General features: G+C 39.8%; 6 protein-coding genes across 6 annotated transcripts in view; 2 read left to right on the top strand and 4 right to left on the bottom strand.

The window, feature by feature from the left end:
• The window catches only part of pde4d (phosphodiesterase 4D, cAMP-specific), a 213,213-nt gene extending 191,153 nt beyond the window's left edge, over window positions 1–22,060 (bottom strand). Inside the window, exons 1-2 of the mRNA XM_030143585.1 lie at window positions 21,935–22,060; window positions 1,857–1,915 (exon numbers count right to left, since the gene is read on the bottom strand). Coding sequence (XP_029999445.1) covers window positions 1,857–1,901 — 45 coding nt within the window. The 5' untranslated portion in view covers window positions 1,902–1,915; window positions 21,935–22,060. The remainder of the gene's footprint in view (window positions 1–1,856; window positions 1,916–21,934) is intronic.
• An 18,167-nt stretch (window positions 22,061–40,227) lies between these two features.
• Window positions 40,228–45,453, bottom strand: elovl7a (ELOVL fatty acid elongase 7a). Its single transcript, XM_030144518.1, has 8 exons — window positions 45,326–45,453; window positions 43,368–43,457; window positions 43,050–43,240; window positions 42,306–42,386; window positions 42,160–42,216; window positions 41,964–42,069; window positions 41,737–41,873; window positions 40,228–41,646 (listed from the first exon to the last, which is right to left on the bottom strand). The coding sequence occupies exons 2-8, from the start codon at window positions 43,429–43,431 to the stop codon at window positions 41,398–41,400; spliced, it is 885 nt and encodes a 294-aa protein (XP_030000378.1). The 5' UTR covers window positions 43,432–43,457; window positions 45,326–45,453; the 3' UTR covers window positions 40,228–41,397.
• Window positions 45,454–46,327: 874 nt separating this feature from the next.
• Window positions 46,328–56,694, bottom strand: ercc8 (excision repair cross-complementation group 8). The gene is made up of 12 exons (XM_030144495.1): window positions 56,330–56,694; window positions 55,829–55,924; window positions 55,326–55,427; window positions 54,740–54,863; window positions 52,706–52,787; window positions 51,545–51,613; window positions 51,364–51,430; window positions 50,673–50,776; window positions 49,705–49,829; window positions 48,591–48,788; window positions 47,212–47,307; window positions 46,328–46,671 (listed from the first exon to the last, which is right to left on the bottom strand). Exons 1-12 carry the CDS (start codon window positions 56,404–56,406, stop codon window positions 46,606–46,608), a joined length of 1,206 nt encoding a protein of 401 aa, XP_030000355.1. The 5' UTR covers window positions 56,407–56,694; the 3' UTR covers window positions 46,328–46,605.
• A 62-nt stretch (window positions 56,695–56,756) lies between these two features.
• On the top strand, window positions 56,757–71,215 carry ndufaf2 (NADH:ubiquinone oxidoreductase complex assembly factor 2). Its single transcript, XM_030144496.1, has 4 exons — window positions 56,757–56,975; window positions 66,602–66,691; window positions 67,713–67,753; window positions 70,175–71,215. Exons 1-4 carry the CDS (start codon window positions 56,861–56,863, stop codon window positions 70,412–70,414), a joined length of 486 nt encoding a protein of 161 aa, XP_030000356.1. The 5' UTR covers window positions 56,757–56,860; the 3' UTR covers window positions 70,415–71,215.
• Window positions 71,216–71,670: 455 nt separating this feature from the next.
• On the bottom strand, window positions 71,671–73,599 carry smim15 (small integral membrane protein 15). Its single transcript, XM_030144497.1, has 2 exons — window positions 73,493–73,599; window positions 71,671–72,409 (listed from the first exon to the last, which is right to left on the bottom strand). Exon 2 carries the CDS (start codon window positions 72,377–72,379, stop codon window positions 72,155–72,157), a length of 225 nt encoding a protein of 74 aa, XP_030000357.1. The 5' UTR covers window positions 72,380–72,409; window positions 73,493–73,599; the 3' UTR covers window positions 71,671–72,154.
• A 2,222-nt stretch (window positions 73,600–75,821) lies between these two features.
• On the top strand, window positions 75,822–121,197 carry LOC115426392 (zinc finger SWIM domain-containing protein 6). The gene is made up of 14 exons (XM_030144494.1): window positions 75,822–76,462; window positions 99,905–100,261; window positions 101,540–101,688; window positions 104,184–104,334; window positions 105,910–106,089; window positions 106,915–107,085; window positions 107,199–107,345; window positions 107,530–107,676; window positions 108,470–108,730; window positions 110,427–110,562; window positions 116,089–116,246; window positions 116,460–116,623; window positions 118,291–118,372; window positions 118,477–121,197. The coding sequence occupies exons 1-14, from the start codon at window positions 76,030–76,032 to the stop codon at window positions 119,340–119,342; spliced, it is 3,402 nt and encodes a 1,133-aa protein (XP_030000354.1). The 5' UTR covers window positions 75,822–76,029; the 3' UTR covers window positions 119,343–121,197.
• The last annotated feature ends 22,982 nt before the right edge of the window (window positions 121,198–144,179 follow it).

Raw genomic sequence — 144,179 nt, 5'->3', positions numbered from 1 at the left:
GGATTTTCTGGTAGTTTCTTTCATTCTATACTATTTTATTTTAGCTGTTCTGGGTTTTTTTTCTTTATTATTTGAATTTTATATATGCTGCATACAATGAGACCTGGGAGACTGTGTTTCGTTCAATTCAATGTCACATGGTTTGTTTGTTTGTTTCAAATATAACATTAAAACCAAACCACAAAAAGATTTATATAAAAAGAAAGGAAAATATTCAATAAGGAGCGGGATGAAGTTTAACTTATAAACTCCCACCCTCTTACCTCATTCTTCTACCTATCCCAAATTCCTATGTCAGATCCCATAAGTAACCTCAAAATCCAACACATATCGGACTAAATTCTGACTAAACACAAAACACAAAAATGCCATACATATCAAGGATAGACTCTGTCCATTTTGCAACAGCATTTCACATCAAAGTATTGAATGACCATAAAGCTGAGTCTGAGTCTTTTGTACAAATATGGTCATTTCTGTCTCTAAAAGCCAATATGGCGATGGCCAAATCCCAAACTTATGGCTTAAGAACAGCACTTCACAACCCAGTGGGTTACTCCACCCATTAATGACTATCTACGTTGACATGAAGCTAAAGAATCACCTAATCAGAATAGTTTGGATTTTCTCATCCTTATGTGATTGGATGATTTTCACTGGGTTGCCATGTCATTGTCAGTGAGTTACAGATGCTTTTGGGTCTTCAGAGTGAACATAAAGCAGATGATTAACCTGCTCCTAGTGTCCTGGGTAAGGAAGTTTTTGTCATGTTCTGCCTATTGCACCTTTATTTTTCACAGGAAACACAGGTAGAATAAAGTATGAGGTCTAATATCACTGATCTATTTGAATAAATAGTAATGATCGGCCTTTCTCTAGCAGCTGCTCTGTGGTCAAATAAATAGCTTGTGGGTTTATCACCTGTAGACTTGGAAACTATCATCTGACTGAAACATTTAAAATTTGGCTCTGCACACATTCATAATTCATAACCACTGTGTTCATTTTCTTTTGTTTCCTCCTCAATTGTGATTTATATCTGTACGCGCTTCTATTTTGAGGAATTGTACTAAGGTTCTTTATTTACCACCAGTGTTGTCAAATAGATGTGCTTGTGTTGTGGTTTATTTCAAATTACAGCACATTCACATGAGCTCTCTGAGCCAGTATAAAGAAATTATTATATAGTAAATAATATAACATGTTATATTATAAAATCTTTTATCTCATATTTATCGCACAAAAGCAAACCTTTTCATCTTGAAGGAAACATAAAACGTGTCTGTTTCTATAACAAATATATCACCAGACTATCGTTCCATAAATACCATCATTGCTAAGAGGACCACCCACCACCCTTCCTGTATTTACCGCCAGTATTGTCAAATAGATTCGCTTGTGTTGTGTTTTATTTCAAATTACAGCGCATTCACTTAAGCTATCTGAGCCATTATAAAGAAATTATTTAGAAATTACACAACATGGAATACAATCTTTAATCTCACATTTATTACACAAAAAACACATCTTTTTACCTTGAAGGAAACATTAAATGTGTCTGTTTCTATAACAAATATATCACCAGACTATCTTTCCATAAATACAATCATTGCTAAGAGGACCACCCACCACCCTTCACAGAATAAATAACAGATGAATGATTCATACAATATAAATTCGCCTCACTTAATTTGCTTGCAGGCACCTTCTCAGGCATGCATCTAAAGGCCTATGGCTATGTAAATGCCACATGACCTCACATTGCACATGGTCTGGTATGTTTCGTGACTGACAGTGAAAGGATTTTTTTTTTCTATATGAAATGTCAAGATACAAAAGGGTATTTTTTTACTCACGCTGTCCAGCTGGCTGTCGTCCCGGGCCCGGTCATTCTTTTGCATGGTGTGTGCCACCCCTAACAAAAGACAGAGTTCATCAGAAAAACCATTATAAAGGATAAAAAAAAAAAATCAGCATACCATACATCAATGTCCATAACCGGTCTAAGATATTTTGCTTTATGTCTGATTCACTATTTAATAAGAAATGAAATAACACTTAATGGAAAAACACATTGAAATGTACTCATGAGGTTTACTTTTAACCCATAAAGACCCAAACAGCAACTTGTGACCAAAACCATCTACTGGTCTAAAACGTTTGATACCTGTTGAACCACTAATCTTATCTTATACATGTAAATAATTATTGTAACATGCAGTTTGTTGTCTTTTCATGGTCATCAGGTATGACCCATTTGCATGTTCAGAACCTCCATACTGAACATGGAAACCCTGTCATCTTCTACAACATTGATTCACCAGTAAAATCCATGGAGTTTGATAAATGACAGTGGATGGACACACTTGGGTTTACATTCAGTTATTGATATAATTGCTGAAAAAGTCACTTTCTCTTCAGTTTCCTCTGTTTTTGATACAGTAACCTTCAATTTTAACCCAAACTTTTATGAATATCTACAATGTAGATGTTCAGGGGTGTCAAACTCATTTTACTTCAGGGGCCACATTTTCCCAGTATGATCTGAAGTGGGCCAAACCAGTAAAATAACATAGTAATATATAAATAATGTTAACTCCAAACTTTTCTCTAAGTTTTACAGTGAAAAAAGTAACTAACATTATGAAAACGTTTACATCTACAAACTGTCCTTTAAAAAATATGAATAACATGAACAACCATGACAAAACTGAAATTTATTAAGAAAAATAAATGCAGTTTTTAACAATATTCTGCCTCAGTTTATAATTTTCCTATGTATATTATAACTTAGAGATCACAGTGGAGCTACAAATAAAAAAAAACATTAAGAAACAGTCAGAATATTGTTAAATTGCACTTGTATCTCTTAAAACATTGCAGGTTGTTCATATTTGTTTCAGGTTATTCACTGTTTTGTGAAAAGGATAGTTTATATTATTACTTTTTAACTATTTGATTTTGTGTTATTTAGAGCATTGCTGTAGTTGTACGTACTTACTTATTATTTTTAGTATTTCTTTTAATTGTTTTATTGTTTGTATGACGTGCAGCACTTTGGAAATGCTCTTATTGTATAAATGCACTATATAGATAAAGTGGATTGGATTGGATTCATTAATGCAAACATCGTCATAATGTAATTTTAGTATTTTACTGGTCTGGCCACATGAGATCAAATTGGACTGAATGTGGCCCTGAACTAAAATTATTGTATTTTTGTATTTCACGAATTCATTAGACCTTTATGGTGGGCTAGTTTTGACCCATGGGCCATATGTTTGACACCCATGTCTACATGAACAGTAAATTAAATACCAGAAAATACATGACTTTCACAGAAAAAACACCAAATACAAAAGATAATATAATAATAAAAACTGATAAATCATTTAATAAAGGTGAAATCTAGAGAAAAATTCATTTGGGAACTGATACAAAAGTAGTACCGGGTCTTTATGGGTTAAGTATGGCTGCACTATCCTAACAGACATTAAGTAGGGTAAGTTTACACCCCTTCCTGGGATTTTGAGAGTATGAGGGCTTAGATCTCCTTGACAACCAGGTACATGTGCCTACATCTGTGTGTGTGTGTGTGTGTGTGTGTGTGCGTGTGTGTGTGTGTGTGTGTGTGTGTGTGTGTGTGTGTGTGTGTGTGATGGTCAGAGAAGAGCCATGCTGAGATCCACTGGCCTATTAGAATGCATTAGAGTGGAGAAGGTAAAGGTCAGTGAATTATCAGGCACAGTTACACAACCCTGTTCTGTTTACCTGGCCTAATAACCCCCAGCATACACCTGCCTCTGTCTTCTATCTCTTTGTCTCACAGATGGACACACACCGGTCAGAAGTAGATGGCCTATACGACAGTCGCAGTGTGTGTGTGTAAAATCCTGCAGAACTTTATAGAGGAAAAATAATCACATTCTGGAGTGATTTGACTGGAGACGGGTTAAATATATATGCTGTCGAGTTCAGTGTTTTTGCAATGAGTTTGTGTTGTTGTTATTTGCCTGCAAAAAGCAACATGAAAGCTGCTTCTTGCTGTTTTCTTCTCCATATTTTTACATCAATTCTTGTTATTCTGCGTATATTTTCACACTGATTTCTTTTTCCTTTTTTTTTTTCCCCCAAAAACAGTACCTTCCTTCAAGTGTGTTCTTGCGTACTACTTCCCATTAGTACGTAATCTTTTCATGGTCCACAGGGATTGAAACAACACCAGCTCTGTTTTGTTCTGTTATACTTTGAATGAGTGATCCTTTAAACAGGTCACACATTATCATCCACTCTGGGTCTTTAGCTCAAGCTTATCTGCACTCAAGAGATCTGGAGTGACAGGATGGGGATGTAATTACCACAAAATGAAAAGGGAGCAAATAACAAAGAGCTGGCTAGAGGAGGAGAGGTCACTGCAATACATACATGCAACATATGACCTACGGACTTTGCATGATATTGCCTGCGGGATAAATTAATTGTCTTTCATCATGACAAACATTATTGTACTATATCTGTAGTAGAGGTCAACCAGTGGTGTTTTTTTTTTTTTCCAAGTCAACCAATAATGGGTAAATTGCTTGAAAAATGCTACTGAAATTTACTGTTTTTAGTGTTTCCATGAAGAACACATAAAACACAATACATGACAAGAGAAATTTTTACTGGTTTTGACTTTATTAAAAACTAGCTAGAACTGTTAAAGTGACCAAATGGCAAAATAATAAATATCTCAATCAATAAATAATTAAGGATCTAAAAATCAAACTCACTATCAAAAACTGAGGTGATTCTAGGTGTGATTTTTATTTTTTATTACTATTCTCTCACAAATTCAGCAATACCAGTCTAGCAGTCTGAGCTTAGATGAAAGTTTTGCTGATACTTGTTTGTAAAGTTTGCAAAATATCCTAAAGGTGCAGATTAATCTTCCTGCTCTGTACTGTTTGAAACCAACACGCACACGCACTAATCATTTCAGACATTAATGCAAAAAAAAACAAAAAAACACCTACATTCTTTATGAGTTTCTTTTACACCAGCTTTGCCAGCTTCTGTTTACCCCCTTACATTGAAAATCTGACTTTAAAATTATTATTACTATTTAGACAGAAGTAAGAGGTACTTTGATCCCTTTATTGGGCAAGTGACTATTTTTGGTCATTTCCGCATGCATTACAAGACAGTGACAGCAACAGTTAAAGTGAAAACAGTGAGTCAACAATCTCAGGTCCAATGTGGTCTACAAGGTCTACAAGGTCCACCTCTGCATGAACAGTGAGTGTACCTGCTTTGTTAGGTACCATGAAGTAATGGTACTAATGTAAGGAATGACGTTCAAAGGGATAATGTGGATGTGGACAGGTGTATGATCCGCACTTATGTTGTAATGTTATAAAAGTAATGTTCTAAAATACATGTTCCTTTCACCTTACATGTGTTTTTCTTGAATTTTTTTCTTGGATTTTTTTTTTTTGGTACTTATGGGTAAGGAACCAAATATGTTAACTTCATTTATCTCAATTTTCTACATAACAATGCTTTTTTTTTATTTTACAAAAGCAATTAAGTCTTCTTATGTTCTTTAAAGGGGTCATATTTTGCTAAACCCACTTTTATTAGTCTTTGGTGCATTTATTTGTGTATTTGGACCCTAATAGTTCAAAAAGTTTGAATTTGAACCCTCCAGATGCTGCAAAGCTATCTTTATATTCATTTTGGCAAAAATCAAGTGGATTTCTACAACCCGTTTTAATTCCTCTATAATTTATTACGTTTTATAACTAGTTACATAATGACATTTGCACATATAAGGTCAAGACTTCCGATGAACATTTCTCTGAGTACGACATAATTGTTTGTCAGCAGCAGCGGTTGTAGTCCATACTGAAAATATGTCCAAACTTCGAGCCGATTACCTAAAATGTTCTGTTGTTTGTTGTAGTAATGAACACAAGTGGCTGAACAGGACAGAGCACACAGTTAACAACCTGGAGGAGGCGGGGTGTGAAGTGGCTCATTTGGATTTAAAGGGCCAGCACTTAAAACGACCTTTCTGGTGTCATTAGTCAGAAAAAAGGTTGAAGATGGGCCTGTAGAGTTTAATTAATGAAGAATGCAGACCCAAGCATAGCATTTACAGTTTAACTAAAACCACGGGGAAATGTTTTAAAATGCATAATTCCATTTAAAAAAAGCAAAATATCATTCTTTTAATAAGACACTAAGGTGGAAATTTTGAATTTCAGAGTATTTCTATGAGTGTCCTATAAAGGATTAATACAGTGAGAAAAAAATGTGGTTCTTCTAAATGCGATAAACGTTATTTTTAGAAATCCTAAAAAGCTGGATATTTTACATTAGCACATTGCAACACGACCTCAGCCTTGGCCTATATGCTCAAATTCAGCTGTTATGTGTTAACTGCTATGAGCCGTGAGGTTTTATCGCAGTTGCATGATATGGAATCATAAACGGTTTTCCTCAGCAAGCCAGAAATATCTCTTAATGTAACCGCAGTGCAACCTGTAAAAAAAAGTTTCAGACTGGTAACTAAACATTTTTTGATTTGAAACTGTTGTGCTGTCAGCATCACCTGGTGTCTGTCAGAAAATCTCATTTAAAATACATCTAGACTACACTCCTGAAACAGTTCATATCTTCTAGTCTATTGTGAACCTCTCTATTTGTACGACGCTCAGCCTGACAATGCTTCAAAAGCTAATTAAGACACCTTCCTTCCTCAACATCGTGATACAGTTGACATTTTGCATTTGTCTGGAATTCAACATCTTAATGTGCACCGTGTTGTCATTATAGTCCACTTACAAAAACTGCCATGATCAATTTTGCAAATTATCCCTAAGGGCTGTAAGTCGGCTGAAGGTCTGTCACGACGCAAATTATTAATCAAAATGAGCTGTTTAAATAAAACCTCCCGGCTCTAGGTCTCCTATTGTTTCCTCGGGGTGGGGATAAAGCCCAAATATGATGATTTTAGCACTGTGAGAAAGGCTAATTATGTAAAAAATAAGGAAGTGCTGGACACAGCTCAAGAGGGAGAAGTGGAAGGATAAGCGACTTTTCAGACAGTCATTTTAATTCACCTTGTATTCGCTTGTGGGAGATGTACTAAGAGGATAAAACTACTTTGAGATGCAAATTCTCAATTAAAACAGCAGTGACTTCCAGTGTCTCTTAAGCTCATTATGTAGAGAAATAGAATATTCATCCTTGTATGTTTGCTGTCAGCCAGCAACACCAATGTTTGAGCACTAAAATAAACAGATTTCCTTTGTCTTGTTTTTCCCCCGACCAGAAGCTTTTACTCTGCATACATCTGAGCATGTGCAGTGGATCATTATGGGCTGGCCATGTGCATCCAGTGAAACTACAGGGGGTTGATTTCTCTGTCTGGGATCAAGCATTAGTTCTGTGAGGTGCAATTAGATCTACAGAGACTCCCCAGATATGAAACTGGCCTCTGCTGATGCTATTTATTCCTCTGTCCCTTTGATACATCCTCTGTTGGCTTTTTCAATTAACTTCCTGCCATCTTTAGGAGAGCGATGAGAGTTTATCCGGTGCGATCACATTAGACGAGTGAGCAAAAAGGAGCTGAGCTATGGCTTCTTCTCACCCAGCAGTGGAAGGTCAGGCCTGTCTAATGTGCTCTAAATTTCAGTAGCTGTGTGAAATGTCTCTTTTCTCTTGTCGAGCTCCCGCAGCTGCTTATTGAATAATCGCTCAAAAGTATCTCAGCCTTTTATGGTAGCCATTCAATCAGCTGAGATGAGCAAGCGCTGTGGTTTTCACTGAAGCTGCCAGTCACTTTTATTCTCTTTGTAGGCTGATCCAGAGACACCATATTAATCAAATGTGCTTTTTGTTCAGTTCGTCAAGCTAATATTTTGGAGAAAAGCCAATGGAAGATTACTGATATTACTGATATTAATAGGCAGGCTTGGATGGTAAACACTAAAACAAAGCAATCAGCACGCAAATCAGTCAAAGTTGTCCCAAAGCTCCATCCTGGATTCTTCAAATTAAAATAAATTATAATCCACTATCCAGAATATCACAGTGTTTGTTTTAAGACACTCACTAAAAGCTCCCCATGTACCATCCAATCAGTCTCATTTCTCAACTATCGACTGAAGTGGATCTTTCCACATCACGGAGTTCCTTCACTTGTCAGTGCAAATTATAACGCTATTGATTTAGTAATTGTATTTTGGACCTTTAAGAACTAATGAGGCTCTTTTGAAGGGAGATGGGCTCTTGTAGGGAGGAATAAACGAACAGAAAACAAAGCTTAGATCTCAGTGTCGAGGCTGCCTGCCCACTGAGGGAGGACATGAGCTGAAACATAGCAGTGGCTCCTCCAAGTGGCGCTGCATCTATCAGACATGATGGAAAACAGGAGGATGGGTTTCTACAGAAGCTGATAAGAAAAGCCTCATGTAAGAACAAGATCTGAAGTCGCCCCGCATTTGTTTGGCTGACCTCATCCCGTCCTTGAGGACAACCACAACAATCCTAAAATCCATACATCACATAAATCAGCACGGCTCAAGAGCCACCTACGACTTAATACAATCACACATACATGCAGCCTTGAAAGACAAATGACAGACATCTTTTATCACTTGGCGCAGGCTTACTATTTCAGGCGCAGTCATAGTCTATACACTTCATCACATGCAGCGTCTGTATAGGAGCTTGAATTCACTCGCACGTATGGACCAAATGGCCGTTATTAAGCCAGATCAGACAAAACAGCTCTATTTCATTTCTATTCATTCCCGTAGCACTTTGTTGACAGTGATGAGCCCTTTGTAGCAGCTCGAAACAATTTCACAGCAAGTGGACCAGGGATGGAAATACAATAACGTTTACTTGAAATGTAAATTAGCTCTCACACCTCAAGCTCCTCGAAAATAATTGTCTTATATTCCACCTATTGTCTGGCAGCCCCAAGTATGAGTCACGCATTTTATTGTTTGCTTTTTGTGCCATGAAATTAGGGGTCATCAGATGTGGGAGTATTTTGAAAACAGTTTGATATTCAAAAGCGACTGAAAATAAAGCTCGATCTGATGTGAATTACTTCCATTTCAGGTCCTTCAGTCGAGTTATGGGACCACTCCCCACTTTATAGTTATGGATTGCTTTTTTTTTTAAATGATTATCGCTATTTGCAGAAAAAAAACTCCGATAAAGAATGTCCTTTGTTGAGGAGGAATCAATCAACTCACAAAAGGCACCGCTGGGGGCTTCTGATCATTTCAGAGGTTTTCTATCATGAAGCAAAACTAAAGAGTCAACAAGAGGGAGGAAAAAAAGCAACTGACAAGATGTATGATTGTCATGTCTATTAGGAAACACATCGTTTTTTTGTGCATTCAGCTGAACTCCCATACTCTCTCCTGAGTACTGCATGAACTGGGATTAAAAAAGCACCTGGCAGAGTAATAAAAACTGTATAAATTTGCATCTGTGCGATGGGAGCCGCAACCGAGGAAAAAACATTTTAACTCTAACTGTGAAGCCATTTACCCTGATACGGGGTGTGAGCACTGAAGGGAAATGTTCCTCTTTCAGTTTTTTATTCCTCACTTGAATTTAATAAATAAAAGACCTTGAAAAAAATCACACCATCTGCTAAGAGGTCTATTGGGAGATACTAGGTATAGGCTTGTATCTGTACACGTGTAGGTTTTCAGTAGAATTAGCGGATGTGGGTTTTACATTCAAGGCTACGAAATATGAAATATCTGCATTATGTCCTCACCTCAAAGAAAAACAAAGATACAAGTTTAGGGTCTTTCCTTTGGTCTGTGTAAACAGTGTGAACATCTCGCATTATGTGAAGCAAATCTGTCCTAAGCCCAGACTTCTAACCTTCTACTGGAATGTTAATGCTTGTTTTTATCTTTACTATAGAAGTTTTATAATAGAGTTCATTCATTACGGTTTAATGAAAATGTCATAAAAAATGAATAATGGTCCTGGAAAACCTATTCAAATATTATTAAAGTAATTTAAAAATGACAGATAAGGCATATAAATGAAACGATTTTTAGAAGAAAAGAAAAAAAAAAGACCCTATTGGATTCTGCCATGATATATTTCTTGTTCAATATTTAATCATAGGTGGGTATGAGTTCAGTGTATCGTAAGGCTAATATTGGTGTTTTAACAATGCTGTGCTATCAGCCTGTACATTGAAAAAATACCAAATAAGTGGTACCACGCACAACAAACCCCGCCTCTTGCACTGTATTGTAGCTTATTTTGGCATCAATCCAGCTGATGTCATCATGTCTATGCATGTGCTGATGTCAGCATATCAATGGCCTATATATATGTGCCAAGTTTGAAGTAAATTGAAACAAAATTGATGTTTTTATAGACATTAGAAATTTCACCCATTCTAAGTAAATGGGAGAAGGAAAAAGATTTTAAAAATTCATGAAAAATTTTAACTTTGACCTACTTTTCCAACAATGTAACCACATCTATTCTGGGTCACTGGCAATCTATAAACCCAATTTAATATGAATTCAACCAATAGTCTTGCTGCAACAGACATTTGAAATTTCGCCCATTATAAGTAAATGGGGAAAAAAGAGATATTAAAAATTCATTACAAAATTTGAATTTTGACCTACTTTTCCCAAAATGTGATCAGATCTATTCTGGGTCACTGGAAATCTATAAACCCAATCTGGTATGAATTAAATCAATAGTTTTGCTGCTAGAGTGTTAACAAACAAACAAACCAAATCAAAAACAATACCCCTTGCCTCACCTTCGGGGGGGGGGGCTGACAATCCTTTTACGAAACTTTAATTGTAGTCTTCAGTCTATCAAGTTAGAATTAATAGCTTGTTCCCCTATAAAGAGTAGTGATGGCCACTTTAAAGACATACTAAAAGGTAGAGATTATTCTCTGTGGCGCCATAGTTTTCCCACTTGCCTTTTTACTGCTGACCAATAATTAAAGAAGCCTATAGTCTATGTCTCATCACTGCTTTATAGTTCACCATGTCCCACTTACTGCACATTATGACAGCAGCAGCTACAAACATATGTGACTCACAGCAGCAGATCAATCAACATTCAACAAAATGGCATTTCAGTTTTTTGTGAAGACCCCCGCAGTTACGTCAAACCCATAAATGCATTGAAACACTAGATTGCTCTGCTTTTTACAACCAGCAGAGGTCTCTAGAGAGCCACAGATGCCTCAGTGTGTTTTACAAGTTTCTGTCATGATGCCTGTGTTGTCCTATAAGAATAAAAAATGTTATTAAAAAAAAAAAGAAGAAGAAGAAGAGGAAGGCAGGTCTATTATCCAAAAGAAATAAAACAAAATCCTGTTATAAAATGCTGGCAAAGTATATGGTTTAGTCACCAATTAAGGCTCTGTTTGTATATAAATCAGTGTTAATATCTGGTATAATAATACTGGGTTTTTCTATGCAGCACAAACTGTCATAAGCCCCTCTTTTACTGTGTCTGCTGCACACACGAGGCTGTGTCTGCGATCAAATTTCTCTCATGCACATGGCCCACTGTAGCCTAATGACATCACTGACCTAAGGCATTAGTAGGCCCCGCTAAGCTGCAGATGACTCACTCCCATGCATGGAGCCCAGCAAAAACAGCGGCGTGCAGCGGTGTGCCCATTGCTTCATCTCTACCATCAAATCAGATTCAATAAGGACGTGATGACTGAATGAACACAGGCCCAGTGGTTCCTTCCCGTCTAATGAACGAGCCACAGAAAGACCAACAGCATAATTAACGCTAGGTGTGCTTCCAGTACGTTTCTATGCATTAACATTAGCTCTACTGAATATAGTTAAAAAAGGACTTTCTAAATAAAGCAAAATATGATATAACAATACTGTACATTTTTGATTGCTTATTGTGATGCCCATAAAAGGTAGCATGACTTGTAGAGGTTTTCTACTCACATACACATGCAAAATTAAAAAAAAAAAAGAGAGAGAGAAAAACTGATGCCGCATCCAAGCACATTAAAGCATTTAACCCAAAGCCTGACATGATTTTTCCTTTGGCACAATATCTTCAGCACTTATGAATGTGTCTATGTACAGTAGGCACACAGTAGCCAGATGAAAAGCAATATTATTCATTTTGAGTCTATTAATAAACCTATGTATCCTAGGTGTAGGCTGTTGTGCTGCTTCTCCATGCAGTCTAGCAAAAGAACTTACACTGACAAGAACTAAAAGCTAATATATTGCTCTATTGCAACAGAATATTTTCTGTCACTTTGAACTGAAAGCAGTTCTCAAAAAGCAACACAGTTTATTTTCCTCTAATGTCCTTGACTATACTCTGTACTACTGTAAAAAAAAGCCTATATTGATAAGATGTGAAAGCTAATTGTTTGTTGCATGGTAACATCAGTGAACAGCAGCAGAGCTATACATCTGAACTAAAAGCTGTTGTCAAAAAAGCACCAGAGTTGAGGTTGAGGTTTTTGTTCCAGCTCATAGATTGTCCAATATGTTTTATGTTGTTCATTTGTAACAAGCCGTTAGGCTAACCCATAAAGACCCAGTACTACTTTTGTGGCAGTTCCCAAATGAATTTTTCTCAAGATTTCACCTTTCTTAAGTGATTTATCACCAATTATTATAATATTATCTGCTGTATTTTTGCATTTTTTCTTCTAAAATCATGTGTTTTCCTACATTTAATTTACTGATCATGTAGATGTTCATAAAAGCTCAGATCAAAGTTGAGAGTTATTATATCAGAAACAGAGAAAACTGAAGAAAAAGTGACTTTTTCAGCAAAGATATCAATAGCTGAACATAAAACAAGTGTTTCCATCCACTGTCACTGATCAAACTCCATGGGTTTTACTTGTGAATCAATGTCGTAGAAGATGACAGTGTTTCAACATTCACTACAAGCCTCTGAACGTCCAAAAGGGTCATATCTGATGGCCATGAAAAGATGACAAACTGTATTTTACACCTATTACTTACATGTATTGATAGGATTTGTATGAAACATACATACATTTCAGATCAGTAGTAGTATCATTTTTGTCTCCAGTGGCTGTGGGGTGTTTATGGGTTGATGCAAGATTTAAGAAAAGAAAAGAAAAGAAAAGAAAAGAAAAGACTTTATTGATCCCACCTTGTGGAAATTACAGTGTTAACAGCAGCAAAAATACAAAAACACAAAGTGCACAAATATAGGCAGAACCATTCAAGAGTGAACAGGAAATAAAAAAGGCAATCTTCTGTTTATATTACTCGTTTTGTACGTATATAGGTATTATTAACGTATTTGCATATAGTCGTACATGATGTTGATACTGACATGATATAGGGGGATTACTGTGAACTGCTGTATAGTCTGACTGCTGTGGCATCTGATCTGATCTGATCTGATCTGCATTTTACTCTTAAATGATGTGTATGTTTATTAAATTAACCTTATATTTTGACCTTTTCCTGAGAATGCATTGTTACTGGAATGAGGCATAATGTATCTAATCAATTCGATAGCTTTTTTTTTTTTTCATTTATGTCCTCTTGTAATTTCAATTATTCTATTTTACAAGTAGAAGTGTGCTCTAACACTGCAAGGCTCCACAGTCCTGGAATTCAATCAAATTACCTATCTCACAGTGTTAGAAAAAGTAAAAGCGTATTGATCAGCTCCAAAATATAATAAGTTCAGCTGTGGCTCCTGCATAAAGCCTTTCGCCGAGTTTCATAAAAACTGGTGCAGCAGTTTTGCATAATCCTTACAGACAGATAGAAAATCCAAGTGATCACATAACATAAAATGTGAGGTGCTTGTACCTACTATCTCACCTATTTCTAATATGCACTGACTACGACCCAAATTTACTGTCTTGTGCTTTTATACTATTTGCTAATAGTGAATACATCAAATGTCCATTGCTTTCTCTAACCTTTTCTGTTTATCTTGTGGCACCTACAGTACCTTTTAAATTACTGATGGTGTTTTGTATATATGTTCTTAGTTTAGTGTTTTATGTATGGCTTTAGAACTGACTTTTATTGTGTATTATGTATATTTTTAGTGTGCATGTAGGGCTGTGATTTCTGTTTTGTGTAACATCTGATTAGATTAGATTAGATTAGATTAGATTAGATTAGATTAGATTAGATTAGATTAGATAGAACTTTATTGATCCTTTGGGCAGAGCCCTCTGGAAATTGAGGTTCTAAAAGCAGCAAAACACCGAGCATACACACAACAAACACCACAAGAAAAAAGCAATAAAAAGCAATACAAGAACATAAAAAACAGTACTGAAAACACACAGTTGCACATTGGACAGTACAAGCAGAAACAAGTGGCAAAGTAGTACAATAATATTGATATGTGTCTTATTATGTTATAATATTATAGTATGCACAATATGTACATGTATATATATATAGTTTAATAATCACAGAATAAAAGTACTATAGAGAAAAGTAGTAAATAATAATAGTAATACTAATAAGTGGCTTATTATGTTATAATATTATAATATACACAATATGTATAGTTTAATAATCACAGAAGTTATAACAAAGTAATGAAGTGATAATATTAATAGTAGTCACAACAACAATATACAAGCAATATAAGTATGTAAAGTAATAATAATAATAATAATAATAATAATAATAATAATAATCAGTGATAAGACAACTAAGTTACCAACAGCAAGAAAACAAACATCGCACACTGATATAGCCTAATAAAACCACATTGCAAAGGTTAAATAGAACATATTCAGCAAAATATGAAAATATTTACAGCAAAGATTACTTTATTGTCACTGGGGATTGTAAGGAAATCAAAATGCTGTTCAGTGTTCACCAAAACTACTACAGGAGTGAGCCAACCAGACGTCAGAAACTGCTCTCCAAAAACCTTGTCCAACAGACACTGAGAAAATTTTTATTCAAGCACGAATGCACAAGCCGTCAGTTAAAATGAGCTGAGTTGTCCTGAAATATACTGCTCGTAAAAATGACTGTGCGCGCAGTCGATGTGTTTTGCCAGTGATAGAGCTCCCTCCCCTGGGCAGGTTGTGTGAATGTTAACAGCACAGTGGAGTTGAGGTAAGCAAAACAGACAAACTAATCAGCCGTGGAAAAGAGTGCCAAAACTGTTACGCTCTGAGGTTATTTGTCGTTTCAGATTTATTGTAATGCTATGTAAATAAGGCCCGCCCTCTGAGGCTCTATTTGGCCTCGGATTATCTGTGGAGATCCAGAAAGCTGATTACATATCTATAATCTTATTTTTATAAAAACATTTTCAGTGGCGGAAATTCAAGAAGGAGAGGGTTGATTTTTCCAGTGAACCCTGGAGATGTCCACATCAGCCAATCTGAATACCAAACCACAGAGCAATGTTGGCATCTTGTCTATATAATAATAGACAACCATAAAACCAGATATTTTCCAGCAGATACGCTTACGCAACGTGTTCATCTAGAGAAAACGTTTCCTGCTAATTAGGGCTGAGCAACATAAAAATTGTCCTCAGAGTAAAAGATAAATAGCAGAACAGATTCGTCATCACCTCTTACAGAACTGTTACGTGTACTGTAACGCGAGCTAGGGGTCATTTCAGTTGAAACTTCACAAATGATCTCACGCTGGAGCGACTCAACAGACCATACGCATTCAGTAAAATAACACATCTAATGAATCAATTCAATTATCTTCGGTACAGTTTGTGGTTCAGTAGGACTTGAAAATTCATCTGATTCATGAGCGGGAGCAGAGTGTAAACCGCTACAGATCAACATGATATTGGATTAAAAATAATTTCCCTCTGCCTGAGGGTTGCAAGCCAAAATCCTTAGATGGTCACATGGAATTAGACCGTGAGATTTCACTGAATACCCTTCCACCCACTGTGGTGAGAGAAATAGACAGTAGGAGTGAGAAAGTAAAATACAAAGTGACGTTTTACTACAGAAAGCATTTATCTTCTTGTTTGTGAGAGCAGAAGAACAGGAAAAAAAAGGTTTGAAGCTGCAAAGTTATAGTACAAGTGAACGGAACATAGAGTATTGCTAGTTTGGAGGTGCATCTTGCTGTACGTCCTAAGGATACATAGCATTAATGGGATTATAAGAAAGAAAAAACATGATGCAATTACTGTGTAACAAGAAAGGAACACTCTGTGCAAAACATTTTGACAGAAACTGACAATTACGCTACTATTTCAGCCTGCGGATTACACGAAGCAGATTTATTTTTTAAATACAGAGCACGAATAAAGTAAATATTTTAGTAAAACCATTAGTACATACTTTAAACTAAATATTACAGTTGGATAAGAGTGTGAGTGACTGTGGCATCTGAGCAATTCAATGAAAATATTCACATAAACCAGCGTCTGCTTTAAATATTTCCCCAATGATTAGCTGAACAATGTAGAGAAAATGTGTGTGTGTGTGTGTGTGTGTGTGTGTGTGTGTGTGTGTGTGTGTGTGTGTGTGTGTGTGCGTGTGTGTGTGTGTGTGTACGTGTGTGTGTGTGTATGTGAGTAAAACCAGCAACTTTCCCAAACTCATAACAGAAAAATAATTATGTGAATCGGCCGGAGTCAATATGCAATATTATTTTCAGGTCGGCGTCTGTGGTACAACAGGAAACTCCCCAGAACAGACAACAGCCAAGGGAAGAATGCACCGCAAACCAAATTAAGACTTAATAATGTGCTGCTTTCTGCATTTTCCTTTTTCTCTTGTGAGGAATTGATGCAAAATCTGATTGCCTTATTTAGGACAATCAAGGTGTGAATGTAAATAGTTCAACAGAATATCACATACTGTAACTCCGAACAACAATAAGACAAGTTATGCAATTGGTACCATCCTCAATACTGGTATCTTCAAAGATTTGTTAACGTGTTCTTTTGTTGGAAGCTCCAGGGATGAGTCTGGGTTCAGACTGGTCTCCAAGTTGACAAAATGTATTCAGATCTCAAATAAGATGAATACTCAGCGCTGAGGACTCAAAGAACAATAAGTCCTTAACATTAGATGAATTGTGCATCTATGGGCGGGCTCACCTGTACAAATGGGTTGGTCTTTAACTTAGCATTATCTGACCGGATCAAGCAGAGGTGGGGCCTCAACTCTAAGTAAACTTATGCCAACAATAAGTTTACTTTTTATCACCTATGTCTGACAATACTATGTGTGTGAATGTGTGCATGTTTAGACGTGAATCTAAAGGAAGAACAGAAGATAATTAGCTCCTATGCATACAGACGTTTCCTATCTTAATAAGCTTAACATACTAACCAACTATTTAAACTAGAACAGGGTAAAACATAAATCTGGTCACAAAGAACTCATCATTAACATTATTGAAATTTAAAAAAAAAAAATTTAAACAAATGAATCTTATGTTAAAATATTAACTACTAACTCATAAAACAATTTATCCTAATACTTCAATGTCTGAATTAAAATAATATTTCAGATGTAATACTTATCAAAGCCAAGATGCTGACCTATAATATGTACATTTTGTGTTTTAACCCGTTCCCAGTTTGATCTGTGATGCCTGTTCTCATCTCTGTAGCTGCAAACCATGGCCAAACACATTCCTCCACCTCATCTATAGGTTTATGCGCAGTGCAAACACTGATCTTTAATCTAACATCCTGAAGCCATGTGTGCACTGCTTGCGCATGTTGCGGCATAAGCCAAATCTTCTTGACCTTATATTACCTGGCTTCACTCCATCCAGGGCGTGCTGAATCAAGCAGGGTTCTTATCAGGGCCATGACCTGATATAAGTTTGGACACCTGACCAAATGCCCTTGTTATAATTTACAAATCTGAGCCAACTGGCAAACAGTCACTACTGGCAAGAAAAGAAAAGACACGGATACAATTTAGATGAAGGTGGAGGTTCAGTGCAAATATCATGAGTAAGCGTGAGCAAGTCCTTTTTGGCCCTGATGCAGGAAAAAAGGCAAATAATCCATGTGCCACCCCTGATGTTTATTCATCCTTTCCTTGCACAAACACTAGCTGTCAAAGGCACTTAACTCCAATTACTCTGCGGTGGGTGCTCACTTGGAGCTATGTAGTCCGTGCTCAGTGAGTGGCAAGTTGATATGTTACAGTGCAACTCTACCCCATTGTTTGACTCTTTGAGAAGCTGTGGTTAGACTGGGACACTCATTAAAAGCTGAATCCACTTCTTAACTATGTTACTCAACCTTTCAAATGGTTTAATCTATTGTGTTGCACTTCTGTGTATTGTTATACCGCTATTTTCCACATTGCACCAAAGCGATGGTATGGAACTCTTTTTTTTTTTTCCCTTGTTTGTATATATGTTTCTAGGTGTGCCTGTGTGAGCATATGTGAAAAACAGAAAAGAGTTTGGTTTCGAGGAAATAATTGCATCAGTCTGCAGCTATATGTTTTTTCCCCCCATTCTTATGTTTGTAAAAGAAACATTACAGTGACCTAGTTTGCATAGAAAATGTCAACAGTTGTTTATGGAAAGTTTCTGTGCTGCTGGAAAACAAAGTTTTCTGTATTTGTTAAACAAAGCACCAGGATGTGCTTTGCAAGACATGACCAAAAGATGACCAGTACATACCATCAATCTCATGAGACATTACCCCCCAAACCCCACACCACCCACCCATCCCCTCCACAATCCAGGCCAGGGCTGATGCTGACTCCCCTGCTGTGCATCTGTAATAGTAATGAGAGCTGCTATAGTTCACTTAAAAAAAAAAAAAAAACCTCACAAACACAATGACAGGATGTCCACTTTAAAAGGGAAGGGTAATGTACAAATGACCTTAGGAGCCCCAGCTGTTTCTCTCTTCTGTTTCTTCTTCTTCTCTCATGTCCCTCTGAGGTCATTCTTCCTGACTAACGAAACAAGTCATCACACACAGATGCTTCTGCGAAGGCACAGATCCTCTCAAGTATCGTCATCAGCCCCGTCAGGCCCTGCTTATGTTGGTGTACATGACATCAATAAAGACTAAATCTGCCCCGGTGCTGGCCACAACACTGTTGCTTAATAGTACATAATGTTGCGTTATGGTTGCTCTGATATCGCCCAGCTGTTCTGAAAGCCATTACACAGAGAGGGAGAGAAACGAAAGGGAGAGATTTATTTTTGTTGTAGCTTTCCCTCTGTGCTATGTTAGATATGTCTGCGTATCCCATTATGTGTCATGAGATGATCTCAGGCATGCGTATGCCCCTACTATTTGAGGTCACACAAAGGGAAAATGTTCCATCAAGGGTTCAGAAGTCACACTTGTTGTTATATTTAATATTAAATGTCTCATTCGTCACTGGTCATGACAATATTGCCAAATATGTAGAGGTAGAAACAGGCGCTACCTAAGCAATTGTCCTGGGTGTACATTTCTTTTAAAGGTTAAGATGACAGAATAGCCCCAGCTTTGGTGCCGAGAGTCAACTAGGTAGCAAATGTTCCCAAACCTCAATAGACCAGTAAAGTCCTGGAATTACCTCTGTACTGAGACAGTCTTGTCCATTGTTATGGGAACAGTGTTTCCAATAAGAAGATGCTTAAATCCCTCTGGCAATGTTTCCTTATACATGTTTGTGTGTGTGTGTGTGTGTGTCTGTGTGTATGTATGCATATTGCGAAACCTCTGCATGAGAGCTTTAGTGGACTTTTGTGTAGTGTCCCTTGCCAGAAAAACAAAGGAAAACAAACACTTCCTTTATTACAGTAATGAATATGCTTTGGGAAGCAAATTATATAATTTTCCATTAACTCCCACTCATAAAATGCCAAGAATGGCTCAGGGAAACCTATGACATTTGACTTTGTTGGCACCAAACACAGCAGTCCTCCACTGCTCTTCGACATCTAACCTTTCACCTCTGCAAAACTCGATAGCTACATCACAAACCCACTCATCAAAAAGAAAATCTGATAAACGCTTGAGTTGACCTTGAGTGAGAGTAATGTGCACCCATGTATACAAAGGCACATAAAACTTGTTCCATCTGCAGAGAATCGCGCACAGAGGAGGCTGATACTAAGACATCAGCAGCAGTGCAGATGCTTTTTGTCCCTGCACAGTGCACACAGAGTACACCGAGCCAAGATCATTACTCTGCACTCTCATTCACTCACACCGGCAACTCTCATTCAGAAAACAAAAACAAAACAACACTATCTACACGGCTAGGAAAGGATAACAATGTTACATCAGCTCCACAGTATGTTTTCCTGCTACTGTGAGGCATTAAAGGTCTTACTGTTGAGTCAGCACAGCCATGCATTGTTTAACTTTATTTGACACCCTCTAATCTCTGCAAAAGCTTCAACACTGAACTTGAACCGAAGAACTGGAATCAATGTCATATGTGTCAGAGGCGTCTTCGCGACTGCATCCTTTACCTTAGCACACAGGTGAAACAATGACTTCAGTGTACCACTATAATCTCCTGGATCCATCCACGTGGAGGTGGAGTGCAGCACTGGTTGGCACTCTGACAGTATATATTTGCATAGTAGAGGTCAGGTAAAACAAGGCTGCCTGTGTTCTACACTGCAATAAAGGTGCTCTGACACAACCGCACACTGACAGACAGGTAGATATTAGAAATGACAGGCTGTTTCCACTGCTTTGATGCCAGAATGAAAGGGAGAAAGACGCTTGTTGGTGTCATACAGTAGGCAAAGGCTTTTTGTCTTTTGGCAGCTTAAAAAACGACAGAAAAAATTAAAGGGACTTTGGCTAAATCACAGCAAACTCTATGAAACAAACTCACAGCGTGGCCTTTTAGAACTTCCAAGTACTCAAAGGGCAGGGATATGAGACATAAACTGATCCATATGTTTGTTAGCTTGCCCAACGTTAAACTCTCCAGAGTCTGATTTGTGTGGAACGACATAGTACACCTCATAAAAGACAGCTCCTCCCCTTGTATGGACATTTACAATGTTTCCACCTCGCATTATAGCCATCTACTTTGCCTAGTAATACGATATGTGCGTCTGTAAAGGGAGTTGTTGTTTGACTGAGCGGCGGTGATGATAACCTAATGTCACTTTACCACATGTTGCCTCTCAACACAGGAAACAGAGCGCTTTTTCTCATCCAACATCCACATGTGCAGTACATCCTGACCAAAGAGCGTGCGCCTGTGTGAAACATCGTTTGCCCTTTACCTTATCCTCCTCCCCTTATTACAGCAGCTCATGTAAGAACGTGATAAACAAAAAATGAGCTTTAGGTTTAACCCTAATTTATCAGTGCTCACTCTGGGGTTAAAATACACATTTGAGCTGCAGCGATGACCAAAGTACTTGCTCTAATACAAACAATGACTGGGTGATTTCTTGTTTCCTTTGAATTTATGTGTGACTGCAGCACAATTTGGAGCAGGCCTATTTATAGAAAACTGCCACCACCGCCATCGCCACCCTACAGCTTGAAAGTCACACCGGGAGATTTTGTGAGGGGAGTCCTTGAGCTCCTCTGTCAATGCGAAGCAATGCAGTGACAAGTTTGCTGATAAGGTTGGTCACTGTGAAGTCGCACTGCACCGTTCACTCCCCTGAAGCAAAAAAAAAAAAAAAAGGTTGCTTTCTATGCATCAGTCATAGACCCACACATTCAGTACAGGGCATGTACGGACAATCATGCACACATACATCAACACATACACGTATATTCTCACATCTGCATATGCAAGTACACAACTTCTACTGTGAAAATCTCAGCTGGACTTGAGTTGGATTTGTTTTCACTCTATGTATTGTATGAAATGTTTCACTTTAACAGTAACTCCATAGCAAATATACTATTGTTACACTCATCAATTTAGTAGTGACAGGGAGGAAAACATGGCAGTACAATAACTTACTTTATGTCCTTTTGAGAAACTTCCAGAAACAGTTTATTTATCCACTCCTGGCTACTGTACAGTGTCGTCTCTCAGCTCTCTAAAAGTCCCAATCAGCAAAATGAAAACAAACAAAAGTATCTGGTGTACATCTCTAACACTGCAAGTCCCACTCCGCTGCCTACTGATGCTCTCTGGAATAAGGAGGGAACTCAGCGCTGAGCTCCCAGGCACACAGCCAATCATGTCAGAGTGCTTTCTGCCTCTCAGCCAATCATGTGGCTGTCATGGTTCTGCCTACCCCCCTCCTCCTCCTTTTCCTCCTGATGAAAGTTCCCATGAAGGAGAGGAGAGTTTTAAGGGTATGTATGTGACAGAGTGGGGAGAAGACATATTGTAGTATTTACAGTGTGAGGGAGTAAGAATAGAACACTAGAAAGAGTAATACACATAAAGGAAGAGGAGGAAAGTGGAAATTCTTGTGTAATCTTCACATCGGAGCCAAACATTCATTCTAGTGCTAAAACCGATTAAGTCATTGATCACCATAACATTATTATATTAAAAACAGATGATTTAGCAGCTTTTATCCATATATAGCATTGTTAAAAAAAAAAAAAAAAAAAACTGGGAAAATTCCATGCCACATAAGACAAGGCAAAACAGTTCAGTGAATCATGTAAATAGTTTGATGTATTTGACCAAGCTGAATACCCACAGATGAATTTGACTTCCAGAGATGATACCACTCTCTTGTTTCAGCAACTACACGGATTATGGTGAACCCTGAGAGAGATACGAACAGACAGACAAATGTTGTTTGTACATGTAAAAGCGCATTGACAAGAGAGATATGGCTTGTGTCGTGGAGCCTGCTGAATGTCTGCTACACTCACACAGCACTAAAGCAGCCTCTGTCATATTTATTTATCATCAGTGGCATACATTGACTCACACACATGCTCAGACACCTTTTTTTTTTTTTTTTTTGCCCTGGAGGGATGGGAGACATAGTGTTATGTCATAATGATTCTCACCTCAGTTAGCTGGTCATTTTAGTCAGGAAGGAATCATGAGCTGATGGTGTTAAACAATTGTGCATAATACGGGTGGAATAAAACACTAACATAAGAATATACAGAGCAGAGTCGCTACTTCTTAGTTTTGAGGAAACTTGTTGCAGTCAGCGTGTGTAAATAAACTTTATCTTATCTGTAGGAATGCACTGATATCACTTTTTTCCAGACCGAGAACAAGTAAAAGTACTTACATTTGATTACTTGCCAATACCAAGTACCGATATGAGTAGCCTAATTAATAATAGCATTACAGTTTTTAGTTATTTTTGAAAATGTGATTTATTGTCATTGTCATTAGTGTGACTGTAACAAAGTGCTTCTACGGACATTTAATGAGTTGGAATGAACGTTTCTCAATCAATCCACCAGAGGGCGCCGCTCTTCATTAATAATATTTGCCAAATACCATGAAGCTTTTTGAGAAGACGAAGAAGAAAGTCAGTAATAACAAACACGACAACAACAGAGGAGGTAATACTAATGTGGATACTAATGTTGATGTTGATGTTGATGGGGGTAGTTGTCATAAATATGTCAGTAGTTTTTCACTAACTCACAGTTGCTCTTTGAAAAGATCCTCTACCTCCACAGTTCCGGTGGTACTGTTTCTCCAACTGGGTACGCACAGAGCCTTATATGTAAGATAATATGAAGTCTTTATATAGCTCTGGGTATGCATCCACAGGCTCCCAGAAAACTGACAGAATTATGTACGGAATGTACACAGAGGACGGACAATATCTCCATCCGTATCCGTCTGTGTCTTTAACGTAACTCGCAGTGACTGTTATTTTTGTCACCATCGTTCATTTTGAAAAATCTCCACATTGCTGACATTATTCCTTTGCCGGGTGCCTGCTGCACTATGAGGTGAACATCACGCTGCCGTCAAGTGGTATCGGTGTGTTTGTATCGGAGCACTTTTACAAGTACCAGTAGTAGTACACACGCTCAGTATCGGACTGATACCTAATACTGGTATTGGTAACGGTGCATCCCTATGTATCTGTCAAATTCTATGAAGCAGAGACCACAATAAAGAGAATAAATAAACAGATCCTGATCTTTACCTATTTAAAGATGCTTTTTCTCATTCAGTTTCACAGATATAATAGGATGTATTGTAGGTGAGTGTGTTGCGACGTATTAGAACTAGTGTCAAAATCAGAAACTCAGTGATATTTCAACATTAGTTTTCATATTGAGTAGGACGGATTCTAATTAAAAGTATAAAAAAAAGTATTACTTGTGGTCACAGATAAAGAACTGCTCTTGGAAATGTATTTATAGTATTGAATATTGGATGAAAAAAAAAAACAGATAATGTAAAAATTATGGAAATTGTGACTCTGACTCTACTGTTGTGTGAAGTCTTTTCCATTACATCTCAAAGATTCTCAATGTAGTTCAATGTGGACTCTGCAATGGCCAATCCATGTGTGAAAATGATGTCTCATGCTCCCTTAACCACTGTTTCACAATGTGAGCCAGTTTAATCAGGGAAAAATAAAATCCACTGATGTTCAGACCTGGTCATTCAGTACATCCAGGTTCAGCTGACCTAAGTTTATGAACGTATAACACTGCTGAACCTAGACCTGACCACCTGAATCAACCCCAGATCATAACACTTCCCCTATAGGCTTGTACTGTAGGCACTAGGCATGATGGGTAATCACTTAAACACTCTGGAACAGGGTCAATCTGGACTCACCAGCCCACATGACCTTTTCCCATTGACCACATGAAATTCAGTTACACTGGGATGTATTGTAGGTGAGTGTGTCGTGATGCCTTAGATGTGGTGTTAAAAACAGAAGAAAAAAAAAACACTATTCAATGATGTTTCAACATTAGATTTCATATTTAGTAGAATGGATTATAAATCAAAGAAAAAGTACTACTTGTGATGTGTAAACAGAAAGACGTGTCTAGATCCCAGCTCTTTGAAATGTATAGTATTGAATAAAAGTTCGAAAAATCATGGGAAGGAATCCTACTTCTGAGTCTGAGTCTAAAGGCTCACCTGTTCACTGCTGCCTTTGACTAAAAGGCTTTTCACTTTTTCAATTTTATATTCTCCTTTGAAACTCTGCACTGCAAATCTTGCTTTAATATGTGTGTGTTTTTATATTTTGGGGTTTTATGCGTTGTTTTTTTACTTGCTGTTTTTAATCACCTTTTACATGTTTCTTTTATAATGTTTTAAATGTGTTTGTTTTTCCTTGTCATTGTATTTCAATGTCCTGTGTGAAGCACCTTGAATTGCCTTGTTGCTGAAATGTGCTATACAAATAAACTTGCCTTGCCTTACTTATCTGGGGCAGACAGTCTTTTTATTTACATAATGATTATGTTTCATTGTGTTTTGTATTAGTATTATATCTTTTTTATTATGTTTTATTGCATTTATTTTACTGTACAGCACTTTGGAAACCTTTGTGTTTGTTTCTCATTGGTTTTTAATCAATGAGTGACATGTCTGTTTTTTGTTTTTTTTTATGCTGTTTTTATCAGATTTTAATTTGTCTTTGTTTTTATGATAGTTGTATTTTGTTGTTCTTAGCCCGCTTTACACCCTGTGTTATCACTAGTTTTACTTACGTATTTACTTATTTAATCCCTTGTTTTATGTTTGGTGTACAGCACGTTGGCCAGCTGTAAAGTTCTTAAAAGTGCATTAAAAATAAAGTTGGTATGGTATGGTTTAAATTAGTGCTTTATAAATAAAAATGGATTGGATACTAGGACCCAAAAAAAGAGTTTGTTTGAGGTGCTCTTTGGAAAAAGGGATTCATAAAGTAGGATGACAAACAGGAGGAAAACTCCAAGGCACTCTCTTTAAGTATTAAAATGCCTTTATTCTCAGGGCACGGTCGTGTGTAGACCTTTAAAAAAACACTTCAACGTGTTTCAGCTTCAAGTCAAGCAAAAATCCACACATGACCATCCCGTAAGAATAAAGGCATTTGAATACTTAAAGGGGTAATATTTTGCTAAACCCACTTTTATTAGTCTTTGGTACATTTATTTGTGTATTTGGGGATCCTAATAGTTCATAAAGTTTGAATTTGTACCCTTCAGGTGCTGCAAAGCTATCTTTATATTTATTTTGGCAAAAATCGAGGGGATTTCTACAACCCGCTTAAATTCCTTTTTAATTTGTTACGCCTATCCTATAACTAGTTACATGTTCAGTTGGTTGAACGGGACAGAGGAGCACAGCCAACAACCTTAAGGGGGTGGGGTGTGAAGTGGCTCATGTGCATTTAAAGGGCCAGCGCTCAAAACAACCTTTCTTGTGTCATTACTCCGAAAAAAGGTTGAGGATGGACCTGTGGAGTTGAATTAATGAAGAATTCAGACCCAAGCATAGCATTTACAGTTTATGTAGACCACAGGGAAAGGTTTTAAAATGCATAATTCCATTTAAACAAACCAAAATATCACTCCTTTAAAAAGAGCGCCTTGGAGTTTTCTTCCTGTTTGTTGTATAGTATCGAATACTGAATGAAAAAAATACTGATAATCTAAAAAATGAAGGCTATTCTATCTTCTATGTGATTAAGGGTGAAATATGTGTCACGCCTTTTCCCCTCAGAATTGAGATCACAGATTTTTCTGTCTTTTTAATCTGGCAAACGCATGCCCCCCCTCCCCGACTCCAGGGAAATACAATGCTAAGTTGATACTAAATACTCTACAGTAGGTCAACACAAGTTCAGCTCAGTCCAGACACATGTGGATCTCTTCAGACAACAGTGACTCTAAGGACACCTCAGGATTTAGACATAAACATAGACATAGACAGACTTTATTTGTCATTAAGATTTGCACCAAAATGAGATTATGATGCAATACCTCAGTGCACAACAGGGACAATGTCCGTAAGGATAAATATACATATTAAAAACAGAAATATAAAAACTTTTGAATAAAAAGATAAATACGAATAAATATTTAAATGTACCGCACAGTCCAAAAACATGAGCCAAAGCCTCACAGCAATAAGGAACAGAGGTCGTAGTGCAGCAGTCCTGTGTAGGTGCGTGTAGTGACGAAATGGAAATGTTATAGCCACTGAGTTCAGCAGTCTTATGGCATAACTGTTTTTGAACCTGGCTGTTCTGCTCCGTAGGCTGCGAAACTTCTAGAATTTCCAGCAAGAATCCATTTTCTACTTTTGATTTCAGTCACCACACTATAGCCCACACACACAGTTCGATTCATGCACAGTATAGAGTAGCACCTATGTGTATGGTTAACATCAGTAGCAATTAGCTCAGAGTGTAAACTTTATGAGAGGCCCCTCTGGATTGATGTTACCAGTTTCGTCATTTGGCCTCCTGTCTAATTTTACATCTCTGGAACATGATCAGCTTTGGGCTCTAATCCAGACAAACAGCTGAAAGCGCCACATTGACCTCTCAGTATTTGCATTGTTTCCTCCTGTGGTTCCAACGCTCTGTCAATATCCAGGCTGAAACTGTTGAACTAAAAAATACAGCAAACATCAACTACAATAACAAGAAGGAGCAAAGAGCACTGAGTCAATACAGACACTCACAAAGACACAAATGACAGAAAATAACAGCTAATGTAACTCTGCTTTTATTACTTCTGAGAATCTGTGAGAACACATTTTGAGGAAATGTTTCCTCTGCCACATGAGTGAAAAGACTGACTCATAAACACACTAGAGGTAATATCTCTGACCTTATTCAGATATTTAGGAGCATGAGCAGCTGTTACAACAGTCGATTTTCACATACGGACTCACATGGACTCTGCTACATGACAGAAGCACATTTAAATAAAAATCTTGCAGCATTTTATTTGAATTATATTTAAAGTCTACTCAAACCAAATATTTATTCATGTTCCTCAGCTGTAATCATAGAGCTTCCCTGTGGACGATGACGTCTTTGTTGAAAATCCGCTTGGCTGCTTTTGCATTTATCTACTTGTCTTTGCTCACATAAAATCTGAGCTTCAGTCAGGAGATGTGGCAAATTTTTTGGGAAGCAAACATGATCTAGTGATCAGATTTTACAACCAAAATTTCGTTTACTCAAAGACTGAAAATAAACTCAGATTGGAATAATCACTGTTTGCATAGTAATAAATAATAATTTGTAGATTCAGATTTATTGTATTTTTCAATGACAGAGGTGTGTTGTGATTGAAAATAGTCCCTGTATCAGTATTCTGTATTATTGTTATTATTATTATTATTATTATTATTATTATTATTATTATTATTATTATTATTATTATTATTATTATTATTTCTAGTCATAGTAATATGAGTATCTTGATATTATTTAATGCTACTTTCTTTTCTCTCTCTTTTTTGCCATCTTCTCCACTCTTTGCTGAACCTGTTACCACTGTTCACACTGAAAGAAAATAAAGAAAATAAGAAATAAGAAAAATAGTCCCTGTGTCAGTCCTCTATTTATCATCATTTTCATCAGATTTAAGGCTATTTTCTTATTTTTCTCTTTTCTTTCATTCATTAATTTCTTTCTTCTTTGTTTGCTATTGTTTTGTTTTCTCCTTTTGTTTTCTTAACCTGTTACCACTGTTTGTTCACACTAATTAAAAAGTCAAAAACTTAAGAAAACAAGTGGTGCCAGGCACAACAAACTCCACCCCTCACACATCGTAGCTTATTTTGGCATCGATCCAGCAGATGTCATCATGTCTATGCATGTGCTGATGTCAGCATATCAACTGCCTCTGTATATGTGGCAAGTTTAAAGTAAATTGAAACAACATTTCTGTTTTCATAGACGTGAAATTTTGTCCATTATAAGTAAATGGGAGAAGAAAAAAGAATTTTGAAATTCATAAAAATGAGAACTTTGACTTAATTTTCCCAAAAAGTAACTACTTCTATTCTGGGTCACTGGCAATCTATAAACCCAATTTGGTATGAATTCAACCTATAGTTTTGCTGCTACAGATATGTGAAATTTCGCCCATTATAAGTATAAATTGGGAAGGAAAAAAAAAGATTTCAAAAATTGATTAAAAATGCAGACTTTTAACTACTTCTCCCAAAATGTAATGACATACATATTTTCTGGGTCACTGGCAATCTATAAACCCAATTTGGTATGAATTTAACCAACAGATTTGCTGCTAGAGTAGCCCTTGCCCCCCCTTCGGAGGGCGGGGTAATAAAGAAAAATAAGAAAATGATAATGGTCTCCGTAAAAAGTACAGTTTGATGAGAATAACACTAAACACAGTACTTCACTTATACCAAAAACATGCAAAAAAAAGAAGAAAAAAAAAAAACAGGTGAAATTCATATGCTGTTATTTTTCTTTAAGGGTAAAAATTACTGCTTACATGGGAATAAATGTGTTTGGGTTTTGAGAGCCCGGGGTAATCAGAAAGTGTTAAGTGGATTTATAGGATGTGTCGATCTTTGAATCACTTTCCTCGCCGTTTGGGGTGTAACGTAGTGGCGAATGTTTCAATGGTTCATTCGATTGTATGACAGAAAGACAAGCTAGCAAAGGAGTGAGACAGCAAAGCAGAGATACATGTAGAGCCTCGGGGAACAGCAAGGCAAACAGGCATACAGACAGGGATTCAGCAAAGCAAGCAAGCAGAATGGTACTGTACGTGGATGTCTGGCCCTAAGGCTTGTCAAACCCACAAGAGTGGAAGGGTTATGCTAATTCTATGCAAAGGGAGCACACTTTGTTCTTTGCACTGTCGCATCAGATCACAATTCACAAACAGAAGGAATTAGGAAGGAATATGAATTGAAATTTACATCTGCAATTTGTCACAGTTCAGCATTCATACATAAACCCTAAAGGATGTAATGCAGAAAATTCATAGAAAACATGGAAAATATGAAAGAAGGCTACATAAACAGCCATTTTCTTTAAGCAGATATGACAGCTTAAAGCCATGAAAACAGCAGCAGCAGCAACAGAGGCTGACAGATACTCTAAATTCACCGAGGCTTTGAAGCAAGACAGGATACTGATCAATAAGTCGGCTTTGAGACAAATGATATACTGCTGCCTGGTAGAGAAACACCTGGAAAAGATCCCTCAGTTAAAAAAAAAAAAAAAACAACACCATATTTGTTCCACTAGGGTGGACAGCGAGTATCTGCAAAAGCTGTTGACAGTGACTATCACAGTGAGGAAGAGAGGAGCTGTTCAGGGTGGTGAAGTGTGAGAACTCCATGCTCTGCAAAGTTTCACCCAAAGGGACGAACACCCAATTAAGATCATGCTTCAAGAACTCCATTAAAATGTGTAAGGTCTCTTGCAGGTGCATAGAACAAAACCCCACAATGCCTCTGGTAGTAGAGTCAGACGAAATTAAAGTGTTTACTACAGTGAGTAACTTAACTTGGATGATTTCATTGCATGGAGAAAAAAACAACATTAATGAGGTATTCCTACAAGTGGAGGTGAAAGGTTTATAAATGTCAGAGGATATGAGCTTTATGTTGACTTCAGGAATAGTCAGTTCACTCACTGAAATATTACATCTTTCCTGTCTTTTAGACATCAGCATTTTAAGTTTTAAAATGTAGTTACTGTCTCACTGCAAGGTTCCTCGGCTAAATTTCTAAATAAATGGTAATCTTTTTTGGATTACTTTCAATTAGGGATGCAATGATATAAACATTTTATATCATAGTTATTGTGACCAAAATTATCATGGTTATCATTATTATCGTGGTATTGTTGAAATTGTGCTGCAAATGTTCAAAAAGTACTTATATACACACAGTGAAATAATTTAACCAAGTTGTATTCTGAAAAAAAAAAAAAAAAGTAAAAAAAAAAAATTAAATAATTGGCGCAATGTACCTTCTGTTGGCAGAAATATTCAAATATTAACCCTTAGGGGTCTGAGCCTATTTTGTCCGTTTTTCAGTACTTTTGATTTTGCCTTTATATACTGTATAAACAAATGTTTACTACATCCATGTTTGGGATCTTTTTTTTCAGCACAACTTCATCAGTATCATCTGTCTATTATTTTTCTCACTTTAACCTACTATAAAAACATAAAAGGACAAAAAACACACAAAAAAAATATAATCTGATTCGAAAAATGTATATACTTTATTGCATAAATAACACAAAGTTGCTTAACGAACCTTTTCAAAGACTTTAAAAGTGAATATTGGTTCCAAATATTAGGTATAGAAAATTAAAATTGTAATCAATTAAAACTATACTCAAATATTTGACATAAAAGCAGATCTTTACATAGGGTTTTTTTCCCTTAAAGTGCGGTAATCAAACACGGTTATCATGATAATAAGAATTTAAATGGTAATGTTAACCATCCGCGGTTTATTGTTATACTGGTAATCGTTACATCCCTACTTTCAATGTTTACAAATACTGCCTTCAGATTGATATCTCACACTACCATCCTACTCTCTATTTTTTGTGTTGTTTTTGGTCTTAATTCATTCTGTCGACCAATTATTTTCGCATTTGATACATTTATGTAATGCCTAATATTTTAACCTCCTAAGACCCACTGTCCATAAGTGGTATTTTAAATAGGATAACAGTTCTATAAAATAGAGATCTTTAGCTAAAAAATGAGTCCATTTGGTAAATGATGTGTGCAAATTTACTTTTTCATGTTGATGTTCACTTTAGCTTGATCAGACCCTGTTGAGTAAGATCTTATCCAGGATGTCCCAAAGATTCTCAATGGGGTTCAGGTCTGCGGAGGCCTATCCAAGTGTAAAATGATGTCTCATGCTCCTGAATCACTCTTTAACAATCTGACCCTGATGGTATTATCATCTTGAACTATGAATAAAAATCCACTCATGTTCAGACCTGGTCATTCAGTACATTCAGGTTCAGCTGACCTCATTTTATAGACATATAACATTGCTGAACTTAGACCTGACCTACTGAAACAACCCCAGATAATAACATTGCCCCCATAGGCTTCTTTAGCACAAAGCATACAGACAGATGCATCTCTATCTGTAACAGTTAGCTCTCCTGCCATCTATGCTATCCCCGTCACAAATAAGAGATGTAACAACAGTTTTATCAGAAACCTGCTCAATCCTGTCACTACTCCTATATGTAAACACCGATGGACAATTTTGGACAAAAAACTCTGAAATTCGATCGTTCTGCTTCCTGCAGTATGTAATTGTAATCAAAATCAAAGATGTACAACTCAAAATGGTGCTTCAAAACCAAATACCTGTGCTTTTTTTCCCCCAATATGAGTAACATTTGTACATTCTGTGGCTGTGAGGGTGAAACTATTGAACATGTGTTTGTTGATTGCTTTCATGTTACTTCCTTTTGGTTCCACTTACAAAAATATATTTTCCAAAAGATAAAAAAAAAAAAATCTTACTGAGCAAATTTGAAATTCTTCTTATAGTCACCAATCCAAATTTATCAGTTAATGAAAAATATTTAATTAATCTAATCATTATTTAGCAAAATATTAGGCTTCTTACACAAAATGATTTGGCAAACAAATATACCCTCCTACAAATTCAGAATAACAGATCTCAAAACCTATTGGAACAACATTGAAAATTTGAAAAAGAAAAACAAAATATTAATCAAAACAATTAAATGATATCTTGAGTTTAAATTTAATGTGTAGCAGACCCCTGAATGTTGTTATTTTATTATTTCCTTTTTGTTTGTCTTTTGTCCTTGTCTCTTCTGTCATAGATCTGATCTATAAATGTGTCAAGTGAATGTATCTTTTTATTGTGTTTAGATTGTATGTTTAACAATTGTTAATAACACTTTCTAATAATTAATTAAATAATTAAATAATTAAATAATTAATTAATTAATTAATTAATTAATTAATTAATTAATTAAAAAAAAAAAAACATTGCCCCCATAGGATTGTCCCCTTGGCATTAGGCATGATGGGTAATCACATCCTCTTTTCTCACCAAGATGCGTCCATCACTCCGAAATAGGGTCAATCTGGACTCATCAGACCACGTGACTTTTTCCCACTAAAACACAGTCTATCAAACTAATGGCTGTACCTCTTCATTCCATTTGCCCCTGGTACTGCAGCAACAGTTCTGTGTTGCCATGGTAATGCTAGGCGACACTCCTAGCAACATACATATGCTGTAGCTAGAAGAACATCAGCTAAAAAAAAAAAAAAACAATTGTCGGACAACATAACACAATCCAAACAACAACCACTTTAATGGGAAAATATGTAAAACAAGCTAAAAGTGCACCGCTAAGCTAACACTAAGCACGTCCAACAGTACAAGTATAATTTTTCCACCACTAAAACTCACTGAATGAAACAAAGAAGAGCAAAAATAAAGGTGGCATTATGTGATGAGTGATGATTATGAATTTTGTCTTACCTTTGCTATTTTCTGACCATAACTTGGTTTTTATATGAAAGAAACTCCTGCTACGAGCTAATCCATTGTTTTGTGTTACATTAAAATGATTCCGACTAGAAACAAATGTCCCATAGCATTAACCTTAATTAACGAGTTAAATTGTCAGTTCAGTCATTTTAATTACTGCAAGTATCCACTTTTTTTCCCCCATTTCATTATAAGGAATCACTCTGACCAAAAAAACAAAAAAAAAAAAAAAAAAAAACAGGTCGTTCTTGATCCTCTTCAGCATATCTGCCTGGAATGGAGACCTGGATTTCTCTTACCTTATACACTCATGATCAAAATTTTTTGATTGAGGTTGAAAAATTGCAACAATTTACATTTTGTGCCGTTGGATCTGAAGAAGGTTCTAAGAAGAGTTTCAAAATCCAAAAGGAAGAAATGGGAGTGAGACAAAAAAAATTGGAGTAAGCAACTTATTAAAAACAACAATTAAACTGAAATAGGCTGTTCATCAAAAGTTTAGGACTGAGGGGAAGTTAACAAAATGGACATCAGTTCCAGACATTGGATTCAAAAGGAGTGTCTTACTGTGTCCACCCTCAGCAGCGATGACGCATTGCGAGAGGCCTTGCTTATGCAGCTCAACAATCTGACCATGTTCAAAGAGAGAATGCTTTTTTGCCTTTGCCATCAGGAGGTCATGACAGTGTGAAAACCTGACAGAAAATGACACTGAATCCACATTTTTGCACAGGTTTTGGCTTTTAAAAGCTCTGATCTTAAACTTTTGATCAGCTGATGAACAGCCTGTTCAGTTTAATTGTTGTTTTCAATAAATTGCTTCCTTTTTTTTTTTTTTTTTTTTGGTCTCACTCCCAATGTTTCTTTTTGCATTTTGAAACTCTACTTAGAACCTTCTTAAGATCCAACAGTGCAAAATGGAAATTCATGCAATTTTTCAACTGGTCTTAAAATTTTGATGAGGAGTGTATTGTTAATAAGCTCAGTATTATTAATGAAGATTATTGTAAGTTAAAGAAATATGTACACACATGAAATTAATTATTAATTCTTTACTGTTTTACAAATATTTCTGAGCATTCTTGAATGGTGCTAGAATTTTTTTTTTATTATAAATGCCATTTCTCTTGTGCAGCTTCATCAAAAGTGTATCTTTAGATGATCAGTTAGCTTGAACAACATTAACTTCTTCTCGGTCACTTTCTCAGCAGGATAAAGAGGCAAAAGACTGAAACTTGCGCAATATGCTCCTGAAGAGCTCTCAGAGCAAACCATGCAGGGAATAGTGGTGACAGGATCCATGCTGATTTGCTTACATGAAACCTTTGTGATTCCGAGTTATTTATTTGATTTTATGTGTGTGTTTTATGTGTTTGTTTGTGGCTTCACATGATTTCATGCCCTCTAAGATAGGCTACCACAGCCCTGTGACTTGGATAGAGAATAAAAAGCTGCTTGGTTGCTCTCAGTGTGTTGAAAATTAAAGTCTTTAAAAAACACCACCATGTTCTTCTATTCCCTCATTTTTCCATTTAATCAGTGTTATCCAGCATTAAGTATTACCATCAGAGAGTGGACCAAGGTTACTATTATCTTTATCAAAAAGAAAAACATGACACTAGCTCCAAAAATGACCTTATCCTTTTGTGTTGCCAGTTTAGAGGAGGGTGTAGTAATAGTCCTCACCACTAGATGTTACCACATTTCACACTGATCTGCTGAAACATTTATAACAATACTATGGTACCAAAAAAAACAGTTTTTTTCAAGTAATGTTGCTGCAAAAACATAACATGATCAGTGAGTCCATTGTTCTGACTTTTGAATCTAATCTTTTCTTCCCTGAGACCAGTCTGACATAAAAAACTACCACATTTAACCAATTTATAAACAAACAAGCCTCCAGTTTCTAGAGTAACAGCCTGACGTAAATTCAGAGCTATCTCCCTCTGCAAGGGCAACTAATCATAGCAGATTATCAGTGTGTGGTGACTGACATTAAACACAGAGCCAGGATGACACAGCACAGACTGAAAGAAATCTGCTGTTATGCAGACACTCAGCTCTGGAAACTCTGCAAGAAAGAAAAACAGACACCATGCTCCACTTATATCAAACTAAAGATAAACCCAATCTATACTATGAGAATGCACAGATATACAACTGTTATCGGCTCAGTTACACAAAGACACACCTTCAGTTTGATGACACTGAGAATAAGAGTACCGTAGATATTTGAGAGCAGAGTCTGTAATGAAACACAGAAAGCAGCCCACAGACAGGATGTCACTTTTCTGCCAGTGGTTAAGCTTATTTAAATTTTAATGAGTCAAATCATACTTTGTCTTTTTTTTTTTTTTTTTACACCAAAACACATCTCAAAAATAGATGAAGAATAGACAGTGTAAAGGAAGGAAAAAGATTATGCTATTATTAGGGCATCACTACCCACAATTATCTAAAATATCAGTGATTATTGTCAAAAAAAAATCTATCTTCCTCCTGCTGACAGGCTCATTACACACACAGTATGAGTCCTCTTTCTTTGTATTAATATCAAAGACTTAACAGACCACCTGGGTAACACTTTGCAGAGTAAATCTCTGGTTAAATTTTCTCTGAATAATCAACACTTTGCAGTTTCAAGAGGTGTAACCAAGCAAAATGTGTCTGTCTTTTACAAAGAAAACCAGAGGCTGTCACACTTTAGATTTAACAGAAATAAAAAGAAATCACAGGCCTTTCTTGTCCACTGCCCTCGGGCCTCTCACATACATCAGTTAAACTAGTAACAAAAGGAATGCTCAAACCATACCACGTATGATGATGTGTCTGCCTCAAAGCATCAAGATCTGGCTCTGCTGACCTACGGTGTCCTCAAAGAAACCATTTACAATCAGTTTTTATTTTTTAAAAATGTGCAGTAGCTTCATTCTTTGTCATTTATTGTAAAAGTCTTGCGAGTACTCTTGAGGGTCCCCATGTTTTTTGGTGCAGTGTCATAGCTTGTCCTCTTCCATTGTAGCCAAATGTGACTGTTTTACACTCCAAAACACAGACAGAATTAACATTAAAGTTTCTCACTGCTCGGAAATGTAAAACTGAAGTTTATATTTATAAGGTGGCCAGAAATTTTCAAATGACTGAAGGTTTTGCTTGTAACAGGCAGTGCAGATAAGACCCTTTTTCATGACACTTTCACAAAAAACCTAAGGGTCAATATATAATTGAGGGACTTTTGAGGTCCATGGGATATATTTTGCATACATCTTTATTAAAAGTAAAAAAATAAATAAATAAATAATGTTTTTTCTGTTCATTATGATAATGTCTTTCAAAATTCAAAAATTATTTAATTACGGATACAATTACTTATTAATAAATGACTAGATACTGTATACATGGTGGGGAAGCAAAATTTACAATGAACATTCAGTGTTTTTTTCTCAGCAGGCACTACGTCAATTGTTTTGAAACCAAACATATATTGATGTCATAATCCTACCTAACACTATTATCCATACCTTTTCAGAAACTTTTGCCCATATGAGTAATCAGGAAAGCAAATGTCAAAGAGTGTGTGATTTGCTGAATGCGATCGTCACACCAAAGGAGATTTCAAAAATAGTTGGAGTGTCCATAAAGACTGTTTATAATGTAAAGAAGAGAATGACTATGAGCAAAACTATTCCAAGAAAGTCTGGAAGATACTATTAAAGAAGAATGGGAGAAGTTGTCACCCGAATATTTGAGGAACACTTGCGCAAGTTTCAGGAAGCGTGTGAAGGCAGTTATTGAGAAAGGAGGACACATAGAATAAAAACATTTTCTATTATGTCAATTTTCTTGTGGCAAATAAATTCTCATGACTTTCAATAAACTAACTGGTTATACACTGTCTTTCAATCCCTGCCTCAAAATATTGTAAATTTTGCTTCCCCACCCTGTACTAAAACATCAACTAAATAAACTTTCCGGATTTCATAACAACCACCTTCTAATTAGCTAAACAATAATAAAATGAGTTTATTCAAAAACTGTTTTGACTGTGTTCTTTTAATTAAGTTGAGATAATCATGACAGGTATTTCTTTTTTGGCAATATATCAAATTTGATATGGAAAATAACAAATTGTATCTGTGTTCAAGAAATCACGTTCAACCAAACCATTACTAAAACATCTCTCAAGGAAGTGTATTAATTCAAATCACATGACCTGCTTCACATGATGTCATTTCCTCCTGAAGAAAACGCTGGCAAGATTCCAAGGTATGTTCTTTCTCCTCTTACTTAGTTATTTAATATAACTGGTGTGTGAGTCAAGTGTGTATTTATCACCCTCTTATGTCAACAGTGTTACTACAATATCTTTATAAATAACTTTCATTTTCAATGTTACTCAGTTGTATGTATGATATTTAGAAGAATCTTTCTGTAAAAATGTCATGTGGTGTTATTATTATAGTTATGCTGATTTTAGGCCTGAAAACAGAAAAAATATCAACTATACCTTTCACCTATGTGACCCTGTAAAGGTAACTCAAAAAGTCCCTCAATTATATATTGACCCCTAAATAGCGTCCCATTAATGTCAAAACATAAATGTATCAACGGCAATAAAAATCTAAATATCACTCTTTATTTATTTATTATTAGGATCCCCATTAGCTGATGCAGGACATCAACTACTCTTCCTAGGGTCCTCCCATTCCAAACAGACATACAGTATCCATTTCCAAGCATAAAAATAATGTGATTCACCCTTATAGAACACTCAACAGTCAAACAAAACAACATTAACAATAATAACAATACTACAAGATCAAATTAAAAACAAAACAAACAAAAAACTAAGTAATAATACTAAATACTTCTGAAAGAAAATGTGTATGGTGTACGCTTATGGTAAAGTACTAAAAAATGTTCAAAAATCTATATTTATCTAATTGACTTCAGTTTTGCCTGTTGTGATACTTTTAAAAGTGTTTTCTTGTGTGACTAATTTGGATAAAACGCTTTAAATCATATTACACTGCACTTTAACACCACATCCCTCGGTCCATTTAAAATGTAAATAGATTAGAGTGCAGACAAATGTCAGTGCACAAATACAATTGGAGCTTGTTGAACTTATTTGTGGACTCGCTTTGACAGACACAGCAAATACTGTCAGGGTGAAGCATATTGCCACTAGACAGAAGTGAGTGTAATGGAAGCGATAGGTTAACATGGGATTGATAAGGATGGGATGATTGTCACAGATAAGAGCGAAAACATAACAATCCAGATGTTGTCTGACGTTTGACAGGCTTTCACTGAATAAAACTCATAAGCAGCAGATGCCAGCAGTTATTGTGATTATCATTCCACTCTTTAATCATTTCCTCATGAAGAAAATGTTTTTAAAATGATTAGTGCACAGTATTTATTAACAGTGTTACATAACGCAAAAGCTACAAAGATCAGAAAAGTTCTAAAATGGTGAGAAGCAGGAACACAACCTTGGTAAATGACTCTACTTATTTGTCTTACACATATTTGCAATGTTGAGCCATCTCACACTTTCAGCCTGATAATGACCTAGTTATCTCACAGGAAAAAACCAGGGACAGGCCTGCGAGGGTGGCTCGGAGACAGACAGGGGTTGTTGGAACTCATCATGGTGAAGAGCGATCATCCATGCCCTCCAAGGTTTGGGCTGTCCTGCTGCCTGCTCTCATCTCTCCATTCACCCAGGCAGTTTCAGCACTAATATACCACAGTGTGATTATTCAGAGAACAAAAACAGACTTTTGATTATTTCTATTATTTGTGCTAGTATTTTGCAAAGATGTCAGCTTCCTATTAAGTGTGAAAAGCTCTCATATTTGCCATCACACAGTTGAGTGTAATTCAATAAATAGCTCCGAGGCTGTTGGCTGGTGGCTGTATCATTATGTACCACTTAAGTGCAGAAGGACCTGCTGATGTGTACGAGACAGGTCGGTCTGCTCTCCTGTTTCCCGGGTGTCGTGTGTTCATGACTGCGGGGATGTGGGTGGAGGTAGGAATGACAGAGTGCACTGAAACAGATTTTCCCAGATATGTAGACACAATGTCACATTATAAGGATATACTCTGTGTATATGGGATAAAATATGCAGCTGGTTTTGGTAGAAAAATGTATTTAATATTTACCTTTGGAAAAAATAAAGGTTATTCAAGCATCCACTTTGCCATAATTCTTCACAATAAATAAGGCAAACATTAATATAAAAATCTGAAAACATTTGAGATACAAGCTTTTGTTGTATCAAAATACTATAATATTGACAGTATTTTTCTTCCTATACTGTAAAGTGAATTAGTACTCAATATAGCCAGTGGTGTCAAGCGCTCTCAGGTTAATTGTATTTCTTGATAAGTTTTGTGGTTCATCTGAGAGCATATCCCGTCTATCCTCAGTGAACCAACACCACCTACTGGTAGAAAACACCCATTGCAATTGGCTTTCAGGAACAAAATGCACAAAGCAGCAGTTATTCTGGATGAGGATATTGTATTACTTTTTTGTTTTTAAGCGGTTTAGTTTTCTGGAACAAAATAATTCCAGACCTTTATTCTAAATATCATTTATGCCCGTTATTGCCTTAAGCTCATTTAGGAATTTAGTTTTCAATTTCATTCATTATCACGAGGCATTTAATTTCCATTATTACCCATCTTATTAGAGTATTCCAAATTCAATAAAGAAAATAAACTGTTACAACAAACAAGGCCAAATTTAAGAGTACAATCATTTATTTTTATATAAATACATATAAAATACAATGTAAACATTTCATGGAACATTTTTTACAATATTAACTGTTGGTAAGCAGAACTGACAAAGAAAAAAAAAAAAAAAAAAAAAAAAGTATGCAATTTACATGTCAATCTTCCAGTGAAAATCTTAGCCTGAATTAAAGAGAGCGAAACATTTCTTCACTCTCAAAGGGTCCTCGGTCACCACAGGAGCAGTGTTACATTCACTTTGATTTAAGATCATCATAACCAAGCATAAATTACTCCCAGACCTCAGTCCAAAGGCACTGCTTGTTAACCAGAGCTTCAACACATGAAGCAAAAAATACTCAAAGCAGGCAAGCAAGGCTGCTCACGTTTTCTAACCAGTTTGGTTTATAGTAAACCATGTATTTGCAAGTATTGATCTCCTGTAATACATGTTATATGCCTCTGTGAGGAACTAAAACTGTAGTTAAAGCTCTGCTCTGAATCCTACAAGAACCACAGTAATGTGTCAGCCCCCCTACCCCTTGCATTTGTCACAGTGTGCTTCATAGGAAAACCCAAATCAGAAATAAGTTGATGCTAAAGTATAAAAGAGCTCTACTGAATATCGTACCATCAGCAGCTGTGACTCAAGCCATAGAGAACTCAGCATGCAGCTGAGCTCAAAACGCACCGTTGTGCATGCACGCAACCATTTAACAATGATGTAAACAAGAGGACATGAGTAGCCTAAATACTATGCAAAAATGTTGAATGCTCAACAATAGTTTAGGCTTTGTGAAATTAACAACCCTCAACTCTTTAGTGCAGTTTAAAAAAAACAGCTGGATTCACTAAAATTCTTCTGAGAGGTTAAGATCCGATTACAAAAAGGTCAAAAATTATCTTTTTGAGGAAGCCCAGCATGAATGAACAGCTGAGGGTCCACCACTTTACTGTAATTTAAGACTTATAATGGAGTGTGTGAACAATAGTAGACGTGATTTTTACAAACATACAGAAAAACAAAGGATATTTGGAATTTTCATTGCAAAACTTGGCTTTGTTGTAAACAAAAATAATGATAATAATAAAACCCTTAGCATGGGGTCAATAAACTTTAAATATAAGTTGGTCATAATTTAAAGATTGTCTTTAGCAGTCCAACCAGTTGATCTCGACTCTCAGACTCCCACAGTGGTTTGCTTATGTACATGAGGTCAGCCCTGAAATCCCCTGATGAGCCGAGCCCTGCATCACTCATCTTTGTCATGATTGACGTTTCCATTCATAACTCCGTTGGTGTGGTGTGCCCATGTCTGAGCCTGCAGTACTTTAGGCAGCCTCTTGCCTTTGGTGTAGGCGTGGTACCAGAAGTTGAGGAAGAGGAACAGGAATATCAGGCCGTACAGACCGATGATGTAAATAAAGATGGGGAACTGGTAGGGGCAGTCCTTCATGAAGAAATACTGGGAGATGTGGGTGGTCACTGTAACAAACTGGATCTGAGCACAAACAGAGGAACTGGTTACTTCAACAGCAATGATCCATCAATGTCAGATTTTGAAGCAACAATGAGAAACTACTTTACATACCAACTGAATGGTAGTGAGGTATTTCTTCCACCACAGGTACTTCTGGTAGCTGGGGCCAAGAGCAGTCAGGCCGTAGTACGAGTACATGATAACGTGGACTACACAGTTCAGAAGGGCGTGGAATGTCCCCAGACCACCTGAAATATGAAGAAAAGCTTCAGGAAAACAAGCCAAACTGTACATGTAATGTCACAGAAAATTCATTTAGGTTTAAAAAGTCAACCTACCTGCAGCAAAGCGAACTCCAAACCACCATGTGAAGGGCATGATTGAGTGATGGTAGACATGAAGAAACGTCACCTGACTGTTCTTCTTCCTCAGCACAAAGAAGATCTGATGGGTACACAAGAGTTGACACAAAGTTATATTTGGTCAAAAATGTAAAAGCACTAAAGTCACCGGCCTGTCTGTTTAATGACTTACCGTATCTAACATTTCAATGAACTTCGAGAAGTAGTAGAGCCAGCACGTTGACGCCATCTAGAGGAAACCATACAGAATGTTTTAATTCTGCTACATAATGTTTTAGTCAGTTAATTCACTGGGAGCCATAGAGCCCAATAGCTTACCCTCAAAGCCTGTGGTGAATCCGAGTAGTCGACCAGGTCACAGTGAAACGAGTATCCCGTTCCCCATCCAGACATCACAAACTAAGAAGAAAAAAAGTCATACTCAAGTTACAAACAATTACGTGAACTTAACTTTTGTATTTTGAATATGCAAAGCCTGGCACATGTTTAACCCTTGTAGACACAAAGTAATAAGTAGGGTCATATATTTACTTAATCATGGTGTTAAGTTACCTCTTAATATTTATTAAATTACAGCATGTAACCCTGTCCAATCCGCAAAGTGCTTTGGTCTTTATGATGGTAATTATTTTAAGGTGCCGTTACTCCGATCACAGTGCAAGTAGGAAAAATCTACCGCTACAACTCATTATAGCAATGACAAGAAGTTTGCAACAAGGCCGATGCTGAAATAAGTAAAGCAAGTGCTAAGGAAACATTTCCCAAAAATAGCACATGCGGGAAAAAAAAAAAAAAAAGTTAATTATACCAGACAGTCTGGTTTGACTTCAGCTCAGTTATCAGTCAAGTTAGGCACCTATTCAAAACCTGCAACCCATAAATGCATTTTCCAAGTCTGTGACACGCAACTGTTCTCAACAATTACATCAACATTGCAAGAAATGTGACATTTGGAGTAGTGCAAAAGTGGTATGTACAACTGTGAGAGTCCTGGAGAATTTAACAGTGTAAAGAAAAAAAAAATAAAGAAATTTAAAAAATGACAGTGTCTTTGTGACCCACCTCATAGCACATGTAGAGTGAAAGAACCACCACACTGAAGTTGTAGACGATAAGAACTTTTTTGAGGTCAAAGGCTTTGCGGTTCTCCATTATCCGAGGCCCCAGAGATGTGACAAAATAAATGTAAGCTGCGATGATTATTGTTTGGGGCACAGGAGAGGACATAAGCAGCCAGTTCTCCACTCGAGAGTCTGCAGAAGAAAAAAAAAGAAAAAAAAAAAAGCACATTTTGACAGGTAAGAAATAGCAGCAAAGAAAAGGTCAGATGTTGCACTGTTTGGGTACATTCAAGATAATGTGTGGTTTAAGAAGACTTACCTGCATTTTGGAAGAATTTGTCATAGACGAGTGCAGCTGAAGACTTAATATGATCAAATTCCATCGTCAGTCAAGATCCTTAAAAATCACCTAAAAGAGCAAAGATGGAGGTTAAGGGGTAAATTCACTGGGATCTGAATAAGAGATGGCTACAGAAAGGGGTTCAGGGATTCAGTTGTATACAAGGTACACCAAGGTCCAAGTTTACTGAAATGATTTAGTATCTAAAAGCCTCTAAAATGACAGCAGAAAAACCTGTACATAGCCTTCTGCATGTGTCATTAACGCAACAGGAAATGCATAAAAAAAAAAAAAAAAAAAAAAAAAAAAAAACGAAAACAAGCATGACCTGTATGACTTGTGCTAGACTGAAACTGGCAGCAGTCAACATCATTTCCTGAAAGAAATGTTTTTCCTGACATTTTTATTTTTCCTTGAATTCAGGACAAATTTCACCAGCGAAGACCTGAACCAAATTAAGTATAGCTGTTGAAAGAACATGGCCATCCATCGTTGTATTTAAAAGGGAGTACACTGCTGTGGCTGTGCAACTGTATGACACATACACACACAAAGGTCAGAGTCATTCTTTGCTCTGGTTCCAAGCATCTGAGGCTTTGCCAAGAGTGTATGAGGGACACAATGGGGGACAGTATCTCATTTTTCCCTGAAAGAACAACAGTGTTGACTCAATCACTGAAGAACAGGGTACAAGGATGAAAATATTCGTTACCCACTTAAATTAGTCTTTGCCATATTAGGTTACATTTTAGAAACCTAGCCTACAAATTGAATTTTCAAGACATGTTTCACATGTACAACACATGACCTTTAGATGAAAGTCTGTGGTGATGACTATAAAATAAGTGTGTGGAACCAAAGAAAGCACCCAACGGGGAGAAGCTGCAAAAATAACAAACCTATTGAAAACTGGGAATCATTCTGTATCAGCAGTGAAGTAATAATCATTTCCATGCGTGTATATGTGTAAGTTTCTGAGTTACAGGTTTTGAATCCACTGATGTTCCAGAAATTTCTCATTGACTGGGAATGGGAAGCATGTCACAGAAATTTTAGTTTATCTAATCTATCACGTAAAACAAAAACAGAAGCTGTACTGTGGTGTTTTAGGAAGCTGCTATATCATGCATTAGTTTTATGTGATGTAACATAATGAATGAAATGTAACTAGATTAAAAAAAAAAAAAAAAAAAAAATGCATTAAATGTGACCTGTATGCATATTTTTAAAGGTGTGTCTACTTGAAAGCAACAGGTACTTAAGATAATATGTGTAAGGGAGGGTGATCTGTTAAAATAAAGTAAAAAAAAAAAAACAAAAAAAAGGAAGAAAATGAGGCCTGGTTGTGTGGAGTGTCTATATTAATGAAATCACGGCAAGCCTTGACTCGCAAATACATCATTATAGTCAGGGATCCTGATGTAAACGCGTTAGTCCCACGGCACACCTAATTATGTGTACTTTACATGTCTGCTGCGTCCACTCCCACAGTGTGAGACAACTGGATGTAACCCACGTCTGGACCCATTTTGGAAACAAACACTGCATTGTGGGTAATTAAATAATAAAGGCAGGTCTGGTGATACAGGTATAGAGGTAAATGTTCAGATCCTTAACGTCAATTTTCATAAGTTTTAATTGTCTGGTTTTAAAAAAAAATATACACATTTAGACAGGTTTTTAAATTATTTTGAGGTGGGATGGAAGAACAAACTAATTATCTGGTACAGACTGAGTATGTAAAATCACTAGTCCTCAATACGTGAGAAACAGGTGAGACAAGTGATGAAAAACTAGTTGAGCAACTCCATCCAAATGCACACAATAGCAGCGTCACTGGAAGCACGTTTCCTCCATCACTTCACTGGATTTTATGACGTTTTAGCGTTAAATTCAGGCTAAATTTAAAACTAGAGACAAGATATTTAAATACTGACCTTTCCAGAAGCTGCTGTTCTAAACTGCAGTTGTTTTCCTGTTGTACCGTGTATCCACACTCTCGCCGCACCTGTGGCTCTCAGACAGGTGTGTCTCCAGTCCAGTTCACGCGCTGTCAAAGCGAGCCCTCCTCGCTCCTTATGAGACTGCAGGGGGCGGAGCCAAGCGCCCCCTCGCACTCTGATTGGCCACATACCAGTCGAACAGGTCCGTTCCATGCTTACGTTTCATCTACGAAACCGATGAAACATTAAGTACAATCTATTCTAACTATTGATAGAATAATTTTAAAAAAAAATGGTTTCATTACACAAGAAGTGTTTAATGCTGTATTTTTCCAGAGAATTACACACAAAAAACCTAAGGCAAAGTGTTTTATACATGATTTATATATATATATATATATATATATATATATATATATATATATATATATATATATATATATATATATAAAAAACCACAACAAATGACATGTACAATTCAAGACCATTTTAAAAGCACATGGCTGCATTTTAATGGCAGTGTTTTTTCAGTACAGTTGCTAGGTTAATATGCAAGAGCATATGCACTATATCTATATATAAAAATATATTTAAAAAAGAAAAAAAAAAAAAAAGTTTTCAATTTGGAAATTAGGGTTTATACACATTCCATGTCCCTGCACCGTAACAAAGCAGTATATACAACTATGAGGGGAGAGGGATTTCAGTATCACTGCTAGTTTCAGCATGTGCTGTCAGCAGAGCTTAAAAACAGATGCAAATATCCCCAGGAACGACAAGTGTGTGTTTCTGAATGCCAGGTTACTCCCATGTGAAGACTTTAAGTGCTGTCTCTTCAAATCGGATGTAAAAACACACATGACAGAGTTTTGCAACATATGGGCATTTTGTACAAACATTGGTAGATATACCCCCTTTGACAACAACACATTACTACAGTATGGAGTTGTTCTAAACAGGTTAAAGCATTCAGTCATTCAACAAAATGAAGACTAATGAACATGTTGGCCTTTCATTTAAATGAAAATCTAACAAATAACAATAACATCACTGCATCCAATGTATAAAAGCAACAATTATACATATAAAGCCAAGAAAATGATTACATATCTTGAACATTAAGGCTTTTGTCAGAAGAACAGGCTTTAAATCCATAGTTATCTTCAGTGGTGTCCGTCTATCAGTCATTTTACAGGTTGTTTTTCCTGCATATGTGTGCTCATTTGCATTTTCTGACATGTGTCCACTGTGCCCTCATTTGCAAAACACCAGCATTAGTCTTCATCACTGCTCCACGCATCCTGAAAGGCAGGGTTCACTGAAGTCTGGCCAGCAGCACCCTGCGGGAAACGAAACATTCAGCTCAGGATCGTGCCTGATATCGCTTATCCTCTGCATCAACAATAAATAAATCAACCACTTGCACATATTTACATGAACCACAACAATAAATGAATATAATAGGAATGAAAACTTACTGGGTAGTTACATGTCCATGCAAAATGTTCCTCATATCACACAGTAGCCAAGTGATGACATACTACTGCCTAATGTATCTGGTCAATGAACTAGTTCAACTGGAAAAAATTCCAGATGTGACGTAGTGGTTTGTAAGTTATTAAGTATTACTAGAATGCAGCATATCATAACAACGTTTAGTGCATTCTTGAGTATTTCGGTGTCACGTTGATGTGTCATAATGTCAATTCCTTAAATGGCATATCTGAGGGCTCATTTCCGGTACAAAGTTGAAGATAAGGTACTTGGTGCTGCTTTCACATCGAGCCTTTATGTAAATGAACTCTTACTCTGGCCCAGTCACAGACACCTTACGGGTATCATTCGTTTTGGATGCTTTTCCCAGTTAGAAAACACTGTACCTTATTTGCACCATCTGACTCTTCTTCCACATCTGATGGACGAAGGACAGGAACCCAGGCCAGGATGTTACAGTCTTTACCTCCAGTGTATAGCTCCTGCGTAAAAACAACAAAAACATCACATTTGACCCTTTTTTTAAATAAACTGCAACTGGAAATTAAAAAAGAGCAGCCACTTTGACGCGACCTCCACCTTAAAGCACTTTCAACTGTTGACATCAGCACCAGGGGCATTAATGGTCATGATCAGGGCCAAGCGTAAAGTAATTAATAGGCTCCACAGTGTCAGCACAACAAGTGAACCCATGGGACCTTTTGTCTGTTCAGTGGGACCGATCCTTGTGATTACATCATACAGTTGGCATTAGAGAAGTAAAACAGATTTTCAGACCTAGATGTCGTTTCGGAAGTGACAAGCTGCTGAACTGCATTCTTATGTCTATAACACATACTAACTCTGTATGTGAGAACTGAACCTGTATAATAATGACTGTTTCAGTTTCATACATAACTACATACAAAAGGTTTCCTGTAACTAAGGTATCTCTCAACACCAACAAATATCACTGACACTGGTACAAACAGATACTGTCGGTGAAACCAGAGAACTACTTTATGGGTATATTTTTAGAGGCTAAGCAGGCATACAGTAGCTGAAAGCAAATAAAAGGCAGATTGATATCAAACAAGTTTCAGCCATTGTAGAGGTGTTTTGGAGAAAGGAAAAATATAGAAAACACTCAGTTATGTATAAACATATAGTCAACTATCAATCCCAGCAGCAATAGCTTGGATAAAAAAAAATGTTGACATTGCTTTATACCAATTTTTCACTTGTGTATTTGTGGCATAAATGGAAATGAACTGGAAAGGGTTGACCTTTAAAACTATGCATCAGTTTCACCTGTACCACCAGGCTTTTGTTGGTTTCATCTTGCAATCATCATCAAATGACAACAAACAGAAGTAAAAACCTAGCAGGAAACTTGAGTAACAGTATGTATCTGATCATACTGTATATATCTGGCTCTGATGACAATGACAGTGTGTACTTGTGTTGACAAACATGGACACTAGTATTTGCATTTATAGAGCTGTTTTTTAATAGTCTTCCAGGTTATCTTTATGGGGGAGGTGGCTCATTTGGGTCTACTGTGGTAATTACAAATTTCTGTCTGTATGGCAGTTATGAAACAACAGCAGCTGAAGGGATAAAATAAAAAGACTGTGGGATGAAACATACAGGAGCCCAACTAGACCTGACTGGTAGTGCAAACAAACAGATAGGTGGAAATGCAAACAAAGGCAGCGCTGCAGGTTGATGATATAATGACTGTGGGCAGAGAATAGCCACTACCTGTGGCTTCAGTGTTTCTCACCTGGTAGTCTGGGTGGAACTCACAGCAGTCGACGTTGTTGTAATGACCTCTGAGCATGGTGACCAGCTCTCCCGTGTGGAGGCCGTAAACGGCGACTGAGCTGCCGCATGGTACAAACACAAACTCAGGACTGCAGCCACGTGACACTGTGAACTGTAGCCTTTTCCGACTTTCATTGCAGACCTTCCCATAATTTACCTGAGGAACAGATATTGAAGGAATATAGATTTAAAGCATCCCCGACTGTTTATGTCCAAATACTGCTTATTACACTGAATGCCAGATGCCTTTCTAGAGAAACTAAAAAAAAGCAAATCCCCACTATAGAAATCTATGGTTAAATTAAATAAGAAGACAACTTCATCATTTCAAGTCTCGTCTGTGTTCATGAGAGAATGGCACCTACATTTTTAAGATACTAGGAGTCTAGTGCAACAGGCAAAAGATGGAAAAATGTCAAACATGGGAATTGTAAAAGGAAGCAGCAGAGCAAGTAATCTGAAAAGGTGACTGTGTGAAAACCTACATCAATAACTCAGGGTGAAGTAGCAAATCTGTATTGAGTATATGTTTATGTTTTTATACACTTGACCATATTTCACCGATATAGTTTCATGATTTCTTTCTCTATTCTGAATAAAAACTGTGACATAAAAAGACACCCCATTAAAGTCAACATCAGCTTACTGCTTATTATTTAAGGTTCCTGACCAAATTTTTATTTGTGTTTCATCTATTTACAAACCAGGTGCAACAGATTTCTGAATATTCAGAAACTCCACAGATTTCAAGGAACCCAGATCATAGCTCATCACAGCAACATAAAACTGTTAAAGCTGATTTCAAATACTGTTTTATATGAACACTGACTCTTTTTGTTTTTGAGTTACCAAAAAAAATGTTGGATACAATTATTTGGAATAATTGATTCTTTTCCTAAAAAAATATTCAAGAAGTTTGAAAAAAAATGATTATTAATCTGTTTTGCCTGAACAATCCCTGTCACGTGACAGCATTCAAAATGGCTATTGAAGTATTTAACTGGTATCATTATTTGAAGTGCACTAGATCGTCTCAAGTGGGCTTGTTGAAAACACATACACTCACATCTTACCAGTGTGTTTTCCCCTGTGGCACTATTCCACAGTCTCATCCGGTCATCGGTCCCAGTGGTGAGGAGGTAGAGGCCATCGCCAGTGAAACACAGACCATTCACTCTGCCATTATGAGCCGTGTTCACTAGTTAGAGACAAGCAACAAAACTTAGCATGTGATCTCTTTCCTGCCCTGTCTTTAAGATTTTTAAGTATTTGTTCTTACCTACCTAATAACCATTACAATACATCACTGATTACATGGATTTTTTTTTTTTAAACCTCTTGTCCCCGGTTATTACACAGTATGCTTGAGGTAAACCTAGTTTAATTGCATTTCCTTCACAGCATCTCTGTCTCTGGCTTGAACACAAACAAAAACTGAGATATGAAAAACAGGTACTATATGCGCAGAATGTTGACCTCTCCTCCAGAAAAAAAAAAAAAAAACACATTTCTGCGTTAACCTGAATAACTTGAAAGTTATTAGACATAACAGATGAGAAGAGGAAAACATTCTTGTCAAACCACCTTGTTTACTGCAGTTAACTTTACACCCTAACATTATACCAGTGATAGATAATAATGTTGGTTATTAGAGATGTTATGCTCATGAATTTGGAGCAATTTGAACATCTAGATCTGGATTTATTCACCATGTCCCGATGTTTCAGCATGGTTTATATGCACCTCTGGCCGTATTGTATGTGCTAAATAAAACTATATGTATGAAGCAAAATTAGTGTTATAAAATGCAGAGGAACTTGGGCAATGAATGACTGATTAATCTGGTCAGCAGTAGAGGACATGAATGAAAGGGAAATCAGGTGATGCAAGGTGAAATTAAACACGTTATTACTGTCTGATTTTTTTTGCGTGGATGCCATTCAGTATGTGCATAACCATTTTCTCCTTATCTAAATGAGGGCAGCGATATATACCAAACACAAAGAACAAAAGAGGAAATAAAGGGGAGACAGAACAGTACCTGCCTCAGAAGAGGCTTTGGATTTGTCTCCGTTGTGTTGGTCTAATGTGAATAGACTTCCAGCAGCCCGACGCACATCCCATAATCTCACCTTGCTGTCTGCACTTAGAAGGGAAATGAAGATTGTCATTGCGACTAATTAAAAATATGTACACCCATAAAATATCTGTTGCCAAAAAAAAAAAAAAAGCTATCATTCTTTGGCTCTCATTAGACTAGGAAGTATCATACACTACACAACTATCAGCTCACCAGTGTTTGTTTTCAAAAGGTCAGTTTTCTGTTGGGATTAAATGTGCTGCTCTGTAATAGAATATCATATACTTCTCCTTTGCGGCTGTGCCACTTGTTTTCAAAATCATCCAGAGTCCAAAGGGACAGACCACGCTTATCCCTATGGGTTAATTAGCAGGTCTAATGTAGCATAAAACAGATGGGGACTGTATCTACCATATGCTATACTGACAGGGCTACTAGAGTGCCACACTGCCTATCTAGTAGCACCGTGATGCTATTATCCTTGACTCAGGGCTGCAATACATCCAGATGGCAGGAAACTGAGATGACAAGAACTGCTGCGATACAACATGGTGGAAACTCTTCTGTACCTGGTACTATTCTTTGATGTGGTTTCGAAAGCAAACTTGGTTTATCATCTTAGATGTTAAATCTTTATGCAAAAATGACCTACCTAGCACTAGCCAAGATGTACTCATATCTGGGTGACCATCGCACAGAGAGGACCTCCGCTCTGTGACCTGTAGCAGAAATTAACATTTTGTTACTTACTTGCTTGTGTCTGCAAATGTGCATATATATTTGGGAAATACAATATGAACGGTATGTCTGTGTTTGAGGCCTAGTGCACTAACCCTGCAGGACTTGAATGCATGAACCAGACTTCATGTCACACAGCTGGATTTTAGGGTTTTTGGTACCCACTGAAAACACAGGGAGAAACAGACATTTAAGGGCAACAGCATTACAAGTCTTCAGTGCCATTGTGTTTTCTTCTACCTGTCTGTCTCTTGCACTGGTGTGTTATATGTTGCTGCTGTCAACTGTGAAACTTCCCCATGGTGGGATCAATAAAGTCTTATCTTATCTGATCTTATCTTATCTTATAAAAGTCATAAAAAAATGACTTGAAATGCTCAGAGTAAAATCATCCACTGAATCACAATTTCATACATTCATACTAATCAATATCATTAAATTTTACAGATTTTAAAATTTGTGTGGGTTCAAACTGTAACAATGTGGATTAGGGAGAGGCATTTTCAAAGTGTAAAAACTGGAGTCCCAGGTTCTCCCAGATAAGGTGTGGTAAAAATGAAAAGACACTGACACTACTTCTGATACACAGGAACTCCCAGTGGGTGAACTTACCAGAGCAAAGACGACCATGCTACTTAGATCTAAATTGATCAAATTGTACAAAATTAATGAGCTGGGGATGGTTTTTAGGAAACGATTCCCTTAAAAGCCTCCTAAAAACAAAACTTTAAAGATGTTTAAAACCTGTTTGACAAGCATCTGCAACATCTCTGTGAAGGATGGGCAGCTTACATTGGAAAAAAAGAGACACTGTGATTGTAAGTGGCTTAGAAACAGGTGTGTCACAGAGACAATAAGTATGTGACAGGGTGCACATGGTGAGCATGCATACAGGTATGAAGAACCTGTTGGGGCTGTTTGGTGACTTGGAAGGAGCACCTGGATTCCTCCAGTGTCTCTGAATCTCTACGTACAAACTTCTGACCCAGTTCTATCCGCTAAAGCTATATGTCACTTTGTAACCTGTGGTAAAAGCTGGGGTACAGGATAAAGGTTGTGTCTGTGATGTAATATGGAAAAGCGCGTAGTACTTTGCTTGGGGAAAGAAACTAATGATAGACAGGATGAGTAATGACATGTTTGTCTGAAGTTCGGTCCTTCTCAGCACATATTGACAAATGTCAGCAAATGGCTTAGCTGGTTTTGTTCTGCTTCATTAAAGAAAACAAAAGATGTGCATACAGTCCCATACACACCTGCAATGAGACTATGCTTCCTGGCAATAGGGGACAGATGGTGGCTATAGACATTTCCCTCAAACTCAAAGACTTCAGCAGGCTGAGGAAATACAAAGTAAAACAAAAAGACAGAAAGAGGTGAAAATCAATCAATTTGAAGATTCAGGTATCTGTAACTATTGTGCTATGAATACTTGTGTGGAAAAAAACCTAATATTATGATGGATACACAGCTAAGATCGTACATGAAGCCACAATGTCAAATTCTAATGGTGTGCCCTGATATTTTCAGGATAAAGCCTGGAGAATAAGTTAAGTAAAAATAAAACAAAGTAGAGATAGAGGGCAACAGAGTTCAGAGCTTGGCAGGCAGCTCACCCGAGCAGCAATCGTGGTTACAATGCAAATTCCTCAGCAAATATAAAAAGCCTCTCTGTGTCCCATCTGTCAGTGTGTGCCAGCACCGACATGAACTGAGCCAATGGGCACACAAACACAGTGAAGGCTCTGTCTGAAAAAAAAATTACCACACATAGAGTATGCACACACCGATGCAAAGCACACACTAATATGCAAACACACAACTGCAATAAATTATTTAGTCAGTGTGTGTTTGTGTGAAACTGAGAAAGTGTAACACACAAAGTAAAACAAATGAAAGGTCAGTGGAGTCTTTTCTGTCCCTTCGTTGACCTTTTGAGGTAACTGTGATGCCAGTGTAACTCTAGCACAGCACAGGGCCTGCCATATGGTCTTGTGGCATAGAAAGGTAGAGAGCATGAAGCAGAAAATAGGAGACACAGGGCAAGAGAAAGTAAAGGCAGTAAAAAGAGAGAGCAAGGTGATGGAGCTATGAGAATACCATTACTAGCTAGTTACCAGATCGGGCAATCTCTTAGAGATAAGGAGTGGGACAAAATACCAGCATGAAAATTTATCATATCACTTTCTCTTGCAATACATTATCTATACACTGGTGCTAAACAACAATCTAAAAAGAATACTCTACCAACTTCACTTTGTGATCACATCTGCATCATTTTATCATAGCTGTGGAATTCTTTGAAACTGCCACCACGATGGAGTTAATACATTTTATCAGTATTCTTTTCATCTTTTTCATTGTAATGCAATAATCATCACCAAATTGCTGTATTGTGTATAGTACCTTAGTAAGCACTGTATTTTAATAAAAACAATGACTCTGTATCCCATCTCTAAGATATATGTTCAATTCTATTACTTTATTATTATTCCATATTACCACTTGCCTAGATTTCTGCAATGCACTTTATGTTGGGATCAGCCAGGTTTCCCTGGGCCATCTGCAACTGGTAAAAAATGCAGCAGCTTGTCTTTTAACTGGTCGCTGCAAATATGATCACATTCCCAATTTTAGAATCCCTTCACTGGCTGCCAGTGTGTTTTCAGATTGATTTTTAAAATTTTCTTATTTGTTTTTAAATGTCAAAATGGTCTTGTCTCCCAGTATCTGTCTGACTTGATTCAGCCACACATTCCCCCTCGTGGTCTCAGGTCAACAGATCAGCTGCTCTTAATTGTTCCACATTAAAAACTAAGAGGGGATCGGCCTTTTTCTGTAGCCGCCCCGCAACTGTGGAACGAGTTACCTTATTATGTCAGACAGGCAGACTCCTTAAATGTGTTCAAATCCAGATTAAAACCCCATTTTTCTCCTTGGCTTTTAACCAAGTATGAGATGTGGATTGTATTGTTGTCTTGTTGTCCTTGGTTTTATCATATATATATATATATATATATATATATATATATATATATATATATATATATTTTTTTTTTTTTTTTTTTGTATTGTAATATGTACATTTAGTTATTTATTGCAAATGTGTATAGCACTTTGGCCAACCTTGCTGTTATTTTAAAGTGCTTTACAAATAAAATTGGATTGGATTAAAATTCTATGCAAAGCGTTAGTTCAGTGTCACTTAATATAAATATGAAATTGATAACTCACTCAATTTCACAATATTACTCAACGTGGTAAATAACTTGGCAGGTCACAATCCTTACCTTCAGTGTGTCAGTGTCCCAGACCTTCATGGTCTTGTCAAAGGAACTTGAGACAAACATGCCTGTGTCATAAGGATACCACTGGACTGTCTCTACACTAAATTTGTGGACATGCCGGTTAGACCTAAATTTTTAAGAAAGACATGAATTATTACCAGGGTCACAAACACTGTCACAAAAACACATTCTTACATAAACTTGATAATCGTCTGCTTTTCTCAGATTTTATTTAAAATTCCAAAACACAGAACCCCTCTAAATCATTAATTAATAATATAGCACAAACTCATGTGGACTGAATGGTATAGTCAAACTCATGCTCCTTTTGTTGTGTTTATACTTTTTATGTTAATATCGGCTTTAATGGCCCAGGCCACATACACAAACATGACTCTACAAAGTGAAGCCACACAATACAGATACAACAAATGAATAAAATAGCCGTACATTAAATTACATAGAACTCATCATCTGAAGCAGACCTATTTAACAAAAGGGGGTGAAAAGCTTAATGACAGAGTACAGTGACATCTCACTGCAGGTCTGCCATCTAGTGGTTGGAGTATGTAAATGGAATAATTCTTACCTGCCTACAGTGCATATCGCCTTACAGGTGTACTCTGGCTTTCCACTGTAGTTTTCCAGGTCATAAATGACAATCACTCCATCTGCTCCTCCTGATAACATGCTGGAAAAAGAAAAAGGGTTATGGATATATCACACTTCAAAGGACAATGCATCTATTTTTTGGTATTTTTGGTTGAGTGTGATTCGTGAAACTGCCCTGAACCACATTAAATATATATATATATATATATATATATATATATACATACATATATATTTTTAATTTATCTTCATGATTTCAAGTGTTTTATGTAGTATTAATACCTACATTTATATTAAATGAGCATGGTGAGACAATAAATAATGATACATAAATCACACAGGAATTAAAACGCAAATCTACTTTCACACGGTCCTGTAGCAATTTGTCAAATATTGCATTGAACTACCTCAATTCCAAAAGATAAAGTAATAATGTAACATACTTTTAGCTGCTACAACATTTCAGATAGGATGACTTACTATCTGCCCTCTATTACATCTATGTCAATGGTATTGATGCCATTTCCATGGATTCTGTCCACATCTCTGTCAGGATTCAACTTCAGGCTGAGTACCCTGTGGAGACATAAAGAAGTAACACTGGTCATCCTGACTTATTCAAAGTATACAAATAAAGACCAAGCAGACTTTCGACCAGCATTGTGTTCTGGCTACTTTTACTATTTAATTCTACATATTAGGGCAACTACATACTGTAGCAAACATAACAGTACTTATTTATTCATACAATAGTATTGGTGAGTTAGACTATAATATTAATATGCTTTCTATGTTACATGCTCCCTATATTGTTATAAATTTACTCCAATGTAACTATAATTATGTGATATAATTCAAACTTATGTGGCAAATGTTTATGCATTTAGCTCGAGGAGTCTGTTAAGAAAAGAGATAAAGGCTAGCTTTTAGTTAATTCTCGAGAGTGAATTACCACACTCCTGGTCTTCTCTGACCTCTCACCTCCTCGTTGACTCTGCTCTTCTTAGTCGCAGAGGGTCATCCAGACCAGCCTGCCTTGCTGTGAGAAACCCCAACATTGTTCCAGAGAGTTTTATTGTTGAAGCAGGACTTGTATTTACTTTTGGCTAGTGGGCTGACCGAGCTCAAAGGCTATCATGTTAGCCACAATAAAGAAAATGTTTAATACATACAGACACTCTGCGCGCCCAGTAAGTCGTGACATTGTACGCAAAGCGGTACTATAACAAAAAATATTGTAAAAGTCCTATTAAGCTTCAATTTATTCAACTTTTCATCATTTTCTATTAGCTTCCCAAGACAGCTATCACACAAAGGGCGTCCATGTTGAAACGTAACTTCCGGTTTGTGAAAGATGCAATGATTGGCTGGTGAAGTTCAGTCATCCAATCACATAAGAGTTTATTGACATGCCCATTCACCCCATGGACACTTGCATAAACAACCTGGAGAGCCAAGACAGCTGACAAGGGATCCAAAATATACTCTTAAACCTTCGGGTAAACTGGGAATATGAACAGAATCGCAGGCGCTTTACGACGGACGTTTGGACTAGTGCGTGAGCACGTAGGGACAGACCATTTAGGAAATAAATATTACTTTGTCCCAGAACAGAAGACTTGGACAGGTAAGCTAATCCTTTAGTGGTTAAATACACTATTCTTGATTTTACTACCAACCCCCACTTTGACTAACCAGTGATAATAGTGTAAAACTCTAGCAGTAGACTTTTTTTTTTTTTTTTTTTAACCTGCTTTTGTCTCCTGTCACATGTTCTAACTTCGTTTAAGAGTGACATAAATGCTATTTAGATGGCTACTGTCCCTTGTCAATAAAGATTCAAATTCTATTATCTGTACTTTCTGTTTCCTGCAACCTTTTTCCTAAACATGTTGAAATGGTGATGACTTTACTTTCACCTTTTTACTCTTGTAGTTTAATAATATCACCAGTAGATGGCGCAACTAGCTTAATAAGGTTACTTAAATATGTTTAATAAGAGTTCATCAATCATGCATCCTGCAGTAAAGATTTTACTTATTTGGGAAGCACAAATATGGGACACGTTTATACCCGGCTTCAAAGAGGAAAGGGACCTTACTGTTGGAGCCTTCACTGTTGGAGATGAAACGATTAGTTGTCTGTGATGAGGATTTAGAAGGAGGTCATATATCCCTACTGAGACATGGCAGTGCTCCTGTATGTAATGTTCAAGCCAAGTAGTCGATCTGTGGCATCAACCTAATCCATGGTGGGATGCCAGTGGTGTCCTTCACACTGTCTTTGACTGTTTAAAGTCCAAGGACATGCCCATTAGATCTGCACACTCAAATGCTGTCTTAACACAGTTTTTTCCTCATTCACTTACATTGTCTATAGAATGTATGGCTTGGTTATGTGTAGGGAGTGGAGGAGGATTGTGGGAGAAGCGGGAGTTTAAGGAATGATAACTCAATATCTGTTACATATAGTAGGTATGCAGAACTAAGTCACAACTTAAAACAACATGGGAAAGTTCAGTGATGGTGTTAATATCTACACCTGCATATATGTATGTGCTTATGGTAGTCATTAGGAGAATTCACTCCAATTTTCTCTCGAATCATCATCAGCTGAGGTCCTTCCCAGACAAAAGGCCACAGGTCAGATGTCACAGGTTAAAGAGCATGGCCTCTGTCTGGCCCAGACATGATATGGCATGAGTTAAACAGCTTCAGGCTTTTGCTTATTAGTTGGAAAGACTTTGCCACATCATATTTGCCAGAATTATTATGCCTGACTGGAGTTCACTTTCATCCCAGATATAGCATTTGTCTAATCTGGGGACTGCACCACACAACAGTAATCTCAGATTTATTTCATTCCGCCTACACATATGGTACTTGCATTTGTCTCCCTCTCTTGGTGCCACATTATACAAGCTAGATAACGTCCAACTCTGCTTAGCACAGGCTGAATAGATATCACACAGTGCATACATTCAGGGCTTCATTCCCCAGCGGACATAACCAAGTTTTGTTTTGCAGAGGGTCCGACCTTTGGCAGGCTGCAAAACTGGTTTCTTTTTGACTGAACTTGACTTTGTGCTTCACCTTTTCTCAGCAGTTTGTGAGGAAACTTGCGCCCACCTCATATTTATAATTTATTACAAGGCTGCTCCTCCACCCCTGGCTGTCAGACTATTCAAATGAGACATCACAGAAGCCCATTTTCTCGCACGCTACAGGCTACCGTATTCACTGTCCACTCACAGTGACAGACACTGTGGAGAGATTAGGCATGCACATACACATATACATTCATAATGAACAAAAAGAGACACACAGTAGCCTCTCTTTTCTGCAACTAACTCCAACCAGCCTTGTGGAAATAAAGCAGATGCATTATTCAGTCCATATGTCTTGCTAAAGCGAGCTCTTTTTGATCTTAAACTGATAGGCCAAGTGTGGGCTCAGGGCCTTAAGGCATGGACCGCAGGGCTTTCCACTGCAGCGCATGAGTGGTGGATAAGGGAGGTGAGGAATCTTTCTCTCCTCCTCCACCTCCTCCTCCTCCTCACTGTGCTCCTCTGCCTACTTTCTCTATTCATTTGTCCATCCCTTGTGTTCACTCCATCCCTCTCTACCTTTATCCATGCTTTACTGCTCCCATTTCCTACCTCTCTCATTCTGTTAACTTTAGAAAACTGGGGCGTAAGCAATTCTCCATGTGGTTGGCTTCATATAAGGACGTTAATAGTTGCTCAGACGGAAGAATACAGTAAAATGTTTCCTTGTTTTATGCAGTTCTGTTGCATATGTTTGCAGCTACTGCTCTGACCTCTCCTGCGGTTGACCTCTTTATTTGCCTCTTGCTAGTCTCTTCCCTCCCCTGCACTGCTGCTTCTCGATTTTTCTGCTTTGAAGCCAGCTTGGTAAAGATTTCTATTGAAAACATCAGAGAAGTTGGGCAGTTTGGAGAGTTAGACAGCCAGCAGAGAGCTCTCTTTTCCCCTCTCCTCGATGCTCTTGCCCTTGCCTGCACATCAAAATGAATAGGCCTGGGTCTGAAGTACACGCCCAGAGATAGAGAATCTCTGTCTGTGCCCTTAGAAATGGTCCAACTACAGAGGCCTACTGTTTGCTGCCGTCCCATAGAGAAAACTCCGCTATAGGCTGTTGAGCCCTAGTGATTGTTGTCAATGGCAGGACTACAAGAGAAAGCCACTGGCAATCTGGCCACTGGTCTTTAGAAGGTCTTTGCCTTGGTGTTGGCTCCACAGAGTTGAATAGTGAATCCATATTCTTCTCTCTTTCTGTGTGCGTCTGTCCCCCAGGCCCGGCTCTGCCTCACGCTGCATGGGGCGCCGTGTCATGCTGCCCAGATGAAAGCAAAGCATTCTGCGGATGGGCTCATTCGTCTTCAGCAGTGGGCCTGCAGCTTTGACGCCTGCCTTCCCTCCCTTTATTTAGGAAGAGAGGCGCACTGACATTATCGGCCGCTGCAGGCACATTTGAAAATAATTGCCTGTATGATTGCTATTTTTCTTACCTCTTTGAGGAGGTGTAGCCTTTGTCTTGGAATCAATGGCTGCTCAATACTGGACAGGGGAAAGGCAGTTTCCTTTCATGTCTCAGTGAAAAGGATGTATTTTTAGCGCTATTCATTTTAGCAGTGTGTGCCATGCAGTTTTAATCTATTGGTCCTCTCCACCGTGTGGAGAATGGAAGGGATTCAGAGGTTCTTCAGAGGTGCGCCATGCTGTTGCAGAGAAAAGATGCATTGACTTGTCATCCTATCACTATCCCTCTCTCTTTGTCTATTATTTATTTGATTCCCCAGCTCTGTTCTATGAAGTGAAAAACCGAAAAGGCCTCACTTCTGCTATTTCAGGATGGGTGACTCTAGGGACTGAGTGAGGAGGTACATATGTATGTGTTTGTGTGTGTGTGTGTTTGTGCACATGTGTAGATGGTGTTTCAGTATTGTGTGAATTTTTGATTGTGAACAAAATTCATGTAGCACAACACACTTGGTGTCTGAGTATGCATCTATATGCACTTTGTATTTAAACACAAAAAAGTGATTGTGTATTTTCTCTCCGCTTCATGCCCTAACACACAAAACACAACAACAGATGGCTGCGTGTCATCAGAGCGTTGATTCAAGTTGCATATTTCCATGGAAAGAGTCACAGCGGAGAGAGACAAGGGTCCAAATGGCTGTTTATTCTGCCACAAGTCATCCCCAGGGTGTGATGAAGGAAGGCCTCCCCTACCGGAGGACACCAAGTCAGTGTTTACCATGGAATGGCTCTGTCCAGAGCTGCTACAGTAAATCATATTAATGGATCAGCAGCTTTTCAATGCATGGGGTTTAAATGAAGGTTGTTTAATCATTATAGGAAAACCAAGTGCATTTAGCTCATTTTGTTATATAGTGACTGCCAAATGTGTATTTGTATGTGGTGGGATATCATGGGGTGGCTTAACTACTTCATTAAAAAGGCATTTGAAAAGATAGATGCAGAATACACAGACACATTTATTTTTATGGTAGAACATTACAAATGGGCCTTGCTCCAGTATTTAGGCAAAGTTATTTAACACTGTCTAATCTACAATAGGCCTGTAAATGAACACATTTAGATTCCACTGGTCCCAAGTTTGAATTAATATGATCGCTTCAACCTTGTTTGGAGTACAGTGGTCGTGAGCCTCTTACGTCTTATAGACAGAAGACAACAATTTAATCAAATTAATGGACTCTTCCTCTTCCATTTGGCCTGGATGTGATTCACTGTCCGATGCACTCATGTCTGTCTGTGGTCAGATGGCCAGCAAGATGTTTTTGACACCTCAGGGCTCCTTGTCTGTCAGAAACTCACCCAGGGAAGACTGACAGACAGACCGACGTGCAAGCAGACAGCTCCTGGAGCCTGCCTCTGCTTATTCAATTCAGAATATTTTAATAAAGGCAGACAGGCAGAGAGAAATAAGGCTAGGAGTAAGGGAGGGAAAGATAAGGCCGAGGGAGGACTCATAGAGGGTGGAAAAGAAGGTGGGGTATAGAAAGTGAGTGACAAAGAACAAGGGGGATGCTGACATATGGGGTGAAATTATAGAGTGGGGGAAGAATGGAAGAGAGTGAAAGTGAAAGGAGGGTTTCTGACAGAAAGAGGGTGAAATGAGTGGGTGGAACAGGCAGACAGATAGTGGGGGAGAGAGAGAAGGTGGAGGTAGGTTAATGGAGAGAGAGAGTGGGGGGACTGAAGGTGGAATGGAAGGAACGGAAGGGGGCTGGATAAGAGTGATGGAGGTGAATAGAAAGGGGTGGACAGCTCGGTGTATGGACATCACACGCATGGGCCTCAGATGATCCGTCGGGGGTGGTTGAGGGGAGTGGAGGGTTCCACGCAACCTCACAAAGGACACTGACTTCCTGGCTCTTCCTGGTCCTTCTCTGTAACTCATCAGGCAAGGAAGAGGTTTCAAGAGGATGGGTGGTCTTAAGCGAGGAGGGGTAAAGAGTCCCCTCCACCCTCACCTGCGTTTAGTTAAAAGTAACACACTTGGGAAATCAGAGGATTCTTTTTAGCATGTTATTACTTCTGTATGAATTATTCCCCTCTGTTCTGCTGTGAGTCGCTCAAACCTCAGCGGGATCGACAGCAACAGGGACAAACAGAATGAAGGCTGAATATAAAAGCCAACAGCAGCAGCAGCAGGCCTACTTTATGCTTAAGCTCCTCCTCTCACCAGAACTGATGCAAAACAACGGCTGGCCTTTTCCCTCTAAACCTCATCCCACGTCACTAGGCTCAGGGCTAATGGGTAACCATGGTTACAGGCCTCACACATCCCTCCATTTTTTTTTTCCAGGGGAAGAGATTGCAGGGAGAGAGAGGGTGTCAGTATTGGTACCTGGTTGCCCTTGTTTCACTGATGCTTATCGGATCACTCCATCTTTATAAAGCTGTCCATTACCATGCATGTATTGGTCCCCATCCCTCTTGAGCACACAGCTCAGCTGGAAAGGAATAAACCAGCTCCAATCCAGGCTGATGGGCTTGCTGCTTCAGGATGGTTTTTTGTTCCACCACAGTGTCAGGCCCAAAGCTCGCTGCTTTATCTCGCCCTATCACGAAGACTGAGAAAGCTGCTCTTTCTGCTGTCTATTGAAAGGGGAGCTGGAATTGAATGCCGTGCTGTTACAATTGGGAGCTTTTGTCTGCTCTACAATCTGTTCTGAGACAAATGAACATGGGTGTTTCTCAGGACAGATGTCAGGTTTGATGGGGAAGGAGCATAGGAAGTAGTCCACCAGTTGGACGCGGATGCAGATGGCTGGTGTTTTCTCTAGTGTGTATGTGTTTTTTTTTAAATAGATGATGCCAATAGAAGTGTGTTCCTCTGACATCTGCCTCTGTAATCAAAGACAGAGCAGCAGGAAGGCAGCACAGTGCAAGACGCCCGGAATGACATTGTCGAGGTGAAAAACCTCTCGGGTCGCCCCCAGCAGTACTCACCTGGGAGCTGATGTGTGAAGTTAGAGGGGGTTTTGTGTGTGTATGTGTATGTGTGTGTGTGTGTGTGTGTGTGTGTGTGTGCTGAAGCAGGTGATGGAGTTTATCAGGGTGTGTTCAGGGTTCAAAGAGCAGCCCTCGGAGCATATCACGTCTTATTCTAACGAACAGGAAGGATAGGTGTACCTGCGGTTTGATTGGTTACCGATTCCAGCTGCCACGGCAACCCCTCACCCATCCTGCCTCCCTGTCTCCTCCCTTCCTCCTATCCTCCCCTCCCCCCTCCCGGTTTCACAACTAGGCTCACAGATGAGTCGCGCTCAGACAGGTGAGATGGCTCATGAATATTTATGTGGTGGGATTTCTTCCCTCCCGACTCTGGCCCCTCCCCCTCTGTAACGCAGTGCTGCGTTTGTCCTTCACGGTAAGAGGCAGCGTCCTCGCTCCTGTCCCTCAGGTTAATCTGCCTGCTCTCTAGCCAGTTGTGTGTACGTGTGTGTATGTGTGTCGGTGTGTATTTGACTGGTAAGTAGGTTCCCCCTAGTGACTGATGAGAAGGCAGACCTGTCACATGGGGACCTGCTGAGATAGAGAGCTCCTAACACCCTTCATACCCCTCTCTCTCTCTCTCTCTCTCTCTCTCTCTCGCTCGCTCGCTCGCACACACACACACACACACACACACACACTCAATCTCATTCAAGGTGGGGGTGAAGGAGGACACAGGGTGGAAGTATCAACCTGAAAGCACTCAGTTCTGAACTGTGAAGTGGAAAGATAGCTGGCATGTAGTTTGGTTATCATTAATACAAATAATGATAAATAATAAACAAAATGTAATGCACTACATGGTATATTATTTATTTTATCACATTTTTTCATTTAAATACTTACTTCAAGATGTTATTCTTTCTGCTGGTCAGCAAAAAAAAAAATTAAGCTGTATTATTAGGAACTGATGATTTGATATTGATTAGAAATTAAGAACCCTGATTATATCAATATCAATTTCTGATGTGTTTTTTTTCCCTTTTTGTAAGCTATCAACGTGTCATATCCCCTTTACTAACATTAAAATTTAAGCTTAACATTTCATACGGCTGCTTCATTAGAATGAAATGACATTACATGACAATATGTCATGTTCAAAGGAAAGATGAAGGTGATGAAAACAACTGTGCTACCTTACAACATCATCTACTACTTCATCTTGTGTTATTGTTTTGAGTGAGAGACCCCTAGTGGCAGAAATGGTACAGAATATGTTTTTAATGAGACGTAATACAAAGATCTCTTTAGGGCTTTGGAATAACCTTTTTTTGGTCTTTTTTTTTTGGAGTAAAGTGTCTTTTGATTAATAAAAAAGTATCTGTTTTTGGGGGGGGGGTGTTCATGTGTATGTTTTATGTACATATTGTCTTAACATTTCAGTTCTGTTCAGTTGTAAAATTTATGGGGGGAAAAGGATCTATGAATTAACTGGAATTGACAGAGATCGTTAGTTGCTGACAGCCCCTGGAGCTGAGAAATCATTATGCAAAAATTGTTCCAGGACAGCCAATTGTGTTATGCTACATTAGGTTAAGATTAGTCTTATATTGCTTTCTGGGGTAGGACCAGTGCCCACAAGTGAGGTTGTTGCTGTTTTGTTTTTAATTTTGCACTGTTTTAAAGCTAAAACATCTACTCCTATGGGACGATTACATATTTTTTTGAAGAGCAGTGGGTTTCTTTTGAACTTTTGTAGTAAACATTACATTACCCTGGCCTGTGTTTTGTTTTTTTTTTTTCCTTGTCCTAGATCAGGCAGTACTGGGAGAGCCAGATTCACCCTTTCAGACTGACAAACCTCCTCCCAGTATGTATGTGGTAGGAGGATCAGCCGTGTTTCATAAATATATGTACATACTGTATTTGTTATTCAAATCCAAAAGCCGTGGTGGAAGGGGTTTAGTCATGCTGCAAAAGCAGCAAGACAAAAAGTGATCCATGTTGTGAAACAGAGAGTAGAGGGGGATGTTAAGCTAGCAGAGACAGATAGGAACATAGAAAAAGTGGGCGCCTCTCTTTATGGTTATTAGTTAGGCATTAGCTGTAGCTAAGCACATTGCTGCTGGGGACTGTGTCATATTGTACCATTTCAGTCTGCTGCCACCCACACCCACTGCAAATATGGATACGATCTGTTTATAATTAGCATACCTGTTAAATGTATTTGTTAGTATTGCCTAGAGAACCCAGCCTTTGTTTGCTGGCAGTTGTTTTTGTTCTGCTATCGTGGGGGTTTTCTAGGAAATAGTTTCTCTGAAGACATTTTAAGGCATACATGTAAAACAAATGCAAGGATCACAGAAAGCATTTTCCATATCGCAGGGCCTGCTCTGCTGATAAGGTGAGAGAGTGCAGTGTGTTGTCAGACCTGGATATCACAGAACTAAAGCTGCAGAACTGGAGCCTGCGAAGCCCTATAGTAACAATCTAGTGGGATCCTAAGCAGAACCAAAGCAATACTAGCCTAATTAGCTGACCTGATTATTATATAGGCTGGATAGAATATGGAATATAATCATCTTCATAAGGAATAATAACAGAACATTATCTGCGTGAAAAATGTTTCTTTCCCTGCAGTCCCATTAGTTTTAAACAAAATAAACTTGAATGCACAAGTGATGCAGCCTCTACTTTTTCAGAGTGCCGTCGTTCAATCATCCCAGCGCCATAGCTATCTGTTATAGCTGAAGTAAACATTAAGGCCATCAGTCTGCGGTGTGGATGGAGGTGTTTGGCTCCATTTGTCCATGTCCAGTCAGCTGCAGAGAAACGGTGATGGAATCCTGACAGATTGTCTGTGTTTTGGAGCGTGTTGTTTTCCTTGCCCTTCCATTTCTCTCCTCCTAGCCATGTTTGCCATGCATCATCACTCTTTCTCTCTCCCTCTCCCTCCTTCTACCTCCTTCTTCCTTGCCTCATTTCTCAGAGGGATGGGAACGATGGATGGACATCCAGCTACCTGCGAGGAGGAACTATGGAAACACAGCTCTTGTTATTACCGAACACTGTACCAAGCACTGTAACAGCACACAAACCACAAGTCTCTCTTATTCTGACTCTTTTGAATTCTCCTGCTCTCTTATTCTGTCTCTATCTCTCTCCACGCCCCCTCCCTCTACCTCCATCTTCATGTCATTGTGTGCCAGCCAAACTTGTCTAATCAGCAGATTCGACCAAAATAATTGGCGGTGGCCTTGCTGCTAGCGAGCGTCGTGCTGTATACAGATAGGGAAAGGAGCACTTAATATTCCACGCAGCTTGTGCCTCTCCTGTTCTCTGTGATATCTGACCTCTTTTGTCTCCTGCTCGGCTTGATGTTGATTTTGGAGGGCATTGTTAGCCAGAGCGCTGTGATTGGAAGAAGTTGTCAGTGAGGGGGGCTGTGGTTGGTGGGTTAAAGGGAAGCTGATTTGCATAAAGGCTTAGCCCAGATTTGGAGCCACTCAGCGAGATCTGAGGAGAAGGGCCCGAGGGCCACGAGGTAATCATCCATGGCCTGTCACAGCACTGTCATCCCTCTGTGTATTTGTGTGTCTGTCTGTGTGTGTGAGGCAGACACAGAGCATTGTGTCTGTACCTCTTTGTGTTTGCTTGTATTCCTTTGCGTTTTCGGTGCATCATTGTCGAGCATCTCTATCTCACTCTCACCACTCTTACTATCCTTCTCATTTTTTCCTTTTTTTTTTTTGGTTTCCCAGGAAGGCTTGTCCGTGCCAAGCGGATGGTAGAAGCAGCCAATCCTGCTGAATATGAGTATATGGAAGGGAGCATTCCGATGGAGTGGGACGGTAAGTGTGCACTGCAGCATCACTGTTACATACTTTAACTATCACTTACATGGGTAAATGACAATGTTAACAAAAGAGCTACCCACCAGAGTACACAAAGTGTTGCACAAATAAAATAGAATAACAAATTCATGGCTCCATCTATCGGGGCCTAGGCTAATCCATTGATTTTTTTTTTTTTCTTTTTTCATACCACAAGATGGGGGTTGGGAAAAATGTATTCATGAGTTTATCAAAGATGCCTTCTGCTGGTGTTATACAACCGTACCATAAAATAGTGTTTCAAATTTCTTACAACTGGATACAAACTGTTCCCTCTGTCTCAGACTGGCTTTATCCACCTTAAACCCCTCATCCTGCTTCGCCCCATCCCTCATGCATTTTCATCAGGATGCAAATAAGAAAGGGATAAAAGAGGCCCAGAATCCCTGCGCTAGCTGGAGGAAGAGTTAGAAAATCTCTCTCTCTCTTTCTCTTTCTCTCTCTCTCTCTCTCTCTCTGGCTGCCTTTAACCTGCTCTGCTGTGCAGCCAGCTCAGCCAAAATAGAGCTCCTTAAAGAGAAATAAAAAAGATGACAGACACACACAGTTCTACTCAGGAGGAGAAAGAAGGACAGAGGTATTGATGGAGAATGACAGAATGTGTACTTTCAAATTCAAAGATCAGAGCAGATCTACACTTTTCTCTTGTGAAAAGCGATACTCAGTGGCCCTGCACTGCCTTCACTAAAGCAGTATTAATGTGTAGCATGTGTATAGCTTGGATGTGTTACCATTCTGCTTCTTTTCCCTATAGTTTGCTAAGTGAAATGAAACAAAATAAAACCTTGGATACAGTCCCCCAACTAGGTCGTTTACTCAGTAGCTGCACCAATCTACTTACTGTAATGCCCTGAAACTGAGTGATGCTATGGCTGTACTCTTTAAATATGACTGCAGGTTTTGTTTGTGCAGCGTGTGTTTGTGTGGGTGTTCTCACTCTTTTTTTTTTTTTCTTACCTACCCTCTCCGCCTCCTTCAGCTTGGATCCGAGGCAGACGGAAGGAGCCCCCCTCCATCGAGGTACGTCTCCCCGAGCCTCCCCGCTGTGCTGATGGTTGGACTCTTGGGGACTGGTTACAAGGGAGGAAAGAAGCAAAAGATGGAAGGAAAACGGCTTTGATTTGTTTTATCTTACAGTTTCGAACTGAATCCAGGAACTTTGGGGGACAGGTGTTAAAATAAACAGCAGCTGAAGTGCATTGATGGCGAGACTGAGAGCAAAGACAGCCTCTGAACAAGGGGCTTACTGACACCATGTCCTAGTTTACTTTCTTTTTTCCAGCAGAAGCCTGCATCTCAGCTTTTTGTGTTTTATTTCTGGCAGTCTAGAAGATGGGAATGGTGAAGGAGTGCAGTTTTCCCCTCATGTACCTCTCACTGGGTTTATTGCTCTTTAAATGTGAGAATGCTGGAAATTATTTGGCCAGTGAAATGTGGGTCTATAGGAAATCCCTTGGAAGGCCAGTACCCAGGCAGCTCTCTTCACTCTTTCTATCGCTCTGTCCTTTCTCCGTGCCAGTGGCCAATGCCATCCCCTGTCTCTATTGCCAGAACATTCTATTCCAATTTTCTGCCTTGCGTCTGCCCAATAGCTGCCATCGACAGCTGGACAGTGTTGATGTGGCCAAGGCTTCACTCCCAGCACATTACCCTACCCCTTGTCACGCTCCCTCTCTTCCCGGTCCAAGCCGACATAAATTGATTGGATTAAATCCTGTCATTAACAGGCTGGAAAAGCAGCTCAGTATGTTTGTCTCCCTCCCCAAAGCGGGGCTTTTTGGCCACAGCTTTCCCCTCTCTTTTCCAGTCCTTCAGTTCTGCCAACACACAACAGCATTATGCCCAGTCCTCCCTTCCTTTTTGGCCTTCTGTGTTGGGGAGAGGCTAACATCACTGGACACTAGCCGTGGCTCAAGTGGGTAACTATTCCACTGGTGGACTATGTTCAGGTTATAATTGTTTCCATGAGTTGGAAAGGTTGTTTATATTGTGAATACCTCCTGTCATGTTCGTTTACCTATCCTTTCCAAGCACTACACTTTCAACCAGGGTTTATTGGACCAGCGTAGGTTAAGTGAACTCTAGTTCTCTTCTAGTAAATGCCCTGCTTCAAACTCTCTGCATACACTCATTTATTCCTGGAAGCTGCCATGTGAAACAGCATCTTCTGCTTTTGACCTGCAAGAACTCTAAAGAGAGTTTGCACTTTGTTCCAAGACAAAGCAGAGGTAGTTGATTAAAGATGAGAGAATTATGACCGGTCCAGTTTTGCATGTCAGTTTGGGCTTTCCAGTAAATTATCTTGTTGTCAAACTCAATCATCATTCTCAAGTGACGCTGAAATTCCAGCTTTACTTTTCCAGCTTCACAGAATTTGTTAAATGATTTTGATAGATGTTTTGTGTTTTGGCACAGATAGGACTATTTTGATAATGATTTTTAGCTTACCGGCCTGTTTTTTAATGCGAACAGTTATTACGAATCAGCAAAATAATTGCAGTTGATCTCAAATTACACTGGTCTATAAGTAAAATACTTCCAGAAATAGTGGAACAAAAGTGTTGGTTGGCTATACAGTAGTTTTCAGTAAACAGTATTCTGTTACAATTTGAAATCTATGAATCAATGAGGGAACGGGGTTTTACTGCAAAAGAATGTTTGTTTCTGAGCTACAATTCCTACTTAAAAACTCTGAACATTCCAATACATTAACTTTTCTGATTCCTCCAGAGGTAAGATTTGCAAACCTCTTATACATAAAAATGATGTATACATGTAATGACACTTTATATATTCTATCGTATAAAAGGGAAGTTGAATCTGACTGTGTGTCTTGGGCATCACACAAAATCCGGAAAGAGCTGACTGCTGCAGTTTGGCATCCTTATGTATTTTTGGTCAAGGAAGAGACTACTGAAAACAGCAAATTGATAGGACCAACATTTTGGGAGATATTAGTAATTTTGGTATACAGTGGCCCCCCCAATGGCCAATCATGTTGCTATGCCCAGAATCAGAGAATCATCATTGAAGTAGGTTACCTAGCAACAGATAAATAGGGCTACGTTGCCATGGTGTCAAATTTCATGTGCAGAAACATACATGCGAGCTGAGAGGTTATTCAACTGTGGAATTTATCAAGAAAGTAAAAGAATGAACTGTATCAGAGGATCTAGAACCCGTGGTTCCCCACGGGTCAACGCGCTAGTATCATATATGTTGAAAACATTGTCACATCAGCACTTTTGCCAATAGTTTTCCAATCCAGTGTATCAAAGTATGTAACACTGAGAACATTTTTATCTCTGAAGCAAATAATTTTCAAAACTATGTACACGAACGCCACTGTATAATAAGATGATCATGTGATAATGGTAACCAGCTTGATCACAGGCCATAATTTTAAATGCATGTCTCTGTTTGTGTATTACATATATATAGGAACTGGAAAGGAATGAGTTCTACAGGGAAGACATAAAGCTAAAGGCCAAGGAGGTGGAGGAGAGAGATCTCATCGAACGAACTAAGGAGTACGAGGAAGGTCTGGTGGCGACTCCGAGGACTGTGGCCACAGGCCATGCAGCCACTACCAGCTTTGGCAAGCAGGAGGTCAGTGAGGAGCCCACCAGCACCGGAGACACCTTTCAGCCAGGCTCCTGGATGCCGACTTCAAAGAAATAAATGGACACACCCTCATAAACCGAGAGCTGTAAAATCCAGCGGAAACCCCTGTAATAAATACTCCCTCCATAAAAGTGAAATTAAAATTCTAATATTCTCAACACGTTTCATTATAATGCAGTACAATGTGGTATTTTTAAATATTACTTCTAGAATTACATTAATTACCACAGATAACTCTTCTGTGCAGTCACAGTATGTTTCAGATATTTACTGTTTTATTCAACAGTGTTACATTATAAAAGGGGTTGTATATTTTTCTAGTCTCTAAGAGTTGTGTATATAAAGCAGGGAAACTGAAAAGCCGCCAGCTTATTGTAATAAATTAAAATTGATAGCAATCAACCTTACCCTGTTACACTAAATATGCTCCATCTATGAACAAAATAAAATGTAACTTTTTCACTAAAAAATAAAATGTTTTTATTTTATGAGATATATGTAAATTAAGACATGAACAATTTTGTGTCATCGAGCTGTTGTTCAATTAAATACTGTTAGGATCTTTTTTTTTTTTTTTTTAACATGGAAATTTCGCTGATTTGTTCTGAATCATGTCATTTTTGTGAATAATGTAATCTTGATCCTGGCTGGTGCATAATTCATTCCCTTGCGCATTGGCCACAGAACAGCATTCCAAGAAGCTGGCGGTTGTTGAACAAAGATCGAGCAGAGCAGATACAAGTTAACAGAGCAGCTTAAGTTGGGATCTTGCAATTCAGTCATGGTGTAACTACACACCCATGCTGTCTTACATGTGTACTTGTAAAGTGATACTACACTAAACTGAAGCATGGACAAGTCATGTTTCCTGGAAACAAATGTACCAAAATGTGCTGTGTCCACTGCCTGTATCTTTTCTTGGATTTTTACATTTTTAAAGCTGCCTTGCAGACTAATCACTATTTCACATACACAATACAGTCCCCCAAAGGATTCTTAACACATTAATGCTGCGTTTTTATACTTTTAAACATAAGTCAAATTCACATTTTAGCTTCATATAAAACAAACATAAGAATCACTGATAGAATTGTTCTTTCTTTTCAAGCAAGCAGTTATATTAAGTCATTGTGATAGTGTTCTAAGTTTTGACAGGAAACTGATTACTGGCAGATGGAAGACTTTAGATAAAGGTGTATTGAACATCAGTGTTAGTGTACATGGATGCATAATTCAAATTTCATGTCTTTTATTAAGACGTCCAGTATTATGATTTCAGTGTGCCATAGGAAATAAATATATTCTCACATCCATTCTTTTTTCAAACTTGCCATAATTTAATAATAATTTAAATCAGCAAAAGGAAACTGTAATTAATCAACCATGAAATGTTTATTAATTCAAAAGTAATTAGTTAGATATTTTGCTAGTTAGAAGAAATGTTTCAGTATTCTCATCAATTCAGCAAAACAGCAATGCTAACAATGGAATGCAATATGTTGCAACAGCTGCACATGTATCGGTGGAAGTCCATATAAAAACTTCATACAGATGACCACTGTGCTCTTGCTGACCAAAGTCCCACTGGGACAAGCTCTTCTTCTCCTCTGGGCAGTACCGTCCATCTCAGCACTGTGAGGCCAGTGTCCCTCCTCCAATCCCAGGCCGTGAGGAGTAGTGGCCCTGTGCTGACAGTAAGGCTGGGACAAGAAAGGGCACTGTGTCATTACTTGGAAATGAGGAGGGCCATGGTGGTTATTCCTCCCATTGTCATGCCCTTGTCTTCCCCTCACAGTCTCAGTCTTTCTTGGTCCTCTTGGCCTTTGCTATGTTTTCCTGTCGTTTTTGCTTTTTCTTCTGTTCACGGTCACGTGCCTCAATCATCTTGGCCAGTTTCCAGGACAACAATGCACTGGCAATGAAGAGTGGAGTGAGAGCCAGGATGACTGTGGTCAGAAAACCATAGGGGTCTTTAGCTGCCCACTCCACCACATACTCTGCCCAGGCCTTAATGTCAATCATCCTGGCCAACAATAAAGATACCTGGCACACCTGCAAGGAGAGACCAGGAGTTAAGGCAGTGATATACAAGCCAACATTGTGATATACCACAATTTATGTGATCTTCTTTAACCTGTTAAGGTCTTCAACATTAATATCTCACTCTGTGTTTTGTTAAAGTAAGAAGAGTATGTGTTGTCCTTGAATACAAAGTTTTACAAAACAAAAACAACCAAATTTTATTTATATAGCACCACATCATAACAAAAATCATCTCAATTAATGACTTACTAGAACATATTAAGGCAGTACAGAAAGATGAGGACCTACACAGAAGTATTTAATAAATACTTAATAGCGTGGAGTTGCTGTGTAAGAATTAACCAATAAAGAATAAAAGGTTTGAATATAGAGAACAAAAAAATACTCAAGCATACATACATTCTACACGGGAACCTGCAGTTGGTGTTTTGAGATGCCGATCTTATGGATTTCCGAGCTCCTTAATCTACAAAATAACTGCTAACAGTCTATCGCACTGAAAATACTACACTAGTAACGACATGTTAGAAAAAAACTCAACATTTTTGAATCAAAAATGATAACTACATTGATTACAATGTACAGTGAACCGGGTACGTGACTCATGCCACAACTAATCACCGACTTGATATTTTTAATCAAGAAAAAAATGTCACCTATTCGCCTTTATTGTGTTTTTCAACAGAATTTTAAATCTTTTAAGTGACCGAACCATTTTTTTCCACAGACTGATGAGGACCAGCTGCAACACTTTATACTACGTCAGCCTACGTTAGCTGTATGCTAACAGAAACGTTACTAAATATTATGGCTTCAGCATCAGCCTCAAACAAATAAGCTGACGATTTCACCTTTGCGAATATCTAAGTATGTGACATATAGATGTAAAAAAAAAAAAAAAAAAAAAAATTACATTTCTAGTTCCGTTAGCACCGTTAGCTAACCCGCCTATGCATTCAACGGCCTAACTTTTAGGAAGTCTTTCAGCTGACTAGCGGAACTAGAATATATGTGAACTCTATATTACATCATATCTATAGTTTCATTATGATAAATGAAGATAAAAATGTAAATGCCGCCCAATACACTTACCAGAAAAGCAGAGATTTAGTGTAAATTAACGATGATAAGAACCACCGCCTTCCTTTTCCAGGAAGTGTGGTCTTGTGGTTTGACTACAATGTATTCTCGCGATAAGTTACGACAGTTTCTGTAAACGATGGGACATGTAGTCCGTAAGTCTGACAACGGTGCAACTGGACACAGACGGTGAAGTTCATTCAAATTAGAATGAGCCAGTTTGAATTTGCATGTTTACAAAAACATAAATTAGAACATTTATTCAACAAATGTGTATCAGTTAAAGATTTAATGTGTGGTATAGTTAAGTAAAAGAAATTAGATGTGAAAAATGAAGAATTAAATATTTCTCTGTGTATTTGACAAAATGTAAAAAGCAACAGGCTATACCTAAGACAATATATATTTTCCAAGGGGATCCAACCAGAGTTATTAGGTTTAAAATGGTGGATTTTACAGGGCTTCAGCATACAGCTTTTCATTACACATCAATTTTAGGTGTTTAAATTGCTTTCTTTCTTTTGGTTTGCCATGGTTTATGATTATTGATTTATGTCTGAGTTGTATATGTTGAAATTTACTGAAATAAAACAAACACTCAAGAATAGGTGATAGCGATTATAAAATGAAAAAGAATACATGAACAAAATACCAAATTGCAACAATATGTAGCAACATTTATTTGTATAGGGCCTTGCATGTTATCTTTTTTTATTCTATTTTTAAGGATAACTGTATACAGATAATCTCTGTTAAAACATACAGGTAATCTACATGAGCCATAAAGTTATTTACAAACATGTAGGAAATCTGGAGGCTACTCTCAATAAAGTGGATAAAGATGACTTGACAACGGAACTGTAAAATGAGGCAATCACATCCTTTTGTCAATACAGGTTCTACTAAGTGTCCGTGGTAAACAGCATTTCCTTTATGATCACATGATCATGATTAACAAACTACTGAGTCACTTAGTGGTAATCTGTTCTCAATAGCAGATAAATATAATCAAGGTGTAATCTGATCTAAAGAATAGTTTACACCTTACTTACTGTTGTAGACACAGTGATGATTGAAACCAGTCTGCCTGAAGGAACAAATAACTGAAGTATTGACACTATGAGAAACAAGCTTAAAAAGTCCACTGGCCCTCTGAGATAGATGACTAACATAACAAAGGAGGACCTGCTGGCTTTGTGAACTTCCTGTGGGGAAGTATTGAAACCAAATCAGGTTAGGCCACATCTGCTCTGTCCATACGGCATGGATCACTTTCAGAGTAGTTCAAAGGCCAGCCTTTTAGACCTATCACAGAGGAAGAAGAGGGGCAGCTGAGAACACATGCAGATGACTTACACACTGCAAACACACATTCTGCCTTACCACCATAGTTTTGGTTAGGTTTTATGGACAATTAAGGAAAACATCCCCAGTCTGGTGGGGTTTTTTTTATATATATGATTATAATTACTAGTTTCTGGCATATGTCTGATCAGTTGGGGAGATCCAGGGGTGGGCAGCGCAGCCACACCCTAACCCCCGATGAGTATGAAGGCGACCCTTTCATGACACAGCTGTGCAACTAACATTATCAACACACAGGCAGGGCAACCATAAAATGACTGCACCACAATTCATAGTTAACAAGCTCCACTTGTCTCATAATTGTTGGGAGAGAAAATACTGCTTTGGCCAGGTACTGAAGAATTTCAGGGATTTTAAAATATAGCCTACTTTAAGTAAAAGTAGGTTAGCTATAACACATAAATATACTTAGCTGCGAGTTGAAATCCTGCATTTTAAAGTGTTATTTTAGTAAAAAGCATGTGAGGACTGTTATGGTGTCTCCTGAAATGTTAACAGGTTAAAGGGGGCATATAAAGTAATACAAGTGAGTGTCTGTGAGTTTTTATTTCCCACTGGGCAGCCCATGTATGCTAAGCAGCTGACCAGAATGAGTGGTTAGTGACTACAGAGGGGAAGCATGTTCAACTCCACATCTTTACGTTCCTCCTCCCACGCCCTTTCTGTCTTTGACAACTGAGAGTCCTTTGGACTAAGCCTTAAAAACAACCATCGCACAGTTATTGAAAAAGCAAGAGCCAGTGGTGAAAGCCCTGGCTCTAAAGGAAAATAGTCAGTTCTCTTGCCCCCTTTTACCCCTGTGGGAAACTGCAAGTCCGCCCCTGGACTAAGACCCCGCCTTTAAACTCAAATAAGAAGGAAACTTCAAAGGCCGTTGGCCGCCTGGGCTCCGCCCTCGCGCTCCCGGACGGCTTCACAAAGGATTTGCCGACGTTCGGGAATTCCGCCTCCAGTTCCTTTTATAGCGCCACTCGTGCGCTGGCTGCGCTCCAGGATCCCGCCCATCCTGGTTACTTTGACAACACAAAGGACTTCACGGAACTCGTAAGCGCCGCCCACTTTTCCAAATAAGGGCAGTCTTTCCATGTACGGCAAACAATCGGTGCGAGATTGCCCTTTTCTCTTCCTTATCCCGTTTATATGATCGGAGAGGAACTGCGCTTCAGGTTGGAAGCGGTGCGATCATGGCCGAGCGAGTCCAGCAGCCCCCAGCCAAGCGGCTCTGCTGCCGGCCCGGCTACAACCCGGCATGCAGACAGGGGCAGCGGGCTGGAGGAATCCTGTGTGGCGGCTCAGGGTCCGCTCCGGGAGGGTCGGGGAATGGAAAAACGCACAACCCCGAGTCGTTGCTCGACATCGCGGCACGCAGAGTCGCGGAGAAGTGGCCGTTCCAAAGGGTGGAGGAACGGTTCGAGAGGATCCCGGAACCCGTCCAGCGAAGGATCGTATACTGGTCATTCCCGAGAAGTGAGAAGGAGATCTGTATGTATTCCTCTTTCAACGCCGGAGGAGAGGAAAGTGGAACTAGCGGGGACAATAATGACGAGACCCAGCTGCCTTTTCTACGGGGTGTCACTCTGCTGGAGGGTGGCTGGGTGGACAACGTATTGCAAGTCGGTGAGTGGACTATAACGTAACAATAATGCAGGAAAAAACAGTGTAATAAGCAAAAGCTCGAACTCACACTGTTTGTCTTTTTCCATGGAATGATGCCAGACTTTTAAAGGGCTTGTGTTTGCCTTTCATAGACTTGTCTATTATAAACAATGCAGGGTATTTCCACACCAGTCTACCCTATAGCTGTGTGAGAATAGCCTATTTTCAGATAAGCCCGTAATAGTAGCCCACTTCTCCTTGTTTTTGCCCACTGAGCTGCGCGCACTGAATTGCCCAGAGCCATCCCAATTGGAAGCTTAGCACTTTGTTCCTATTTTTGTGTCTTTCCAGCTCTCCATGCCCCCACCAATGGGTACGCAGACAAAAGCCCCCTATATCTTTTCACCGCTGGCTAAATAGACGATATTTAGAAAGGGTGGGAGGGACGGCGATTTAAAGCCACAGTGCTTCTATTTTGTTTGCCAAACACCTTTGTGAGACACACTAAAGCTTTTCTGCTGCCAGCCCAGGCTAGACTATATGCAGCGGATAGTGGCAAAATACATTTAAGTCTCTCAGCTGCGTTATTTGTGGTAAACAAAGTAAACAGAGGTGCTGTGGGCTCTGCAACCCCCTGCCTGCCTGCCTGCCTGGCTGACTGCCTTTGCCACAATATTTCACTGCATTCGTCAGTGCAATAGACTCAGCTGTCAATCCGACTCCCCACCCTTGGAAACGGTTCAGGATTCTAATCCCATTACCCTCCCCAGTTCATCTGAATCTTAATGCATTCTGCAAACAAGATTTTATGCATGATCTTCTCCTTCCTCCTCCCTTCCTTGCTCAGTCTCTCTCTCTCTCTCTCTCTCTCTCTCTCTCTCTCTCTCTCTCTCTCTCTTGCTCCCTCTCCCTTTCTCACTTCTTGGCTTACTATTTCTCCAAAGAATCTGTGTGGAGATGGCTTCAGCTCTTGTGGGCTCAGAGAATGTGCAGTGCACAATAGTAGCCATGGAGCAGGCAGACAGGCAGGCAGCTCTCCCTCCCTCTCTGGCCTGTTTACCAGATTCCCAAGCATTAGACTCATTTATGTGCTCACTCTTTTGGGGCTTTAGGAAGCAAACACTCAGCTCCGGGGGAAATAAAAAGACTGAGGAGGAGATATGTGTGTATATTTGTGTGTGTGTGTGTGTGTTTAGAAAGCAGTCCGAAATAGTAGCAAAGACAGGAACGAGGTCATTTTCTGAGGCCATGCGTGTGTTTTTGTGTGTGAAAGAGAGAGAGGGAAAAAAGAGTATGTGTGTCAGTGTGTGTGGGGGGGTTTGATAAAAACAGAGGGGGATTGTGCATGCGTATAAGTGTGTGTGCATGTGTGTGTCTTCGTCTGCACGGGCTGTCAGTCTCATCCTGCATGCTCACAGAGAGTGGAGGATGACAGGCGAGTACACAGCAGGAGGAGGGCATGTTATGCTGATTGCAATTTTCGCCCCAGAATTTTTTTTTTTTTTTTCTGGGGAAAATAAAGCCAAGGAAGAGAAAATGATAAATAAAAGATGCAATCTACTCCAGGGGACAGGCAGCCACTGGAGGATGAGGGCTTAAAAGCAGGGCAGCATGGGAGGGGGCTGTCAGCCACATCACACACCACATTGCCCCATCAAACACATATACAGGGTCTGGCCTGGAAAAAAAAAGTGCAGGGTGGTTGTGTGGGTTTACATGTGCGTGCATGGCTTTGTGTAGCTTTGTGTGTGTGCTGTCAGAGGGATGGGATTCAGTGTTGATGATGAAAGACAGTAGAGCAATAGAATAGATGTGGAGGTTATTGTGTATGGGGGGGGAAAGCTAATATACTTGAATGGATCTTCTGTCGCTGTATTCCTCTCCTCCCCCTCTCATCTCCTCCACCTCCCTCTCTCCCAAGTGAGCAGCTATAAAACTCTCCATATTTACTCCCCTAAGGCCAACTACCAGCCCCCAGTCTCCTGTGATTATTTATCTTTTTCTCAAAGACATTAATCACACGCTTTTTCCTTTTTGCCTCCGTTTCTTTCCATACATCAGTACTGCAGAGGGAACGGATAGGGGATGGCGTTTAAGGGGAAGAGCAATAGATCGGGTGATATCAAGAAGAAGAGGGGAAGCCTGGAGGGAGAAAGTGGGTGGAAAATGCAAAAAAGGCGAAAGGCATTGAAATGGTGATTACAAGAGAAAGGGATGTATGAAAGTAAAGAATGAAGTGCAGAGAAGGTGGGAGAGTGAGATGGATGGGTTGTTCATTCTCCCATGCGGGCTCATCTGTTCCAATGCCAGCCTTTGAGATAAATATTCATACACAAATGCAAGTGTTATCTCGCAGTTGGCCGCTTCACTGTTACAGGGCCATTATAACGGCCCAGCTTCAGCCCTCTTGCACTCTTTCTGCTGTCGAATCAGTGATGAATTTGTCAGCTGGTGAACAGGTAGTGGAACAAATACCTAACCTCAGCCTGCTATGAAGAGGTTCAGTGGGTAATAATACATTAAAACTGGAAACGATTAAAAGGAAATATGCATGTCACTTTAGAGAACGGTCCCATAACGAATGCTCACTGTCTTCCATTGTCGTGAGCAGATCACAGAAAGCTCAGCAAGTCTCACTAGTGTCCCGAGTCTCAATTTTTTTCAGCCTGTCAGTCAGACTTGTGCCGTGCCATAACTGAGCATCATTTACCGGTACAGAAAACTTCCAGAGCTGCCTGTTCTGATCTCAGCATCTGTTCTCCAGGCCCCTTGTGTAATTTAGACTCGGCAGCTCATCACACTGAAAGGAAGGCTAGCATTATGGTGCCCCGTCCTCTAATTATAGAATTCTAATCCTATGGCTCTAACATGGCATGACAAAGCATGTTTGCACTTCATTACCCTCCTTCCTGTCTTTAGTCCTCCAGTCTGGGTCAAGTTCATCCCCTCTTCTCTCATTCATTTTTGACAGCTCCTGTCATGCTCCTCCTCCCTTTGACGCTTCCACTCCCACCCCCTCTGTCTGCCTCCAGGGCTTTGTGCCAGGAGGTAAAAAACGTAACCCCCACCACCACACACACACACACAAACACCACCACCTCACTCTTACTATCCTGTTACCGTAAGGCCCGTGTCCCTAAGGAGTGACATACTGATGCCTGGCATATGTCGCTCTGTGCAATGTCATTAGCGAAGGCTACATGCTACAGCCTATTTATCCAACTCTCCTTGTTAGGCAAATTTTTTTCGCATGAGCTACATGTCATTTTATCATCCTTCTGCCCCAAATGTGAGTGATGGGAAGGACACTTTTTATGTGACCATAATGAAAGCTGAAGCCTATTTTGGTGTATTTTCCATGGTGGTGTTGTTGGACTCGATAGCCTATAATATTTTGCCTTTCCCTACCTAAAATATCACTGAATGTCCATGGCAGTCATGCCTGTTTGAGTGTGAAGGTCATCCTCCTCTGCTCCACCTATTTTAGAGACAAATCGGTGTGTGTGCATGCATGTGTGTGTGTCTGTCTTGTGCTTCTGCATGCTCATAACTCAGGTTAATTTGTTCACGCTCTGGAGAATCTTAATTAGGTTTCTGCGTCATGTACTCTCTCTCAGCCTCTTTTTATCATGATGTCAGTAAATTGGTGAAATAACAACCAGGCTGGTGGTTCCCTAATTCTTAACCTGTTCCTTCTTATGACATGGTTGGTGCAAATCCTGCTCTCAAACTATATAAATTCAGCTCCTCGAATGCGTATCGAGGTGTACGAATAGAGGAACCGTACAGCTCCATGCATCATTAGCTTAATGCTTCTTTGACTGTAAGTCATATCTGTGTTGAGCATTCAGACACAGCTGAAATGACAGACGAAATGAGCACCAATAAAACACATGTATGTTTGGACAAAAAAAATCATATTTTCACTTACTCGTAGCTTATTGTTTGTGTGACAAAGAAGGATGTCAGACACCAAGGTGAAATAGCACTTTAAAGAGTGGAGAAGTGAGCATATTTGTACAAGAATGTACTTTTATACCTTCATACACAAATATACATTTTTTACTCTGTGATTTTTTTTTTTCAGCTATGAATTCGCAAGGCCTTTCAAAGAGCTTTTTGAGGACCGACCTCAACATTTCAAGCATTTTGTCCACGAAGGTGCAGAATTTAAGATGTGAACCATAAATCTTGCACGAGCATGCCGTCTGCGAGACGCTATCAGGCTGAGCTGGGTTTTGGTGGGTGAGGGCTTATTCTTTCTGTTTGTGTGTGGGCTGTTTCTTTTCATGAGGGTGGATCTGGTTTTATTTTCCTGTTAGGTTAGAGTGAGTTGCTTTATCTTTTTACAATGCCCATTGAGAGTGGGCCCACATGCCCACCGCCACTGACAGAGAAAGACAATATGCTGCTGAATATGCTGTATATATCTGTGTGAAACTCCAGTGTTATAAACTGAGCTCAGCTTATGATTGAAAAGACGCAGACACAATATGGCTTGTGTGATAACCTTGCCGATTACTTTAAATAGTAAGATGGGAAACAGTTTTTCAGGAGGAATGGGTGAAAGTAAAGGGCAGAGTAAAATGATCAGATGTCATGGATTAGGCTCTAAGGTGAGAGTGTTAAAGGAGCTGTGATCCTGGATCTAGTGCCTTAGGTCTAGCCCTGGCCATGTGACAAACCCCGAGCTTGTATCGTCATGGAAACATGGCTGAGCCCAGAGCTAGTGTAAACATCTGGCTGTCCAGGAGGGAGAAAGAGACAGGGGCAGCAACCACATCCATGTGAAGAGACAGTGAGTGTTTAGGGAGAGTGCTCTCTGTTTCTGTTGGTGTATCTGAGAGGCAAAGAGAAGCAGATTCCATGTCTTTGTCCCATTATGTTGGTTGAATGGAAAGAAGATAGGATACATTTCAGCTGTCGTGTAATGGAAACACGTTAGCTTGTGTTTGTGTGTGTGTGTGTGTGTGTGTGTATGTGTATGTGTGTGTGTGTTTGTAGATGTGCCTGCTTGTCTAACACTTGCGTACCTACTAATAAGGTATAGATGGCCAGTAGCACTTCATTTTGCTCTGTCATGTTTCCAGAAGTCCAAATGTGTTTCACAATCGTGACTCCACACTTAAACCAACTCCAGAAGATAAATTACTTCCAGTATCTTCTTCTACTCATCACATGTCCAAAACTTTAGCAGAGATTATCCAAAATGTCATCGCCAGCTAAGACTAACATCTGTCAACCTTATTTCCAGTTCTTTCACCTGACTCAGCCAGCTTTCCCGCCTCTCCCAGTCCTGGTCCCAGACATAGCTGTTTCCTCCCTGCCCCTCTTAAATCACTGTTCCCCGTTCCAAACCCCTAGCTGCCACACTCCCAGACCTATGACCAAGTTGCCCAAAAACCATCCTTCCAAATTGCCCTGCAGACTAATACTGGCATGTTTTCAGAGACGCACAATATACAGGAACAGTGTGTGTTGCCCTTGTTAAAATAAACCAGCTAAAGTAATAAAGTTCCAGTATGAGCTCTGTAGCGTCTGCTCCAGTCCCCATTCCAGCTTGACTTGTCTCCTGTCCCAGACTGTGGCTGCTGGGTGTGCGTCAGCACAGCTCCTCGGCTGGCTGACTCTGTCTAGGAATCCAGTCCTGCTTCCACAGAGCTCCTGCCTCTCTCTTCTCTGAGAGCAAAAGGAATGAAGCGGAGGGAGCAGGCGATAGAAAGGCTACTAAATCCACAATGACAAGGCCCTATTAAAAGCCGTTTTTTCTATTTCATTTAATGACTTTTATTACCAGCCGCCCTTCTCTCTTCGATTTGGCAATAATAACAACAGGGGAATGCAGCACTCAGCGTTCTCCTATGTGATGCTCCCTCTCACTTTTTTTTTTTCTCTTTAATGAATTCCTCTTTGCACCAATGGGCTGCTGAAATAAGCACAAAGCAGTCCAAGACTGCTTACTGCAGTGGGAGGTTCAATGTACTGTATGTATACTGTGTGTGTATTTACTACATATAAGTAAAAGTATATGTGTTCAAGGCTGCACATGCTTTCACTGCTGCCATAGAAGAGACCTTATGTTTGCACTTTGGTCAACAACCGTTTCACCCTAAAAGCCTTGTACAGCGGGCAAAGCCACAGTTTTTGTACGTGTTTTTATAAGCACTGCAGGCTTAAGCTGATGGAAACCTTCATGAATTACATTGAACAAAAGCACAGTATTTAGTAATGAATATAGGTCAGCATTAGCCTGCACATACATGTTTTTTTGTTGTTGTTTTTATTTTTTGTAAGCTGAAAAGTGGTAACCCTACATTGCTGTTGGTTTGTCAGTTTCCAATCGACTGTCGACAGTTAAGGGTGACAAAATAAAGATGAAGTTAACATAAAGTCTCTTAGTAAGCTTGATTCTTGTGCTTGATTCTATAAGGCAATTCAATTCAGTTTGATTTATTGGCATGAATATTACCAGAGTGTCACGGATGAAGCATTATTTTTAGTAACAACTTCAAGTAAATAGATGAAAGGGCAGCATGCCTCTGAACTGTACTGGAGGGATGGACACCATTCTAACAAAATATACTCCCTAACTTGGCCCAAAATTTTCCAAATCTTTTCAGGTGGGTTGAGGTCTGTCACAGCATATGACTGGCAGTGTTTTCACACTCATCCATCCATTCAGTGACATCTCATGCCTTACAGATTGATGCATTGTCCTCCTGGAAGGGACCACTCCTCAGGTTTTACCTTTCATTTGTCACTTGATGGTAGTTGTTAGTTTCAGAGTAGAATTTTATCCTTTTAGGTTGCTTCCTTGAAGAAAATATGTTGTGTTAAATAGTTACAGAGTGCTGGATAAGGTTGGCCCAGTCTTTATGAATACAATCATGTGCGTCTGACTGCGTGTTAATGGCCTGATGAACATCATGTGTGGCTCTGTGTGTCAGGTTGAATAAAGGTGAGGCACGTTAATGATAAGAGGGTGGATGACATTCCTGTCTGTCATCATTCCCACCCTATCTTATTTCCACTCTTGCACACACACAGACACACACTCACAATGCTGGGGCGCCAGTGACTAGGCGCCTTAGAATAAACAACAACACGAGCATGAGGGTTTACCTGCTGCTGACCCCTGATGCGCACACACCCACTCCGACAGAGGTGTTCACTCATCAACAGGTCCCACCCCCAGCATTGACTTGGCCTAATTTTGACCTCCTCACTCGACCCCAAGGGGTTTACTAAAATAAAGGTCAGTCTGGTCAGACTGTTCCTCCACTGGCCCTTTGCTTTACTTGAAAGAAAAGCCCCTTCTCACATTATTGTTTTCCAATAAACTCCTCCCAATCAAAGGAATGAATTGCTTGCCTGATTGAATGTGTGGATGCGTCTTTTGAATGTTCCAATACGCAAGTCCTTGTTTCCAAAAACAGTCAGGTATATGCAGTTTTGGTGTTTTGTTTTGAAACAAACTGGAATCTGAGCATGATTAAAGGGGTGAAATTTACCCCATTCTTGCCCGGCAGGCTTGAGTGCAGGGTGAGGTATGTGAAGGAGGAGGTCCTGAGAGTGTGAGGTGCCTCTGGCGGTGCATAGTCCAACAATGCTGTGGCGGTGTGGCATGTGAGACATGCATTCACTGCTCAGTGGCAGAGCAGTGTTGGATAGAGCCAGAAAGGCTCTCAAGGCATGAAAGAGACAAAGGCAGAGAATAAGAGAGATTCAGATACAGGGAGAAGGCTGTGTCCTGATGATGAAATTACATTTGCCCTTCTTAAAGAGTGACATCTTCTCCATTCTTGTTTATTTCTGTGCTGGCTTTTCTTACCTCATTCCTGTCCTTCACCTTCCTGTTGTCATCTTTCTTGCTCTTTAACTCTATCATTTTATCCTCCCCCTTCTTTCATGCATTCCTTCCTTGTGTTTATAGGCTCTTATGGTCTCTCTTTCTCCCCTTCTCAATTTTCCAGTTTCATTTCCCAAGCCGGGCAATAGAAACTCATATCTTATTTACACTGCGCCTATCTAGATACAGCATGTTTCCATAGTGCTTCCTGTGTCTAAACTCCCAGAGGAAGGCTAGCAGGCTAGCTAGCTCCCACTCCCTGTGCTGTACTCAGTGCTAGCAGACTACATGCAGACCTCAGGGGCTATCGCTGTTTCTACATTTAGAAGCTCTCTGTTTACCGCTGTCTGGAATTAGGAGAGGGACAGGACTTGGCCTATTTGCTGTTGTATCTTTGTCTAAAGTTTTTGAACGATCACTACTCTGATGTCTTTCAGGTATGGAGGACTTGTTTTTACCTAAATTACTTATTTGAGAAATTTTAGTTGAGAAAAAGGAGCGCCTCTACAAAATAAAGGTGCACAACTAGGGTTGAATAGGGGTGTATGAAATAGCCTCCAGAGTTGATATAAACTCTTATTACCCCGCTTCCCGAAGGTGAGGCAAGGGGTATTGTTCTTGGTTCAGTTTGTTTGTTTAACACTTTAGCAGCAAAATTACTGGTTGAATTCATACCAAACTGGGTTTATAGATTGCCAGTGACCCAGAATAGATGTGATTACATTTTGGGAAAAGTAGGTCAAAGTTCACATTTTTTATGACTTTTTAAAATCCTTTTTTCCCATTTTTCCCATACTAGCTGAAATTTGTCTATGCTGTCTATGTCTATAGTGACATCAGCACATGCATACACATGATGACATCAGCTGGATTGATGCCAAAAAAAGCTACAATATGTGCAAGGGGCAGGGTTTGTTATGCCTGGCACCACTTGTTTGTTTTTATTTTTTTGCTGTTTTTTCAATTTGGTTATGATTTCGTTTTAGTAGTTATGTAAATTCTCATAAGAGGAATTGGGTATTTGTAGTTTAGATTGAATGTTAATTAGAGTTTTTCAGGTCTTATGGGGAAAGTCTTAATTTGTATAAGCTGAAGGATGGACTGTAATGCACTAAATATGACTCACAAAAACAGTCTTTATCATTCTGCACAAAGTAATTTTATTGTTGATCACCATAAACCATTAACAATGGAAGAATATGAAAACAGAATCATCCATTTTGCTTTAGTTTGTGTTGTATTGTTCATCAGAGGTTTTTACTTTTGTTTCAATTAAAAAAAAGGTTGTTTAGATGCTGGTTTTAACTTTAATTTTCATTAACAGTATTGACCCTCTGAGGTACATCTTTTTTTTTTTTTGGGAAAAAAAAAAGCTGTGATCTTTTTTTCTCATCAGTGGTGAAGTGGGAACTACCACACCATCATAAACCCATCGGTGCCAGTGCCACGCTCTGTTTATAGAGCCACACAGAACCTGAATTTAGGTGAAGTGGAGCTCTTTCATTGTTGTTGCATGGCATTGTCAAGGATGTCTGCCACTGTATGTTATTGCCATTTGCATCCTTGCCCACAATATCTGGCTGCTTGTCTGTCTGTCTTTCCGTCTGCCAACCAGGCTTCACTGGCCGGCTAGCCGTTAGCCGGCTATCTGTCCCTCCTGGGTGGCTACATCACCTCACCTCCTACCCCCCTCACAGCCAGTGACAGGCCAGCCCAGGGAGACATGGGTAATGGTCCTCTCTGATGTACAGCCTGACTCAATTGGACCGGATGGCAGACACACGCCTAAAATAACAAAAGGAGGGGAGAGAAAGAGTGGTGGTGGCGAGGGAGGAGGGGGAGGCAAGGAGCGAAGAGATCGATAAAGCAGGGACACATCGCCTAATAAAGATTTATTCCTTTTTTCCCCCCTCGCCATCCGCCTTGGCAGGGCCAAGAGGGGGAGGAGAGAATGTGATTAGTGGACTTCTTCTCCCAGGGTGCTTCTGATAGCATGTGTGTATGTGTGCACCACAGTATGTATACCCAGTGTGTTGTGTGTATTTTTGCATCTTTTGTGTGTTTATCGCATGTGTGTCTCTCTCTCCCCAGAGCAAAGGGGGTTAAAAACAGTCTCTGTCGTTTGTTCTGCCGGCAGTGGCACTAGCAGCTGCAGCTGTGTCCCTGCCTCTATCTCTTCCTGTCAGCTAATATTTAGTTAATCTTTGGTCTGGGACCTACGGGACTGGCCGGAGCTCCTGGTGCCCCATCCATCTTGCACTGATCTATATTCCACGCTGGATCCCTGTGCCATTAACCACCACCAAGGGAAGGAGGGAAGGGGATGGAGAGGCACAGAGGTAGAACGAAGAGGAAAAGGGTGGAGGGAGAGCCGCAGAGAGACAAGAGAATGATGGAGAGAATGCAATAGAGAGAACGAGTGGTGGGGTGGGGGGAGAGGGTCTCCCATCTTAGCACAAGATCAGAGGAAGAGTTGGGTCATCTATTCCAACCACGCAAAGACCTATCTTCTTGTAATTTTAAAGAAGAAAAGTCTAATAAAAAACCAGCACACAAAGGAGCAGTTGCTACTTCTCAATGCTGCCTTGATTGGATCTTTTATATGACGGAGCAGGTGGAATCACTTCAGTCCTGTTAAAAAGAGAACAAACAAGAGAGGGGAGAGCATTTCCGCAAAAAGGTGTGAGAGGTCGAGGAGTGAAAAGGTGGCGTAGGTGGATGAGGAGGAGGGTAAAGAAGAGGCAGAGGTGTGGGAGTGAGTGATCCATATGCAGCGAGTGGGCCACTTCATTGATATGCATTGTGTAGTTATGAGGGGGTCCACCTGCAAAGGCTCCAAGTGCTGAGTCACTCACTAACACGCAGACTAAATGCTTTTATCCCAGACGCCTGGTCCATCTGAATGGAATATAATAGGCCATAAAGTGCTTTGCTAGCAGCGGCTGCTTGCCCCATGGCAAACCCTTACCCCTCGCTCCCCTACTCCAAATCTCATTTCACCACTTTTATGGAAACAAAGTGTGTACGCGCTCTCCTTTAATTACATCGGGGTTTTTTTTCCCTTCTTCTCCTCTTCTCTTCTTCTTTCCATCCCTCTTTCCTTGTTGTTTCTGCTGCACAGAGCCCTCTCTCTTCTTGCCTCAGCCCTTCTATCCACACTGCCTGCCTTCCTCCGTACCTCCCCTCCTTCAGTCATGTGTGATCCCTTTGCTGCTGCTGCTGCTGCTGCTGTTGTGTGTATGTGTGCGGGGCACCTGTTTGGGATCTCGGTGTGTGTTTAGGGTCATGCCTGCAGGTCGTGCGTAATGAATAGCAGGGCTGTTGCCGAAGCACAACTGGTTGAGAAGGAGTTAGCCAGAGAATAGCACAGCAGTGACGGAAGGAGAGGAGGAGGATGGAGAGATGGACTGAGGGGTGGAAAGGGAGGAGTAAGGGAATAAGGGAACAGGAGGAGCAGCAAGAGAGGAAGGGAAGAGTGGTTGCAAAGCCAGTGAGCCTTAACCACCTTCTGTCAGTCTGTCTGCTCTCAGCGCTGTTTTCTCTCTCATAGGAATCTAATGGCTTTTCCACTGTCCTCTTTCCAAACCTCCTTCACCACCACCACCACCACCCCCTGAAAAAAATCTCTTCTTTTTCTCCTTTATCACTGAGCTATTTTTTTCTTTCCTCCTCCTCTCCATCTCTTCTCACTTTTCATTTTTTCCTGTTAAAATGCTCTCTAACACCGTCTTCCCCTGCATCCTCCCCTCCCTCTCTCCCTCCGTCCCTTCCAGCTGCTGGCCAGGGGAACAGCTGACTAAATCTAAAGCTGGGGCCCCTGGCTCTGGCCATGGCCCCAGCTCTGCCACAGCCTCCTCCTATTCCCAGCCCCCTCTTCCCTCTCCCTCTCTCTCTCCCTCCTCTGGCCTCTAGCCCTGGCTCCTCTCTCAGCAGCCTCAGCTCAGCCCTGGCCCTGCCTTTGAGCCTCGGCTCCAGCTCTGCCTGACTCTCAGCGGTTTCCTCCAACCACCCCCTCCATCCCACTTCGGCACTGAAAAGCCTCAAAACCCCCTCTCTGTCTCTGGTCTCTCTGTTTTGCCTATAAGCCTGCTTTCTTTCTTTTTTCTGTTTTTTTTTTTTTTTTTTTTTGCTCTGTATTTCTTGCTAATTCACTTGTCCCCCTCCTCCTTCCTTTCCTCCCTGCTCTGATGGTTTGTAGCTGGGCCCCTGGTACTGTCCCAACTTATCTGGACTGAGGCCTCATCCAGGTTGGCTGCAGTTCAGTTCTCTGGCTTCTATTCCCAGTCTCCCTAGCCAGGCATCTTTCTCTCTCTGGCTAGTAACGTTAGTCACTGTAACTCATTGTGCCTCACTTCACTCCAAGCCACGTTCAGCTTGTACATTTGGCCGTTATGGCAAAACACGTCCTGCAAAACCTCTTTGACTCCTCGTGTATCTCTTTGTCTCCCTGACTCACTTTACATCTCTTTAACTTGTGTAGACAGGCTGTACCCCTAGCGTGAACACATACACTCATCACACAAATACGTGCGAGAGTGTGAAGCATATGACACATGATTGGCAGCAGGGGGGAGGATGGGGGCAAAGCAGTGAAAGGGGAAGTGGGCCTTGTCACATCTCCAGGCAAGCCGGGGGCTTGAGTTTGATCGCTGCCCAGGGAAGAGAGCCTTACCCCCTTCCCCCAAAAACCTCTGTGGCTGTCAGAACGAGGCTGCACGATGGTGTGATTAGGTGCAGGCCCAGGTTCCAACGTCACTCTTCAGTAACAGATGTTGCCTGTAGAAGACACCTGTCAATGCTCCTTTCCTCTTTGACACCCGACTACACCAAGTTGAGCTACAGAGGGTTGACAGAACAGAGTTCAGTGGGCACCCCTCAGCTACACGCATGCACATGTTACTATTCTTTTGTGTGAAAGCAGGCCAAGGAAACCCAGGAAGGAAGAAGTGGAGTGCATCTGCACCAGTTGATGCAACATCAGAATTTTCTGGAACACCTCGCATCTCCTTGTAGATTATTATTCAGCCCACTCCCTGCCTGTCTAATGCCCAATACAGCCTTTGTCGTTCTTGCTTTCTATGTTGTCATGTTTTGTTGTTTTGTTTTGGGTTTTTGTTTTGTGTGTGTGTGTGCGGAAGTGCGGAAAAGAAATTGGAGGTGGGGGGTGGCAAAAGTTTCCTTTGGAGTCACGTTTTCTCTTGCTGACTGACAGATGCGGGAATGATGAAAGTAAATCACAACGTGCCACAGACTTCAAAGGTTCCTGTGTTCAGCCATTTATTGGCAGCAGTGCTCAACAACCTTTCTCCCAATGCGCATTCTTCAGAATAGAGAGGGGAAAAGCTAAAAGAAACAGAGGCAGATGACAAAGAAGCAACCATCCAAACAGCTAGAGGGACGAGGGGGAGGAGGGGGGGTGCTAAATAATCAGACCTGAGCACTGTAACTGAATCAGACTGCTTTTCAAAAGCATTTTCAATCAAAATGGGCTTTTGATGCGCACTGATTCTGATACCAGGGATGTTTGAGAAGAGAAAAACTGACGTGTTGAAGTTGTAAAGCACTTTTTCTGCTCTGGGAGAGTTTAGATTCTTTTTTTTTTTTTTTTTTTTTTGTGGTGTCTTGGTCACTGTGTATGGACTATGCATGACAGTAATTAACGTGTGTATTAAAGTGTGAAAAGTACGATGACGTAACTTACTTGGGTTCTCTCTCGTAACCTTTTAGACAGGGGGCTCTGCAGGGCTTGATCTTGCTGTCCTCTCTTGTCCTCCCTCCCTCATACTCTTCCTCTTGTCCAGGATGGTACCCATTGACTGTCACTGACCTAATTTGGGCAAATTTCACTGACCTACTTCACGGGCGAATGCTGACTTGCCCACGGGAGGGGATTCTCACACACCCACATACACGAGAGACATGTTTTTGTACATCATTTTAATAAATAAGACCCCCGGCCTTCCCCATGTACCCCCCTAACCCAACTTTAGCCTCAGACCCCCCACCGCACCCTGTGTTCCTGTGTTTGACCCCCTGTCCCAGCTCCTTTGGAACTCCGGCATCCCAAATGACATAATGAGGATCTCAAAGTACAGGCACACAGTAAAAGATAAACAAGGCAGTTGGCCTTTGTTTCATGCAGTCTCAGGGGTGACATAGTCTTTCACTTCCCAAGTCTCTGAAGAAGCATAATCAGAATAATTGCATCTAGATACGACTATTCTTTTGTCAATTATGAAAATGGAAAGTTGTACAAATATGATCAAACAATGTAGTAATGCCTTGACTGTACAGTCAGCCTCAGTCATTTCTGCAAATGTTCATACTGGATGGACAGAGACTATTGTCTATGAAGCAGTTGTGACTTCAGTAAGGATGCATCGATACCAGTATCGGGTATCGGTCTGATACTGAGTGTGTGTACTAATACTTGTACTCGTAAAAGTGTTCCAATACAAACACACTGATACACTGTGGAGATTTTTCAAAATAAATGACTGACAAAATTAACCGTGATTGCAAGTTATGTTAAAGACACAGACGGATATGGATGGAGTGTATTGTCTGTCCTCTGTACACTCTTTACAAAATTCTGTTTTCTGTGAGCCTGCAGATGCATACTTAGAGCCATATAAAGATCCTCACATTATCTTATATATAAGGCTCTGTGTGTTCCCAGACAGAGAAGCAGTACCACCAGGAACCGTGAAGGTAGCGGATCTTTTCAAAGAGCGACTGTGTGAGTTAGTGAAAAACTACTGACATATTTATGACAGCTACCCTCATCAATACCAACATTAACATCCACATTTGCATTACGTCTGTCATTGCCATGTTTGTTATTACTGACTTTCTTCTTCTTCTGCTTCTCAAAAAACTTTACTTTTCTTTTTGGTATTTGGCAAGTATGGTTAATTAAGAGCAGCGCCCTCTGGTGGATTGATTGAAAAACGCTCATTCCAATGCATTAAATGTCAGTAGCAGCACTTTGTTAGTCAGACTAATGACAATAAAGCACATTTTCAAAAGTAACTAAGAACTGTAATGCTATTATTAAGTACTCATATCGGTACTTGGTATCAGCAACTAATCAAATGTAAGTACTTGTACTCGATCTAGAAAAAAGTGGTATTGGTGTATCCTTAGACTTGAGAATAAAACTGTCATCTTTAACCTAGTTACTATAAAAATTAAGACAAGCATCATTATGTTCATGCAACCAGTTAATTCCCAGTTGCCGAGACGCATACAAACCTCTGGAGGGTTTTAGAAAAGGTGTTGTCATAGTTGGATTACTTTGGGCCTTTTTTTAACACAAGGATGATTAGTAATAAAAACTTCTCTGCCTGCAGCCTCCCATGAGAAGCAAGTCTAACCTGATTCAGTGTTTTGGTCGCACTCATGTATTCTTCTTTTCTTCTTTGCAAGCTTTTGTGCTTGTGTCTCTTTGGGAGAATAGAAGAGGTGTTTATATTTTGTATATGTCTGAGGGGTCACGCATGTCTTCTTGTGTCCTCATCTGTGTTGGCCAACATGTATGCAAGGTGTGTGCCCTAACAAATACAACCCATGAATGCAAACACACACATATACATACCCACTTTCACCAGGCAGGCATGTGTTGTCATGGCAACACATGCAGATGTCAACAAAAGAGGCTTCAGGGTGAACATTGTCTCCCTCTTGTCCAGCAGGGTGCAATTTATCTCAATGTAGCCATGAAAGGCAGCTATTTACATGAAATGAGAGCTGTTTCTGGGAAATAGGGGTCTCTCTGAAGGTTTTGATGTCAGCTGCCTGCTTTTAGCTTGAGAGTGGAAACCTAAACCATCTAAAGAGGGAAAGAGAGAGGCAGAAGTGAGCCGTAAACCTACTGAGAGAGCTCAGTTCCCTCATGTGGTTGTAGCTCTTCACCCCATGCAAGTCCCTTGTTGTTTCCCCTTCGCACACTTGGAGAAGGCCAGGCATAGCGTGTGATTTCAGATGCTTACAGTTTGCAGGGAGTGAATCTAACCCCCTTGCTTTATAGCTTATCCTTAAGAGAGTGGTCCTAACATCAACGTCAATATTTACAGGAATAGCCCGCAGGCAAGAGAATCGACCACCACGATTCAGCTGAGACGTATTCAACCTTTGTCTTGCTTCCCCTCCCTTTCCTTAGTCTCCCTCACTTGTCTTCATCTCTGGTTATTCCCGTTCTCTGCAGCAGCCCGTCGATCACGGCGCCAGGTGGATGAGATATTTGTCTTTGGGTTGCCTTTGTTATATATTTGCACGTGCGCTTACGAGGTACACCCTGCATACGCGTGTTTGCGTTTTCGACAGGGCCGCAGCTTTGACACAGACTCAGCGGCTGTTTGAGAGATGCTGGATGACGTGTGTCAAGTGATATTAAATGTGAGAGAACCTCTCCTCCCCCCTTTTTCACTCCCCCCTTTCTGCCCATCCCTCTGTGTCTGCTGTGGTTAGTGTGAGCAATGACACTTCTCATTGGGTTTTTTTTTTCTGTTGGGGGGGGGGAGTGGGGGGGTACCATGTCTGATGTACATGGCCCCACTTCTCTGTGGGTAGAGCAGACCCTTTGGCCTACATACGCTCTTAGAAGGTCATGGAATATACAGCTGAGCAGATACAGTGTGCAAATACCATACCTGTGCCACATAACACACACTTTGCTTGGTGTAATTTCCTAATCCAAACTAAGATGGTTAGTTTGAGAGCTGCATGTTTGTTTGTGGCAATGATAATGGCAAGGTAATTGCTAATTAATGGGTGTGTTTTTCAGTGGTTCTAGTGCTGTTATGTTGTCTTTGTCTGAGATGAAGCTCTAAATTTAGGTCATGCTCAGACAGGCAACACAGTTTTATATTTTAATGTAAACTTGTGTTCATTTTATGTTTTGGAGAAAAACAGAAAGTATCTTAGCAGCATTACTGAAAACAGATATATCATGTTTTGTTCATTTGGAAGTGTATTTGTGTATATGATTCCAAGTAATGATGTTAGTAGTGAGCGAGTATGAGTCCGATAATGGGACAGTCTGAATGGGGTGGTGTCGACGGCAGGTTTTTGGACAGGATGTGGCATGAGCCTGTCGAACAGAGAACAGTGAGTGTGACCTCAGTGACTCCAGGAAGGAAGGGGTTAAGCACGAGCCGGCAGAGCTGCATGGGCTGCGTTACGCAAACTGGCGGCTGGCTGGAGCTGAAAGGGGAAGTGCTGAGCTCAGAGGAACACTGGCTCAGAGCCATCACTCCCTCCTCCCACCTCTAAAACTCCCCCTTTGCCTCCCCAACCTCCCCCCACTCCCTCCTCCTCCTCCCCGCCTCCCCGCTACAGCTGAGCGCTCCCCATGCTTCCCACCGCCAGGCGTGGTGTTGTGTGTTTGTGTGTCTGTGTGCCTGTGCTGGAATGTAGCTTCCCCCTCGGCTGGGGCCTGTGTGTATATGTGTGCGTGTGTGTGGGTGTGCACGTGTGTGTCTGTCTGGAATGATGCCTCCCCTTGTCTAGTGTGTGACGTCAGTACACACAACGGGTCAGCTTAGGGCTAGGCAACATTCTGTGTGTGTGTGTGTGTGTGTGTGTGTGCGTGTGTGTGTGTGTGTGTGTGTGTGTGTGTGTCATGAGGGGGAAACAGGGGAGGAGTCAGATATTGGAGAGAGAAAAAGGAAAGAGGAGGGGCTGTTTGTGAGCAGAAGGAGGTTGACTGCAGGGAGTCACTGAAGCCAGTATGCGTGCATGCATGAAGGCATCATGAGTGTGTGTCAAAGGGTGGGGTTGTGTGTGTATGTGTGTGTGTGTGTGTGTGTGTGTGTGTGTGGGGTGACTTTCCAAATGAAATGGGAAGGGTAACGAGTGTAAGGTTATTTCCTGGCGTGGAGACGTGAACCTAAAAACGTTCACCCATACTTGACATGTGCACAGAGTCCCACTGTATTTTTGAGTCCACTCCTGTTAATGCTCACCTATTTTCACATGCAAATCAATTCTGTTCACTTTTCAGCCATGTTAGCTAACACAGAATTGGCTTTTTGTCTGTGTGCAGTGCTAGTTGTAGTAAGGCTTTTTGCTACATTGTTAGTTTGTTGTTTTTTTTTATTCATGCTACAAAAGGATTTGTAGGGCAAGGTTTAAATTAAGCAAAAGAAACACATCTGTAATCAATTCAGACAGCCACAGCAAATGTCATTTCAACACACTTTGCGTGCAAATAATGCACAAACACAACTTCCAAACCAACAGACATGATGTATCATCATTGTGTCTGTTTATCCTTTTTATGTGATCATATGCAGCACTTTGTTGTAGCTTGAGGGCATCTGTTCCTGACCCAAACCCATCTCCTTGGTATATATGGAGAGCGCTATAATGTCTATAGGTTTGTCATTAGAAAGATACTCAAGCCCTGAAGTAGCAGACAATGGCTTTTCAATGGATCCCATTACCTCCGTCTATAGCTTGCAAGGCTCTACTGGGACAGACCTCTGCTAATTACACACATTCATTTCCAGCCAGCTGTAATTTCATTCACACTAATGAACCTTGCACATGGATTGGGATAATGTATAGTTAATGTACAGCTAGGAAATGGAATTAACCAGCTTGTGGCTTCAGCAGTGTTACACCGGGGATAGAGAGTGACAGTTTAACCAATACCACACGTTTTCTACTTCACAGCCTGCTTTATTTGAAATATAGTTAAACCATTAAAAGCAGTAGTTAAGAAAATCACAAAACATTATTTTATTCAGCGTTACCTGCCTTTCTAACGATCGATTCCCTGCTGATTTGCTGAAAAAGGAGTCCATGTGAATGTCTGTTTTTTTTCTCTAAATTTTTAGGTTTCCTGCAACTGTCTCTTCAGTCTGTTTCCAACAGAACTCATTTTCACATCACTTTTTTCCTCCTTGTCTTGTCTCGATCACATCCCTGAACAGAAGCCTTCCTGTCTTTCTGTACTGGTCAGCCATCTGAATGCCAGCCTTTGGGATCAGTCAGCAGTGCGGTAACACCAGCTCTGTCTGACAGGGCCAATCCAGCAAAATTAGAATCCAGTTTGAAAGTGATAGTTAGAAAATTGCAAGTCATTCCTGATGTACCGCATGGCAACTAAGTGGCAGCAGCCCAGTAGTCGACTGTCATTTCAACCGCCAGCTGATGACAACTCCAATCACCCACACAGCCATCAGTGAGCATACACACACACGCGCAGATATTCTTTTCCCTCCATTCCTATGATTAGTATGCAGATTTTGCTGTCAGAATCTCAAGCGGAAGTAAAACCATTGAAATTCATGGAATATCTCAAAACATTAATTTATGCTTGTTTGTGTCTGTCAGCATTCACGTTCAGACTTCAAGTGTGTGTGTGTGTGTGTGTGTGTGGATGCGCGCTCTATGGTGCAAGTGATGAAAACACACCCGGGGAGAGAAAAGGGCTTTTTGGTGTACCAGAAGGTTTAAGGCATAAATATGGCCGCCCCTGGAGCTCAGCTGTGTTATTCTAGCCCATCCCACACCTTGGACTCACACACACATGCACACACACGCCTGGAGCAGGGACTCCTGCAGAACAGCATTGATCTCTGTTTATAGTCTTTGTATGGGTGCTTCCTTATAGGACCACACACGCCTGTGCTCATTGTTCTGCATGCAGACCTAGATGCCGACAGGCCTTGTATTTGCAACCTTATTAATTTGGCCACTTCAAGGAGCTGCAATGGAGGAAACTCTTCCTTTAGCTGTGGGTGGGATGGATGTAGCATTAGCGAATCAGGAGGTGGGGGTTGCCCAACAATCCACGACCCTTCTTCGACCTGCTGCAGAGCCTTGCTTTTCTTCGCCCGTGACATAGATCTCCTTTCAGCAGGGCCTCTCAGTTCAATCCAACCAAACAGATTGGATTCCAGTCCAGTAGTCTTTTTTTCCCAGTGAAGTTTTAGCAGTCTATCTTTGGTCAACATAGAGTAGGATCCGATGTTAAAACTCTTACTGCCGCAGGTGATCCTTCGCGGATCAGAGAAGCTGTAGCCGGGCAGAGTCAGATTTAGGAGTTGCTTTCTGTCTGTGTGCAGCTCATGAGGTAATTTGATTAATGTGCAAGGCTAAAGTGAATCAGTGCAGGCGAATGGGCCTTAAATATCTATTTGCTCTCTGGTTCTCCCTTGCTTTGCTTGTTGACTTGCTTTCACACCAGTCCATTTGTTTCATCCTATTTCTTGCTTTGAAATCAATCATGTTTTCAGAATCTCCCAGACACACACACACGCACAAACAAACAAACCCACACAAAAAATACAGTGGATGAGTGCTATCTGAACTACATGGTGCCATATTAGATTTAGGTGACAGTCATTCATGAACCAATTCAGCCAATAAACTTAATGACCTTCCCACTGCTGGGCTTGAATTTTCTCCATTGACTTGGAATCTTAATTTGATTGCGGAAATATATGTATGTTGCTCAATCTAATTTGCTCTAGTGATTTTGGAACACTGAGCACTTTTGTGCTTAGGCAAGCAAACCTCTCAGACCCGGTCCCGATCCCCGCCGACTGCCTTCATGTGGGAAGCTAAATCTTGTTTTATAGGACGCTCATAAAGGCAGCATTCTTCCATCATGGCAGATGTATGTCAAAGGAGTTGCAGGCCTTACTCTGGGCCTTTCCTCTCTGAAATAAGAGCAGGAGTCCGGTATTTCTGGGGCCCCATGTTGTTGAATAGACAGAAGTGGTCCTAGCTGGTCAAGAGAGCGCATGCTGGCTTATCGGCACTTATACAATTTCAAAACGCAAGAGAAAGATGGAGCAAAGGGCTATTTGGGGGAATGCTTTGATGTGGTCCCCCAAAGAGTGTGGGTGGTCCACAGGCCTTTGTGGGATTTGAACATATATATACATACGCTGATTCTCGCTCAGTCTTTCACACACTGTTCTCACTCCCTTACACAGCGCTTTGGGCCAAGTGTGATTTCACCAGGGCGGTCAGAAGGGGTTTCTAGGGCAACCTCACAGAGGCCTTGTTCTAAAAATGGCCGCCATGGTTACTTTGAAAGCCAACCCTGGCCTCTTGAACATGCACAGAAAAGAGCCCTGAGCACCACTTGGGGAGGGGAGCTGGGAGGACTGGGTGAGGGGGAAACCAGGCTCTTTAATAGCTTGCACATGAGACATTGAAGGTTTCATACCCACCCAACCAGGAGTCATGGGAGGTGTGTGTGTGTGTGTGCGCGCGCATGTGTGTACCTAAACAGTAATATCCCTGTACTCAGCGCTTGGCTAAATTAAAAGGGCATTTTTGGCGTGGGGGGCAGTTTTTGGTGCCCAGACGATTGGACGGGGAAAGGCGAAACTCATTACCTACCCATCTGTCAGAGAGTGAGAGAGAAAGAGCTGTGGGAATGTGGATGGAGGGAGGGACGGATGAAAAGGGCTTGGAAGGCGAGAGAGGGAGAGTGTCCATTAAAGCAAAGGAGACACAACAGACTTTTGCTTCCGAACAAGACTAAGTCCTTTTATTGCCATTTAGTTTTTCATACTCCATGTGTTTCGGATTTTAAAAAGTATCCTTGTTAATTTTTCCTTTGGGAAAAGGCAAAATATTTGCAAAAGAAAGTGCAGCTGTTTTTACGACAGCCTAATACATGTGTGTTCGAGGAGGTGTGTGTATGAGTGTGTGTTTGTATCAGAGGTTGGTTTTACTTTGAGCTTTCTCAGCCCCACATGTTTTTGATGTTCTCTTTTTCTCTCCCCTCTCTGGACCAGGGGCTACTCTTGAAACACAAGCTTGTCACACACACACACACACACACACATACGCAGACACACACACTCACACACACTGAGTATCAGCAAGTATTCACACCCATTGCTCATTTGTATGTTATTACACAGATTAATAAGTTAGCTCTCTATTCTCCAAGCAGCTGCACCATGTAAACCATTTTAGTCTTCCTCAAAACCGACTCAGTATGGCTCTCCCACTCTCACAGATGTACACATATAGGCTTTGATCACTACAGATGCAAGTGGCTGCCATATTCCGATCCACACCCCTCTTTTGTGGACATTGTTAACGAACATGCACTTCCTCTGCCAGCTGGCTTTCAGAATGGAAAAGCATATCTCCATGGCAATGTTCTGCAGTTCCTCACTGTTACATATCTGCAGCCAACACGTTTTACTTGTGCAGATAATGCTGAGCAAAAGGGCACAGATATAGAAACTGCTTATTTGTGTTGTGTTGCTCTTGCACCTTTGCAGGTTTTGTACATCCATGTTCATGCTTCTCTAGAAATTAACCAAATGCGATTGATAAAAAGTGCCAAAATTTTTCAAGGTCTCATCTAGAGGATATTTAAAGTACCTGCCTTACTGTCTTTCTACAAAGGCGCGCTACGAAGGAGTCATATTGTATACGGCCTCTACAAACGGCATGTTTTATTTTTATATGCCTCCTAAGGGCATAGCCAAGACTATAAGCAAGGCATCCTGCTGACTCCTTTGGCACTTTTTCTTTCTATTCAAATTCATCCCGAGTGCACCCTGAAACCATCAGCTAGGACAGAAAGCTACATAGATCTGACCCGTGTTTATCCGGCTTGTGTTCCCCTCACCCCTTTTCCATCAAAATCCCATGAAATATTCAGCTCCCCTTCCATTCTTACCTAATGTAGAGGCACGGAAAATACTTTGATATCTACATTAATGCATGTTTGATATTACAGAGATACGGATGCACAGTCCTTTGATAAACATATTTAAGAGATGTATGTCTTTGCCCTGTCCACATGCACTTCAGAGATCTCTCCTGAGCACCTAAATGCATTCATAAGCTAGTCTCTGTCTCTCATAACCACTCCCATTATTAATAAATGCATGACCTCATGCTGCGACGCAGTGTGCATGGACATGTGTGTGTCTTTCATATGCTCATCAGTGTGTGTTTTAGGACACTGCCGGGGACCCCGCCTTGCTCATTCATATTCATCTTCGCATAATGACCAGCCGCGCCTCCAGATCGTGCAGTCAGAATAAGATCAAACATAATATTCAAACAAGAGGCTTCATTATTCATACTGTAACAGCCGTGCTCGCCGCTCACTTCCCCATCTCTTTCTTAGTTCCTCTCGAAATGGATCACTGATCTTAGTTACCCCCATCTACCCTTCAGAGATTTCCATCAAGTTGGTTTACTCGTACTCAGATGTCCCAATCATGCCCTCTTGATAAGAGGACAATGACCGTGGCCAACTGGGTTTGGTTGATAAAATTGCTGAGCTCCACCCTCACTGCATCCACACTCAATGAAATTTCCTCCATAAGGTCATTTAATAAAGGGAACATTCACAAAGTTGAATTAAGCCATTCAACTCAATTTCTGTACTTTTAAGATGAACAGTTGTTGAGCCATTAAGGAGCAGGATAAATGTCCAATCTTATCATCATTTATTGGGTCAAACTTTGAAAATTTGACTCGGCTTAAACTTAATAAGTACTTACTAAATGAGGAAATGCATTTAGAGACAAAGAATAGATGACAGGAGCTGCTTTCAAACACAGAACGCTTTTCTTAAAACTAAATTAATGACATTCTCTTTCTTTCTTTTCTCACAGGTTTCCATCTGAGCGGCACAGTAACAGACCCGGCCACGCCTTCGTCCCCGGAGCTCGTCTGCAGCGTCAGTGTCAGCTTCGACCGCTGCAAAATCACAGCAGTAACATGCACATGCGGCAACAAAGACATCTTCTACTGCGCACATGTAGTGGCGCTATCACTTTATCGAGTACGGAAGCCCGAGCAGGTCAAACTGCACCTGCCCATCTCAGAAACACTGTTCCAGATGAGCAGGGACCAGCTGCAGAAGTTTGTCCAGTATTTGATTTCAGTCCACCACACCGAAGTGTTGCCTACGGCGCAGAAACTGGCCGACGAGATCCTGTCCCAGAACTCGGAGATCAACCAGGTCCACGGTGAGGAAGAGAGCGCTCGCAGGAGTCTTGTGTGCATGTTTATGCTGATGTGTGTTCCTGCCTCTATATGTGTGAGTGTATTGATGGCGTGACGAAGGTAAAGTGTGGCAGGATCAATGTTACTCATTAGTGAGATTCAGGCAGTAAAGGAGAGACACTGTGCTTCTAATCAACACTATAGACCTGGTATTTACTTTTGAGAGAGAAAGAGATGAAGAGGTTCATAGAGGGACAAAGAAAGGTGCATATCTCTTATTATCAATACTGTACTCGCTGCTTACCTCAGTAAAAGTAGACGAAAACTTGAAACAAAGCAGGGGAAGTGGAGCCAGTGAAAGCACAAAGGAGGGATGTGAGGGAGGCTTTAAGAAGAAGGACGACAAATATAAAACTAAACTTTTAAAAATGGACAGTTTTTACTGTGTTGAGGGAGTTTTCATCATCATCAACAGCTTGGATGTATCCTTGAGTAAAGCGTGTAACTACATTTTAGGCATCCTACCATTTTTTTGCACTTGAGTATGCTTTTTTATACACTAAAATAGAGTAGAAAGTGCTGCTTTGGCTTCTCTTTCTCTCTGTCTGAATTGGGACTCTTAACAGCAAACCCAGACATTTTAATAAAAGATTTTGTACTTTTTATTCATTTGTAATTTGCTTTTTAACCTTCTGGGACCTATTTTGTTCTTTTATTTATTTAATTTTTCTTACCATTAAAAAGAAATGTTGCTGGTAGCTCCATTCATTTTTGTTTTAAGATAAAGTTCAATATTTCTTCTTTAATTAAACATGTGCGTGAAAGCATTTCATCGTAGTTTTGTGCTGAAGTTTATATTTTTATGCTCTATTTTGACACATTATCATTATTACTAAAAACACATGTACATGCCAGACGTCAGTTATCAGTCTCCATCAGCCATAAAAAACAACCCTGTATTTGTCAAACCACTTCTAGAGTTAATGAATGCATTTCATTCAGTTATTGCCTATCATGAAATGTAATGTCCTTGTGCTTTTTCTTAGATACCCTTAGGAAAGAAGGATAAAATCTAGTGCCAATAAAACAGACAAGGACTAGATACTTGAAATTCATATTAAAAATATAGTTTGTGTCATGACAGTATAAATCAGGATTCTATTACAAATAACATGCTTAAAATTGGATTCTGCGTATTATCCTGTGTAGGTGAATTAATAGTCTATACCGGTCAAATCATGGGGATAATGCAGAGATTTGATAATAATACGACTTGTGTTTGTGTTTCTGTGTGTGCGCAGGGGCCCCAGACCCCACAGCAGGAGCCAGTGTGGACGACGAGAACTGCTGGCATCTGGATGAGGAGCAGGTTCAGGAGCAAGTTAAGCTCTTCCTCTCCCAGGGAGGTTACCACGGCTCGGGCAAGCAGCTCAACCTGCTCTTCAGCAAGGTCAGGAGCCAGCAAACGGCGCTCACCCAGTCACATAGAGAACATAACAATGTGCATACAACACATACCGGACCTGATCTCCAAAACCACATGTACACACTTCACTCTGTCTGAGGTTTCACTCGCTCCCTTTTACGGGTTTACCTGATCATTTCCTCTGCGTCCTGTTAATAAATATACTCTTCCTCTCTGGTGCTCTTGTTTTTCTCCTTCAGTTCTCTTATGAAAGGAGGCCATCTTTGTTCAAAGTAATCCTAGACAAAACAATGTACAAATTTTGGCACGTACTTTAAAGGTGCTCTTAGTTAGAGCTAATTGCATGAGGAAGGAAGAGACGGTATAAGATAAAACGAGAAGGAAAGAGGTGTAGAAACACAGAAAGCTTGCACTATATAGTACTCTGTGCCCACTATTAGACAAACACGAGGGATGTGTTGTTCTCTGTGTTGCCTACTATTACAGTGGCAGAGCTAGGCCAGCATTAATGTGTTGCGTGCAATGTAAAGTCTGTAAGCAAAGGCCATTATCATCCGCCGTGCTCGGCTTTTACAGTGTCTCTCGCCTTCGTGCTCTTTGATGCCCGCTCTAACAGTATCCTTTTCAGCACACACACCCACATATACATTTGCAAACACTTGTGCGCGCTCACACACCCACGTCGACAGCCATGCACACATTAGCACTAGCGCGAACATCAACTCTGAGCGGTCCTAAAATCACACACACACACACTGTATGTGTACCTACGTGTGTGATGTTTTCTTGGTAAACGTTTCTGTGTCTTGGACTAAAGAGACATCGTTAGACTCGTAGCATAACTGTCTAAGTCGTACACTGTATGGACAAAAGTATTGGCACACGTTGAATCCAGGTGTTTCATTTCTAACAGGGGTCTGAGATACGCAACAATAATGTCACATGTCATAATATAGTTTTATATTGGGATAAATAAAGTTTTATTTAAATTGTTGTCTTTGCTTCTAAAATGCCTGAGATGGTTTTTAGTCAGTTTCTCTCAACACTGATTTTTTTTTTTATCCATGATTATGGTTTGAATGAAATGTTCTACCTCTAAATTCCTAAATATTTTTTTGCGTTCTGACTGTAAATAATGATTTTCTACCACAAATAACTATCTACTTCCTTCACATCACCCACTGAACTTAAAAAGGAAATATTGATGTTTATAAAGTATATTGAGAAAGGTTTTGGAACATACCATTGCTACAGATTGCAAGATGTCCTGTTGATGCTGATTTGAGATATGAACATCAATATTACGGTAATAATCAATATAATATTTATCACAATATAAAACTATATTATGACATTTGTCATTGTTGTTTTGTAGCCCAGACTCCTGTTAGAAAAGATACACCTGAATTCAATGTGTCCCAACATTTTTGTCCATAATATAGTGTGTGATTTAGGCAGTTATGCTATAAGACTATTTGGACATGGTTTGTGTGTTTCCTGCTTTAAAAGGATGCTCTCCACAGTAAAACAAATATTCAATTATATTTTATTTATGTAGCCAGATATTACTTAACACCCTCTGACCTCAGACTCTCTGTACAAGTGAGGAAAAAAACTCCCCAAAAAACATTTAATGGAAAATGTGATAGAAACATCAAGAGGAGCCACAGAGGAAGGATTCCTCCTCCAGAATGTACAGTGAATAGAAAATACATATGATTTATAAATGTATCACACAGCAGAAAGAATCTAAATATTGATTGAATTTATTTAGTAATAACTTAAATAACTGTAGTACTAATGACAGCAATAATTTAACAGTAGTAATTAATACTAAATGAACCTTCCTTGTCTGAATAGAATAAAACATATATGGAGTATATGTAAGTACTGAAAAAAAGGGGGTTGTAAAAAATGACTACAAAGTGTCAGCATGTCAAATGGTTAAAGGAAAGTTCCTCACAAGTTTTTCAGTCTGTCTTCAAACCAAGATTTTACAGTGCAACATAAACATAGACAAATTTGTGGATTTTTAGAAGTAATAGTTTGCATTTTACAGCATAGTTGTGTTTGTGCTGTATAAAAACCTGTCCTTAGAATAACATTTTACAAGAAAAATGACAAAATTAGAGAACTGTGTGACTATTTGAGTGACTGTTAGGTTTTTTGGGTGCATCATTAGATTTCTGGCAACTTTATTTGTACGTAAAGAAACAAAAAAAAGAGTGGAATAACAACAGTTGGTCATTTTCTATAGATGTATCAGGTACAGAATGAAAAGAAAGTGTGTTATCCAGATGTAGAAAGAGCTACAACAAAATCAGTGTTTTTATAGGATGATTTTGTTTTATTAAGGGGTGTGTGTGTGTGTGTGTGTGTGTGTCCATCATTTACTTAGGCTATAATGTGTGTGATGTGTGATAAAACACAGGGTTAGTTTTATTCTACTTTGTGTGCGTGTATGTTGTGTACACCCTACATGTGTGTACATAACTGTCTCATCCTCTCTTCCCCTGTAGGTGAGGGAGATGCTGAAGATGCGTGACTCCAATGGAGCGAGGATGTTAACACTGATCACAGAACAGTTCATGGCCGACCCTCGACTGGCGCTGTGGAGACAGCAGGGCACCACCATGACCGACAAGTACAGACAGCTCTGGGACGAGCTAGGTGAGGAGGAAAAAGACACCACGCTCGCACACACACACCACACAGACACGCTGCCCTACAAATGTACACACACATACACACACATATACACACACACACACAGCTTTCCCTGTATGCGCCGGCACGAACAGATTTAGCAAGGTGGGTGATTGAACCCAGACATTGACACAAAGGCACACATTTTTTTTTTCCTGTTTGTTTATTTGTCCTTTGTTTCCCAGACAGCACCCACACACACACACACACACACACACACACTCTCACACACACTCTCAGACACACACTCATCACTTCCTCACTTGCTCTCACTCTGATTGTAGACTTGGCAGCTCAGCAAGAGTGTCTTTGTGAATTACAAGCCGCACATCGCACCTCATCAAAACCCCAAATATTATGACCTGTGTAATGTTTTCAAACACTTCATATTATATATTTAGTTGATATGACAGAGCGTTGCCCGCCACGCAGTCATTTGGTTTGATTTAGTGTGTACTTCTCTTGACAGACACACTGTACCTACAGCAAAACACTTTACTGCAACCCACTAAACCAACAAGCCCGTCACCAGGACAGCAGTCGTGTTGTCTTTGCTGCCTTTGTTGTTTTCCTCTAATGTCTTGGCTGAAGTTGCCGCTGCCGCTGCCGTTGTTGATGATGATGTTCTCTTTTCCCTTTGGTCTTGTTCTGCACTTTGTGAGGACAGCGCAGTGATCTCATCTGTTTCGATCCCACGTATTTTTGGAAGTGTGTGTACGGTCTCTTTGAAGTCCACACTTCAAACCCTTCTTCCCAAGTCCTTATCACTCCCCCTGATGTGTGGTGAATGCTGCCTCTCGGCGCCGCTCTCTCTCTTTCTCTCCCCCTCTTTTGTCTTTCTCTCTTCTGAGCTGCAGCTAGTCCTCTCTTCCAGACACAAAGCCATGCCTCATTCACTTGTCCTCACCCATGTCTCCTCATCCAAATCATCTCTGCTCCCATTTCATTTTCTATTTCCCTTTTTTTCTGCTCTGCCTCTGTTCTGTACCTTTTGTATTCTTTTTCTTTCTTCATGTTCTGTCTCTGTCCTTGTCTTCGTCCTTTCTCCCAAACTCTCTTTGCCTTTACATGCATGCATGCACACAATACAATAACACACATACACACACACACACACAGTGGAGTGTACATATCTCCAGCAGTCTTGAGAGTAAAATCCCTGAATGTGCTTGCATCCCCAGAGACTTAACCACTTTTCATATTCTGTTTGTTCCAATTTACTCCAAAATGATGTGTGTGCAGTCAGCATTGCCTCGGGACTAGTTAAGTTCTCTGTTTTCATAGAGTCTTGTATTCTAGTGCAAGATGGCGGCAGCATACAAAATGTGCACTGAAAGAAAAAGGAACAGTGTTATGAATGCACCACATCTACAACTGCCTCCAGCTCTCAGTGGTGCAAGATAACTGTATTTAGGATGTTTAAAAAATCTCAAAGGACAAACCTACCTGCATTGTGTGACTCACCGCTTACGTCATCATGACACACTGGGAAGTAGGGCAGGAAGTTAAAGTGTGTGTGTTTGTGTTGTGTTCGTCCAGGTGCCCTGTGGATGTGTATCGTACTGAATCCTCACTGTAAGCCGGAGCAAAAGTCATCATGGCTGCGCCAGCTGCGCAGATGGAACAGTGTGGACGTCTGCCCCTGGGAGGATGGTAACCACGGCAACGAGCTGCCCAACCTCACCCACTCACTGCCTCAGGGTGCTCATGGCAACCAAGGTCAGAGATTGACAAGTTTTGTATATCTGTCAATAACGTATTCATGTTAACGATTTCTCCAGCAGTACAGGTGAGGCGTGTCACATGTACTGTAGCTTTATGACACTGAAAGAGTAACTTCCGTCCAACAAGGAAGAATCATCCCAAAATCTCATTGAGCATGTTTTCCATTCTGCCTAAAAACTGTCAACCAAGAAGTCAATCTGTTAGAGGTTATTTTTCCATGTAGCACATTCACACACAAATCCTTTGCTTAGTTTAGACAAAAACACAGTCTCCCTTTGATTTAAAACACTCTGGCAGATTTTCTGCAGTGGGAAGCCGAAACAGACTGCCAATATTCGAGATGATGGTTATGTTTGTTTTCAATAATTATGCTAATGCCCAAATATTAACATGTCATTAATAGGTATTAAAATGTTTGAGCTGTCAAAACAAAAACAACCAAATGACCAAGTATACAGCAAACTAACTGTTAAACTCTGATTTTGTGCCACAGGAAAAGTAAAGCTACACTCTATCAATTGAAGTCAAATTTGATTGAAGAATGAGAAAAAAATAATCTTATTAAAGCAGTTCTGTCACGTATTCTGTATGAAGAAAGTTTCAGCCTAGGCTTTGAATTATGAACTACACATGTAGGGTTGAAAAAGGAGGCATTTTGGGAAATATATCCAGTGGTTTTGGATCTTGGCTCATACTCACACTAAAATCCTTATTCTCTTGGTCTTTCATGTTTAATTGCGACCATTCTGTTTTTAAATTTCTATTTCTTATGAGTCTCACAGCTTTCGTTACACAATGACATGTCTGCTTCTTCTGCAGAGATGCGACCCCACAGGACTGTATTCACACGGGCCATTGAGGCCTGTGACCTGCACTGGCAGGACCGTCATCTGCAGCACATTATCGCCAGTGACCTCTATGCCAACTACTGTTACCATGACAACCAGGAGGGTTCCCTTTTTGACTCACGCGGCTGGCCTTTGTGGCATGGTGAGTGTGTATGTGTATAAGTGCAACTCAAATAAGAAATTCATACACCGCAGGTTGCTTTGAGAATGTGCAGCATTCACTGAAAGAATACATTAAACTCGCCTTTCTTTCAGAACATGTACCGACGGCCTGTGCGAGGGTGGATGCCCTGCGTTCACACGGCTACCCAAGAGAAGCCCTCAGATTGGCTATCGCTGTGGTCAACACGTTACGACGGCAACAGCAGAGGCAACTAGAGCACTTTCGTCGACATAAGAAAGGTGAAACTTGTTCAAAGGGCATCAGTCTTTGAAACGCAGGGGTCTTTGAATGCTTTTTTTTCCTCTCTTCCTTTATTTGCTGAAGCTTCTCTGCAAATCACATTTCCTTACAGAGCATATATGCTTTAAAATATGTGAGTCTGCAGGACTTTGTGTTAAAATAACAACCATTTCTTTGTCTCAGAGCTGCTCCATAAAGGCCATACTTCCATTACCAACATGGAGGGCTGGGTGGGACACCCCCTGGATCCCATCGGCACCTTGTTCAGCACGTTGACAGAGTCAGGACGGGCAGGGGAGGAGGGATCCAATACCTGCTTAGACCTCTCAGGTAATAACATAAATTGTACATTTTTAATATAATTCTTGCTCTGTTGCAGCGTATGAGCCAGTAAATCCTGAGCTGACAAAAATCTAAGAAGATTCTGCTGTATCTTTTGTATATTACTACTTACTTTTATTATACGGTTTTAGAATAACGTATCCTGTTCATGTGCTGCTGAACTGAAGACACTACTAAGACTGTAGTAATGTGTAAACTGTTAATGATTCCTAATTATTTAAGAAACTTCATAACATTTACAGATTGTATTCAGTTTTTCTTCCACGTTCTGTGTATTATCAATGGTTAAATTTTACTGTGACTTGATAAAATACTTGATTTAAACATCTCTGCCTTTTTTGATTACCAAGATCCATAAATCCTGCATTTCAGATATTTCATTTTCTAGATGTAAATTAGAATGGAGATGAAAGGACTCCTAGTTTCTATACAAATTCACCTTCAGTCTCTTTCTCTTATGTTATCATTCCTCCTTTTGGTTTTTAAATTCTCCTCCCCAAGCTACTATAACTCTGCGTCCCTCATTGCCTCCTCTTTTCGCAGAATTTGCCTTAAACCTTGAACAAAAGAATGCTCCAGTGGCGTTAATCTTTACTTTGGATGGTCATTGTGTCCAGACCTCTGCTGTGTGACTGACATTCCGGTTGTCTTTAGGAGACAAGCTCATCTGGTGCCCAAACCTCAGAGAATAACAAAAACACAGGGCACCACTTTATACCATCGCACTCCCATTTAACCCGCTTCCACCTCTCTTGTTTTCCCATCCATCTCTTCTTCACAGACTGCTCAAGTGTAGTAAGCCGCGCCGATCTCCAGCGAATGCCCGTACAACGATTGCTAGGCGATGGCGAATCGTACGTGGCACTGGCAGTGGAGACGGCTCTGATTGGCTTGGGTCAGCAGCGGGTGATGCCCGATGGGCTGTATGCTCAAGAGAAGGTGTGTCGCAATGAAGAGCAGCTATTGGCCAAGCTGCAAGAAGTGGAACTGGACGACTCCCTGGTCAAAATCTTCCGTAAACAAGCTGTCTTTCTATTAGAAGGTGAGGAAGATGGTAATATTTCAGTTCTTAATCTCCCTTATTTCACTATAAGCCGCACACACACATATATAAATGCATACATTCAGATACGTACACACCCCATGCAGTCCTTTTCTCTCCCTCCACTTTCCTCCCACACTCCAAAAGCTTACACTTTCTTGCTTAAACAGGAAAAAACACATTGGACTCTGTCTCACTATTTATTATCCTTTCATTTTGTGGCGCAAATAGAGGCTGAGCTGCCCTGGGCCAGACCAAAATGAGCTCTTTACACAGTAACACCAGGGGTATTGTGTCAGCACACACATGCGTGCACACACAACAGTGTGTACATTTACAGAATGCGACGACTGGGGTTTGGTTATGGGAAAAGGAGGTAGGAGGAGGGAGGGGGTGTCACATCCTGGAGGGCCTGGCCCAGTCAAGCTCAACTCTAGACCCCACCCAAACCCCAGCCATGCCTCTGCCCTGGCGCGACCACCCACCTCTGGCTCCGTTACTAATAGAGCACCAGGCTCCGAGGCCTCCGCGGGCCCCTGGAGGCTGCAGCCGCGCCACTGTGTGATGTGGTCTGTGGCTTAGGAGCCTGTTGGGGTTTAAAATAACCCACCAGAGACGAGGGGAAGTGCAGGAAAGAGGGGGAGGGAAGAGAAAGAGAGCATGAGGCCAAGCTCACACACACGACCATATGGTTTTTGACGTCACAGTTTGTTTTAATGCCACGTGGCTCTGGCTGTTCCTGGCTGAGGGGGGGCGCACAGTATATAAGCAGACACTTCATTTTACGCTACAGTATATAAATAACAAAAGTCAAATAAAGAGTCAGTCCTTTTTTCGGTTTCAACTGTACATACACTGATATTTAAAGGTACAGTAGGTAACGTGTATTTGCTTACATGAGGTTTGTGCTTTTGCTCAGAGCTGGTTGTTTGTTGAGAATAGAGAGTTACGTTTTCTAAGTTAATGATGACTAATGTTGCACACTGTTACCGCTGTAGAGGGTCAGACAACAGACACTGAAGCATTCGGCAGGAAGCATAAAGATTTTCACTGAAAATGAATGATTTTTAAGATACATTATGACTCCACCATTAAAGCTTCGTATGACTTTCGTCACCAATTTTTCATCAAATCTGTAAAACCTGAGTCATATCCTCAGTATCATGAATCCGTAAGTCTGTCTGTGATTACTCATCTGAATCTCTTCCCTCAATTTCGAAGTGTACTCCACCATAAACAGTCAATTTGTTTACAAACAGAGCCAGTAGGTCAGTCGGGCGTTTTCGGAAAGTTGTTGCAACATGAATTGTGGGAAGCGTAGCTATGGCAGCTGCATTATGGCTGCAGCAGCAACAAACATGGAAACGGCTTCATTGCCTCTTGCTACTGCAGCTGCACGTAGCTCTGGTGGAGTACACTTCGAAACTGTTCACCATGAGGGAAGAGATTCAGGTGAGTAATCACGGAAAGACTTACAGAATCATGATACTTACGCTATGACTCAGATTTGATGAAAAATTGGTGACAAAACTCATTCTCAGCTTTAAGTGGCAAAAGTGATTAATTCATGATATTTTCTTCACATATGTTACAAATTGCACAAACCATAATGTACTTACACTGTTGTTATCACATTATTATTGTTTTATTGGTGTTCATCACTAAAACAAACCCCTCTTTTTGTGCGTCGATGCAGCTGGTCCATACTCTGGTCTGGGAGAGATTGTCCACAGAGAGAGTGTTCCCATGCACACCTTCGCCCGCTATCTCTTCACCTCTCTCCTACCTCACGACGCTGAATTGGCGTACAAAATTGCACTGAGAGCTATGCGGTAAGTCTCTTTCAGTGTGTGTGCTTGTGTGTCAGATCTTGTAAATGACTTTTAATCGACTTTTGACTTGATTGAGACGAAGTAAAGTTTGCGTTTATGAGCCGGTTTGATGATTAGCTTAAAAAATATGGCCGGTTCACTAAAGCGAAGACTAATTGTAGTCAGCCAGCTTTCATTAGACTTTACATTACTTTCCCAAATTGCTTTCACCCACTTTCAATTCAGATTTCAAATGTCAGTGACCAGAAATTCATGGATGGCCTCAGATTTGTCTAAGCATTTTACAAAATCATAAGATTTTATCGCACTTAAACTACATACACTGTGTGTCTGTGTGTAGCTGGTGGTCCGTCCTGTTTGTAGGCCTGACTGTGTGTTGTCCATGTGATCTCTCTATATTAAGCCCCTGTGTGTATTAATCTGTGGATAATGTGTACATGTGTATGTGTGTTAATCAGTCTGTGCTGCTGTGTTTTGATGTTGTGACTAGTGGGAGCTGGATCAGTGAATATTAATTACATTAATGAGACTGTAATTAGTGTGGCTGTAATGAGGAGGAAACACACACACACACACACACACACACATGCACACACACGTACACATGCAGGGCCAACAGGGACAGGGCAGCGTGGGGAAGATGTTTGTTGTGTTTCTACAAAGCCGGGCCTCTCATAGTCCAACACTGAAAAACACTAACTGTCAAAATGATTAGCAAATGAATGGGAAGCGATGTGTTCAAGGCTTGAACTATAATGTCGGACAAAAGGGCGACAGATAAGGCAAACGCACCGTTCACACATCCCCTGCAGTTAACCAGTTAGGAGGCGTCAGGAATTGAAATAATGTGCTTACAGAACCAAAACTACACGGTTGGCTTTTTATGGAGGGGCCGTGTGGTTTCAAGGTTGCGCTCCTGACCTCTACATGTCCCCTACTTGCCTCTAACCCATGTCCCAAACCTGTTTTCCCTGAGTCAGCCTCTCCCTTTCCTCACATGCTACTTCCCGTCACCTTCCTTGCTTCCTCCCCTTGCCGCCTCCATCCTCACTCTTGGGGTGTGAAACCAGCGATTTAGAATAATATGGCCACTTATGGGTGCTCCTGGGAGCCAGAGGTGTCTACTCAGCACATAATGAATGTGTGTAATGTAGCGTAGTGTAATATGATAGCATATACCTCCTCGCTCCCACGGGATAGCGGACAGTTAAATATAGAGGAGGAGGTAAAGGAACCAGGGCTATTTTAATGGACCCATTATAACACTATCATTGATACAAGGAGAGAGGGAAAGTCTAGCTCTCTCGCTCTCTCTCATTTTTGCACGCATTTTTTCCCTTTCCACTTCCTTTCTCTATTTGTCTTGTTTTCTCCTACCAGCTCTTTGTAAAAAAACAAAAAAAAAAGAATGAGGCTATATCCATGAGAGTGTGCACATCCAGTAGATTTATAGTATTTTTAAGTGTTTGTGTATTTATGTGCTGTAGCTGAGGCTAATTAAAGCATGCCTTGAAGCTTGCCAGGGCAGCATATGCAGTGCGATGACTTGGTGTGAGCGGCCAAAACAAAAACAAGTTCTTGAGTTGCCCAGAATTTGACTGTAGCAACAGAGGAAGATGAAGAAGAAGAAGAAGGAGAAGAAGGAGCAGCAGCTTGCCGGCTCTCATGAGGCTGTCCTTATCTCAACTCTTTGGAAAACACAACTCCCAGTCGCCTGTTATCATATGAGATTTCCATATGCGATACGAGTGTCCCAATGCTAATGAATCTAGATCCCCTCTGTAATCCACAACCTTTGATTCTCTGCATAATCCATAATCTTTAAATATGCAGCAGTGTATAGCATAAATGCAGTCTTAGCGTTAATTGAGACAATGATATACCAATGACATTCACAGAGAGCTGACACCTTCTCTTTTTACACATCGTAACCTCTGACTGCACGCTAATTTTTCAGCATTTTCATCAATTTATAATTAAATCACCCTACAGTTTGTATGAAAAACCAGGCTGTAAAACGAGACGCTTGGAATTTAGTTGTTCTTTATAGAGACGCGTACTGTAAACATAGGTCATTTGTTGAAAAGAACAGAGCAATATCAGCACCAGTAAATCTAAAAACTCCTGTAAGCTAAACAAAGAGCTGTAGATTCGTCTTAAATTCTTTACCAGTTGGTATGTCGGAGCTGTGAACTGATATTTGGGGTCACCTCTCCAGCTTCTTAGCGGTCACAGTGAAAATTTCAAGTTTGTGTATAGAACGGAGGCCTTCCAGCGGATGTGTAGCTTAGCTGATAGAAGTGTGCTAGATAAATTATGGAAGTGAAGGGTGTTTACAGTCAGAAGGGGGAAAGACCATGAGGTAGAGAGGTCAGTAGTCATGGTGATGTTGACCAGAAACCAAAAGAGGCTCAGGATTTAGGTAAAATGTGGCTGGACTGCTTTTTATCAGCATGTCACCCTTTTTTCATCTCTTTTACTTGTTGCACACTTTGCTCTGTTAATTTAAATGCATTAGTATGGATGTGCACATACTTGTGGTCCCTTTGCAGTCGTATTTTACATAATCATCCTCTTCTGTTTTATTTTAATGAATGAAATAGTAAGGGTGATTCAGGAAAACAATAGCTCATAATGTAGTTCTAGTTCTAGTAATGTGATCTTAAAATATCTGTTTGTGAGTTGATGATTTTTCATGTAGAATAGTCAAATTAATCAGACATTGGATTATCACAGATACTGTCTTTAAGGTGAAGGAATAACAGCTTTAACCCATAAAGACCCAGCTTACTTTTATGTCAGCTCTCAAATGAAATTTTCTCTATATCTAACTTTTCTTAAGTGATTTATCACCATTTATTGATAACAGTATCCTTCATTTGTATTTTATCAGTATGAATAAGATATTTCCCTGTGTTTGATTTACTGATTATGTAGATGTTCATAAAAGATCAGATTAAAGTTAAGGATTTTTATATCAAAAACAAAGAAAACTGCAGAAAAAGTGACTTTTTCAGTAAAATATATCATTAACTGAACATAAATCAAGTGTGTCCATCCACTGTCATTGATCCAACTCCATGGGTTTTACTGGTGAATCAATGTTGTAGAAGATGACGGTGCTTCCTCTTTCACTACGGAGCCTCTAAACGTCCAAATGGGTCATATCTGATGACCATGAAAAGATGACAAACTGTATTTTACACCAATTATTTATATGTATTGATAGGATTAGTGGATCAGTAGGTATTAAACATTTTAGATCAGTAGATGCTTTTGGTCAGTGATGGATGTTTGGGTCTTTATGGGTTAAAAAAAAAAAAAAACTGAGACCCTAGATCCGTCCAGAATCTTTGGGATCTTGCGCTTACCTCCACATGCCACATGAGCTCATGATATCCACCATGTTCCCCCACAGAGTCTGCACCGTCGCCCTTGAATATTTGTGTTGCTATGAATACTGCTGTGGCCCTTTCAGATGTGACAGGGTGCTACAGTGCCACAGGACCCATTTGACACCAAAGCCGCCCCCCTCATTCCTGTTCACAACCACACACAAGGATTGATTGCCTCTTACAGCTCTCCCATTTAGTGTTTTTTTTTTTTTTTTTTTTTTTACTGTATATCATTGGTAACGCACATTTATATCTAGGCGAGGCAGAGCAGTAAAGAAATATGAGTTTAATTTGATGTTTTAAGCACACTTGACATTGAGTTGAGAGTTTCTACAGTGTTATTGCGCAGAGTAGATGATCATGTTTATAGCGGATGTGCACCATTTTGCAGTAGTTTACAAGGTGCTCAATGAGAGCGCGCCCGTGGCAGGGAATACACTGTACTTGTGCATAGATTGAGTGCTTCAGAGGAGTCTGTGAGGATTTTTTTTCCCTTTTTGTTTCTTATGGAACAATAGCCCAGTATGGATTTTCCTCCCAACATTTTGAGGAGGTTATTTTTCAGCAGTCCAGGCCTCTCAAGCTCCCATCCAATGGAGGCCTCTGGCTCTCTGGTGAAAACCAAACAAAGACAGGAATGTTGATGAGGCCTCCATCTTTACCCAGGGCCTTTTTCTTTTGCTTTGCTACACCCCAGGAATCTTCCAGAAGGCCCCAGTGTGGTGGAAGCTTTTAGCAGCTCTTTAGATGTGTGTGGAATGAAGCTGGCTGTTGCTAAGGCTTCCAAACATCCCCATTTTACACTAAGTGTCAGTGTTCACACTCACACGTATCTCGGCTGGGGTTTTGTCACCTTCTCTCTTCTGAGAGACGAGGCCTGCTTGTGCCCTCTTGGGCAAAAAACTAAGTGAAGACCAGGCCATTTTTGTACATGCCTTCACTCCGGTGGCTACAGTATCACATGCACTTTGCTCTGAAATTGAAACTGGCATTTAGCATCACGTTGCTTTTACAGGGCTGCTTTGATGTGTTTTCAAAAGGGCAGGTGTGTGTGTGTGCGTGTGTGTGTGTGTGTGTGTGTGTGTGTCTATCTGAGCGTGTGTGGTGTGCATGCATGCGTGTGTGTGTGGGTGCGCTGGCTCTTTTCATTCATGTGTGTCGGTATTTGTTTGATGTGTGTCCAGCCTTACGGGGCTGGAAGGTGAATTCCTTAATTTCCCCGTGGACTCAATTAGCTTTGTGATTGGCTGAGAGAAGGCCAGGTTGTGCTGTCTTCTGAAGGAAAGAAGACCTTTGAAACTGAGGTGGGAGCGGAGGGAAGGGAAGTGAAGCAGAATAGAAGATGAGCTGGCCGCAGTGGTAATGGTGCTGGTGCTTTTGGTGCTGGTGAAGACTTGGCCCTGTCAGTTTTATTATAATGAAAGGAACTAGTGAGCTGCTTTATCCACTAGCAGGTGTTGCATGGCACTGACTTCATTATGACCAATTAGAGTGAAGAAAATACTAATTATACCTTGGTTTCTAGGTGATTAAGTACTAGGTTGGAGGTAAATTGCAGGGATAGGCTAACTTTAATCCCCCTGTGATCACCAAAGTCATCTCCATTTTGAAGTCACTTTCAGACTACTCATAATGAAGACTCTTTCTGTCTGTACAGTGTTTCTGTCTGTCTTTAAGTCTGCTCATCACCATAACAAGAAAGCAGTGATTTCAGTGTGATGGCTTTCACATTCGGTCGACACCTCTCTGCTTTTTTCCCCCCTTTAAAATACTATTCATGTTTCCGTTTTCTCCAAATGTGTCAGCTTTTGTTCAAATATTTTGCCTGCCTGTTAAAGGGAAGTTTTTCCTCGCCACTGTCACCAGTCATAAGTGTTTGCTCCTGGAGGATTCTGTTGGGTTTCTGTAAATTGGCTTAAGATTTGATTTGATTTGATCTATCTCTCCTTTATGTGAAGCACTTTGTAACATGTTGTTTTAAAAAGTGCTATATAAATAAAGCTTTACTTACTTACTATTTTCATAAACGTTGAAAATATGATAATGCAGACAGTAATAACTCGTCTGCAGAGTAGTGCTCCTGGATGTGTGAATTGCTAACTCAGCTCTGTTTCTGATTGTCCTCTGTCAGGTTGCCGGTGTTGGAGTCGACGGCCTCGTCCAGTGACCTGTCGCGACCCCACCACATCGTGTCTGTCGTGCCCAACCGCTACCCACGCTGGTTCACCCTGAGCCACATCGAGTCTCAGCAGTGTGAGCTGGCATCCACCATGCTCACTGCAGCCAAAGGTGCACACATATTCCCAAATCCACACAGAAATGAACACAATACATAGAAGAAAATATGTAGAAAATACGATTTTTGCTGACTTTTTCAGTGTAAGTAAGATGCCAGATGGTATTACCAACACACACACTGTAAAACTGCACTGTATATGCAAACAGGTGCAGTTATCATCTCTGTCGTATTCTGAAACATTCCTGTCTTGTTTCTTCACTCAGGTGACAGTCGAAGGCTGGAGACAGTCCTGGAGTCCATCCAGAAAAACATTCACTCTTCGTCTCACATCTTCAAATTGGCACAAGATGCATTCAAGATCGCCACTCTGATGGACAGCCTGCCCGACATCACACTTCTCAAAGTCTCTCTGGAGCTGGGACTGCAGGTATGCACGAGTACCTATGAATGCGGTAAAACTGGATGCATGTTTACATATCATGTCTCAGTGTTTTTTTTTGTTTGTTTTTTTTTTTAGCATTAGCAATAAGTGACCTGGTATATACTTTATGTACTTACGATGTTTTAATAAAATGTAATTTAACCAGAAAAGACTTGTTGACATTAAGAATCCATTTTACAAGAGCATCACGGCCAAGAAGGGCATCAGCACAGTTAACAAGGTTTAAGAAAAGGCTGCAGCCATAAATTCATAATTTGTTAGCCTCATAGCATAATTACCTAAGTATTATGCATGGCCAAATTGTGATATTTGTGTAACTTTACTCTACAAATACTGCTGCTTCATGTTGTATCATTAGCTATGATCTGAAAAAAATGTGACTGTGAGGCTAAGGAGATACAAATACATCATACATACACAACAGTCAAAATAAATAATACAGTCGTACACTGTAACAAATTATCACTATTATTATGAAAATGACTTGTGCCGACCTTCTACAGCTGAATGAGCCTGCTGCTTAGTTGCTTAACATTACTTTGGATGCATCTAATGAGACTAGCTTCAGAAGTTTCAGGCCATTTTGTAGCCTCCTTCATTCTAAGTAAATGGAGTAGCATTTCCCTGTCAGGCACAGAACTCTGAACGGACAGAGAGAATAAGCCATGGGTTTGAAAAGTGTCTACGCCTATACGTTTCTCACAAATAGAGTAGTAGTGGAATAGATTTGAAGATAAAGTGAAAGCTAATCTAAAATAGACTTTAAGTAACCCTGTGGGTGAATAAGGCAGACCATCTAACTTCAGTGTGTAGTATTTTTTAGGCTTTTGTTACCATATTAAATTATTTAAAAAGGCTTTCAACTATAAGAGATATGAGTCTGTTAAGAGATTGTTGAGCTTTTACACTACAGTACTTAAGTGTATTGTTGAAGTCATGCTTTAATTTGGTAACACATACTATATTTAATGGTCTTCAGTGGGAATATTAGAGGTGCTTAAGCTTCTTGTACTTTGTTATAGGGTTTAGCACAATGGTTCCCAATCTTTTTAGGCTCGTGACCCCATTATAACATCACAAATTTCTGATGACCCTAGGCATTCAAAATGGAGACTTTTTTTTTTTTTTTGCTAAAATTAATTTGTTTTTGATCATGTAATAGTTTGCTATACTATGTTGCATATAAATGCTAATTTTAGACAACATTTAGTCTATATAATGTATATTATTATGGACGGAGGCAGAAAAGGCAGGTGTAGATTACTGCACAAAGTGAGAATTTTATTTTCCTTGGTACAGTCAGTCCAGCTTGGATTTACAAGGCTGCAAATTAATACTGAACAAACAAGAACTCAAACTATGAATTATGAAAGAGCTGCAGCATCTGAAACCGACCACAATGAACATTTGACAGATAAACAGTACCACAGTGCTTCAGTTTTAGCTTCAGAGTTTGTCATGTCTTTTATGTATTGTGATTGTCTCTCTCAACTCACCATATCTTTTTTATCAGTAAGTTTTTATTTTTATCAGTTACTAGAAATTTCAGGTGACCCCATTTGAATTCCAGGTGACCCCACATGGGGTCCCGACCCCAAGGTTGAAAAACACTGGTTTAGCATTTTATAGTGTTGTCATTTTGTATTTCTCAGGTGATGAGAATAACTCTGTCCACGTTAAACTGGAGGAGGAGAGAGATGGTTCGCTGGTTAGTCACATGTGCCACTGAAGTGGGTAAGTGACACGGACTTGTTTGCATGGGCTGTATTATAATGCATTAACTGTGGAGATGTGACGGCTTGACCTTTCAACTTCTCCGGTTTTCCTGTGTGCTGCAGGTGTGTATGCGCTGGACAGCATCATGCAGAGCTGGTTCACCCTCTTCACCCCCACAGAAGCCACCAGTATTGTGGCCACCACTGTCATGTCCAATAGCACTATCGTCCGCCTCCACCTGGACTGCCACCAGCAGGAGAACTTGGCTTCATCTGCCCGCACTCTCGCCCTGCAGTGTGCCATGAAGGACCCCCAGAACTGCGCCCTCTCTGCTCTTACACTCTGTGAAAAGGACCACATTGCCTTCGAGACAGCCTACCAGATTGTACTGGATGCAGCGGCGACAGGAATGAGCTACACACAGCTGTTCACTATCGCTCGCTACATGGAACACCGCGGTTACCCTATGAGGGCGTATAAGTTGGCGACATTAGCCATGGCTCATCTGAACCTCAGTTACAACCAGGACACACACCCGGCCATCAATGATGTGCTTTGGGCCTGCGCTCTCAGCCACTCACTGGGGAAGAATGAGCTGGCCGCTGTTATCCCCCTCGTAGTGAAGAGTGTAAAGTGCGCCACTGTACTCTCGGACATTTTGCGGCGGTGTACACTGACCACACCGGGTATGGTGTCGGCGCTGCACAGTCGCAGGAACTCTGGGAAGCTGATGTCCCTGGACAAGGCGCCACTCAGGCAGCTGCTGGATGCAACCATCGGGGCCTACATCAACACCACACACTCGCGGCTCACGCACATCAGCCCGCGCCACTACAGCGAGTTCATCGAGTTTCTGGGGAAAGCCCGGGAGACTTTCATGATGGCTCACGACGGACACATTCAGTTCACGCAGTTCATAGACAACCTGAAACAGATCTACAAGGGCAAAAAGAAACTAATGATGCTGGTGAGGGAGAGGTTTGGCTGAGGGTGAGGCTGGGGGTGCCAAAAGCTCCCTCCCACTCTAGTACTTTTCTATTAACTTGAGTCTGCCTTTTGAACTTCTTTTGGACTTAAAAACAGAACAAGTGAAAAGAGGGATGTGACTTGTAGAATGAAGCAAAAAGAGAAAGGAAAAGATGACAAAAAAAATCAACAGAGCCACATGCGGTATTATTGTTCTTGCTGTTGTTATTGTTATAAACATTATTACTATTATTATTATTAATAATATTATTACTACTATGTGTACAGAAGTGTTTTTATTTTTCAGAAGAGAGGAAATTTGTCACGTTGTGAATGTTGTGTGTATTTCTCTACATGTGTGCGAGAGGAAAATGAAAAGTGAAATGGCTTTTTTTTTTTTTTTAAATTTGTTTCTTTATTTTTATGATTTAAAGCATCTTTTTCCCTTTTTCAGTGTATATTGAGTTATATGTTGTCAAGTGGCTGAAGCCCCTCTACAATAGCGCTCATGTAAAAACTACAAAAAAAAAAGAAGAAAAACAAAACAAACAAAAAAAAAATGTCTCGGCATCCTCAAAGAGAAACTAAGGCTTTAAACCACACAGAGCACCTCCCTCTGTCCAGGCCTGCAGCAGCGGGCGCTGGTCAGCACTGCACAGCTTAGCTTAGCTCGGCTCGACTCGGCTCGACACAGCTTGGGTTAGCACTGACAGAAAGCCGCCATCAGCAGTTCTCCAGACACAGCAGTAGCATCAGCAGCACTTGAGCAGCCATTAGTTTTCTCTGGGTCCCAGGCATTAGCTTCATTACACACAACAATGCTCTTAGCTAACTCATGTTGTTATTGTTGTAATTTCACCCACCTCCATAATGAGTACCTGTTTCAGACAGAGGACAGTATGCAGGCTCTACAGCAACTGCACATCAAAGATAATAAGTATTATTATTACATTAATGTAATGTAGTAAAGGTGCAGCCCAAATTTGACTACATAATGGATGTGATTAGTTTTCTACTTAAAGCAGATACCCAGAGGGAGACGACTACCTCATGATATGGTATTAAACCTGCTCCCAATTTTTTTCCCCTTCTTTTTTTTTGCTATCATGATATTTATCATCTATGATAGCTGACAGTGTTAATTAAACAGGAGATTCACTAGTGAGACCAAGGTTATGTGGAGATATGGAGTCAGATTCCTGCTGAGTGTTTGCGCGCTCAGCTCTGCTGTACGTCACTGCCCCTGCCTGATGGCCACGGTACTTATCACCCTAAAAATTGGCTCCGACACATAGCTACCATAGTGCGTTATTTTCAGAATAGGCCAGTGTCATTTCCCTCTGTGCATGTGAATCATAGAAATTAGGCTTTCTACTGTTATAGTTCATTGTGTGGAAACTTCAGTAATTGTCAACCAGAACGTTCTCAGGGATTTCTCTACACAGGAAAAAAAAAAGGCGGAACAAATGAACGACTGACTACGGAAAAAGACAAAACATGACACAACATGAGCGAGCATTTATTGTACTCTGTATATATGCCATAGTATATGTCTGAATATGGAGGATCTGAAAGTATATGTTAACTAATTTATACAGAGTATTCTATGTAATGTGAAATACTTGAAGCCGCTGTAGTTTGGTCTCTCGCTCTCCTTTTCTTTCTCTCTTTTGTCTTCTCTCTTTGTCTTTTATGTTTCTCTTTTGTTGAAAACAGAACATATCAGAAGGACCAGACTGACCTTGTTGTTGTCGGCTTTTCGGATTCTCAAAGCCACATATGTTGATAGTTGAGACGCTGGATCCAGTTGGAAACGCAAGTTAAATTGTTAAAAAAAAAAAAATGAGAGAGAGAACAATGTTGTCTTAGCTACTTCCTGCTGACTAAAGTATAGAATGGGAGAGAGGTAGGCCGCTTGAGGCCATCAGTTGATAAATGTTTGAAAACAAAATAAAGTATGTCTTGAAGTACTTAATTATGCATGTAAGCTGTTGTCCTAGCCTAGTTTTCCATAGGACCGCATAGGACAAATCTATAATGTGCTTTATGTCAAAGCTAATTGGAGATGAATCTGGTCAAACAAAAAGAATACAGTATATGTCCGGACTCACATGCATTTAAAGACGCGTCTTGGCTGAAGTCTGCCTCTTTTTACAATAATATAACCTGAGTAACTCAATAGTCGTGCAAGTCAGTAAGACTCACATTGATAATTATGCACAAGATCAAAAAGGAAAAAAATAAAATCTCCTCAGTTCTCCCTTCAGTTCACATAACATCACAGAATTTCCAGTGTCTCTTCTGCAATGTTCAGCTGTCCTATCATTACTTGCCTTTTTACCTTCCTTATATCTGATATTTCTTACCTGTGCATCTTTTTTTTTTTCTTCTATCTTTCGTTTATTAAAGATAAAAGCAGCCTTTTCTCTTGCCTTGTCTTAACGCTTTAAAGTAACCAAACAGGAGATCTATCTAACAACCAAACGCGTTCTAAGAGGTGAGAGACAACCCACCTTGGTCCCAGCTTTAGTGTCCTTAATTAGTAAGTGAATGGCTGTGTAACTCATGCTTTAACAAAGCAATCCCTCACGTGTGTTTGGTGAAAAATACGTTGTCCAGTGTCTCTTGTTCTCTTCAGAAACGATTTCCTCTGAGTCTTTTTAGCTGTTTATTTTAGTTTATTTTTTTTTGTTTGTTTGTTTGTGTAGGAATCTTCCGCTCTCCCATTTTATTTATTACAATGACCCATGTATACATGCTTATGAAATTAAGATTTGATACACCGATATCAATTTATTTATGTAACTAAATCACTGTTTTATAATCTTGTTAATGAGTCAATAATTGATTTTTTTTTTGTTTTCGTTTTTGTTTTAATAAAAGTTAGTTTTTTGAAATGTACAAAAGCTGAGTTTTTGCATCCTCTAAAACACAACAGAGTTTCTTTGTTTTCCTGCAAAAAAAAAAAAGTCTGTCATGGATCATTATGGGATGCGGCCTGTGAGTTGGGAGGCGTGCCTTGGTCTGCATATCAGTGGGCTCCCATCAGTCAGGACGGTTCAGATCTCCATCAAACGGCAGTGTCAAAAAAAGGCAGAGAGGGATCACTCTCACTGGCAGCAGCTTTCACGCTGTCGTCTCGATGGGCTGACGAAGAATATGAAATGTATCAATTGATATTCCCATGGTCTTTGTAGCTTCTGTCAGGCAGCCAGGCTCAGCCAACCACAATAACCTGTTTACATGCATCCGACACTGACAGTGGTGCCACAGGATGACTAAATCAGTGTATGTAGTTTGTCAGGTGTGTTTATGTGTGTGTGTTTGTATAGACATGTTGTTATGCGTGCTTCTTCTTGTTTGCATGCTTCTCTGTGTCTGCATGTGTCTTCCTTCTGTATGTGTGTGTGTGTGTGTGTAGGTGTGTGTGTGTGTTGAGGCCTTTAGGGAGTGAATAGGAACAGGTGGTAGCTCCAGACTACAGGAGCTCCTGACAGCAGTAAGGTCCCCAGACTCCCAGCCCCTCATTAAACATTGACACAAAAACACTGCAACTGTCTGTGTGTGAACAGTAATGAAGCGAGGACTGCTACACCGGTAGACACACTGCAACTTAGCACAGCACGAGCTCTGTGGTCTGTGTGTGTGTGAGTGTGTGTGCGTGCGTGCGTCGTCCATCTGTATGCTCGATAATGAGAAACATTTGTCCGTGGAGGTGTCCACTTAGATATTGAGGAATTCGTCAGGTTTAGCAACAAAAGCACCCGTCGGCTGTCAGAGGCCAGACAGAGCTGTCCATTTGTTATGTGATGGATGCCTGCCTGTGAAAAATAGAGTGTGTGTGTGTGTGTGTGTGTGTGTGTGTGTGTGTTGGATTAAAAAAAAAAAAACACACTCATGCATGTAAGTGTACACTAGCGCGTGTGTGTGCAAGACCACTTCCTGTGTGTCTGACCTGTGCTCAGGTCCCTGCTCAGTTCCAGTTGGTAATGACGTCCCTTGGGTGTAGCGCAGTACAGCAGCCTTCTCCAGTCTGTCTCACTGTATACTCCTAATGACATCATGATCACACACTGGCCCCTTTCATGCCAAAAGCCCTCTTCCTCACCGTCACCATCAAAACTCCTATCTAGAGCATTCACTCTCTCGCTTTCTCTTTCACACACACACGCATATACACACACACACACACTTTGCAGCGACTTCACAACACATCAAGGCCTTGACATTTTCCTGCAGAACTGTAGATCTGTAATGCTGTACAGTTTCATGTATAGAAGTGCGTTTCAAGTCAAACAAACAGCAAAGCATTTTTTGAGACTTAAAGTGCTGCGTATGGCAAAGATTATAGTGGCAGGTGAAGGCTGTGAGGCAGAATGTGTCTTACATTTCATCTTAAAATAAAAGTCAGTTTCTTCAAACCAGGATATTGCTATAAATTCAGAGGAAAAAAAAATCTATATAAGTGGTTATTAAAAATCCTCAGAATATGAGTCATAAAGACCTATTGGGTCATGTTCGAAGCCATATTAAGAAATATCTTCTCCACCTTCACTGGAAAATGTGGACTCACTAAATATTCATGTATTAATTTTTTTTTTCTGAGGTTTTTCTGCTGGGCACTTGATATTTCCTGCTTCATTTAAAGTCCATTTTCAGGCTTCGTGCGACCAATAGTATCTAGTTTGATCACACATTCATTGTCCAAACTACTTAAGCTTTGACAGGGTCACAGATTTGTCTATCCCAGCTGCCAGTGGTGGGGTGGGGTACAGCCTGGACATGTCATCAATTTTATTCACCATATTTTATTTATCTAAGCAGGTAAGCTATCCTTTTATAGGACACTCATAGAAATACTCTGAAATTCAAAATTTTACCTTAGTGTGCTATTATAGGACATAGCAGGACTTTATTACTTTAGTGAACTTTATCAAAATTGTAGAAAATCAAGGTCAGTGAAGTTACCATATTTGGTTCCTTGCCCATAAGAGCAAAAAAAATATCTAAGAAGTATATATAAAAAATACAAGAAAAACATATGTACAGTGAAAGGAACATGTATTTTAGAACATTAGAACATCACTTTTAGCGCAAATAACAACTTAAGTACTAATCCAGACACCTGTCCACATCCACATTCTCCCTTTGAACATCATTTCTTACATTAGTACCATTACTTCATGGTACCTAACAAAGCAGGTACACATACTGTTCATGCAGAGGTGGACCTTACAGACCCTGCAGACCACATTGGACCTGAGATTGTTGACTCACTGTCCTCACTGTAGCTGCTGCTGTCACTGTCGTGTAATGTGTGTGGAAATGAACAAAAATAGTCACTTGCACTTAAAGGGTTAGGCAGGGTACACACATGAGGATTTTCTAAATCTGAAGAGATTTTTTAAGTGTTACAGACCCCACACATGAAGATAAAAAATCAGGCATTGAACAGTTTTGATCGTATTGTGTGTGGTGTGCTCCGATGTCAACACAGCACACCATATACATAATCATACTGTCCCACCACCGATCTAGAATCCAGTTCCCCAAGCCAGAAATCTTGCGTGATCAAATGTGATCTAACAAACACGAAGAAAAAGAAACACAGCAGCAACCAGAAAACGCAACATGTCATTTTGGTTGTGGTACGACTTGGCGGAGACATTGAGAAGACATTCTCAGGTATCTCACAGCTCTACGAGTTGGTCCTCCATTTCTGAGGTCCGCCAAACTTTATGTTTCAGGTCGGCCATGCTTGTTTTCACTTACGCCTGCTTTCTTGTTCCTCAGTCAGCTCACTTCTTGATTGGCTACATTTCGTTCCACGTCACAATTCACGGAGTCATGACTCGGGAGTCGTCGGTTTTCCCCACACATGATGATTTTTGGTCGTAAATATTGAACAAGTTTAATATTTACGATTGGCTACCCCGACCCATTTTGAGCCGATTATCAGGACAAATTCACCCTTAACACACCTTAGACCAAAGGATAATCCATTCATTCATTCATTTTCTGAACCTGCTTTATCCTCACTAGGGTCATGGGGGTCGCTTGGAGCCTATCCCAGCTACATAGGGGCGAAGGCGGGGTACACCCTGGACAAGTCACCAGTTCATCGCAGGGCTGACATGTAGAGACAAACAATCACTCTCACATTCACACCTATGGGCAATTTAGATTAACCAATTAACCTATTAGTGCATGTCTTTGGATGGTGGGAGGAAGCCGGAGTACCTGGAGAGAACCCACACAGACATGGGGAGAACATGCAAACTCCACACAGAAAGGTCCCACCCCCAGTCGACTGGTGTTGGAATCGAACCCAGGACCTTCTTGTTGTGAGGCACCAGTGTAACCACTGCACCACCGTGTCGCCCACCAAAGGATAATCTTATAGGATAATCTTATGAGACAAAAGATAATCTGGTGTTTGCCAGCCTTGGTTGGGAAGGAGGGACAAAAACAGCCTGATTATCTTTATGTGTGTACCCTGCTTTAGTTGAGAGCTGCTTCTCATTTCCAATAATGACCTGGACATGTAGAGACAAACAACCAATCACTCTCACATTCCCACCTATGGGCTGTTTGGATTAACCAATTAACCTTTTGGTGCATGTCTTTGGATGGAAGTATGGCCATCGCAAACACAGAAAGAGCATACAAACTCCTCACAGAAAGGTTCCTAGTGTTGGAATTGAACTCAGGACCTTTTTGCTGTGAGGCAACAGTGCTAACCACTGCACCACTGCCCAAACCATTCTGTCACTTTCACGCATACGGGAGATAAAGATTGACCAGTCAACCCATTAAGGTGAATGTCGATGGCTGGTGGGAGGAAGCCGAAGTACCGGAGAGAACCCACGCAGTCACAGGGAGAACATGCAAACCCCAAACAGAGGCAACAGTGCTAACTGCTGCACCACCGCGCCACATCGATCACAAAACATCACAAATGTAAAGCCACTCAACTGACTCTTTTTATTCTTCTTTGATATCACAAACTTTTTTGGTTAGGTCTCAATGTGTCTGACTCTGCAAAGTGAAAGTCAAAGGTTACAGTAAACCAACATTGAAGAATAGTTGTTTTTGAGAGGAGGGGAGCTAAAGTTATAGAATCAGATTAAACATGTCTGGGGGTTTTTTCAGTCATATTATGTCGTATGGCTCTTTAATCTCACAGCATGAACTGTACCTAAACTGTAGAGATGAGTCATCACAGTAAAATCTTGCCTGTGAAAAAGCAGTCTAATCTGATTTGCAAACAAGAGCTGTACTGTCTATCAACATGGTTTTTCCTCATATTTTTCTGTGCTGAATCAGACATGACAGGAAATACTGACGCCTTCGAATGGCTATGCATGACATGAAGAAATCAACAAAACATGCATCTTACTACCTCCCATGGGTGTCCAAAGAAATTCCTTTGTATGACTTTAACCCTCCGAGAACAAGACAGGTTTTGTGTTACCTGATCTGTACCAGTTTTTCTAAAGTATTTCTATACTATCGGTCAGAATCAGGTGTCAAACATCACCTGATTCACAAGTACCTTCACCAAAAATAATGTGTAAATTGTGATTTTCTTTTACTTTCTAACTGGGACAAAACCTATAGCAAGTTTTCTTTCATTTATAGATTTAAATGTAGATGTTTTCTTTTACACAATAAATACTGTCTGCTGAAGCAAATTAGAGCCATTCATTTGCTCAGAGTAGGCAATTATTATGGATCAGTGGTGCACAATGTTAGGGTCTAAATACATAGAGCGTCTACATGTCCAAATAAGAGCTACATATTAACCCTGAAAAGCTGAGGAGCTCTACAAAAGCATAGGTATGCATGGATTAGTGGGACAAAACTTATTGAACATTTTTAACAAATACACATTTAAGACACAGATGATGTTTCCATCTTAGAGGGTTTTAAGCTTCCTGAACCTTTTGCTTTTCCATCAGCCCCAACTCCAAATACAATCTGTTTTATAATCTCTCCAGCATTGTGGAGCTGAACTATCTAGGAAAAGCCTTCACACTCAGCATTTTCAGTATTTGAGCTTTTCGACTATTCTTTTAACGCTACCTCTTTCTGCGAACGGTCCGGGGCCTTTGCGTTGCATGGAGTGTTATCATTACAGAAGTACAAAAGGGGATCATAGACATGTGTTCTTCAACGCAGCCTGCAGCATCAGCCTGACTACCACAGGGACTGTCTTCCTTTCCTCCTCTTCTTACAGAAGGCCGCTGGAGTTTGATCTCCTCTCTCCCCCTCCATTGGCCCCGAGGCGGCTGATTAAATGCTAATTAAAGCCGTTAGCGGTGCTATCACCGCTGCTAACTCCTCTCTCTCTGTCACAGAGATTAATGCCCCTCGTTCATCATCCCACCTCGCCGAGCCTGAGTACCTGCCCGGCTCGCAAAACCTGATCAAGTCATCAGCCCCCAAAGCTCTCTCCTCCGCTCCCTCCCACCGCACAAAGATGGACGAGGGGTTTAAATTTTAATTTGAAAATTGCCCTCAATTACTTCTGCGGCGACCACTTGCCGGAGCTTCTCATGTGGTTGAGTGGGAAGGGGTTACAGCAGCGGGTCAGTGGCCGTGATGAGCGATAAGGGGACATTAATAAGAAAGGCAGAGGTTCATTTAAAAGCAGAAAGGACAGTGGGAGCAGCTTTCTCATTATTTAACTCCCCCAGCTTTATTTAAAGGACTTTATTTAAGGATACCAAGTTAATGTGTCCTCCAGGACAGACGGTTAAAGCGCCTGACAGAGTGAGAAAGTTACGGCCATAACTTACACCCTGAGCACACACTGTGGTGCCATCTTTTTTACCTCTTTTGACATTCTCGCTGTTTTCAGGCAGAGCGGAACGAGCCTCAGAGGGACATAAAATGTTAGAACAAAGTTACACACATCATTTAATTTTATTCTTTCACAATTTCTGGCTCACAAATGTTTTATTGGTTCCAATATCGGTAATCATTATAAGCTATTGGAAGATATTGAGCTATGTATAACAAGTCAGCCAAATGTCATCTGAACTACCACCAGATCAGGGAAACCTTGGCCTGGAATATGCAGCTACTCTGCAGGGTCTCATCTGGTGTTTGTTTTATGCATATCATTTTTGCAAAATTGCACTTCTCGTCTTTTTCAAACAGCAAGCTGGTTGTTTTGATTGATTGAACAGGGTGTAGCTACTAAAAGTATATTAGGTCTGAGCACTAGATTTAACAGCCTAACAGATCAGATAGGTGTTTCTTTACATTTCGGTTTTATTATGAACTTAATCAGCGCACTGTGCCCACTTCCCCGTTGGAAGCACATATCTCAGCCAACAGTGCTGCCATCCAAATGGTTTCCAAGGACAATTAACAAATATACAGAGATTTATGCACCTGCGACCTGACGACTTCCACCCAAAAATACTTTCACTTCATCTTTTACTGTTGCTGCCAATACCCTGCCGGATGCCTGTCCAAAAGCTCCAGCTCTGTCTGCCAGTGTTTATAATGTCACAATGAATGCAGGGAAATGGAGGAAACCCCCACTTGACTTCACTTTTTCTCGCCTAATATGTTTCTCAGACGTCAAAACACTGCATAGCATTTAACTGGGACATCCTATAGAATGACTGTGTCAACATGATACAGACTTCCATGAGAACTCTGCAGAGATAGAAATCAAGATGAAGACTTTCATGCCAGCCTCCTCCACCTGGAATCCGAAGCTCTCTTTGGCTCTGAGGGCTAAAAGCCTACAAGAATGTAATGTGACATTTAATAGCACTGTGGACTGAGGTTCTGGGGCGGCACTGCAGGAATAAACAACAGTACAGTCAAGGTTAGCAGGATTCACAGCGAGAGATACCTTTAATATTCCATTACTGGTTGATTAAAAGCCAAAATGAGTAGCAGCATGATGTCCCTCACTCACTCCGTCATACAGCCATCCTTTTTTTTTTCCTCTTTCCGGCAGCAGCAGGCACCGTGCGTCCGGCAAAGCAGGAACAAAGACGAAGGGAGAGAGAGAGATGGAGAGAAAGAGGAATGGAGCGACAGGAAGAGGAGAGAATGAGAGCATATATCAAGGCCGTTTTCAGTGACATTTGTGCTCTCGGTGTGGAGAGCCACTATGAATATCAATATGAACCCATGGAGAGGAAACGTAGTCTTTTTTTTCCCCTCACTGGGCTATTCATGCACACAAGCAATCTATTCAAGTCAACGTAATGGCCAATCTCTGAGCCTGTGCATGGTTCTGTGAACAGCGCTGCCTCGGCTCTACATCTTCTCTCTCCCTCTCATGAGTTTGGTTGAGCTTGTATTAGTGAAAAACACTTTATGTCAAGTGCAACTGTGGCGAACACTACAGTATGTAAATCAGATTGGATTAAATGCTTGCATGAGTTGAGCTCTGCGGCACCAATCAGGCAGTAGCCTCCAACTAACAGTTTTCTCTGTATAATTTTCGGTGTTTTCTCACAGCTCTTCTCTCTCCTCTCTCCTCTCCTCCTTCCTCTGGTGCTTAGAGATATAGAGTCAAAGGGATGCAAATCTACCCACTTCCTTCCTCCCTTCCCCCATCTGCAAACAGAGATAGCCCCGGGCCAGTCCCAGGCCTTTCTATATGCAGAACCAGTGACAGGAGTTACGCACCATTCTCCCCTGTAACAAACTGTTCCCTCCCTAACAAGCTGCAAGCCAAGCTCTCACTGGGCTAGATGTATGAAGCTGTGTGATTGGTTTGGTACGGTAATAACAATACGGGAATGGAGCGCGAACTGCCTCCTCCCTTTGCATGTGGATCTTTTACCGCCTCTTCCCTCCTCCCTGTGTACCTCTGTGGGTGTATGAGCCTGTGCATGCATGTGTGTTGGTGTGATTGTGGACTGTTGGCTCCAGGCTTATTACTTTAAGTTGTCTCCAGCCCCAGCCCTAATCCCTGTCTTCTTCAGGGAGGGATAACAATAATACAACAAGATCCAGAGGTACTAATGAAATCCTATCAGGTTCCTGAGTCTGAATGTCAGAGAGAGGGAGAGAGAGAAAGTGAGGTAGAGCGAGAGTGTATGAGGTATTGATTGAATAGAAACCGAAGAGAGTGAGAAGGAGGAGAGAATGGTACGGAAGTGTAATGGTGAAGGGGCAAAACAGTTGCTGAAAAGTGAGTGAATAAACAGAGCGAGAGAGGTTTGAGGAGGAATAGGAGGAACATAATCAGAGAGAGAGAGTGAAAGAGAGAAGGGGACTCGTACTGTAGAGAGCGAAGAGGACTTATGCCAAAAGAAGAGATTAAGAGTGGAAGCGAAAGTTGGGTATGAGTGGAGACAGAATGTTTTCTCTTCAGTGACTGAGCATGCGGCAGCTAAAACACATCAGCCCTGACTTGAATAGGTTTCAGACCCAGACCAATTCTCCCTCTGCGTCTCCGCCAGACCCAGTATTCGCCCCTGGGATTGAATTAGGCCTGCCCCATTATACAGTTGCCATGGGGACCCTGACACCTCTACTGACGAAGTGAGAACCATGCAAGGCTGAGTTGCTGATCAGAATGTGTGTGTGTGTGTGTTCACTTGGGGCACACTCCTACATGTGTGTCTGGACGTAACACCCTCAGTTTATGAATATGGATATACAATAGGTGGCGTCATTTAAATTGATTTGCTCTCACATAGAACTGATGAAACTGGGAGGTGATTTTTTTTTTTTTTTTTTTTAATGAGTTTGATCCCACTCACATTTATCCGTTTTTGAATTTTCAGGTTGTTTTTTCAATTAAAAAAAAAAAAAAAGTCTAATGAAAGAACACAAGACCTGCAGTTTTTGTTGTCTTTTATTACAACTTCTTTAATGTCACTTTTCAGATAAATACAAACTGTCATATCATTTCATTGCTTTTCTACAGCTTCTACAACTTCACAAAACTGTTTATGTGTTCTGCAAAATGTTGCTATGCTGCAAGTAAAATACAGAAGTAGAAGGGGAGTGTCAGATAAGCTCTAAAAGTGTTCATGTGTTTTTAATTCAGCCAAAGTTGACAACAACACAGGAGCAAATTCTTGAAAAAGTGAACAGTTGTGTTACATGCACAAAAGTATTGCTAGGTATTTCACTGATAACATGGGACTAGACTACAAAACAATAACCACAAAGGTCCTAGTATAACTTTATGTTGCAATAAATATCATTGCAATAAACTATTTTATCTCATCCCAGGGTTAATTTTCATTTTACTGTCATCTAAAACACTTGCAAAATGCTCCAGAAAGTTTTTTTAGTCATACTCAACACTGAAATTGTTTTGTGTCCTCTAGATTTCTTAGATATTTTTTCATGTTCTGACCATAAATAATCATATTAACACAAAATTACTCACTTAGGAGGAAAAATCAGCTAGTAAACTTACTGAGTTGACATTTATTTTGATAAGTATTGGCAACAATTGATGTGAACATATTTATCATGTTAATATTTGACATCAGTGGAAATGAGAAGTCCTCAATGTTTTTGTTCATACAGTATATACAACTTTTTACAAAATAATTTTTCTTCAACTCTTAAAATAGCAGATGTTTTGCCATGGACAATGGCTGAATGGAACAATAATTTTATTGCTGCAAACATGATGTACGGCTCCAATGTCTGTCACTAATTTTTTGAATATAGGAATTTTGCAAAGGTTGGTGATACAGCAAAAATAAATAAATAAATAAAAACAATTTAAAAATAAATAATAATAATAATAATAATAATAATAATAATAATAATAATAATAATAAAGCAATTATTTATGTAGTGCTTTGACAAAGTTTAGATTAGTCAAAGTCTAAGTGACAAAACATACTTAAATACTTTTTTTCTCTTGATACAAATTAATTTATGATTAATTTCAAGACAGTGGAAATAAATATACATATATGGTAAATGTTTGTATAACCTCTTAGGTATAAAATATCATTGTACTAATTATTAACTAATTGTAGTTATGAAATTATCTGTATTTGAAACTATTTTCATTTTTCTGAATTATGAATTTTCTGGTTTTCGTCAGCTCTCCTGTGAAAATCAAGCCCGTAGTAATTCTAGTCATAACATCGTCACCCGTCACGTACACAGAAAAACAATCAGACGGATGCAGTAAGTGGATACCTTGTCTGTCTCCTCACATTGGAATTTTGTCACCAATGCAGTCCTAATGGATGGCCAGAGAACGGATGCCACCCACAGCACCATCTGGCTAATGCCCCGTCCTCTGCTTATGAATTACGCTAAATTGTGCCCAAGAGAGAGAAGCCACATGTTCATTATGAAAGCTGCAGGGGTATTAGAGATCCCCTGAGTCGCACCAAACGAGCTGCATGTCACAGGACGGTGTGACACACAACACGGTGCCATGAAGGGGGGGAAAAAAGATACAACCTTCTCCAGTTATAATAGGATGCATTCATCAGGCAACCTTGACTGAGTTGTGATAGGATTTCTATTGTTTCAGCGATGATCAACTGTTCTGTCAGAGCAGAGCACAGTCATACAGTTTCACAATCCTCATCCAGCAACTATTGTAGGCTGACATCAAGAAAAACAGCGCTGATTGATGCAAGCTCCAACACCAAATGACACCTGGAGCTGAAGTGAAACACGGTAGCCATTTTGTAGCAAAATGCTTACAACAGCAGCCAGTGTATATGATCCACCATTAGGTGTCTTTATCTGTGTCTAGACCATCATGAGACCAGCCTAACAGCATCTGTCGGCCCCTGTGAAAACCCCTGTGGTGCCATCAAAGACCGGGCCCCTCAGTAAAGGAGGCGAAGCTAGAGAAGCCAGTGGGGACCCATAGGAAGGTATGGAGAGAAGTAAAATGCTGTGCTGTTTTTCTTTTTTTTTTTTTTTTTTTTTTTTTTTATCATTCCACCATGGTGTGTGCCATGCATCGCCATGCAGGCAGATGGGGGAGGTGGAGGTGGAAATAAAACATGCATGAGTCGCCTGCAGCCCAGGAAAATAATTACTGTCATTTAGCAGACATGTAGAGGAGAGCAGCGCAGCCCAGTCTGCCCACAGTATACAGCCACACCGCCTGCATACCGATGAACCAGAGGGAAAACACAGAGGGAGGCACGGACAGAGTGGGAGGGAGTTTTGCGAGAGATGGTACAATGTTTACTTGTTTGATACTAATAGATGCCTTAGTTTATTTTTTTGGAATGATTACATATGTCAGTCACAGCTTGGAGAATTCTTGTCCTGTTTCATTCACAAGAAATTAAACAAAATGACTCCAATTCGTTGCAAGTTTGCATATTTAAATAAAACTATTCCTTGTCTGAACAAAAGAAAATAGTACATTTACATAAACAGAAGACAAAATGAACGTCTTTAGCCTTAAGTTTGTATATTACTCCACATTTCAGAGGTTTGGCTGTGCATTTATTAGTCTCGAACAAGTCAAGTCAGAAGTGTTTTGACCTTTCAGCCTCTTGGTGTCCATAATACACACATGATACTATAGTACAAGTCAAATATATCCCTATATGCATCAGACTTACTCTCTGGAACACTGGTAGCCATAACCTTAACCATCACATATCTTACTTTCCTGGTTCACTTTAGTCAAAGATATGTATTTACAAAAGGTGTGTTTTTGGTCAATATGCTCAACATACTATGAATCAGCTTCAACAATCCTCATAAATACTACTGAGACATCTTCACAGTTTCATTCCTAATTTTGTCTTTTTTTTTTTTTTTACCGTTTTTACTTCACTTTTACTTACTGTTCCATACTTATTTTGTTCTTTAGTTTGTAACTGTACTTATGTGTGAATGTCTTTATCAGAATCAGAATCGCCTTTATTCGCTAAGTATCTTCAAAAGAAAATAAGGAATTTTACTCAGTTTTTTAAAACTATGCTCTCTCTGTACAACATAATAAACAGGCACTAAAAAAACACAACAAATACTTTTGTACAAAAAAGTGTATAAACTTCATTTTAAGTTAAGCAGTTGTTATTGCCAGGTCCTGTTCATTGTTTATACTCTTTTTGTGCTTCATATTGCATCTCACCACAGCACCAATAAAAATGAATTCTAAAGTTTGAATTAATTAAATGAATGAATGAATGGAGCAGAAGGTCTCAGATAAGTTGTATGGCTATTGTCATATTAACATTTAGACTCAAAACAGGAACATCAGGAACAAAAAAGTGAACAAATCCATGGTACACTTGAGTTCTTTTGTGCTTGACTGAATTGAAATTGTCATAAAAAGAACAACAACAAAAAAAAGATTTTGTAGCCATGATCCTTTAATAAAGCAAATCATGTAAAAGCATTTAACATTGAGTTTGAGGGTGTGTTTTGAGTCACAGTGACAAGAAATTAAATAAAAGGGTTCTTTGTTCATCTGAGTTGGAATATAGTATGGAACTCCACATGTTGGAGTGCTCTTCTGGGTTTAAGAGTCTCAAACAAGATACAACCGAACCAAGATTTGACCTGTGTCTTCTGTCTTAAATAATGCACTCCTATCTTTCTTTTACTCTATCACTCATCTTTCCCTTTTCCACCCTCCCCGTCTCCTCTTTCTTTACATCTGTCCATCTCCTTCTTTTCATCTCCCTTCTTCACTGCCTCAAGTCAGACCACGGAACAAATTTATAGGATGGTGGAGAGATGCCAGTGGAGGTCAAACGCGTGAGCGCCTCCCCGTCTGCCTCCCTATCATTCTTTATGGCTGATCTAGTGGTGGAGCCTTCATTACCCTGAATTATATGCTGCGATTATTACCTCTCCCCCCGGCCCATGCAGGACGGCCCTGGCCTTATCATCTTATCATCTTACCCAGGAGGAACGTAACGCGGGAACTCTCGATATATAGCGCAACATCTGCCTCCAACATGACTCCACTGCGGATCTTTGAACTTTACATCCTCACATCCAGAGTATGTGATGTATGTGGCGTATGACTGCAATCACAGGCTTTGTGGAGTGCTATAATGGGCTGCAGAAGCATATTGTCTGATGGGCGTATGAGCATGCCATGCAGATTTACACTGAATTTATTCTGGGTTTAATTAGACTTGCTGATCCAGACATGAATGGAATTATATATTTTTAAAAAAGCTCTTCTATTTGATATGTACGTGTTGTTTAATGTCCTGTAAGTTTGCTCAGAAAATGTCTCCAACGTGCTTAAAGTATCTGACAGTAAAACCCACAGTTTGTAAAATATTTCCCTTTTGGCCCCTCAGAGAAAGCAGCTTCCATATGCTTTATTTGTAGTTTTCTTTTCTTTTTTTCATCCCATCTGCTTTTGATGTTTAAAGGAAACCCAGTGATGACCCAGCCGCAAAGAAATCTGCTCGCTTCAGACTCACCCACATTGTTCTGAGTGTTCATCTAATTGATACAGATTGTGGCATGAAATTCAGACAGTAAAAATTTTGTTAGTTGGTTCACTTCGTTGCTCCTTTTTTCACAAATGCAACCATCATTACACATGTTTATTACAACAACCGAAGTGCCAGTGTGAAGCCTGATAATCCGGCAAATCAGCGGGGTGTTCAGATATGGGTGAGCCTTGGCAGTCTTAATGTATTGCACTTTTTCACAACTCATTTTTGAGTGGGAAGTCTGAGAGAACCTGTACTGTATTGTGGTGTAAATATCAATACAGACACAGAGGGGGGTAGTAGACAAGTACTGGATGACATACACACTCCAAGAAGGTTCATTGTCACAAAACTGAAATATCTCAATGAGTTTCCAAAGCTATTATTAACAGTGTGTTTTCTTAAATTTTGCAAAATTAAAATGTCTTTAGTAAGAACAAGTACCACAGACTGTAAGCCCGGACTTTGTATTTATCAAAATGCTTTAATTACAATGTACTTAGATGATTTAAGTTTTGTTACATTACTATAAAATGTTGAGTATATTCTACTAATTTGTACACGTAGTCGAAAGTATGAAAAAGTTTAAGTTGAATGGCTTTAAATCACTAAGTTTTAGTTGTGACCACACCTTTTTATCTCCGAGTTGCATTGTGGGTATTGGGTACGTTGTTGAAAATGTGTTATTTTTATGTGCAGGGGTTCAGTATGGTTGTGGTGTTTGTGTTCATTTTGATTTAATGTGTGTATGGCAATGTTTATTGGCCTTTTTGTGTTTGTTTTTGTAGTTTGTAGAGCTGCACCATGAGTGAGAGCCATAGGGCCAACAATCGCTTTCCTGTTCATCTATAATTATTCTTCTCTACAGTAAATTTTTGTGCCTTACCAAATATAAAGCATTTCCTGTACTGGCAAATTACAGTGAGCGAACTTCTGGTCAAACTTCCATCCACGCTACAATATATTAAGTTGAATAATTATGCAAAGCAGTTTCTATTGCAAAAGATTTTAATTTAAATCAACTTAGAATTAAGTACAATAAACTGATTATGTTAGGTGTAATGATTATATGAAGTAACTGACATTGCAACAAATTTTAAGTAAAATTAACTTGGCATTTAGTGTGTTGTACTTGAAAGAGCAATTCCATTCAAATCAAGCATTTAAGTTTAATACACTCAAGTTTTCATTACTTAAATTTTTTAAGGCAACCAGTTTCCTCAAATTTTTTAGGTAAACTCAATTTATCCGGTCTTACAGTGCAGACAGGATATCGAGAAACCTCAAAGTATTTATAGAAGCAACGAACAGTCAGTTTTGTTCTTTTTTTTTTTTTTTTTTTTTGGACTCCAGCAATTCAGTATTGGTCTTCAATAAAGTTTAGTGACTCACAGGAGAGATAATAAAAGCAGAATGGTTAAAATTGATACAGCAAAGGGCAGGATTTTTAGTCCTGGATATGTACTTGCAAACACTGGGTACTGTATTTGCAATGTTGCAAGTCACTAGAGTTACACAGGAGAACCTCCCAGCCAGGGTTAACACCTACGATGTGTCTTTCAGCACATAACACACACTTCTGGTATAAATATGGAGTCATATATTGCCTTAAGATAACTCAGATGATGTCAGGAGATACACAATCCATGCTACAATGTTTTCCTGTATGAGTAAAAGGGAAAGAGTAAGAAATTAAGTCAGAATGTAAAAGTGTTAATAAATAGCGGGGGAAACATCTTCTGTCACATCTTGTTTTCACTTCAAGTTGTGAATCTCAGTGCATGACAATAACATGTTTTTCACATTCAATTAAATAATAATTGAATGTGCTAAATGTATTATATTAACCCATAAAGACCTAACCAAAGTTTGAACTAAAAACCTTCTATATGTAAGTACACAAAAGATTATTGCAAATGTATGATCAACTAAGTATGCTTTAAAAAAAGAAGCAGTCATTCACAATTCAGAATTTAACCCTTAAAGACCCAGTGCTATTTTTGTGGCAACCCCCAAATAATCTTTTTTTCCTCTGTTAACCTGTCTTAAGTGATTTATCACCATTTGTTAAAATATTAACTTATGTATTTTGCATAGTGTAAATCATGTATTTTCTTATTTTAATTTACTGATCATGTACTGATCTGTTCATTAAAGCTCAGAGTAAAGTGGAGGGTTATTATATCAGAAACAGAGAAAACTGTAGTGTAGAGACTTTTTTAGTGAAATGCATTGTTAACTAAACCTAAAAACAAGTGTCTTCATCCACTGTCATTGATCCAACCCCGTGGGTTTGACTGGTGAATCAATGTTGTAGAAGATGACAATGTTTCCACTGTAACTACAGAGCCTCTGAACGTCCAAATGGGTCATATCTGATGACCATGAAAAGATGACAAACTGTATTTTACACAAATTATTTACATTTATGGATCAGATTAATGGATCAACAGGCATTAAACATTTTACAACAGTAGATTTTAATCATTGGTGAATGTTTGGGTCTTTATGAGTTAAAATTTTAGTTCTCACCTTAAAGGTTTAATCTGTAAGTTTGTGTTGTGATGGGAACTGGTGGGGAAGTTGATTTCCAAACTAATGATGGTGTTGTACATTGTTGCTGCTGTTGAGGAGCAGAAAAGAGGTAAGACTGCAAAAGTGAACATAAGGATTTTTGCAGAACAACCACCATAGTTTTCATTCATTTTCTGAACCCGCTTTATCCTCACTAGGGTCACGGGGGTCGCTTGGAGCCTATCCCAGCTACTTATGGGCGAAGGTGGGGTACACCCTGGACAAGTTGCCAGTTCATCGCAGAGCTGACATATAGAGACAAACAACTACTCTCACATTCATACCTATGGGCGATTCATATTAACCGATTAACCTATCAGTGCATGTCTTTGGATGATGGGAGGAAGATGGAGTACCTGGAGAGAACCCATGCAGACATGGGGAGAACATGCAAACTCCACACAAAGATTAGAGATTATTGTAAAGAAAAGAAAAGATTATTGTAAGGACCCTAGGAAGAATAGCTGTATCTATGGTACAGCTAATGGGGATCCTAAATAAATAAATAAAGTTCTAGGTTTTGTAGAAGCATCTTAAATACTGTTTAAGCGACGCATCGCATCACCTCATGCTCAGCGTGTTGACATAAAATGGTTCTTCATTAATCTTCAGCTGAACTACGCAGCACAGACAAAGGGCTAACAAACAAAACACAAAGTGTAAAGATGTGAAAAAAAACCTCATAAAAGTCTTATTTTTTGTCCATAAAGAATCTTTAAGGTCAACTTTTATAGATGCAGCAGGACTTAATATTTTGCAGCTAACATGCTAACATCAACTATGTTTTTAGAATATTAGCTTTATTTATCAACTTCATCCACTTCTTCTACTGTATCTTTGACAATTTGATGTGTTTATGAACACAGGAACAGCTCCAGCATATTGAATACAATGTGGATCTGGAAACAGGAAATGACATCACAGCTTAGTAAGTAGATAGGCTGTCCTCATGGATATAAACACCGAGCATAGACTGTAAGCGAACGGAAGAACTATGAGGTTACAGCGGTTTCTGAACTGCTGTACTGAAGCCAGTAGTTTGCCATTACCAACTGCGATGCTGCTTTTACAGAGTTGGAAGTGACCATATTTGGACAAAAGGGGTGGAGCTAAGGGGGACCCGAGGGTCAGAGGTGAGGTTATAATAGTTTAAATAGTTTTGATTTTTCATTGTACTTTAGTTATATTAGGGGTGTGATTTGTAAAAAAAAAAAAAAAAAAAAAAAGAAAAACAGAGGGGTGTGTGTTCTTTTTTTATCAGATTGGCGGGGGGGGGCAGCAGCAATTATACACATGGAGGTGCGGTCCATAACTAATGTAACTAATGCTGGTGTGAAACGCAAGTGAAACTTTACATACTTTCAATGTCCTAGTATACAGCGGATCTTACACAAAATTTTCACAACTTCTAACCTGTTTCCACTGGACACATGAATTTGTCACGTGTACCCCCCTCTTTACAGCACCCCAGTGCATGAGGACGTTCATGAATTCTGAGACTGCCAACAGTTCGGTTCAGGTGAACGTTAGTGCCAGTAATGTAGGATGTAGGTGTAAGAAAAGTCACTCATAATTTGCCTGTTATTTCAGTTGGTTGGTTGTCCCCCCCGAGGAGGAAATTCATTGAGCAGAAGGGATGTAAAAACCAGAAGGGGGGCTGATCCCCCCCATTCCCCCCAGCAAATCACACCCTGGTTGTATTGTATTTATTAACCACCGCCAAGGGGGTTATGTTTTTGCCGGTGCTGGTTCGTCTGTCTGTTTGTTTTTGTTTTTTTTTAATTGTATGTTCTTATTCTGGTTTTTATCCCGGATTGGTTTTTTTTTTTATCTTTTCTGGTTTTTATTGTGTTTTATTGCATCTTGTTTTTATTTATTTGATCTTACCTATTTTATTTACTTATCCATGCTGCTATACCGATGAATGGTGGAACACTGAATACTTTTTGTCCTGTCTTTTTGTCCTGTCTGTAAGCGTGATCAAATACCTGTCTTGCATGTATAATGTATGTGTTGTTGTAATGCCAAGGCAATAACCTAGACTGCAAACCAAATCTACCTACGGGTATAAATAAAGTAACCTTGACCTTGACCTTGTTTGTCTGTCTGTCTGTCTGTCTGTGTGCAAGATAACTTAAAAAGTTATGGACGGATTTGGATGAAAATTTCAGGAAATGTTGATACTGGCACAAGGAACAATTGATTAAATTTTAGTGGTGATCGGGGCAGGGGGGTGGCATTGATTTGCCAAAGATGGAGGTCTCCAAGTGCTTTTCTTGTTTTGACTTTTTTTTTCTGTAATTCAATTAGTTTTAAATAGTTTTTAGAGCAGGTTTGTTAGTTTTATTAGTTTAATTTTTTTTTCTCTAAATGCTTAGTTTTAGTTTTTTCATATCTTTTAACTTCCTTGCTGTCGTATTCAAATAAATCCCATACAGGACTCTGTTACTTTCTCCCAACTTTAGTCTCCATGTTTCCAGGTAGTGTGGGGACGAGAAGCCGACTCTAAACGACAAGTGACAAGAAGTGATGGACCATGAAGTGTCACCAGCTAAAACCGCTCAAGTGAAATAAATCCATTTCATATCAATCCGACAAGAACAAAGACGAAAACGAAGGGAATTTTATCTATAATTTTTATACGTGTGAGCTAGTTTTATAACCAGACAATACAGTTTCAGTTAGTTTTCGTTTTTTCTTTTAATTATAGTTTTTATCTATTTCAGTTAACGAAAAAGTTCTTTCAATTCTAGTTTTCGTCATTTCGTTAGTTTTCATTAACGATAATAACCTTAGTACAGAGGTGAACTAATGATAAAGTGCTCATTTACTGACTTGGTAAAATGGTGAGCTTCATCAAACACCGAGCTGACAGTCAGGGAAACTGCATTTTATGAAATGAACCAAAACTCAGAAAATACAACTTGGCAGGTGAGGAAGCTGTCATACAGACCTGTCAATCAAAACCTGACACAGCAGACACCAAAACTTTCTATTTTATCTGAAATCTAATTAACAGAGGAAAAAAACTTAAGGATGAACCACCAAATTACTGAGTAGAACAGTCCAAATAAAACAGATGAGGTTGGAATGAGACCTGGAAAAACTAAATATTGAAGTTCAGTTTATGAGAGCCAGGACTTTTTGTTTGGAGCCACCCTCATTGGCAGTCAGCGGTATTACAACTTAGTATTAGTTTCATTTTGGATCTGATAGTTGTTAGATTAGAATCAGAGTTCGGTAACATCACCAAAATACTCCCAGTACAAACGTCACATAAGCACACTACCATGCTTACAGAGTTAACCTGAAAATAACACACTCGTATACACAAATACATAACCTTCATGATTCAGTACATTCATGCTACTCACTTTAATATAAAATTACAAATGGTTAAATTAAGAATATGCATCAGTGGCAAGTTACCCTATCATTTGATATTATCATATCATATTTTCCAGCAAATATATACGTGTATAAATGTGACAGACTGGATGGTGATTCAATCCCCAGCTCCTGTCAACACGTTGAAGTGTCCTTGAGCAAGACGCTGCCCCTAAAGTTGCTCCCGGTGACTGCTCTACTGCAACGTGACACATTGTAAAGTACTTTGGCAAGATAGAAAAGGTAGAAAAGCACTACATAAAACCAGTACTTTAACTTAATCCATCTGATCTCCAGCAGATTATTTGTTATTTTGTTTTTATTAATTTGCATATATGGGTTATTGCTGTATTTTTTCATGCACTGACACTGGTAAAACTATTTGAAATATCTATAGTCGCGGAAAAAATATTAGACCACCTCTTGTTTTCATCAATTTCTTGTTCATTTTAATGCCTGGTACAACCAAAGGTACATTTGTTTGGACAAATATAATGATAACAACAAAAATAGCTCATAATAGTTTAATTTCAGAGCTGATATCTAGCCATTTTTCATGTTTTCTTGATAATAACCAAAATCACATCAGTTCTTACATCAATAGCTATGGCACTGTACTGCCAAAAACAATACTTTTAGGCATTCCATATCTCTTTTAGTCACATGATCCACACAAGAGTTAGTACTTGATTGCATAACTACTATTTTTGATGACTTTTAATGGTCTAATAATTTTTTCCTAAACAATCTCCCTTCAAATAGGCTTTTCTTTTTCCATCATTCCTTCTTTATCTTCTAACTTCTGTTTGCATTTCCTGACAAACAGATACTTTCTTTATTTCACTGGTGTCAAACATGTGGTCCGGGGGCCAAATCCGGCCCGCCAAAGGGTCCAGGATGAATTTGTGAAATGCAAAAATTATACTAAGATATTAACAATCCTTTTAGTTCAGGTTCCACATTCAGACCAATTAAATCTCAAGTGGGCAGGACCAGCAATATACTATCAAAATAACATATAAATAATGACAACTTCAATTTTTTCTCTTTGTAAATGTAAATATTTTCATGTATTTACTCCCAAACAAAGTATAATTTTGCAAAAAATGTGAATAACCTGAATAAAAATGAACAACCTGAAAAGTTTAAAGAGAAGTAAGTACATTATTTAACAAGACTCTGAATGATATTAACCCTTTCATGCATACTGGTCACTACAGTGGACAGTTATTTTACAGATGTTCTCTTGTATATTCATGGATTTTGTTGTTTTAGTTGCGTATCAGACAATACAGTCGCTTATGCACCATCTCATGCACTGCAATTCACACAATTACTGATAAATACTTGATAAACCTGATCTACGGTAACATGTTGGAGAGTAAATCAATTGCTATTTGTTAAACAAAAAGTAAAAAACAAAAAGTAAAAAAAAAAAAAAAAAAAAATATATATATATATATATATATATATATATATATATATATATATATGTATATAATCTCCGTGAAGTCCGTGAAGTGAGTAATAACTTGTATTAGAGTATGATAAAATGTGAGAAAACATCACATTAACTACATTAAAAGAAAGTATTTCATAGTTTTCACACAGTATATCACTTTCTGATATTGTATTTTAAATATATGTTTCTTTTCTTCAAAAATTAAACGCATGCTGTCCAGCTGAGAAGACATTTTTGAAACCCCATAAAAAACAGCTCCATAAAAAGTTTCAATGACATTGTTTTTTTTCATGCCTAAAGAGGAATAAAAACATTCAGGAAAAATATCTTGACTAAGGTTTTCATAATTCATGCATGAAAGGGTTAAATGTTTTGTGTATTTGTGGATCCACTGTGATCTGTAAGTTATAGTGCACATGTTTAAATGATAAACTGAAGCATAATATTGTTAAAATTACACTTATTTTTTTCAGTTTGTTCATGTTATTCACATCTTTTGAAAGGATAGTTTGTGGATGTAAACCTTTTCATAATGTAAATTTACTTTTTTTGCTCGAAAACAGAGAAAAGTTTGGAGTTGACATTATTTATATATTATTATGTTATTATTTTACTGGTCCGGCCCACTGCAGATCAAATTTAGCTGAATGTGGCCCCTGATCTAAAATGAGTTTGACACCCCTGCTTTATTTTATTTATCTTTTTTTTTTTTTTTTTTTTTGCCTCATGTGTATCTTATGGCTTCCTCATACACTACACAAGTATCTTGCTTTCAATCACTGGTATCTCTGAAATCTGTAAAGGAACAAAACGCACATTATTTTCTGTTCTTCAGTACCTTTATGTTCAAGTTTATTTCAAGTGCACACAAGGTGAAGGCAGAATGGCTAAGTGAGCACAGCAGAAGTCTGCCGAGGAGCACATACAGATCATCCACAGCTATCAGCTCCATCAGTGGGCACAATTACAGAACTTGTTGTGCTGTATCATGGCCTAAGTGTAAGTACAGACTCTGCGGGGGGTCGTAGACAGCATT

The sequence above is a fragment of the Sphaeramia orbicularis genome, chromosome 9, assembly GCF_902148855.1.
Source record: "Sphaeramia orbicularis chromosome 9, fSphaOr1.1, whole genome shotgun sequence".
NCBI classification, from domain to species: Eukaryota; Metazoa; Chordata; class Actinopteri; order Kurtiformes; family Apogonidae; genus Sphaeramia; species Sphaeramia orbicularis.
Note: the sequence above shows the minus strand (reverse complement) of the source record. Positions and strands in the feature narration are given on the sequence as shown.

Bases quoted from the DNA above. Each gene is read 5' to 3' on its own strand.
- ercc8 (XM_030144495.1), bottom strand. From the start codon at position 56,406: ATGTTGGGGTTTCTCACAGCAAGGCAGGCTGGTCTGGATGACCCTCTG. The intron at 55,925-56,329 runs GTGAGAGGTCAG...ATGTCTCCACAG, and splicing joins AGAGCAGAGTCAACGAGGAG to GGTACTCAGCCTGAAGTTGA. The intron at 48,789-49,704 runs GTAAGATGTGAG...TCTGTTCCTCAG, and splicing joins CCACAGGGGAAAACACACTG to GTAAATTATGGGAAGGTCTG.
- elovl7a (XM_030144518.1), bottom strand. From the start codon at position 43,431: ATGGAATTTGATCATATTAAGTCTTCAGCTGCACTCGTCTATGACAAA. The intron at 43,241-43,367 runs GTAAGTCTTCTT...TTTCTTCTGCAG, and splicing joins CAAATTCTTCCAAAATGCAG to ACTCTCGAGTGGAGAACTGG. The intron at 42,387-43,049 runs GTGGGTCACAAA...TTTTCTTCTTAG, and splicing joins CACTCTACATGTGCTATGAG to TTTGTGATGTCTGGATGGGG.
- smim15 (XM_030144497.1), bottom strand. From the start codon at position 72,379: ATGATTGACATTAAGGCCTGGGCAGAGTATGTGGTGGAGTGGGCAGCT.
- LOC115426392 (XM_030144494.1), top strand. From the start codon at position 76,030: ATGGCCGAGCGAGTCCAGCAGCCCCCAGCCAAGCGGCTCTGCTGCCGG. The intron at 104,335-105,909 runs GTGAGGAGGAAA...GTGTTCGTCCAG, and splicing joins ACAGCTCTGGGACGAGCTAG to GTGCCCTGTGGATGTGTATC. The intron at 108,731-110,426 runs GTGAGGAAGATG...GCGTCGATGCAG, and splicing joins AGCTGTCTTTCTATTAGAAG to CTGGTCCATACTCTGGTCTG.
- ndufaf2 (XM_030144496.1), top strand. From the start codon at position 56,861: ATGAACAGAATCGCAGGCGCTTTACGACGGACGTTTGGACTAGTGCGT. The intron at 56,976-66,601 runs GTAAGCTAATCC...TTGGTTTCCCAG, and splicing joins AGAACAGAAGACTTGGACAG to GAAGGCTTGTCCGTGCCAAG. The intron at 67,754-70,174 runs GTACGTCTCCCC...ACATATATATAG, and splicing joins AGGAGCCCCCCTCCATCGAG to GAACTGGAAAGGAATGAGTT.